The sequence below is a fragment of the Tricharina praecox genome, assembly GCF_024521635.1.
Source record: "Tricharina praecox strain CBS 144465 chromosome Unknown BZA05scaffold_10, whole genome shotgun sequence".
Taxonomy (NCBI): domain Eukaryota; kingdom Fungi; phylum Ascomycota; class Pezizomycetes; order Pezizales; family Pyronemataceae; genus Tricharina; species Tricharina praecox.
In genome coordinates, this window is record NW_026250412.1 from 892,599 (window position 1) to 1,014,232 (window position 121,634).

Consider the following 121,634-nt stretch of genomic DNA (forward strand, 5'->3'; position numbering starts at 1 on the left):
TGAGCACGTATCCCCCCGAACAGCCTACTCTCACCTACTCTGGTCTGCTCTGGTCTGCTCCGGTCTGCTCCGGTCTGCTCTGGTCTGCTCTGGTCTGCTCTGGTCTGCTCTGATCTGCTCTGATCTACTCCGGTCTGCTGGTCGAGGTGACGTGCCTCCACCTGCTCTGCTCTGCTGGCCGAGGCGACGCAGCACGGTGCAGCGAGCGAGTGATTACTGGCACTGGCACCGGTACCACCTAGTACTGCCAGGTCCTCTGGCCTTTGTGCAGTGAGCGCTCCGAAGCACGCACGAGTCCCTCCGAGTCACGACAAACTGCACAGTCCACTCACCCTGCGCCGTCCATCCACCCTGCGCTACCCATTCACCCTCCGCTGTCCCTGCGCAGCCCAATATGTATCGACGAGCCTCGCCTCGCCTCGTGAGACAATGACAAAGACAAGACACAAGATACAAGACACATCACTGCCATCTGCCATCTGCCATCTAGGATTGGGAAAAACAATGAATAATAATTTCGTTTAGTTGTCTGACTAACCTACTTACATAAGCCCACAAGCGAAACTGTAAACAGCACATGAAAAACCAAGCCACACCCCGTCCGCCTGCTTTGCTGGCCGAGGTGACGCAGCACGGCGCAGCGAGCGGCGAGCGAGTGATTCCTAGCACTACTTAGTACTGGCACGTCCTCTGGCCCCTAGACAGTAGGTCCTCCGAAACACGCACAGGTCACGGCGAGTCACGACGAGTCTCGCCAAACTGCACTGTCCATTCACCCTACGCTGTCCTGTGTCGATTCACCCTGCGCAATGTAGTGTCGATTCACCTTGCGCAGTGCAGTGTCGATTCACCCTGCGCAGTGCAGTGTCGATTCACCCTGCGCAATGTAGTGTCGATTCACCTTGCGCAGTGCAGTGTCCATTCACCTTGCGCAGTGCAGTGTCCATTCACTCTGCGCCGTCCATCGACGAGCCTCGCCGAGTGAGACAATGACAAAAGACACGATGACACAAAAGCCAAATCAGTCTACCATTACTCTGCCATCTTTCATCTGCCATGGACTTGGAAAATAGATAAAATAACAATTTCATTTTCTCCTCGCCGCCGAGCGGTTTGTCTGTCCGTCCGTCCGTCTGTCCATCTGTCCGTCCGTCTGTCTGTCTGTCTGTTTATCTGTCTATCTGTGTCTCTCTCTCTGTCTGTCTGACCTACTTACATAAGCAATTACATAAGCCCACAGGCAAAACTGCAAACAGCACATGTAAAACCCTCCCCACTCCCCCCCCTCCCACCTGCGCACGTTTTCCCCTTATTGCCGCCCGCCAACCATTCAGCCGCGGCGTCAGTCCCGTCTTCGGTCCTATTCCCGCTGGTCCCGTCGGAAAAGCAATTCATTAAAATTTCCAAAATTTCCAAAACATTCAAAATCTCAGAAAATTAGAAAAATTAGAAAAATTTACCCGAAGGCGCAGCGGCGCAATCTCCTCGTCTTGTGATCGTTACCTCCTAGTACTCTTGGCCGCCTTAACGCCACCCTTTCACCAAGTATTCACATTGCGTGCTCGTGTGTACTTGCGGTCTCATCTCCGTCACTCTTCTCCGTGGAGGCGGAGTCTCTCCCGCGACAACTATGATCAGCTCCACATTTTTGCCCCACGGCTCAGCCCCCTCGCCCCTCGTCGCTAATGATCGAGTGATATCCCGTGATACATACCCGCCTGGAACTTCTCGATGGGCACAATGACCTATCGTGTCGTATAACCAACTACAAATCCTCACCACAACACAACGGAAAAGCGAAATGAAATGAAACCATTGTCTACCGTAGCTTAGCTTAGATACATATGTAAGTAAATACATAGCCCCCCCTTCCCCCTCCATCTCGCCACCCGAAATGATCGCCCCAGCCCCCTCCACTACTTTCTTACTCCTTCGGACACATGCAACGCAAAAAAGGGTTCGTACATAAAGGAAAAGGAAAGAAGAAGAGACTATACGAAATGAGATGGTATAAACGCACACAAACACGAACACGAACATGAACATGAACACGAACGAAACAACTAGGTAGGTAGGTAGGTCCGACAAGAGAGAATCAAGCAGGCAAGGTAAGGTAGGTAACCACTTCAATCTCCATGCAACCATGCGCGCATGGGAGAGAGAGAGAGAGAGAGAAAGGTGGAGGCGGAGTGAATGTGTAGGTATGTGATGGTGATGGTGACCCGTTCGCAGCGGCGACGAGCGGTGGCGAGAAGGGATAGCTAGCTAGCTAGTCGAATCCATTGGTTGGGAGACCCAAACCTTCAAGCCACTCGTCCAGAATACCGGCGGTTAGTCACCGCTGTTGCTGTTGCTGCTGTTGCTGTTCCAGGGGACCCATCCCCCACATGGCCGTATCATCGTTCATCAGATTCGCCAGTATGTCCAGATCGGTTCCCCGCTGGATCCCCTCCATCTCGTTGATCATGAAGTCCTCCGTCGTTTGTTGGAGATCCCAGCCCGGATCGGTCACCCAGAGGTTTGGACTGGGACTGCCGGGGGGTACCCCGACTTCGGCGCCGTACCACCCGTTGTTGGGCATTGGTGATGAGGGCGGTGCTGCCGGTGGAACCGACGGCGTCAACGAGGGCACTTCCAGTGTCTGACTCTCGGCAAACGATCTGACCGAGCCGCCCGACGCCCTGCGCGCACCGTCGTGAGGTGAGAGCATACGCGACGACGCGGTGGCGGAGGAGTACGCCAGCGTCGAGTGGGCCAATGAATCAAATTTGGTCTTTGATTTCTGTGCGGTCGGCCACAGCTGGGACAGGTCGGCCAAGAGCTGCGAGCAACACCTGATCTCCTCCGCCAGAAACCCGCCCCCCGCTTTTGCGCGGACTTCCTGGCAGGTCCGGTGGCTGTAAAGCATCGTGATGCCCGCAAGGAATATCGAGTTCTCCGTCAGACGGGTGTAGGGGTGATACGGTGTCTCGTTGTATCGCTTCGGCCTGAAGTATATCCTGACGGTTTCGACTGCCGAGTGGAAGCATTTGTCCAGAGCAAAAGACGTCGGGTGGACGATTATTGGGCTTGGCCGGAAAAGCAACTGGATGGCTTCGTGGACCTTCAGCTCAACCAGTTGTGTTCCTGCGACTTGTGACGGAGAACCGGTACCCCGACGTATGCCCGTGAGGGAAGACCGAGCCTGCTCCTGGAGGTCGAGAAGCTGCTGGTAAGTTCTTATCTGCCACTCCCCGATATCCCAAGTGCCAGTGGATGGTGAAACTCGATACAGCATGGACTTGATGCTCGAGATGATCTTCATTATTTTAAAAACGAATACCGAGCAGCTGAAGAGGGTTCTCGAGGCCCCAATGGACTTTGAGTTTGCCAGGGAATGCGAGGGATTCGCGAGTTCCTCGTCGTTGTCTGTATCCTGGGGAAATTCAACATCGAGGGATTCGTCGCGAAGCGAGAAAGGCCTGCCAAGGGCGATGCCCAGATTCCGATCGAGAGAGTACGCACACCAGAACACGCGACGCTTGACAGCCGCCTTACCCTGGTCGCCGGGCATCTCGAATTTTCGTTGCAGGCCCAGGTCGATGCAAGTTGCCATGATTATCGCATTCAGATACCACACGTTCCGGCCGCCGGTTGCATACAGGCTGTGCATAGCCAGCAAGAGCGCATTCTGTGCACCTTGGAGGCTGCCCGTCAGCGAAACATCACCGGCTAGCTGCATTGCCGCGGCATAATAGCCTTCGCTGTTGAAATTCCCGCCCGCTCGTGTCGACAGTATGTGTGCTCCGATCGAGAGGACGATGAATGCTTGGAATCGAGCCACCGGTGCCGAAAAGCCCGGGGGTAACCCCTCCGCATCGTCGTGGCCTCGCGCCTGGCATACGGCCTGCAAGCAGGCTTCGAAGGTCGGCTGGTGAAGAAACGGGTACTGCAAGTGGACACTCTCGAAATACGTCTTGAAAAACGGCGCGCATTCCTCCATGCTCGGCAGTGGGGCTGGCTCAACGTTCGGAACCGGTGTGTGTCGTTCCAGCCCCTCCAGGTCACCATCCTGCAAGTCCCCTCTATCGTCCGCAAAGACCATGCGTGCGAAGTTGACCCCCGATGAGGATCCAAAATATTTCGGCTCCTCCGCCGCTGACAGTGCCAGCAAGCAGACTTCGTGGGGAAGTGCCGGAGTATCTTGCGCCAGCATCAATGGGCTCGCTGGAGCGGGTGACGGAGCACGGGAAGGTCCCACCTCGGAGAAGGTGAACGGGCTCATGGGCTGTAGGTATCCCGGGGATACACCGGGAGACGAGAACTCGAACGACACCGGTGTGGCACATGTCGATGCCGGTGACAGTGCGAAGACGGGCGAGGACGTAGAGCTCATGCACTGAAGAGGTTGATGGAAGTCTGGCCCGGTCGTGACGATCCGTATTGCGGGCGGTGCTGGCCTCGAGCGGAGCTCCACTGTCGGGCCGATCGATAGATCGATTTCAGGACATTGTGCTCTCACGATGTCTTCAAGCCACTTGATCCTGTTTTCGAGCTCGAGCACATGACTGCAAAGAGGTTAGCCATAGAAACGCCACCAGATATGCGCCAACTCTTCCGTCGACAGCAATGAGAGCATGTCGTGAAAGAGTCGCGTGACTTCGAAGCTCACCTTCTAGGCATGTTGTTATCGCCGGCCCTGTCGACCTCGATGCATTCCACCCCCGCCTTGACGCAGCTACGGCAAGCTGGGAGAGCGCCATCGCAGCGAATCTTTCTCGTCCTGCATCGCTGGCAGGCGGTAACGATCTTCTTTTTGAGACTCGGCGTGCCTGGCGTGGGCGTCGACAGCGACGAGGTTGATGCGGACCTGGACCTGGCCACATGTGGTTTCCCAAGAGTGGCCATATGGTTGTGGCCAAAAGACGGCGACGGGGCTTGTCCCGGATGGGGTTGCGGGGGCCACCCCGAAGTCGCACCAAGAACAGCAGCCGCAGTGAGGGACGACGGCGACGGCGACGGCGACGGGGCCGTCCCCAGGAAGCCATGCTGCTGCACCATCTCCAGATCTTGTTGCTGGTCGACATCCTCATACGAGATGGTGGGTACGGACAATGTTCGGCGTTCCCTCTGCATGTTGAGATCGCGGGGCGGTCGATCCGACCGACAGAAACGGGCAACAAAAATGCAGGAGCGGGAATAAAATTCGGAGCCAGTGGTGTGAGCGCAGGCTGTTTCCGTGCAAATGCTTATTTTTTTATATATATATTTTTATTTACGTTTCAGTGGAATGGATAATATTGGATGGCGGGGGCGGGGGAGGGAGGGGGGAGTGTGAGTATGAGGTGGGTTGTCGTATGGCGCACGAATGGATGTCGTGCAGCCGTTGAGCTGTAAATAAAAGTCGAGATGTCGTTAACGTATGTATGTAGGGTGTGTGTGTATCAGAGCTCCCCCCACCGCTGTCGTTCGACGTGTGTGGGTGTGTGAGTGTCCTTCGCTTTTTTTTCCGCGCTCTTAATCCCTTGTGGGCCCTGCAGGCAAATGCGATTCGTCCCACGGCGAGTGAGTCCTCACTGAAACCTCCCCCCTCCTCCCCCCCACGTTCAAGATAGCCTGACCGCCTCTTCGCCCTTGCGGTGCGTCTCTCCTGTCCCTTACCTTGCGCCCCACAACGTCCACGGCTCCCTCAAGCGAAGAAGGACTTGGACTTGGACTGCTGGTACTATACTCGCGCTTCGACGGGTTATCGCTGCTGGATCGATAATAATGGCTTGGAGTTGTCCTCCCAAGAACACTCCCGTCTTGGATCCCAAGACACAAGACCTTTACCGAGCTCGTCGCGGCCGCTAGGATGCGATGAAAATTGGTTGCCGCAAGTGGGAACCTCTTTTCCGACAGAGAGCGCTCCTCGCCAACCTAGATATCGATCCAAACTGCGAGGGACAGGTCAGCCTGTTGCGTCTCGTCGATCCGTAACGGCAGAGGTTGGTCAGGCACGGACATGAGAGGGTGCTCGGAGAGTAGAACAGAGCAGAGCAGAGTCGAGCGGAGTTGAGCAGAGCAGAACAGAACAAAGTAGAGTTGAGTTGAGTAGTATAGGTAAGACACCCGTACGTGAACTGCGAGCTTCGGTCCTCCTGGGGGGCTCCTCTCCTCGTCCCTAGGCGCTCTACCGGATCAGCGCGCGGGGTGAGCCAGTGTGGGCGTGGGCGTGCAGCGTGCTCGGGTTGGCCCGTGGGAACGTATGTATGTAGAGTAAGGTAGTGGAGATGACAAAATAGTTTAGTCAGTGGTTGGAGGTTAATCTTGAAGACAGTTGCGGTTGCCGTGGCGCAGGCGGCATTGGCCGTACCTACATAACAATACTGAGCAGGCACGCCGGAGGGAGCGAGATGCAACGCACATTATTACGCGCGACTGGACTGACCGAACGAAGGGTAATACCGTAATACCGTAAGGACGTTTGGGGGGTCTCTGCGTGCTGGCAACTTGACTGGCTATGGGTGGCCGGCGGCGGTGGACGAGGTGCTGGTGGTATAGTTGGTTAGTGGAGGTGGTGGCAGTGGAGGTGGTGGTCACTGGTGGTGCAGTCGTCTTGGCTCTCCGACATTAGTGTAGATTCACGGCAGATTGGGGGCTGTGCGAGCCAGCGAGCGAATGAGCAAACAGGCAAGGGAGGAAGAGAAAAAATAAGAGATCTCCTGAAGAAGCCGGTGCTTGCTTGCTTGCTCTGGAACGGCGCGTTAAGTATGTCGGTATCTAACCGCAACCAACCCACCGCCTCAAGCCTTCGATCGTGCATGGTGGGGGGAGGGGGGATTCAAGGCGCTCGTCGGGCGACTCTTTTGCGGATTCGGCTGGAGTGACCCTCTCCGGCGCCCTGGTCCCTTGTCCCGGGACCGCACCTTCCCACTTCCTCGGCCCTGAGAGTGCTCACTGCACAGCCGCGCTCCGTCCGCGGCCGCGACCGGCGCTGCATGTACGGAGGGGGCGATTCAAAGAGAGAGCGAGATCTCGGCAGGGGCAAGTTCTAACCGTCGACGCTCAATCGAAATTAAGCCCACACACGCGGGGGTGGGAATCTACCATAGTCTAACTTTCGAATCAAGGTCTCTGGAAGAAACGCTAAGGAAACGAGCCGGTGCTGAAACGCTACATGTCATCATCATCATCATCGTGGCACCGACTTCCATACATATCATACCTCATACCTTCGTTCGTTCGTTCGTTTCCAGTGGCGTCTTTTTCTCCTCCTTCTCGCCGCCGGTTATGCAACTGCAGAGATGGCATGTGGGCTGCTGGCTGGCCACCTCGCTCTCGGTCAACCTCTGCCCTGGGATGGATGGACGGATGGACGGAGCTCGCTGGCACTCTGCACTCCGCACACTGAGCTGCAGCGAGCGAATCACGATGAGGTCTCTCTCCGGGTATGTGGAGCACTCGTACATCTCCGTTCGGGCTCGAGTACCTAAGTTAGCAGGCAGAGAACCGTACATACCGTATGTACATACCGGTAGATAGATGCCCACTGCACCGCATGCAAACAACAGGAAGATAGGTAGAACCTGCTCTTCCCCGGCCAGTCAAGTCACCACGTCCAACGACCTTTGAGCCGAGTGGAGCGGAGCGCGAAAAGCATCCGGTGGATGGATGCTCTAGAGCAACTGGCAACCGGCAACTGCACTGCACATCGGGCTCACCTGTCCGTCCTGGCTGGGCTTGGCCGCTGATACCTACCATATATATAGAGGACTCGCTTGCTCACTCACGGAGACTCCTCCGTTGCGCCAGATAGGTAGGTAGAGTGGGTATGTGGTCTATGTGGTCTCCAATATCATCATCATCAGTAGCAAGTACGGTATGTATCGCCTCCCACTCTACCTATGGTACTATACCGGTACCAGTATCTTCAGCAAGTATGTTTGTACATAGAGTGTCGCCTCCCACTCTACTGGTATCATGGGCAAGTATGTAGAGTGTACCGGTGTCACCCACCGTCACTCTACTATCTGTGGCCCTTTCCATCGCGGCTCTCTTTTATACATAGTGCCCACCAGCCGCCTACGCAATAGCATGTTTTTTTGTGTTACAGGACGTGAACCGTGATGTCAAAGGATTCGTCACGATCTTTCACTCCCCAACACCTGTTCTCCTCTTTTCCAACTCCTCTCCCCAACTCCTCTCCTCTTCTCAACTCCCCCTCTCCCCCCAAAAGTTGAAAGTTGAAAGTTGACATCCCCTTAGTCCGCAGGCGGCTAGAGCCTCGCAGGTGGGGATATCTGGTTACTGGTCCATAACCTCCCATGTCACCCACCACCACCTGCAGGCTGCAGCATGCATGCATGCCAAGCGGCGGAGTTATGCCCGATATCCCTGCACTGATCAAGTTCGTTTATGGGATCCCTGTATTCCTTCCCACTAGTGGGACTAGTGGAGTGGTACACCTTCAACCGGGAGGGAGGGAGGGAACATCCCCTCGTGAGAATTGGAATTGGGAATTTCAGGTTTACAGTGGACAGTGGGTATTTGACACTTGGCAGTGGGTACTTGGCAGGCGGGTAATGTGGCGAGTGCGTGGTGTGAGGTGAGTGTGAGGTGTCGTGTGCAAGGACAGAGTGGGCGGGGGCGGGGGGAAGGCCCGACGGGGGTGTTTCCGGCGACTCGCGAGTGATGGAACCTGACTGTACGATACATAACCGACCAGAGCAGAGCACAGTAACGGTGTCCGCGCGTCCGAGCCCGATCATGTAAGCGGTGCAGCGCGAACGAACGAACGGAGTGGATTCATCACAGCTCCTCTCCGGTCACCGGTGTGAGAACTGCACGGATATGGGTATATATACACCTCAGTCACTCAGGACTCGTCAGGAGTCAGTAACTTACCCCCCTTTCGCGCAGCGAGGCCGTTTCCATTGGTTGTGCTTAGGCGCGTAATAAGTACCGGTACTCCACCGTACCGGTCGGTTCCAGGCTTCAAGCTTCTCGGCGTTTGATGGGTTGATGGGTTCGGGGTTCGGGGCTTGGTACCTGCTATAGGTACTTGTGTACTTGTCCCCCGGTATGAAAACGAGGCGACGTTTCATCACATCATGCACCGTCGCACCGAGGCCAGCTCAACTGACCGCCTGCTTTCTTTCACACTTCACATACACGTCACCAGAGTCGTGTCGTGGCTCCCGGCCGGTCGGGTTTACGGGATTTACGGGACCCCCCCAAATTCGTGGTTACTTAACTAGCTTGCGGCGCCGGCGCCGACGCCGACGATAATCGTGTCAAGAGTCAACATCGGCGACCGATGGTGGTGGTGATGATCGTTGAAAACCCCGATCCAGGCTCTCGCCTTCGTTGGGTAGGTAGTTGTGTACCGGTATGGAGGATAGGAAGTTGTGAGGAGGAGGAGGAGGAGGAGAAGGAGGAAGTTGGAGCAGAGCCAGAAGCCCGGCCGTTCGCCCGACTGTTACCTATGGTATGGTATCTACATAGATGGAGTCTTCTAGAGTATGAAGGGAGGTATAGATGGAGTCTGATGGAAGTCATAACCAGGCAAGAGGCGGCAGTGCTCGTATAACCAAATCATCAATTACTCATGACAAAAAAAACAAACGAGAACGAGCCCTATAGTCAGCCATAATCATGCCTTTAAGACCGCCTTCCAGAATACTGTGAGATTTCCAAATACCCACCTCGTCTTCCCAGATCCAGATCTAGCCCAGATAACCGACAACAACGACCGCCGGAAAATTTCTGACCTGACGATGAGACGACGAAAGGTCCATGATCTGCGCCGCAGCAGTGGAATTGCGTCGTGCGCACCCCCACAGTTCCGCAGTGAGGCTGTGTGGCTGGCTAGAGTGTAACACCGTATCCATCACATCCATATCCATACATATCCATATCCATATCCAGACCCATAGCCTAGCGAATTCCATATCGGGCGGATCTGAGCTGTAAAGTACCTACAGTACGATCGATTAGTTGGACAGGTAGTTAGCCTGGTGTACGGCCCTGGCGAAGCATAGCACAGCATAGCGCAAGGCGGAGGGGACAAGTATGGATTGTATGCATCTGTGGATATTGGAGGAAGATGGACCGCGGACTCGGACTGGCTCGGACTCACTCGGACTCGGTCGTGAGTTACGGAGTATGGGGCACTTTTATCTTGCTGCCTTTGTGACCTTCTCCTAGGCTCCGACGACGACGGCATCCATCCGCTTGCTTGTCTCCGTATGGATACGGTGAATAGGAAGTCGGTGGTCACTGAGCGCAGGCACAGCCATACCTACCGTACTAACCGCTCTACATAGAGGATTCCATGATCGTGATGCGGTAGTCGAAGGCGAGCACAGCCATACCCACTCTACCTACGACACCAGAAGATTCGAGGATCGTGATATCTACCTACGGTACCTAGTCACGAGCGCTGGCACAGCTACTCTAGTTAGCAGTGTACCTACGTCAAGTACAACGCGCAGCGATCGCGGCAAAGAGTCGTCGTCGTCGTCGTCGTTGCCGTGGACGGCGTTCGGTGGCATACTCCGCTTATCGCAGCTGAATCCAGCTTTGACGTCCGAGTGCGCTAGCGTACTACTAGTAGTCGCGCTGTCCGTCCGTTGAAGCCTTTACTAGGTACCGTGGCAGAGGTACCGTGGTTGCGTACATACGGACGGACGGAATGTGGCCACCGCCATCAAAGTCAACGTCGACAAGTCTTGCGGAGGATCGGTGCGGTCACGAACGCCAGAAGCACGGCTGTGCACTCTGGCAGGTCATCGATCATGCGTAGTGGACTTACCTGGGGTAGGTTCATATGTGTGATACGTAGTAACGTGGGTACACCCTCGCGGCGCCGGGGGCTCGCGGCCATCCGCCAGCCAGTTTGCTATTCGCTAATCTCATGCCCTATGCGCATATTCTCGCGGAGAACGAACCGTGAGGTGTCACAGACTAGAACGGTTAGTACCTATGTTCACATCGGCGCCCGTGTGGCTTGCACACGCGTTTTTCTCTCTGTTTCGTTTTCCGTTGGGATGCACCGCCTCAACTGAGCCCTCGGTGTGGCGCCGGTCGGGGCCCAGAGCCTGCTAGAGTACACACTCTACTGTGGTTCCGAGCCGAGATTTGTCACCCGAGAAAAATCTCAGCTGCCCTGGCCACTCAATCACAGCCCACACAGCCAGCGCCAAGTCGGATTATTCCGGTACGCACGGTCCCGGCCTGTGACTAAGCGCCGACATCAGCCAGACTTCCATACCCGCCGTCGCAGACTGTGGCAGAGCGATAACTACATTTTGCTAGTAGATCGTTAACTCGTTACTTTAGGGAAACAAGGCCCCCTCACCCGTCTGGCGCTTCGCGTCGTCCCAAACATCGAAACCGAGACCAAAATTCCATTGAAACCGACGAGCCTCTGAACGAAACTTGGCTTCGGTGCTTCCGGGTCCAGTGTTCTTTGTTCCGTGTTCTTGTTGTGCTGTAGTTGTGATGTGTATGTAGATGAAGTTGTGTAGTTCCTCAGGCTGCCATGGCTGGCAGGGTTCCATGCAAAGTCCTTTCCCGATCAGGACTGGACCCGGAGGACCGCCGCTCTCCAATTTTTGCTCTGCATTTTTCCCGTCAGTTGCTGCCCGCCGGATCGGCAGCACAATAAATTCCAGCTCGCTCGCAATGATATTCACTAGAACAGGTGGAATGAGAGGTCGGGGACCTTGGTTTGCCATCGCCAGCAGCTCCCGACTGCCCCTACCTACCTAGGGATGTTGGAGTAGTAGCAGTATCACCTAGTGTGTCGCCATCCCTTCCGTTGAAGCACAGCCCACGGAGTAGACGCCGCTGTTCTGCCGGGCCCAGCTACACACATGCCAATTCTCCATGCTCCCTGATTATAAGGACCGTGACCTTTTCCTGGATCTGTACTGAATCTCTTGCTGCATATTAAACCTTTTGGTTCCCGCTCCTCAAAGTCTTCTCAAGATCCTCCTTTTCCATCGGATCCTAAGATCCCCCTCCCCCCATACATCCAAGCATCAGGTCCACCTCTCGCACCACACCGATCCTCCCCGAAGTCGAATCAACCCATCCGGGCTCGTATCTCGATTCCTTCGAACCGGCCAGCGACCACCCACACGTCGCACACTGCACATCGCGCATCGTACTCCGAACAACACACGCACAGTACCATACCGGTGTTTGCGGTTTCCATTCGCAGACAAGGCAACCCCCTATAAGTAGAAAAGTAACACTCCGACTTTGCGTGCAGCCTGCCTGGAGAAGTACATAGCCAGACGGTTGCAACAAGAAAAGAAAAGAAAAAGGCTCCCCCCCTTTCTCCCCCGACAACGATGCCGCAGAATACATTGCCGTTACCGATCACAGTCATAACAGTCAGTAGCTCCCTAACCTGTCCATTGCACGGATTCACTCCTACCCAATTGACTCGAAACTGGCGGAGACTGACGGTATATATCTTTTGTGTCCTCTACAGACGGTAGACGGCGATCAATATCCAGAAGACGACTCCCCAACAAGAGACTCACCAAACTCGCCCACAGCAACAACAGGGGCTGCGTTTTCGCGACGAAGACCTTCGGAAGCGGGTACTCTGGTCGCTCCCCCTTCACCAAACACAGTCAACCACCTGTTCCCGTCGAAAGACGATCCTTCTCGCTCACGAGCGTCGTCGGTTGGCGGAAGTTCCATGCTTTCGGGCGCCACAACAGTTATGGCGCCAGACTCGCACGACGAAATGCCGTACAGTAATAAGACCGAGAGTCCCAAAGACTCGAGCGATAGTTTCGACGACAAAACGGCACTGGACCCGTATCCGGGAACCGAGGCCGATTTCGTTGTCGACAACAGCCCGTTCGCTTTCACGCCCGGCGAGCTGAACAAATTCCTTAACCCGAAATCGCTAGCGGCATTCAAGGCGGTAGGCGGAATACGGGGGCTGGAGGTTGGGTTGCGGACGAATCTTACCGCCGGGCTAAGTTTGGACGAGGCCCACCTGGAAGGGAAGGTTTCGTTTGCGGATGCAACTGACGCAGCCAAGGCTGGCAGGGATGCTGCTGAGCAGGCTGCGGTTCTGCGCACGCAGACCAACAAATCAGCCGGAGCCACCACACCGCAGTCGCAGCCTGGTGCGTTTGCCGACAGGAAGAGAGTTTTCAAGGATAACAGCCTGCCGTCGAAAAGGGCCAAGAGTATTTGGCGCCTGATGTGGGAGCAGTACAACGACAAGATTCTGATACTACTTACTATCGCCGCCGTGGTTTCGCTGGCACTCGGCCTGTACGAGAGTTTGGGCGTTGAGCACAAGCCCGGAGACCCTCCCGCTGTCGATTGGATCGAGGGTGTTGCTATCTGCGTCGCCATCATCATCGTGGTCCTGGTTGGTTCTCTCAACGACTGGCAGAAGGAACGGCAGTTTGTCAAGTTGAACGCCAAGGTTTGTCACCACCTAGATTCCTGTTTGTGTGGTAGGGGATTTTTATATTGATTGTGGCTACAGAAAGAGGATCGTGAAGTCAACGTTATCCGCTCGGGCAAATCCGTCCCGATCAATGTCCATGATGTTCTCGTCGGAGATGTTCTTCACTTGGAGCCCGGCGACATGATTCCGGCCGATGGTATTTTCATTCAAGGCCACAACGTCAAGTGCGATGAGTCCTCAGCCACCGGAGAATCCGACCAGATGAAGAAGACCGCCGGTGAGGAGGTCTTCAGGCGCCTGCAGAACGGTACTGCGAGCCAAAAGCTCGATCCCTTCATGATCTCTGGTTCTAAGGTCTTGGAGGGTGTCGGCACGTACGTCGTCACGTCTACCGGTGTCAACTCTTCTTTCGGTAAACTCATGATGTCGCTCCACCAAGAAGTCGACCAGACTCCCCTCCAGGCCAAGCTCGGCCGTATGGCGGATGCTATCGCGTACTTGGGTGGAGGCGCCGCTCTGCTGCTCTTCGCTGTCCTGTTCTTCCGCTTCTGCGCCGGTCTCCCCAACGATAACCGGACTCCGGCCCTGAAGGGATCGGCTTTCCTGGATATTCTCATCGTCGCCATCACCCTTATCGTCGTCGCCATTCCCGAGGGTCTTCCTCTCGCTGTCACCCTGGCTTTGGCCTTCGCTACTACTCGCATGCTCAAGGAGAACAACCTCGTTCGTGTTCTTCGTGCTTGCGAGACTATGGGCAACGCGACAACCGTCTGCTCCGACAAGACCGGTACTCTGACCCAGAACAAGATGACCGTCGTCGCCGGAACAATCTCGAAGGACGCCAAGTTCATGGCTAGCCCCGACAACTCGTCCACCCCCGCCCAGGTCGTCACTTCCTTCTCGGCACCCCTGAAGGATCTTCTCCTCAAGAGCATCGCCATCAACTCGACCGCTTTCGATGGAGAGGAGGATGGTGTTGCTACTTTCATTGGCTCCAAGACCGAGACCGCAATGTTGTCCTTCGCCCGCGATTTCCTCGGTATGGGTTCGCTCGACTCCGAGCGGTCTTCCGCCAATGTTGTCCAGATGATCCCCTTCGACTCTGGACGTAAGTGCATGGGTGTCGTTGTCAAGCTCTCGAACGGTGTCTACAGACTCATGGTTAAGGGTGCATCCGAGATCCTCCTCGCCAAGGCCACTCACAGATTGGCCGATGTCACCTCCAACGAACTCTCCAAGGTTGAGCTCTCCGCTGGAGACATCAAGGAGCTCAATGACACCATCAACTTCTACGCTGAGCGCTCGCTCCGCACCATCGGTATGCTGTACAAGGACTACCCGCAGTGGCCTCCTGCCGGTGCGATGACTCTCGAGGATGATCCCCGCCACGCCAACTTCGATGACATCTTCAAAGAGATGATTTTCCTCGGTATCGTCGGTATCATGGACCCTCTCCGTCCCGGTGTCACCGAAGCCGTCAAGCAGTGCCAGAACGCCGGTGTCGTGGTCAGGATGGTTACCGGTGACAACGTCGTGACTGCTCAGGCCATCGCTAGCGAGTGTGGAATCTTCACCGAGGGAGGAATCGTCATGGAAGGACCCAAGTTCCGCTTGCTCACCGAGCCCGAGATGGATCAGATCCTTCCCAAGCTCCAGGTTCTCGCTCGTTCGTCGCCCGAAGACAAGCGCATTCTCGTTCGCCGTCTCAAGGAGCTCGGAGAGACCGTGGCTGTCACCGGTGACGGAACCAACGATGGCCCCGCTCTCAAGATGGCCGATGTAGGTTTCTCGATGGGTATCGCTGGTACCGAGGTTGCCAAGGAAGCTTCTTCCATCATCCTCATGGACGACAACTTTGCTTCGATCATCAAGGCTCTCATGTGGGGCCGTGCCGTCAACGATGCTGTCCAGAAGTTCTTGCAGTTCCAGCTGACCGTCAACATCACCGCTGTCCTGCTCACCTTCGTCTCCGCTGTTTCTTCCGCCGATGGATCGTCGGTCCTTACCGCGGTTCAGCTGCTGTGGGTCAACCTCATCATGGACACCTTCGCTGCTCTCGCCCTGGCCACCGACGCACCCACTCCTGCGATTCTCGACCGCAAGCCGTCGCCGAAATCTGCTCCCCTGGTCTCCCTCAACATGTGGAAGATGATCATCGGACAGGCGATCTTCCAGCTGATCATCACCTTCATCCTCCACTTCGCGGGCAAGGACATCTTCCCGACCTGGACGCAGAAGCAGCTCGACACCGTCGTCTTCAACGCGTTCGTGTGGATGCAGATCTTCAACGAGTTCAACAACCGTCGTCTCGACAACAAGTTCAACATCTTCGAGGGCATTACCAAGAACTACTTCTTCATGGGCATCAACTGCGTGATGGTTGGCGGTCAGATCATGATCATCTTCATCGGCGGGCAGGCGTTCAGCATCGAGTCCATCAACGGACCCCAGTGGGCCGTCTCCGTCGTCGTCTCCCTCTTCTGTCTGCCCTGGGCTGTCCTGATCCGCTGCGTGCCCGACGAGTTCGTCGGTCGCATGTGGGACAGGTCTGTTGCCATCTTTGGTCCCCCCGTCAATGCCACTATCCGCGGCTACCAGAGCATGCGCAGAGCGCTCTCGTTCAGGAGCAAGACCAAGGTCGTGTCGGACGAGGAGACCACTGCCACTCCCACCACCACCTAACGTTTGATTTTTCTTCTTTCTGTATTGTATACCTTGTTACCCTGTATCTTTTTTCCGTTTCCTTTCTCCTATCTATTCGGCATACACACTTGGTGGTTCTTTCCTGCATTTAGGGTTCTATCTACATATTAGGTAACCCGTTGGGGCGTTATATCGTGATGTTTTTTTATTTTACTTTTTACTGTTTACTTTGGGTTGGGGGATAGTTATGATATGTTGTGTTGCACTGTAACTAGGCAAACTGGGGTGGGGAAATTGGGGATATGATAGGATAGGTTGGGGGGTCTTTACGGGGCCATATTTTTTGCTTTTATGCTTGTCTTTTTTTTGATCTTTTAACGGGGAGATGGGTTTCATGCTATGCTACTTTAGATTTTTTTTTCACATAGTTTGTGATACGTTTTATTTTTTCTTTTCACCTTATACTTTCATATGGGCACGATGAATGAGGTGGGAGGTGGGAAGGCTGAATGGGGCGGGAGGCGGGAGGTTGAATGGTGCAAGTTACTCTATACTTCTATGGATACTTCTACGGTACTCGGACAAAACAAAACAAAGTTTATTACGATTGATTCCGAAGTTCATTCATTCATTTGACATTCGATAAAAGAATCCGGCGGTTTCGTGACTCGTGAGTTGTGAGGGGTGGACTTGGTGGCCTTGGTGGCGCTCGTTTCTGAAGAAACATATGTAGAGTACCTGTATGTACGACAGTACGAGTATGATACGGGAGTGCGCAGTCAGCCTCCACTAGCTACATAACTGGCTATACGGTACCGCGCCGGCTCCCATGGGCCATCCCGGATTCGCCGCAGGAGGACCTGGAGGATCTGGAGGATCTGGCAGCCTGGCAGCCCGGAGCCTGGGGCCTGGAGCTTGGGGCCTGGGAATGCCCCGCTTCGCAGCCTCCGCAGCCTTCGCTTGTTTCTAGCTACCCAGCTTCCAGCTTTCGACTGCGCGCATGCACAGGCATACGACACACGGCACAGGTGGGTACCTGGGTACTTGGGTACTCGTTTGGACTCTGGAGTCTGGAGTCTGTGTTCCCTCATCCATCAGGCAGGGCAAGGCAGGGCAAGGCAGCGATCTCCATTAGGTACATATACCCTACATAACACTGCCCATAGACTCACGGACACATACCTTTCCAGTTTTAATCCTCAGCTTTTCCGTCTCTAGGAGAGGGGGATACGAAGGCAGTCGGGGGAGTCGAAGTAGGGTAGACTGGCTGCCTGACATTGGGCCTCCGAGTCACAGTCGCCCCACCCACCCCACCCGCCAGAGCCCACCCACCAACCCGCCTATCCAGTGTCCACACGGCTGGAGCAAGCGAAACATGTGCTTCTAGAGCACCTACATCATACATGGAGCGGTAAAGCCATCGTCCACTGTCCATACAGATGCACCCACGGGGTCGGATCGCATCGTATTTCATACTGTGCTTGTAGAGCATACATAGCACAGCTTGCTTCCAGAATCCTTTGTGTGTGTGCGGGGAGGAGGAGGAGGCTGCGTGGTAGAAAGTATGCACGTAACGAACTGATCCCCCCTCCGCCCTAGGGACCCAAGGCCGCGACAGAAATGAAGTGAGTTCCTGCAAACTCTGCGAATTCTGTTGCGAACTTGCGAATTCTGTTGCGAACTTGCGAATTCTGTTGCGAACCTGCGAATTCTGTTGCGAACTCAAACTCCTCTGTGCGAACACAGGGTGGACCGTGGAAGTGGGTGTGGGCGTCGGAGCAGCGCCGTGGTTTGACGGACGGATGCTGGGTGGATGGTGGATGGTGGGTAGTGGTGGTAGTGGGGGCGGGGCATGCGATTGGATTGGCGGGGTTGGTTGCATGACGCATGTCGCATGTCGCATGTCTGTCTGTCTGTCCGGACCGGACGAGGGAGTGAGTGAGCGAGTGAGGGAGTGGGGCACTGGGGCTGTGCAGTGCAGTGCTGTGTGGTAAGGCTAAAGTAGTAGATATTACTACCTAGTAAATACGACTCGACCGGTTTGTCGGTATATCTCCCATCCGAGCATATGGCGGAGTACCTACTCTGGGTACATACTACCGGCATGTGCCAGTGGATAGGTGTTTGCCTCGTACGTGCGTACGTCGAGTATGTGGTAGGTACATGGATACATACCAGATGTTGAGGAATTCCAAATCACTGAGAAGCGGAAGTGGCAGCGGAAGGAAGGGTGGCGGGTTCGGCGGATCGTCGTGTACCGTATGCACATACATAGACTTTGCCCTGTGGATCTGTCGACGGCCGTGGTGTGGCTGAACGTTCCGCTGCACATATGCTGGTCAAATTGTCATCTGCTCTCGTAGGTGGTACAATACATAACAATCGGTAAATATATTACCTATGTGCGAACCACGCCATCGTCCCCCAACATTCGAGTTCTACGTATCGTGGACCGTGGATCACCCCCATCTTGGAGGACGAACTCCGACGACGTACCGTAAGCCGCGTACGGCAACTATCCTGGCAGAGCATCAGCATACCGAGCGGGTTGGGGAGTACCGTACGCATCCTCGGATCCTCCAGGAGGTTTGTAAACGGTAGTTAGTCGGCGTCTGTCGTTCCAATCCAAACATGAACATGACCGAGACGCTTACATGCGTCTGTCCGCGGTAAAATCACGGGGGGATGGATATACTAATACCTAGGCGAGCGTTCAGTCCAATACATATCCCGAGGGGTCACCATTGCCCAACATATCATATATTTACCTCCACCGTACTTGATGGATCCGAACTGTTTCAAACCCCTTAAATCACACTACATTGTCTTATGAACTCCATGTTACCTAGATAACCCAAAGCCAACGCCAACGCCAATATGCTCCTGTACTTTCATCCCACCGCCACCAGAACTGGACCACGGGAAAACAAAAACACTCAAAACCTGCAGCTACACAATGAAATAGGTAGGCACAATCCAAACAAACAAAGGAAAGCAAGAAAGCACAACACCGCCCAAAGATCTATGCCTAAGGAAAATACTCCGCTTTGCCGTCTCCCCCCCTTCTCCTCCTCCTCCTCCTCCTCCTCCTCCTCGCTGAACCATACCGAAACGTGAACAGACGTTCCCACCACTTATTAGATAGATACACATGAAGTTACTAAACACATACCGCAGAGTGGACGAGCACTTTGAGCTATAGATTCCAGGCACTGCTTTCGGAGTTCTGGCTGTGTGTCCAAAATTCATCTTTGGCATCAAACATCGGCTCTTGCTCGAGGAGTAGCCGGACAGTAGATTCGTGTCTAGATCGGGTTGCTAAAAGTAGCGCTGTATCGCCATTTCGCTTCTGTCCTTTGATTTTGGCCCCGTGGTCGAGAAGCAACCGCACAGTAGATTCGTGTCTATAGCAGGCGGCCAAAAGTAGCGGTGTATCGCCCTGTTGGTTCTGTCCTTTGATATTGGCTCCGTGGTCGAGAAGCAACCGCACAGTAGGTTCGTATCCATGTCGGACGGCCATAAATAGCGCTGTATCGCCGTTATCGGCGGTCTTGGCTTCAATATTAGCTCCCGACCGAGGAGCAACTGGACGGCCGAATCATGTCCATTTTTTGCGGCTGAGTGTAGCGCTGTGCATCGATATTCGGGTGGCTCGATGTTAGCTCCTCGGTCGAGAAGCAACCGGGCGGTAGATTCGTGTCCATACTCGGAAGCAGCTATCAAGATCGTTTTTCCTTGCCGTTGGGAGTTTGCTGAGGCACCAACCAATAACGCCGTTTTGGTTGCTAAATGGGATCCAGTGGTAGCCGCAACCTATAGCAGTTGGTCCCGGAAATGATCTTCATTGGCCTCATGTAGTTTGGCTCTAGCAAAGACGGTGCAAATCCAGTCGCCTATGAGGTAGGTTGCGGGGTTCTCGGGAGCCATGTAACCAACAAGCATGGAAACCAGCCGCGAGCATTCTTCTGAGGCACAATAGCCATTTGTCTTTTGCATGTGGATCGGCAGAAAGCTCAGTCTGTAATTGATGAGTGGCCGCCCTTCTAGATATTGAACATACTTCTCGAAGTGCTCTAGCTCCCAAAACCCAGGTCCTATGTCCGTTGAGTTGGCCTTCGGCGTCGTATATGCGGCAAAGGGAATGAGGTATCGAATACAGATAGTGCATATCCAGGTATGATTGCCGTTTACTTGGATCTTGAATCTTGATGCTGCTGCGGACCCGTCCGGCCGAAGGAGAAAATCACGGACGGTTTGGTGCATGACTTGGACACTGGCTTCTATTCATATTGTCAGTCAAGCCTACAGAAGGCCTCTCAAGGCGTAGGAGAAGTAGAATAGGGTAATTACCATCGCCGCGACCCTTGATTTCCAAAAAGTTACGTCCGCAGTGAAATATTCTCTTGTCCATACAAATAACCAGATCATCTTGGAAGGATTCTTCAGTGACACCATCATTCGGACCGTCTGGAATAGCAAGTACATGCTGTAGTTCTAGAATAGTAGGCGGCTGACGGCCGAATAGGACAAATCGGAACATCTTTATTCCATCTGTAATGTCCTGACACGAACCTCCTTCTAATTCACCGAGCATTCTTTCATAAAGCCCTTCCAGTTCTGTTAGAAGCCTCTTCAAGAAGCGGAAGATAGACCCTTTGGAGCAACCTGTAGTTGAGTATCCGAGAAGTTCTTCTTTAATCAAGCGGATCCACAGGAATACTCCATGCGCGTTTTCGATGATATACTCGGTGGCCCTGGAAAGAATATCATCGGAGAACCCCAGATTTGGGCCCAGGAAAGAATCCACGAAAGCGCGGATGTCCTCTTTATTCATGACTTGCATCCATATGACTTCGGGTGAGTTGATATATCGGTCGAGCGTTGCAATTGGGCGGCTTCCGAAAAAGACCTTCACGATGCAAGCTTTCTTGGAACAGAGTTCGCCGAATAACTCAATGATCCTGCGTCTATCATCCTCATCAGACTGATCAATCGCATCGATGATAAAGTAACTTCGTTCCGCCGTCCTCGGATGATCACCCAAAGAAAGAGTTATCTGCTTCAAAGACTCATAAGGCCATCCCGTGCGGTGTTCTTCGCTCCGACCATCCTTCATGTCCTGGTACATATGGAACTCTCGCTGGAAATGGTAAAAAAAAGACTCATTTTGATTTAGGACATCGTAAAGGATAGATCGAAGCATGCTGTAGTGACTCGTTTGGTATTCCCCGTCCCTGAAACTGTAAAAGAAGGAGGCGAAACATGCCGACTGCGTCAGTGGCTCGCGGTCTCGGAGGTTTTCCCTGAAATACTTGACGAGAGTGCTTTTTCCGCTGCCGGGCTTTCCCATAATATATAGAATGCTGGAATTATCGGAAAACGACCAGTTCTGGTACTTCTCATGGCTCCAGAGCCATTCCAAGGACCCTTGATGCTCTCTAACGATCTTCTGATAGCGTGTGTTATGAAATCGGAGAACATTCAGACATTCTGCCATCCATGTACACCTGGTCAGCATAATGGTGTATCAGAGTGAATGGGACGCAATTGGACCTTTCCTTTCCGAGTCGTGCGCAATGCCCAGCGCCTGGAGCCCGCACCATGAAATTTCACGCCGTGGGTTGCTTGTGAGGAATTGTGCAGGCACAGGGCCAAGATCCCCATCTTGCCGGACTGTAATGAGAAGTTTGATTTTCACCCGGCCCTCCTCCTGTTTCTGCAACTGTGCAACAAATGAAGCAATTCCTGTGATGAACTGCATCCATTTCGTATCGCTGCCTTGGGATTCCACTGACATGCGAGCGCCGTTGATAATGATGGAAATGTCTGATGAATGTTCGGCTGCTAAAACTGCTGATAGAGCATTAAGTTGTTCATGGTCGGTCCTGGCTTCAAGGAGTTCTTTCAGGAAATCGGGGTCATTGACGTCTCCATTCTCCCAGTCTTTTGGAAAGTGAGGTTGGTTTTGCCTTCCGAGAAGTTGGATGAGGAGGGTAGTAAAGAAAACAGCAGCCAACTCTTTCTTAGGATGTGGTGTGCAGCAAAATATCTGGTGGAGGAAAGTGTAGATAAAGAGGGTGGTCATCGATGGTTCGGTGGTAGAGCGGCATGAAAAGTATAGGACTGTAGAATGTGCGCCAGAAAGTCTCTTTCCTTCAAAGTCCGCAATATATGATGCAGCTTGATCAAGGCGGCGTTGAAATGGTGCAATCAACCATAGTACCGGAATAGAACGTTTACCGTTGATCCATGTTTCGAAATCGATGTTTTTGAAAATCCAATAAAACTCCGGTTGACTAGTAATGGTGGATGGGAAGTTGGACCCATGTTTTGCTTGACCGACCGCAAATGGCAAAAATTGCAGCAAATCTTCCAGCTTGATACTGTCTATCCGAGACCGGAGAATTCCTAGAGCGCAGGGCCTGCCTTCAAAGATGTCAGTTGGGCACTGGCTCTCTTCACGATACCAATAAGAATAACTTCACGTGTACAGTGCATAGTTTGACTGATGTGAACAAGAAAGGATATAGATTCCACATTTTGAGTAACACCTCAAAGTTCTGGAACATTCCAGAAACAGCTCATCACATGATGTTCGGTTTTAGTGAATCAGCATGGACGAGCGAGGATGTGGAAGAGAAGTGGGAGTATGAGGAAAGTTGGGGCGGGAAGGAGGCCGGGAGCGGGGGAGTGAGATCGGGAGTGGGAGTGGGGAGGGGGGTAGCGTATAGAGTGGAAGGAGGGTCGCGGAGGAGTTGTTTCTGGCGGGTTCCCCCAGCAGTGGTGAGCTTTAGGGCATAGAGGAAAACCTCGGATAGTGGTAGGTGATAGCAGTAGTAGTTAGGGAGGATGGGGGGGAAGGGATAATCATGCGTTCTATTATTTATGAAGCGATGGAGGCTGTGCCTCACCAACGAACTTGAGAGAGAGAGAGATCTTCAGTTTATTTCACATGCAGCCTATCTAGACTATGACGAAAGCTAACGGACTTGATAGTTGATTACCAACGTGCGGAGCCGTACAGAAGTTTGATAACTCACCAATGCAGGCGTTCATGTGGTGAACCACAGATTGATACGTTAAATCGACATGGGGGTCAAACTTTACTATATCCGTATGGTTTTTGTTTACCGGAAGCCGATGTTCTAACGGTAGGAATAATTGAGCAGAATATCCCTGGACCATCATGGCCTTTTCACCATCTCTAGTGAATTTCCCGGATTCAGACTACATAGAATCAGTAAGTAATCAGCCCTGGAAGGGGCAAAACATTCGCAATTCACCCTCTTAACCGTAGACGTTTCCACCGTTTCGTGAAAGCTGATGATTGTTCGTTTAAACCTTTTACATATGTGCAGAAGATCCTCTTTTTGGTTAATTAGGAAGTCCGAGCCTTGCTTCAGCTGTGCCAGGAAGTTCGCTGCTTGCGTGTTCGAACCAACCATTGTCTCTAATTCTTCGGTCCGAAGTCCTTGATGTGGCGTCCCAAAAAAGAATATTCCTTGGGTGGCGTCTAGAATGGACCTGTGATGTGGATTGCGGTTGGACTCGACCAATGCCTGGAATCGCAATCTGAGATGAGAACGAAAGTATCTGGCAAAGTAGCTGGATTTGCCTGAAGAATCAAGATACCCCCTAAACTGTGCCCCAGAAATATTATTGGTCGGTGCTGATGACAGGCAAGCACATCAATCATCAGCCAACGTAGGCCCACAAGACAGATTAAAAACTACATAGGTAAGTATATTGACGTACCTCGGCGTTCGGTCTAAAATTCTTGAGCTGTTGGAGGAAGTGGCTTTTGTAGTCACAAATTTTCATGGAGGATGTCGGCTGCCCGGCTAGGCGGCTGTCGTAACCATAGGTCATAATTCTGATGTTGATGATATCTTGGGGCAAGAAGTCTTTCAACCACATTTGGTGGGTTTCGCGGCTGCGCCAGGATCCAAACGCATGGCCCGCCAGGCCAGTCACAGCAACTACACTAGAGTGAACCCGATTTTAACGTCTCAACGAGGATGAAGCTGGAGGGAAAGGTGCATCAACTCGGCAATAATTTTTCCGCTGGGCGTGTTTAAAGGCGTAAAGTCGTAGGAATGACAGTCGATCGTAAGGAATATCTTCGCCTTGACCCCCGTCCTCCGAACCCGCTCATGCTTCGTTGTATCCCCTTCAATCCCTCGGAAGTATTGAGTAAGAGTGTCCAGGTTCAGCAACGCGGTTTTAGTGGAGCCGCAACACGCTGGATAAATCGACAGTTCGTGGTCCAGATCTTCTTTCAAAGGCGGGTCGATGGTATAAAGAACAGCTTGTAAATCATCCTCACTCCAATCTCGCGGGACTCCAGATATCCGAAAACACTTGGGCGCTGTGCGTGCGCGGCAATCGACGGCCTCAGTCGCAGCAGCCGAACTGACCATGTATTGTTTCCCAACCGAAGATACTTCTGTCACAGTGTCGGCACTTTGGGGCTCTGTTGGTTTCGTAGAGGGTGACACCGCATCCGTGGAGCAATCGATGATAGGCACCTCGATCCTACCTGAACCTCCGGTACTTGGATCCTCGAACGATGAAACCTCCCCCGCACTGTGAGGTTTAGGTGATTTAGTCGGACGCCTTTGAGATCCATTACGAAGTGCAGGAACATTGAGCACCGAACGAGACCCGTCGTCCGGCGCCTGCTGTATGGTTATTTCCGCTGGGGATGAAGATAGTCTTTGGCGGCTGCTCGGTCGCAGCGCACGAGTTGGAAGGTCGTCGCCTGGTCGCTTAGGCATTTTCGTGCGATAGAGGTACTGTTATAAAGAGGAAAGAGCAGTTATTTCCGAGGCTGGTATATTTGCAATCGTCGAGTGCAGATTTGACGTCTTCCGTGGCGATTATCAGCTCAAGTGGGGAAAATGAGGGGACAGAGTAGGCATTTCTTCTGAAGGTGTTGAACCTGAACACAAGCACGAGCCCCTGCCAGATACCAAGTCGTTATGTACCTACAGTGCTGTAACTACGACCAATCATTCATCAAAATGTGTCGGCCGGGCTCGCTTATTTCTTGCACCGTCGGTCTCCACCACGCCCTCAGGTGTGTACGACGGTGCCGAGTGTTTTACATGGCCAACCTGCAGAATTTCTCGGTGCAGTACATACATACCTCATAGACAGTTGGTCCTGGGGTGGTGCAACGTTCAACGGACTGGATCTGATACCGTAGTATCTCATCCACTGGGCCATATGGTATAGACGACGGTCTAGGGAGCGCACGCTCGAATACACACATCTCTACGAGGGTCTAGTCTGGGAGAATGTTTCCACCAAGATGACGGATTGATGCGAGTGATCACCCATGCAGTCTTCCCATCACGTTTCTCCATAAGTTAGTGGAGACAGATCCAAATGGTAGGTAGCTCGTTCGTTGAACATGAATTATAATCCCATATAGAGAAAAGCCCATCAAGAGCACACCAAGAAAGAACACGTAAAGCGCATCGCGCATCACGCTCCGAGTGACGCAGCAAGGCAAGACACAGGAGCATTCACGCCACAGATCAACAACACCCAGATTCCACCCCTCCACGGTCCCTAGCTCAACGACCTCCACCACCCGCATCGCCACCGAACCATCCCAGCACCGTCTCGTTGACGCCATCGACTAGCTCCGTGAACCACTTCAACCAGCCCTCTTCCTCGCCATCATACTCGCGATCGCCCGCAAACCTGACGATGCCCGGCTCACTCCCATAGAACGCGGTGTCATTACCGTTTTTCACGCCCATCGCATTGGTGTCCTGCACGTACTCACCCGGCGTCGGCGGCGTCATCACTGTCGGACTGCTCGCGTACGGCGTGGGCATCGAGGTTTGTATCGCCTGCGGTATGGCGGTGCGGATGGGGAGGCGCGGGACCGCGCCCGGCTGCGGAGCAGGTGGTGAGTCGGAGTCTGAACGCGAGGGCGGCGGCGAGGGCGTCGGAGCCGGTGGGGCGGCGGCGGTCGTCGTTGTGGTGACGATTGTTTTGGTCGGCGGCTCGACGATGGTGGTCGAGGGCGTGACGCCGTCGATGGTTTCGCCCGTGGTAGCTGGTGGGGAAGACATATTTGTTGGTTGTTACTTGCTGTGAAGATTTGGTGGGGGGGGGGGGGGGGGGAGGGGAGGAGACAGATGGCGGGTTCACATAGTTTTTACGTTGGGGAGGGAGAAGTTTTGAATGAAGGTTGTAGGTGAAGGTTGTGGACATGACGTGGTGACGTCACGGAAGCTTGAGGCGAGCGAGGCGGTGGCGGCGATCAAACGGCCCCGCGGCTGACTGCATGCACCGCTGGGAGAGACGTAGAGTACCTACAGATATGACCATTTCAATTCCGCAAATACAGCACAACATACAGAAACAACAGGGGGTGAGTTTAAAAAACACATAGGACGAGAAGAAGGGAGGGAAGAACACAACCTATCAAAATAGCAAAGGAAAAGAAACCCGAGTTAACCCCTCCGCGCCAACCCATTTACGAGCAACTCGATTTTACGAGGTGCAATCAGAGACATACATAAAGAAGAATGAAAGATTCGTACGTTGTTCGCACTGGGCATAGACACCCGAATCCCCAGCTAACAAGCACAACCCTCCTTTGCTCCTGTATGCGCGCCCTCAATGTTGACGACTGGCGCCGCCTCGCCACCCCTCGCAGCACCACCGTGTCCCGGTCCTCTAGGCTTCAACGTGCTCTCGGGAATAGCATTAGCAATCGCCTCGAAGACAGCCTGAACATTCTCTCCGGATTTGGCGGAGGTCTCGTAAAACAGCAGGCTCTCCTCCTCGGCATACGCCTTCGCCTCTGCGGTAGAGATCGCGCGTTGGTCCTCAGCGTCGTCCTCCTCGTTGGAGTCCTGCACGGCACCCGCGAGATCCAACTTGTTTCCCACGAGCGCGATCACGATGCCGGGGCTGGCCTGGCGCTGAAGCTCTGCCACCCAGTGCTTCGCCTTCGTCAAGGAGGACGGCTTTGTGATGTCGTAGACTACCAGGGCGCTCTGCGCGTTGCGGTAGTACATCGGTGCCAATGAGGCGAAACGTTCCTGACCAGCGGTATCCCTAGGTGTCGCGCATCAGTTGGGTCCCACCGTAGTAGAGTGAGCAGCCACGGGATAGCTACCAGATTTCAAACTTGATGGTGCGGGTTGGCAGGCTACATTTTTGTGTCAAGAACGCGGCTGTATGGTGGTGGTAAGTTAGTATTTCCCCATCCTATCTTACCACCGCGTGGGGATATGAACATACCGCCAATCGTGGGCTCCTTATTCTCTTGGAAGTCATCGTTGACGAACCGCAGAACCAGCGAGGACTGTGTGCACGGAACATATGTAAGCTGTCTATCCTACTGTACACATCGGCACGCGATGAGCTGATCCCCCGCCATAGCCGATGAGCTGACGACGGGGGCTGGCGGAGGGAGGGCAAGGGGATAGAACTAACCTTTCCGACGGCAGCTTCTCCGAGAAGCACGAGCTTGACGCTGCTGCTGGGCTTAGGAGCTCCGCCTTCTGAGGACGCCATCGCGGATAGGTAGACGGTTGGTATGTGGTTGTTGTGGTGGTTGTTGTGGTGTGGCGGTGGGCTAGGTGCTAGAGCTCGTGATAAGCGAGAGGGTGTTGTTCTTTTGTTTATTTGTGTACAGGAGGGTGGCTCGTAGATTGGTTTGGGAGTTGCGGTTGTGGTGATGGTGAAGGGATAAGGTGAGGATATTTCGACGGCAGCTGTTGTCTGAGGTGACGACTTGCTTCAGGTATGGTCAGGTAAAGTTATGGAACTGGAACTCGGGTTTAGGCGGTTGCTTGGCTTCAGGTGAAATCATGTGACACACGTCTCGCATAAAAAGGAATCGTTTGAATTCTTCTGACGACAGCGCTTACGGGGTTGAGCAAAGCAAGGCTCGTGGCGACACCCGAATCCTCCTCTTTGTTTCTGGAGCAGCGAGGTGGCGGCTCTTTCAGCCGCTCGTCATGATATCACTCGTAACGTTGGAGATAACGATAGATACCGTACTAGTCCTAGGGAGTATCTCTCCCCGATGATCGATCTACAACTGTCATCCTCACAGCCACTCACCCGCAAATCTGTCGGGTAACCCCCCCCCGCCAAGCCTAGTACAATCCAACCCAAACTTTTCCACGTTCACCGCCCCACCAAGCTGTCTGCCACCCAAACCGTCACGATGCTCCCACAAGTCCTCCGGCGAACGTTCTCGACGACCCCGCGGCGTCTCGTGGGGCCCGAGTCGCCCCAGTTCATCGAAGTCCCTCGCGCCCACCTCCCCAGAGTCGTCATCCCGTTCAGACCCAAAGGAATCCTCCCGGTGCCACGAACCATCTTCCCCGAGACCCGGCCGGACAAGGGCACGGCCGCATACCTGAAAAAGACGATCCCGAAGCCGCGGACGACTCGCGCCACGCCGTCGGATTCTGAGACGCGGGCGTTCCAGGAGTGGCAGGCGGCTATGGCCACGAAGCGCAGGAGTAATCTGCGCGAGGGATTGCACGAGATTAAGGAGAGGAAGGAGCACTACGAGGAGAAGCGCGCGACCGCTTTCAAGGCCAGGAGTGTGCTGCGCGATCAGGCGCTGGAGAAGGCGCTCAGGAACGATGTTAGGCTCACCCTGCCGAGTGTGCTTAGCACGACCAGACTGCAGGAGAAGGGATTGCCAGATCCGAGGAGGGAGGAGAGGCTGAGGGAGATGAGCGCGAGGAGGAAGCAAATTTTGAAGGAGCGGAGCGCGGAGCGGCAAAGCATGGTACATGAATTGTACATGAGCGCCGGCGATTTCATCCTCACCGAAGCACAGCTGGATAAAGCTATCGATGAGAAGTTCAAGGATATGGATCTGAAGATAGGTTCTCCAGCTACGAGGCCGCCGACGGTCAGGGAGATGCTGGTGCAGAAGGATAGAATCAGCAAGGGAGAGGGATTGAATATCGACGATAGCGACAATGTGATCCTGGAGGTGGGAGGTGCATTGACGGGTGGACGGATGCCAGTCAGCGCAACGTACTTGGGCAACCGGATTGGATAGGTGAAGAAGGATTGGGACGTTTGACGTGTATTATAGCATCGCTTTTTTGCTTTCGTTTGTACCTTGATGCTGTGTACCATCAGGATTTCATCGGGGTATCAGTACAAGCCCGTCTTTCCCATCCATCTACCGACTTTTAATCCGAACAAGAAGCAAGAAACCCAGAAGATGCGCCACGCATATCCCATGCTCTATAGTACAAATGATATTCCCCGTTGATCATCCCACATACAGCCAGTCATCAAATCAATTCTTCGCCTCCAACGGCTTGATGCCCTTCCAGATGCTTGCCACACCAAAAGTCAACTCATCGTAGCCCCGTCCTGCCGTCAGGAACCCAGCATCCCTGATCATCTGGGCAAACTCCTGTTGCGAAGGGAACCGCTTGATGGACTCAACCAGGTACTGGTAGCTGTCCCGATCTCCAGCAACAAGCTGTCCCATCAACGGAATAACACTAAACGAGTACTGCTGGTAAATGGCCTCCAACGGCGCCGGCGACACCTTCGAGAACTCCATGCACGCAAATACACCACCAGGCTTAAGCACCCTGTGGGCACTCTTCAATGCCTCCTGGATGCGAGTGACATTCCGGATACCAAAGGAGATGGTGTACAGATCGACCGAATTGCTCGGAATGGTGCTGAGCGTCTCTGCGTCCTCGACCTTGAACGAGATGCGGTTGGATGGGAGGTATCCGGCGGCCAAGGCGCGCTTCTCGCCCTCCCGCAACATGTCCCCGTTGATGTCGGCGACTACTACCGACGTCTCGAAATCGTGGTGGACCTTGGCCGCGTTGTCGAGCATGCGGAAGGCGATGTCGCCTGTTCCGCCGGCTACATCGAGAATTTTGAGTGATTGACCACCGGGCTTGCGGCCGGGGTCGAGCGAGCGGACGAAGTGGTCCTTCCAGAGACGGTGGACTCCGAAGGACATGACGTCGTTCATAGTGTCGTAGGAGGCGGCGACTGAGGAGAAGACATCGTGGACTGCAAACACAGCGTGAGAAGCAAGGACGACAGTCCGACAAAAAAATAATCACCTTTGCTAGCCTTTAGCGATTCTTTCACAGTTTGGAAGCCAAAATGTGTTTCTTTATCGGCGGCGTTGCTGTTATTGGAGCCGTCGCGAGGGCCCTGAGAGGCGGAGTAGAACCGAGGTGAGACTGCCAGCAAACGCCTCGAAGCAGCTGTCCGGTAGAGAGATCTGGTGGCCATTCCGGAAGTAATTGACTTCAGTTTTCAGTGTTTCTTTGGGTTCTTCTTCTCTGTCCGAGACTTTTTTTTCGTGGGATAGTTGGGTGTTACTGTTGTTACGTAGAGCGCTACTCTCGGACGTAAGCAGTGCGGATAAAATTTACCCGGCGACTCAACCAGGGAACGCGAACTCATTCTCATCTTTTGAAGCGCGCGATTCCCCCTTCGATCGCGAGTCACCACCCATCCACCCGATTCCATCGCAATCAACACCCCCAAAATTATTCGCCGCATCGAAAATCTCGTTACGGTCTCTTCTGCCGCAGGGAATCTTCACAGCAGCCATCTCGCGCGATCTCTTCTGCTCATTTATACAGCGCAATATCGACTTGATTCAGGGAGGCGCCGTCATCTAAACACGCAGAGATTGACACCTAGCTACAACTACAAATAACCCACCATGAACGGCGATAGCTACTCTTCGAGGGGCGGTGGTAAGTCTGTTCTTTGGCAATGTCTGAGACCGTATGCTAATTGCGGCGCCGGCGTTCAGACAGATACGGCGGTCACTCGTCCACCCGTGAATACCACGTACGTTGCCGCACCCGAAATCTCTGAATAGAGCGATGGCTGACATACGTCCGCAGACTTCTGATCGTCGCAGGGACAGGGACAGGGGGGACCACCACGAGCGCCCCGAACGCACCGAACGCACCGAACGCCCCGAACGCCCCGAACGCCCCGAACGCACCGAGCGCCCTGAACGCGGAGACCGTGGAGACCGTGGAGATCGTGGGGACCGCCGTCGCGAACGCACCCGGTCTCCTGGCCACCGCAGATCCCGACGCGAGGAGTTCTATGGAGGCGATGCCCCTCCTGCCGCTACTGGTGGAGATCGCGATAGATACAGGGAGCGTGACGACCGATACGGAGGACGCGACAGAGGTGACAGGGGCGGCGACAGGGAGTTCGAGCGCGAGCGCGGAGACCGTAGACGCGGGGGTGGTGGTGGTGACAGACGTGGTGACCGTAGTGGCAGACACGAGGACCCGCGGGGTGCGAGGGATCCGTTTTCTCGCAGACGTTCGGCTACCCCGCCACCGAAGAGAAAGGAGCCTACCCCCGACTTGACTGATGTAGCGCCCATCACCGAAAGGAAGAGGCGGATGACCATGTGGGATATCAAGCCTCAGGGCTATGAGAATGTCACTTCCGAACAAGCGAAGCTGTCAGGTGGGTTTTCCGACATCGGTAGCTTGTTTGCGTTGATATGATATCTAATGTTGTATAGGCATGTTCCCACTCCCTGGCGCACCGAGACAGGCTCCTATGGATCCCACTAGGCTCCACGCGTTTATGACGCAGCCAAACAGCGTCGCCACGGCCTCCGCCCTGAAACCGACGAACTCGCGCCAGGCGAAGCGTCTCCTTGTCAGCGGCGTTCCCCAAGGCACTGACGAAGAAACCCTTCTGCAGTTTTTCAACCAGCTTCTTGCCTCTCTTAACGTCACTACAGGTGGTCCTGATCCTGTGACCCTGGTACAGCTTAACTCGGACAAGTCGTTGGGTATGGTTGAGTTCAAGAACACCCTCGATACTACAGTGTGCTTGGCTTTCTCTGGGATCGAGTTTGGCGGATCGAAGTTGGAGATCAGACGGCCGAAAGACTACATCGTGCCGCTCGTTGTTGACGATGGCACTGAGACTGAGCCCGGCCAGATCAGCAGCAATGTTCCGGATACACCAAACAAGATCCTCGTATCGAGAATACCCGAGTATCTTCAGGATGAACAGGTGATTGAGCTGCTCAAGAGTTTTGGAGAACTAAAGGCGTTTGTGCTTGTCAAGGAATCCACAGATGAAGTTTCGAAGGTATTATTTTCCCTACATACTAACCTACCACTACATACCTTTGACTTACCCCCCTTTGCCCCTCGTTCAAGAAAACTACAATCCTTTTTGCTCGCACATTACAAGTCAAAGGTATTCTTGCAAAATAGGATACAGTTATTAACCTAAGCCTCCCGGACTTTCCGCCTGCGGATTGAATTTTTAGGGCATTGCTTTCTGCGAATACCAGGATCCCGCGGCTACCGACATCGCCGTTGAGGGCCTTAATAATATGGAGCTTGGAGACAGCTCTCTGCGGGTTCAGCGTGCATCCATTGGAATGAAGCAGGCTGCCGGAGTCGAGATGGGTGTTAACGCCATGGCGATGATGGCTGGAACCACCAGTGCCGACTTGGAAGCGAGTAGGGTTCTGCAGTTGCTCAACATGGTGACACCCGAGGAGTTGATGGACCCCGACGAGTACGAGGGTAAGTTACTGCATTTCCTGCTACATTTGGAAGTGAGTACTGATCGGAATTACAGAAATCTGCGAGGATATCAAGGATGAGTGCCATAAGTTTGGTAAACTTGTGGATCTCAAGGTTCCCCGACCTAGTGGCGGTTCGAGACAGACAGCCGGTGTCGGAAAGGTTTGTTCCCATCGTCACTGAATTTTCAGGGTGTGTTACTGACATCAGTCGATTGTAGATTTTCGTCCGCTTCGAGACTCTTGAGTCGGCCGCCACGGCACTCAAGTCCCTCGCCGGCCGGAAGTTCGCCGACAGGACTGTCGTGTGCACTTTCTTCTCCGAGGTATGTTCACACGCTGCTTCTCGCTAATGCATATAATCTAACACCGTACCAGGAAAACTACGAAGTCGGTGCGTTCTAAGTACGGACAGGTGGGACAGGGGCAGCGGTAGCGATAGTGCGAAGGCGAACGAGTTAATCGACCGAATAAAACGTTTTGTATTGCGAAGAACATGAGTGGTGTGTGCTAAGGAGGGAAGGGGATGGATGGACGCGGACGCCCAGGGACGTGTATGATGTTCTTTTTTTTTTGCCAGTTCGTTGATGTGTTCACCTACCTATCTGCCTTTCTTGTCTTGTTTGATGATGTCGTAACCGCTTTAGTACGCGTGACTGAGAGAAAGTTAGTCTCCTGTTTGTTTGCATTACTTCAGTTCTGCAATTGTACGTAGCTCGCCAATGTATCCCATGTTCACACAATCTCACTCGTCATTGGCATAGGTACATGTGATGGATCGATAATGTGTATGTGCATATTCTCCAGCGCCACATCGAACTAGTCGGTACCGGGGCTTTCACATTGACCGGCCCGGGCGGACAGGAAAAGGAGTGCATTGGTTCGCCATAGTCTAGATAGGCTGCATGAGAAATATATTGATGTTCTCTCTTGGTGCATACCCTCCATCCCTCCCACAAGACAGGCACACCCTTTGATGGCTTTCAAGTGCAAGTGCTTGGGCTGTTCGAGGGCGGGTCGGCCGGGAGGTGGGTAGTCCAGGAGCGAGAGTGAATCAGGACAGTGATGGTGAGGTCATATAATTTGCGGAGCAACTCACAGTCGGTTCAGCGACTCACAGCGTCGGTCCAGCAACTCACACAGTCGGCAAGGCCACTCACACATTTTACGGAGCTACTCGAAACAGTGAGAACAAGATTGCATACCTGTCTGCAGTAAACTGGTCACAGTTGAAATCTTCTCCACTGGGACCCAGCGGACCTGTGTGGGAGCGGAGGAGAGCAGAGGAGAACAGAGGAGAGCAGAGCAGAGGAGAGCAGAGCAGAGGAGAGCAGAGGAGAGCAGAGCAGACCAGGGCAGAGGAGAGGAGAGCAGGGGGCTGGTTCCTCCGCTGAAGGTGCATGAACGGCACAAACCAGTCAAAACAAGACGGCATACCTATGATGGCATACCTATGATGGTGGTACACCAGCCACAATTGAAATCCACTTCACGGCAGTCCAGCGAACTTGTGGGAGAGCAGAGGGAGATCAGAGGGGGATCGGGGCAGCGGGGGCGGATCCTGCCGGAGAAGGTGCATGAAACGCAGCTACCTACCTACCGGATCCGGGCATCGGTAAGTACCAGTGTATGCCCTTCCTTCTAATTGGATGGCCAACACAGGGGGTACTCACTAGGTTTGAGAAAGGTGGATGGGTGTGTAGACCTTGAGGGACAGAACATCTGCCCACTTGTGACTCAGTGGGAACAGTGAGTCAGGTATGGACTGGGGGGGTTGTCCTCCTGTATAAATACTACCCCGCTCCCTGCTCCTCGCTCTCCCTCCCCTTCCGTTATAAATACTACCCCGCTCCTCGCTCCTCCTCCTTCCTGAGAACCAACAGTCTACACACTATTACCTGAGAATCTGCATCCTTCAAACTCTTACCTGAGAATCAGAATCCTTCACATTCTTGCCTGAGAATCTGCATCCTTCACACTCTTGCCTGAGAATCAGAATCCTTCACTTTCTTGCCTGAGAATCAGCATCTTGCACTTTAAGAAGGGGTGACAGCCAAAACCCATACCAAGAACCCTACCAAGAACCTGGAGATTTTTATATCCCCAAGTTGAAGAACCACAGTCTGTTGGGTGTCTGCTGTTGTGTAGGTGCCACAATCGATTCGAGATATCTTCACTATCAACTAACACCTGCTAGCAGACCCGATCGATATCGAACCTTCTCTACTGAGGAGCCCAAAGGCTGCTGGGACTCTGCTGTTGTTGTAGGTACTACAGTCGAATCGAGATATCTTCACCATTAACTAACACCTGCTAGCAGACCCGATCGATATCGAACCTCCTCTACTGAGGAGCCAAAGGCTGCTGGTACTCTGCTGTTGATGTAGGTACTACAGTCGAATCGAGATATCTTCACCGTCAACTAACACACCGTCTCATATACAGGACGAGGCTCTAGGTCGTCAAGCTGACGATATCCTCCGCACGCGAGAAAGCACCTTCACCCTTACCATCCCGCGCATCTGTTTTAACCATGGCTCCGAAGAGGAAGCTATCGTTCAACCAGATCGTCGGTCGCGGCCGCCATGCTTCGGCACGGCAGGTTCCGTATTCAGCACGTTCGCCCCGTGTCCGTCCCGCCCCTCTTCCCGCCCCGACTACTCATCAGCCGGATTTTATCCCTCCGCCAACCTCCAGCGCTCCTGCCATTTCTTGCAAGCGTCTGAATGGGTACCGTCTGCTGCTCGAGCGAATGCTACCTGCACCTAGAGAGAGGGAGGCCATTGAAAAGATGCGCAGCAACTTGATCAACATTCTGTTGAAGTTGAGTGTGTACTCTTTTCATGGCCGGGAAGAGGACTTTCAGCCGAGCGGGATCATGATTCCCGTCAAGGCGCTGTCGGAGACGGCGGTTCTCGGGGAGGACTTGCAGGAGATGGCAAGGGAGTTGTGTGCCAAGTGGGAGGAGGGGGATTTGGCACAGAGGTTACTCACTGCCGGCCCCGCACCGACCCCGGAGCCAGAGGATGAGGAAGAGGCCGATGGTGAAGAGGTGATGGCACACCCTGATCACGAGGATGGGGAGGATGAGAACGTCCCCCCACTCGATGATCAGACGGTGATGCCCGTTTACGAGCAGATGGTGGTAGGAGTAATCCACCACATCTCTCCAGCCGGCAAGAAGTATCCCAAGTTGGCGAGCCCAGGACGTCCAGCTAACCGGTTCGGCCACAACGGCATCGACCTAGGCACATGGTGGCCACTGCAGATTTGTGTGCGCCGCGATGGAGCCCATGGTGCGCCTGTTGCGGGCATTTATGGACAGTTAGATGTCGGGGCATTCTCGGTTATCTCGTCGGGTGGCAGTGGGTATGAGGCCACCGATGAGGATAACGGGGATGTCCTGTTCTACTCTGGAACCAATGGGTGGAAGGCCAACGGGGATACGGGGCCTGTGCTAACGACGCACACGAAGGTGCTCATGCGAAGCTACGAGAACCAACGGCCCGTACGGGTCGTCAGGGCTAAGGGAGCGAGCAAATGGGCGCCGAGTGTTGGCTATCGTTACGACGGTTTGTATACCGTTGTGGAGCACGAGGTTGCCACGAGGAAGGTGAAGGGAACGAACGCGGAGGAGGGCTACTACCGCTTCAAGATGGTCCGGTGTGATGGTCAGGAGCCGCTAGTAGATATCCGCGCTCGGAGTCCGACGCTGGTGGAGAGGGCCGCATACAAGAGGTATGAGGAGCTTAGACCCTCCCTATATCAGTAGGGAGTGGTGGAAAGAATCGCCGTCGACAGTGGTGATGATTTGAATGGAGAAGTTTTCACACAAAGAAGTTGTTACATGGGAAAGGTTTTACATTGGGAAGGTTTTGCATGGGGAAGTTTTTACATGAGCAAGTTATTGCATACTTAGGGAAGCTGTTGTGTGAGGAATCTATTGTGTTACCTCCATTGTACCTGTAGAAGCACCGATAATATCCACCGCGTACTGAGTATGCCTTCCAGTAGCAGCGTTTATAGAACATCTCTCATACAATTCCTTGAAATGTGGAAGGCTGTGCACTAGGTATTGAAACCATCTACCGCACACTCTCCAGTACCAGAGGCCCAGATATCTCGGAGTCACATCTCGGTGTGGCCCAGTGTCAGTCAACCTCACTGATAGGTAGTCTTCCGCACCTCATTCCTACATAGCTCCATCCTTCAAGTCATTGTCGAGTTACTAGCCCATACGCTACAATGTGGTTTCCCTGCCACGCCGCTCCGCCGCCCCGCCCTGTCCCGACGATACATGAGCTCACCAAAGAAATAACACTAGGAAAAGACAACTTCCGCTCCCTCGACTCGCCCTCCCCCCTCAATCATCCGCCCCCTCGACTCGTCCCCACCCCACCGCAAGTCACCAGTCTGCCTCCGGCTTCTTCGTCAGGGGCTACCACGAAAGAAGGTGTGGGAAGGAATAGCGGGCGTGGTCCCAGTCCTCGGTTCCAGCGGCGTCCTCCTCCTCCTCCTCCTCCTCCTATCGCCCCAGCTCCGCCGCCCTCTCCACCCTCTCCCCGAGCTTTCACTCCGACATCCCGCTTGCTACATCTACCTCCGCGACCTCTGGGATCCACCCACATACATCAGTGGAAGAGGACATACGTTCGGGCACATATGTACGCCGAGCTGGGACTACTTTCGTCGAGTGATCACGTGTGCACCACGTCCGCGTTCCATGCAATACCTACCTAACCCACTGACCGGCTTTCCGCCCCTGCTCGCGGTTGGGTTGGTGATACAGAGCCGGTGGTCCGTGGTGAGGAGTGGTCCTAAGATTGCCCGTCACCGCCCTAGCTTCTGGGTTGATGTGCTTCTGTACTAGGTAGTAGGTCGCTTCTTCTTCCTCTTCTAACCGTGCCCCTGGAGGCTGGGTGTTCTTTCAGGAACCAGGGTCAGCTTCCCAGAGAGTCCAGCCAGACCCCTAGGTAGCCACCGTGTTGCTTGCTTGTTGAAAGGTGAAGGGGATCTCCAGCTCTTCTACATACCTGGATGACCGCTTCCGGGGGGGTGGGTGTTCCCGCCGTCTGGTGAAGAAGATCGCCTGTTTTGCCGTGCTGTGGTCAAAACCGATGTCGATGCCGTTGTTGGCTGCCCCGCCCCAGCCACTCTAGGGCGGCTCCAGCATCCCGCTGCTTCCTCCGGTTTCTTGGACATCTCTCCCGCATCCTTTCATCCGGCTTCGGCCTGCCTACCAGGCCACATCGTCTACGAAGGAGAGGACTTTGGCTTCTGGAGAAACAGAGAAAACTCAAGAGGGTTGTTGTAGAAGGCAGTGAGATCACGTGAAGCGTCGCCACGGCGAACGCCAAGGGATTCGGAGATGGGGAATCGATCCCGCCACTGAAGGACATCCGTATTTGCCTGTGGGGAATCACATTTCGCAATCTCTGTAGGCGAACAAGCAGCGGGAAGGGAATCTTGGCTTTCACCCAGCGGGTATCGTGACGGCGTATGCAGATATCACACACTCCGCGCATCTTTACAATCAGGAAGGGAACGCTCCCCCATTTTATTCGCAACACACTCATACAAACTACAAAAAAACCAAATCATCCACAGTGAGGACAGGAAAGGAAGTAAATCGGCCCAACACACTTCTCGAAGCATCATTCAAAAGTTTTTTTTGCTCGAAGCAATCCAGTTCTGTTCAAGTCCAGTCCAGTCCAATCGTACCCTAACATTACCCGGGGTAGCATCCAAAAAAAGGAAATCAAATGAAAAGGTCAGTCAGAAGTGAACCAAGAAAAGAAAGAAATGTCAATATCCAAGAAAGGACATGCAGGTTAGTACACAATCGCGCGCCTGTGATTCGGTGTCTACCGGTAGTACCCACCAGACGAAGGAGGTGGGGGAGGTGGCGCATCGTTCGAGCTGGGCGGAGGTGGTGGAGGCGCACCGCCCGGAGGAGGAGGAGGAGGAGGAGGAGCACCGCCAGGAGGAGGAGGCGGAAGCCCATAGGACCCGGGTGGCGGCGGCGGAGGGGGAGCGCCGTACGAAGCACCAGGAGGGGGTCCATAGGCTGAGCTGTAGCCCATACCAGGTGCACCGGGAGCTGCACCGGGGGCACCAGGGGCGGCCGCGGCCCAAGGGAGGACACCACTGGCTGGCGGGGGAGGTGGGGGAGGAATACCACCACCGGGTTGTGCCCACGGCGCGGCTGTTCCTGCTGAAGGACCGGTTGGGGCGCCTTGGGGCTGCTGCCAGGGGGTGATATTAGATCCACCGGAAGGTCCAGTAGGGGCCTTGGTGGGAGGGCCATCGCGACGTTGCCATGGAGCGGGACCGCCGGTGGGACCACGCTGCCAAGGCTTGAGAGGACGGCCGTCTGGTCCAAGCTCTTCCTGACCACCACCAAAGCCTCCCTCACGACCACCGTAGTTGTCGCCATATCCACCGTCGCGGCCTGGGCCTGCCTCGATGCGAGCTTGAGGACCAGGACCCTCGATGGCAGGACCGGAACCTCCAAGTTCTTGCATGAGTTGCTACACTCAGGTTAGTAGCCGCATATGAGGCGCAGTGGGAAATGAAGTTGAAGTACCTCGTACTCTCGGTCCACAGCATCTCCGTGACCCAGTCCAGCGGCACCAGGCCTTCCGGGGGTTGCGCCGGGCCGATCGTTGCGCCAGTTCTGGCCGCGTTGACGATCCGCACAATCGCGAGCCATATGACCGGCGTTACCACACACGCGACAGATGATGTTGGCGGTGAAATTACGCTGCTCGGGACAGTCGTACTTGCGATGACCAATCTGTCCACAGTTCTGACAACTGCTGTTTTCATCATCTCTCAGCGTTCCGTTGAGGGCGGCGAGCTCTCTAAGTTGGTTGCGCTTGAGTTCGTTCTGGCCTTCGGGGATAGAAGCAGCCTGTTTACGTTAGGATATAGGCAATGGAGGGAATCACGGAGAAACAAACCGTCTCAATAATGTTGTTGATCAGCTTCTTCGCCTTGTTAACCTTCTCCTCCGTGTCCGCCATGATGAGACAGTGCAGATCCTCCTCCTGGTTCGAAGTGTGGGCAGCATCGGAGCGACCCTTTCCTTCCTTGACGGATCCCTTTCCGCGAATGGCGATTTTGGCGCCAGATTCCGTCTCCATTTTCTTGAGTGTGTTTCCACGAGGACCAATGAGCAATCCAATAAAGTTGATCTCAGGGTAATCATTAACCGGCACGTAAATCTTCTCCTGCGTCTTCGTCGGCCTCCGATAATCACTAGGCGGATGGTAGTTCGGGATGGTCTTCATGGCCTTGTCGATCAGCTTGTGGCGCTCATCCTCGAGGCGTTTCCGATAGCGGTATTCCCGAGTGTTCACACGGCGACCGAAGTTGTCGTACTGGGGAGCCGGCGATGGCGATCTGAGCGACACGAAAAAGTTAGTTGGCCAGTAAGCCATGCCAGACACACGTCATGGCATATATCGCGACAAAACTCGGGCCAAAGCCGTCGCCGAACTCACCTGTCACCGTCTGCGGGCACAACATCGTTGATGCGAAGTTTCTGCGAGATTTCCTCGATGCGCAGATGCAGCGCGTAGGCCTCCAACTGCTCGCTCGTCATAGTCGCGAAGATTGCGGTAGGAAGACCCATCAGTCCGGCGGCCTTGTTGTCGGTTTGGTCTCCCCATCGGTTCTTCTTCTTGCGCTTCCTGGGTCCCTCAGGTTCCGTTGTCGCTGGTGAGGGGAATGTGTGAGTATGGTCAAGTCAAGCAATAACACGGGGAAAATGGAGGGGGCAAAATGTCGGAGGAAAGCTGGCGAGCGAGCGAGTATGTCATGTCATATTGCCAACTCCACGCGCAAACCACCATAAAAACATACTTCTAATCGGCGACCTCCCCCGCTTCATGGCATCATCCCTCGAGTAATCGGCAGCAGCTGGCGGTGGGGGCGATGAAGACTCGCTTGGGCCATCGCCGCCGAATCGACGTCGCGTCCCGAGCGGGATGTTGTTCGTGCCGGTGATTCCTCCACCGCGGTAAGACATGGCTGATACCGAGGAGTTCTTGCGAAGCTGGATTGAATTCCGTGCGTTGCGTGTCGGGGGTTGGGGGTTGTGGGAGGGGGATGTGGCGGGTTGGATAGGAGAGGCGGAACAACAACAGTGAAAGTTAGTTGTGCGGTGATGTTAAGAGAAGACGGCGAGAAGAGGCTAATGTTGGTAACGAGGAGCAAGGCAGGATGGAGCACGACAAGCCGGGGTCACAAGAGAGAGTGATAGGAGAGAGAAGACAACGCCGGCTGAGAATCTGACCGATGAGACAGCATTGTTATTGTTAATGAATAGCTGAGTCAGCGATCCATTCAGGATTATTTCTCGTTCTCTTTCTTCTTCGTTGAGGTCCCGCCGGACTCGGGTTTCCAGCGGTTATAGGTCGCATCATCTCCAACGAGTGGCTGGCGTCAACTCAAAGAAGTGGCTGGTGGCAGTGTGGCGAATGACCTGCTCGGCGGTGATTAGTCAGTGCAGCCCAGTGGCTGATGCAAGTGTGGCAAATGGCCTGTCCGGTGGCGATTAGTCATCGTGACTTGGCCTCTGAGTGGACACATGTGATGCATCCTTGCCGCAGCTCGCTCGCTCGCTCAATGCAGGGGTCAACGGGGGCTGAAGTGAGGAAGAGGCCACGATTTCCAGAGAAGGCCGCAGAGACAAATGAAAGAAGTGTGAGGAACAATAACGACGTAGAGAAGACAAACACAGGCTCGCAAACCCACTCACATCTCGTGCTCGCCCATACATACCTCTTCTCTTCCCCGTCTCTTCAGGTGGACGGCAGTCTGACTGGGCAGCTCGGTCAATCATTTTAACCCAGCTTGTCGGCCAAACATTCAGTTCGGAGAAAGTGCAACCTGTCCCAACCGGAGATATCACTCTTCTTCTTCCCTTCTCTCTCACGCGCCATCTGTCTCGTCGCTTGTGTGCATCTGTCCTCATCACTGTCTTTCCATTCGCATCCCGGTTCTAGGCTACTTCCTACCCTCACTTATTTTTGACCCCTTCCAAGGACTAGACAGAACGTCAACCTTGGACGACCGGACCGTCACAACTTTTTTTGGCGACGACTCCCCGTTTCCCTTACAATCCACACCTCGGAGCTCCCAACATCCACCCACTCCGACTACAACTCAACACGACCGACGCGCCCCGCCAGAGAGAGAGTAGACGAATACACGCCACCGGTCAAGAATCAAAAGGTCCAAAATAGACCGTACCGCCCGACATCATGTCGACGGATTACAACTACGACGATAAGGTGCGTCTTCTTTCCCGTGCCACCCGTTCCGAGCCCAGAACGTAAACTGATCTGTGCTCAATCCAGGGACAATTCTTCCCCTACTTCGTCCTGACCATCTCAGGGCTGGTATTGGTCCCATTAACATACTCGACCTTCAAGCCCAGTAGACGTACGTAGCTCCCTCTTCTCCTAGGCAGCACGAACGAACGAAGGAAGCTAGTGGCTGATTCCCTCCCCCATGTATAGAGCTCGGAACTTCAAAGGAACCTTTAATAAAGTGTCCCGACTACTCTCCACCGCAGCATGAAACCGTCGATGCTGCCCGCCGGCGGCAGGCCAAGAGAGAACGCCGGCTGAAGCGCTTCACTGCGCTCGTTCTTGGGTGGGCTCTGTTTGGCTACATGTGCTATCTTGTTGCTACCAGTGAGGCTATCACCGCGGCCAAGCTATGGAATCCGTACCAGATTTTGGGAATCAGCGAGGTATGTAGCTTGCTTCCTCCCCGACCCGCAGTTACTCTCGGAAGCTTTGCTGATTGAATGCGTCCAGTCCGCCACCGAGAAAGAAATCAAGTCTCAGTATAAGAGAATGTCCCTAAAGAATCACCCTGACAAAAGGCGCCCAACTGGCAACGAGACGATCGAGATGCTCAACGACAAGTTCGTGGAAATCACTAAGGCCTACAAAGCTCTGACCGATGAGGAGATCCGCAACAACTTTATCCAGTATGGCCACCCCGACGGTAAACAGTCCTTCTCTATTGGAATCGCACTGCCAACGTGGATCGTCGCTTCGGGAAATACCTACTACGTTCTTGCTGTGTACGGACTGATATTCGGCATTCTCCTGCCCTACACCGTTGGAAAGTGGTGGTACGGAACCAAGAAGCACACTAAGGACGGTGTCATGGTTGAGAGCGCTGGAAAGCTGTTCACGGAATATGACGAATTCGCCGCGGAAGATAAGCTCGTTGAGATCTTAAGCGTTGGCGAGGAGATGAAGGAGATCACCGGTGGAGACCACGAGAAGGATTGGGTCAACGGTGAAGATGCCACTGTCGAGAAGAAACTTGCCCAAGCCGGACTGCCCGAGAAGGAGATTGCTATCTTGAACAAATATGAAGGATGGAGACGCCGTGCTTTGGGCCTGCTCTGGGCTTACCTGTACCGCGTCGACCTTGATAGTGAGAAGCTGGAAAATGGTACGAGATCTCCCCTAGTCAGATAGAGCTTCCTTTTTGACCCTATCTAGCTAAACTCGACGTTGCTCCTGCCGCGATTGCTCTTAACCGTTCATTCCACTCTATCTGTCTGGCTTTCGGAAATGTCCAGCCTCTGGTCGCTTCCATCCGTCTTTCCCAGTACCTGATCCAAGCTATTGCCCCCGGTCAATCGCCGCTCCTTCAGATCCCTTACTTCACCAACAAGATCGTCTCCTCTATCGAGCGTGACGGCGGCAAAAACCACTGGACCGTCCAACGTCTGATGTCCGTCCCGGAGGTTGAGCGTAAGAAGATGTGCACCAGCAAGGGCCTACTCACCGAATCACAATACAAGACCGCCATGACCTTCGCCAATTCCCTGCCAGCCCTCAAGATCGAATCTGCCTTTTTCAAAGTCATGGGCGAAAAGTTCATCACCCCCTCGAGTCTGGTCCAGTTTGTCCTCAAGATGCGTGTCGTCCCCCCCGGATCCAATCCCCCGCCCGTCAACCCTAAGGACCTCCTTGACGAGGACCCAGATGAGACCGACGTTGATGCTCTCCTTGGCCGTAAGTCTCGCTGGTCCGACAGCACCAAGGAAGGCGACGACGGTGTTGACCTGCCACTCTCCCATGCGCCCTTCTATCCCCGTGACCACCACCCCGCATGGTACATTACCCTCGTCGACCTCCGTCTGGGTAAACTCGTTGTCCCCCCACAGGCCATCACTAGCTTCGATAAGAGCCCCGAGGGCTTCGCGGTCGTCACGGCAAAGATGCAGTTCCAGGCACCACCGCAGGCGGGCGAATACGGCTTCACCATGGTTTGTCTCTCAGACTCGTACATCGGCCTCGATATCCAGCAGACAGTTACCCTTGTCGTCTCCGATCCCAGCAAGGTTTCGAGAATTGAGGAGGTGGACGATATCTCTGAGCCTGAAGAGGGTATGTCCCCCCATCTAACATCCTCCCTAGCACCTGCTAACACGACAACAGACTCTCTCGCCGGCCAAATGTCTGCCATGCGCGGCAGCGGTGCTCCCGTCAAGAAATCCAAGAAGAAGGGGGCGGCGGAGACCAGCGATGATGACGAGGACGAGAGCGACACTGAGGGAGAACAGGAAGGCGTGAGTGATACTGACACTGACACGGATTCGGAGGATGAGTCGTAGTGTATCTTATTGGTGTTTTTTCATTTTCGGTTTTTTTCTCTTTCTTTTCTTTTTCTTTTCATTCTTACGGAGCGGTTTCTTTTTTTACGTTTCTGGTTTGCCTTACTTCATTCAATTCTCTGGTTTGGTTTGATTCGTGTGTTTTGATATTTGATATTTGACGATTGAGAGATGTGATGTGATGCTCGAGATGCGGGTAAATCAACAGGATTTCTTTGTGAGTCACAAGATGCTCGATGCAGATAAAACAATAGGATCTCTTCGTCACTCGAGTGACTCGAAGTGGCTTGATTACATGCTATCTATCGCTACTTATTTTGTAAATCCACCCACTTCATTACAGCAATGCATTTGTCACATACGAATAGTCGTTTAGGACCGTACGCGATTTCTGGCGCTGCATCGGCCATGATCCAGCAGTAGACACACACCAGGCGGAGGCCTTGAGGTTCACGTTTTCGAGTCGAGCAACAGTTACCCATGATGATGAATGATTGGGTGGCAGGCACGAGTACTTTGGGGCAGTGGCGGGCGAAGTGGGTTGCAAAGTACGGTCGAATGGATCACGGATGAGGGGCGTTCTTATGGAGTTTGTGTCAGGTTTCATGTCGATTGGATTTTCACAAAATGGTCTTCAAGTCATGACGGGGGAGCGATGAGTGTTAGAACCAGAACGCCCCCAAAACGCCAATCCCATTATCAAACTCCGGTCGAACGTGTATGCCCCCAGACAGAAATTGACTTTTTTGTTTATATCAACATCAACATCTAGTAACCCTCACCGCTGACGGCAGGGAACTCAAAGACGACAGTCTTTCCAGTGAGCTTGCGGTAGACCTCGCCGAAAGTGTCGACCTTGTAGTCAACGGCGGCACGGTCCTTGGCGTCAAGGAAGACCTTGATCACCTTGTGGCCGTCCTCCTTGGTGCGAACGCGCTTGCCGACGATCTCGGTGGGGTACACAAGGTCGCCCAGGATCGCGTCGTGAACGGCGGTCAAGGTGCGGTTGCGGGGACGCTTCTGCTGGACGCGGCTGCGGCGTCCCGGGAGGGGCAGGATGCGGCGCTGAGCAACGAAGACGACGTGGCGGTCGGAGAATTTCTTCTCGAGCTCACGGGTCAGGCTAGTTGGATGTCAGTGGTGGGAGCGGACAGATGTTGCGGCAGAGGAATGCATACCGCTGCTGGACCTTGTGGAAACCCTGGAGGAGGGGGACTGGAACGAAGATGACCACCGCCTTGCGTCCCTGAGAAACCTCGATCTGCCCACCACGTAAGACGTTCCCGCCGTTAGCATCCCGTACCATCCTTCATTCGAAGGGAAGACTGGGAGTTGTCCGTCCGCATCGTTTTTTTCTTTCTTTTTCAGGAGGTTTGTAAATTACCTCCTTGGCCGAGGAGAACTGGAGAGGGCGCAGAGACGCCTTCAGGTCCGACACGGAGGACTCAAGGTCGAAGAGAGCCTGAGCAATCTGGGTCTCCAACTCTGAGGGGTTGGCGTGCGAGGGGGAGTTGTGGGCGATCTTGTTGGTGGCCATTGTTTCGGTTGAAGGGTTTCCGGTGGGGGTCGGTTACGTGAGGCGTCGGAGGTCGGTCGTTCGTTCGTCGGGTTGTCAGTGTGAGGCTGCGCAATTGGAATATCAAAGTTTGGTGATTGTGCGGGTTGTGGATCTGTGGGATCTGTGGTGGGACTGCGTTTTTAGCGAGCCCTACACTAGCTACGCTAGCGTGCTACGCAAGACTCGAGTGATTGTTGGTGGCGGATTTTGCCGATTAGCTTCTGTCACAACAGAGAACTCTCCACTTGGCCTTGTCACGTCCCCAATAGTTGAACCCACTGCATAACAACGGGGGGTAAAATCTAAGTATCGATAGCGTTGAAAAGAATCGCATGTCTTACTGCGGGGTTACAATGGTGACGCCCTGTGAATAAATACCACCAAAAGGGTGATAGATGCGGCTTTACATGTGACCATGTGTAGCTGTACGGACTACCTATCATAGCGTCATCAGGGGTCTTGTCTGATGTCCAGACAAGAGTGTTACCGATCTAGATTACCGCCTTTCGTAGGAAAGCGAGCTGTTGGACCTTGCACTCTGAGCCTAAGCATGTCCTCCCAGCATCTGATTGCACCACCGTATGATTCATGGGTAAATGTCTGATGCAGATATTTTCTCATATGGTAACAGTACTAAGAATCTGAGACTTCCATATGTGTAGTTCGCCACACTACTTTCTCCACGATACTATACACTTCGACTACGACTTGCTGGAGCAGGAGATCGCAGAGTGAACGTAGGGGGGAACCGTTCCGATGCATAGCGAACCTCAGCTCGCTTCAGTGACCTGACACCTCCGAAGGTGGCCAGACGAGTGAGAAATCCGAGGACCTTACAACCTACATACCGTGCGTTGTCACCGTTCTCCAACTGAAGTGAAGTTTTAGTGAGTCCAACTTCAAGGGCCTTCGCTGCCTTGCAAAATCCTACCTCAGGATAATCAATGCAAGGCCAGCGCCATCTTGGACTCCGTGTAAGCCCCTCCCCCTCCCCCGCCTGGTTCCATATCCCCTCTTTTCCCATCATTCAACCAATGAAGCACTATCAGCACTCAAACTGAGGAGAAAAACATCACTAGACACCGTGCGAATTCCTCTTCCAAAGGCTCGGGCATTGGAAGACATCCGACCAACGAGAAAGAGAAAGAAAACGTGGAGAAGAAGCCGAAGACGAAGACGAAGCATTCGTTATTGTGGACAAAATAAAGAACACATGATCACACTCCCACTACATATTAGACTCGAGTTCGATGGATATACTATTCACTACCAAAACTCCACGATGGACATACTCAGCCGACACGGCCAACATGGCCACACCACTATCACCATATAAGAATTCGGTGCGGCCGACTGCGTGGCCATGACGTGGCCGGACAACTTGATCGCAGTCCACGGGAATGGCCACTGGAATCACTTCTACTATTATTCATCTTAGAGTGAAAGCAAGAAGGCCGTTCGGCTGAAGCTAATCCAGTAACACGGTTCTACTCCGTCCATTCCACTACCCAGTCCACGATCCTCGGGCCTCGGTCGCCAGTGAAATTAACTACCTCATGCTCAGCACCATTTTTGCAACTTGCTACCGGTACTCAGCATCGTTTCAACGTCTCCAGACCAATTGGCCACTGGCCAGTGGCCACTGATTCCCACCAGCTCCCAGAAAGTTCAAAGTTCAAAGTTCAAGAACCTGACCAACATGCCCAACTCGACCAACTCGACCGCACCATCAACGATGCCCCAAACCAACCTCTTCGGCAAGCTCGCTGGTGTACAATGTACATACAGTCGCTGCGTGGTCCGTCCGGCCGCCGAGGTGTCCGTGCTGCGGAGGGCAGTAACTATACCTAGTAGGCAGTGAAGAGAAAGTCATGGAGCTCGAGGACCGCCGGCACCGCATGATAGGTACTCGCCCCTGAGTCCCTGACCAAGCTGCAAGCTGTCCTCCCGCTCTCGGGAGACGAAACGAGACGAGAAAGTCAACCCGAACCTGACTGCTTTCTGCCGTTTTGGGCCCACGGCTGCCCCCGTGCTCGTTGCTCTCGAGGCTCCCCGACGTGGCGTCCGCCGCGGTGATGGTTGTGGAAAAAAGTCCTCAGCGCAGTGTTATCACGGCCGGTTGTCCGTTGACTACCTAGCAGCTAGCTAGTCTCCGCGGCGAAGGTTTGATACCGAGTCCAGTCCAGTGTCCAGTCCAATCCAGAGTCCAATCCAGAGTCCAGTCCAGAGTCCAGTCCAGAGTCCAGTCCAGAGTCCAGAATCCACAAATTCTATGACTCTACGACTAGTTACAGGGTTCATAGAGTTCACTGTTGAGAAATTATGAGCGTGATCGATGTTTCAATTGCTTCGGTTGCTTGATTCATTCGCAGAGCACAGCGGATGACCAGCTAGACGTACCTACCAGACAGAAGTAGAAGAAGAAGCAAGTATGAGAATAAACAGGATTCTCAAGGCGCACTCGACTTAGCGCATACATACGACCAATATGGCAAATGTGCAATATCTTGGACGAGTGACGACGGTGGCTTTTCAACCAGAACGAGAAACCCAACATTCGCAAAATCCACGGTCGACGAGTGACCACCTGTGACCACCCTTCACCACCCGTGCCCACTCATGACCACACTTGACCGCCCGTCACCGTTCTTGCTCACTCTTGACCGCCCATGACCGCCCCACATCCGCATCGCATCCTAAACATTCCTTCATCATTCCTGTATGTATGATACCTACCATTGCCCACCATTGCCCCACCAATGCCCACCAATGCCCATTTCCCACCGCCAATCTATCCAGCCCCCTTAATCCCCCCAATCCCCCTACCGCCCCCCTGGCCCCCAGGCCCCAAGAAAGAACGAAGAAAGAAGAAAGCAGGAAGAAAGAAAGAAAAGCACCAGAGCACGAGAGCACGAAAGCACACACCCAGGTCCTAACTTCCAAGTAGGTAGGTAAATGAGTTACCATGTCATGTCATGTATCCGGAAAGGAACAAAGAACGAACACACACACACAAACCGGCACAAACCGGCACAAGAATACGGTAAGGTAAGGGTAAAGCATCGGTAAGGTAAAGCATCCACCCGACGAAGTCTGAAATCTGAAGTCTGAAGATGACCATTGACCATTGACCATTGAATCATTGACCATGGAAATTGATCGGTAGAGAATGGAGCAAAAAAAAAGAAGAAAAAAACACAAAACACAAAACACAAACGAGACGCCTCCCATAAGCATATACAAAGTAAAGTAAAAAAAAAAAAACAAGAAGAAAAAAAAACCAATCAAACACCATCCCCATGAACATGATGAAGCTTTCTAGCCACCTTGTGCCTTCCCCGTTGCCCGTTGCCATTGCCCAATGTCCATTGCCCATTGCCCATTTTTCCCACACAACCATACCATACCATCCATTGTACGTCGTCATCGTCCCATCTGGTACAGGTTCTAATAGAAGCAAGAATATTACAACAAAGTACCCCTCACTCGCAGTCCCAGTCCCAGCCGTTGCAAGAAAAAAAAATCTTTAAAAAATCTTTTAAAAGCTGAAGCCGGGAGGAAATCCTCCCTGCGCACTGTTACGGCCGCGTCGTCCGCCACCGCCGCCCGGGAAGCCGCCGCCAGGGAAGCCGCCTCCTCCTCCGCCAAAGTTGAAGGATCCTCCGCCGCCGCCGCCGTTCATCATGTTGAATAGCACGCCTGAGACGACAATCAGTAGCTGACCCCGATACCAGAAACCGACAGAACTTACTTGGGTCAATTCCGCCTCCCATTCCGCCCATACCCCCTCCCATCCCACCAAACATGTCTTCGGGATCCTGAAGATCAATTCCAGAGTCATACCGCTCCTTCTTTTGAGGATCCGAGAGACATTCGTACGCCTCACCGAGATCTACAAGCAGCCATCAACATCCATCACGTGATCACTGCGCACGAAGAAAGAAAAAAGAAAGGAAAAAAGAAAGGAAAAAAGAAAAAAACGTACCCTTGAACTTCTCGGCAGCTTCCGGATTGTCGGGGTTCTTGTCGGGGTGGTACTTGATGGCCATCTTTCGGTACGCCTTCTTGATGTCGGTCTCGGTGGCATCCTTTTCAACACCCAGGATCTTGTAGTAGTCCTTCCGTTTGCTCTTCTTAAGCTCCAGCTCCGCGTTCCGAATCTCCTTCTTGAGCGTAGCGTCGGCGGGATCGGCCTCGGATGCGGCTTTAAGTTCGCGCACGGCCTCTTCCCAGTTACCGCTTTCGCCGAGAGCCTTGGCACGAGTCTTTCGCGCTTTGGTGTAGGTTGGATCGAGCCGCAGAGCTTCGTCGCAGTCCGTGATGGCTTCCGACCATTCTTTGAGCTGTTGACAGTCAATCCGGCGTTCCACGGCGACTGCACCAAAACTCAAGTGAAAGAACACTGTACCTTGCTGCAAGCCATAGCCCTGTTCTGGTATATTTTGGCGTTGGTCCCCTTATTGTCCGGGTCGACGCTCAGAGCCTGCGAGTACAGATCCTTGGCCTTGGCATAATCGCCCTTCTTGAAAGCTTCGTTACCGTCCGACTTCTTCCTTTCGAGCTCCCGAGACTTCTTGAGGTATATTCTGGCCGTCTTCATGTCGGGATCGCACCGGAGAGCTTCCTGGAAGTGGGCGGCAGCCTTCGAATTGTCGCCCTGGGCGTACAAGACGCGTCCCCGCAGCACCAACGCGTCGGAATCCTGCTGGTTCTGGCGTAACAAGCTCATAGCCACGTTCTGCGCCTCACCCCACGAGTGCTGTGTACCCATCTTGAGATTGGCCTCTCCTCGCAGAATCTTCCACTCCTTGGGGGGGTCGACACCCTGGCCCAGCCCCGACTCAGCCCTATCCAGAGCGTACAGGGTCATCGAGCCGTGAGTACCAGACTCCACGCTCTGCCTCGCAGATCTGAGGTGCTGCAACATTTGTGAAGCGGGGGCCTTATCTTTCGCGGACGGGGGCGGCTGGATCCTGTCGTACGTCTCGAGGGCATCCTCGGGACGTCCCAGGGCGAGCTGGATCCTGGCCATCCGGAGGAGAGTTTTGGGGTTGTTGGGGCTGAAGCGGTCGGACGAGATGCAGTCCGCCAGGGCCTCGCGGAATTTCCCAGCGAGCATGTATGCGGCGGCGCGGTTTGACAGGAACGTTCCGTTCTCGGGCTCGCACTCGATCGCTTTGGAGTATTGCTCGACCGACTTCAGGTACTCCTTCTGCTTGAAGAACTTGTTTCCGGCTTGCTTGTAGGCTTCGCCGTCGAGATCCTCCTTTGGCGGATCGGGGGGGAGTGTGTGTGTACCGTTGACGCCGTTGGTGGCGGGAGCGGCGGTGGTGGTGGAGGCAGCAGGTGGAGGGGTTGGATCCATGTCCATGGGGGTGGAGGAGGGCGGCATTGTAGCGTATGCGGAGGTGGTGAAGGTTGGCGGACCAAGAAAATCAAGCCAATGAGGGCTGAGTGTGGAAGCGTTGACACTGGGGGGACGGCACAGAGAGCGGCAATAGTAGGGTTGCTGTTGCTATTGTTGCGGCGTGCGTTGCTTTTGTTTCGTCTCGGGGTTCCCTCGTCGGTGCGTGGGTGTGTGTAGCAAAGAGAACAACACGGATTAAGTCTGGGGGGAGGTTATCTCGTGAGCGAATGGACAGCGGCGGTGTGCGGGATTCGTTCGGTGCAAGTGAGAGGGTGGGAATCCACAGGTACGAGGACAAGGGAGGGTACAGAGAGAGATAGCGAGGGGGGGTGGAGGCGTAGAAAAGGGAGGGGAGGGGTTATTACTGCTCAGCGGAGTAGGAGTTGAACTGTGTTGAGAAGTCTGAGGGAGGCTGGAGGGAGGGAGTGAGAAGGAAAAAAGTGGGAGCGGGAAGCGGAAGTGGACACAGCGACCAATGACTTTTGTCAACTAATTTGAGGGACGGGGATCTGGTGGAGAGAAGAGGAGGAGGAGGAGTGAGTGCAGTGCGGCCCAAAAGTTAGCGTCTCAGTTGGTTTAACCCATGGAAGGTTCTCGTCGGTTTTTTGGGGGCAGGGGGAGGGCGGGCGGCTGATCGATGCGATAAGATAGCCATTGTCCAAACGGCAATGTACCCCACCCGAAGCGTGGTCAGGCTGAGCTCAGCAAGGGCCCAAATCTCACAGCCACACGTGACCAGAGGAGGGATTGTCCGCACGTGTCATCACAGCTTTATCTTGAGCTTCGCACAACGCGCTGTCTGTCGCCCGAGCGTACTCGTCCCTAGTCCCGTCCGTCGAGGTTCGGACCACTACATAGATTAGATAAGCCAAACTCGTGACGGAAGAGCCGGCCGACCATGGAGTGAGCAGGATGGCTCCGGCAAAGCTCCGGATAGTTACGGACGACGGCGGAACATGCGCCTTCCCGCCTCATTGGTGCACCACCTTAAGAGGCGGATCAGCGACGAGAAATGGAGAGAGGCCCATGGTGGAGAAGCCGGCAGAAAGCCATGTGTGCGAGCAAAGGTTGGGAAGGAGACGAAGGGGTAGTCAATCCATAGCGGAGCTATTCGCCGATCAGCGGCGCAGAGTTTCTCGGAACGACGGACGTGGAGACCCTACATATATCCACAGTCTATACAGGTACCTATGCGAGAAGCGACGATAAATATGCGATTTTCTTTCCCTGGTGCGAAACATACAAAACATACGAAACATACGAAGCAAATTGAAGATCTTTCTCTCTCGGGCCACTGGATGCCACGCCCTTTCTCCGAGCCACTATATAGGTAGATCGCCCTCTCCCTAATGCTGCCCTCTCCCCCTCTCTACTCGTATATATACCATCAGAGTACACTCCCGCAAACTCCACAGAGCCCCAGGGCCCACACTATAGTACACAGGGGCCGCAGCCTCGCAGCCGCCATCCGTCTGCCCAATACCCACGCAGCGAGCCTGCGAAGGACGGACGGATAACTACATCTACTACATATACGGATGTACTCTATGGATGTACTCTACTCTACGTATCATTTATGTACACCCGCATCCTACAGGCTACGTAGAGTACTCAACACGGGATCTCTCAGCATTTGTTATAAAGCTCTAGTTCCAGAAGTCACGACTCACGATGCGATAATTAAGGTAATCCGAGTCCAATGCTAGGTATTACGGTACAGTATAGTAGTCTAGTCTAGTCCAGTCAATTGCTTAAATCCCCATCTCGAACAAACCAAACCAAAACAAAACAAAATCAAACCGCGCCAACCTCTAACTAAAGAGCCGTATCTAAGTAGAGTAGAAAGTAGAATACAGAGGACCACCGACCACCGAATAACAAAAATAGTAGGAAAAAAAAGGAAACCCAAGGTATATCAGAATCTTGAAAAACATGATAAGAAAAAGAAATCAATAAACCCCCTCCATTCCCCCCATTCCCCTAAAAGTTTCTGAAGGCTATAAGTCCCTGAAAGCTCCCGTAACACCTCCCTCCAGTATATGATGAAATCCGCACCGTAAACCCCAGCGTAACCCCCAGCGTAACCCCCAGCGTAAACCGTCCCAAAAGCAAAAGCAAAAGCAAGAGCAACAAACATTTTCAAAGAAAAGAAAGATAAGAAGAAAAAAAACCACAGAGCTTCTCCAAAGCCAAAGCATGCCGTGCAGTCCAGCCCAGTCTAGTTAATTCCTCGAGTCCATCCACGCCGTTTTGTCCCCCCAGTACATCGTAAAGTAAAATCAAAATACCGAAAAAGAAAAAGAAAAACAAGAACAAAAAACAAAACGACAATTGCAAAACTCCCAAATCATCCCATTAATTACCCCCACCCCCCTCCCCCCCCCCCCCCCGCGCGCGCCCCCGATGATGGAAAAAATCCTAGGAAAGGCATATAGTCGTGATAGCATGCAGAAAACAAAAAGAAAGAGACAAAAAGGAAAATCATTAGTTACGTTGACGCCGCCTTAATCTTCTTGTTCAAACTCCCCTCCCTCCTCCGTTTCGGAGCGTCGCGGATCTTATTATGCGTGTGACACTTGTAGGCGTGTCGGAACCAAGTTGTCCCCTTCTTCTTGTTGCTGACGAGCGGGACCCACTCGGCACACGAGTGGCAGAGACCCTCCCATACGTCCGGATTCCCATCCATGCGGCGCATGTCCCTGGGTTCGGCAAAGGGCTGGCCGGTGGCCGCGCTGATGCCGTGCGTGAACGATTTGTCGTACCAGAAGGCCGAGTTCTTGAGCACCAGCCAGCGGCCGGGCTTGCAGATTCCGCACCAGCCTTCGCGCTTGTTGCCGTGGCCGCGGACCCAGCGGGGGGTGTAGAGGTCGCCTTCGAAACGGAGGTCTTGCTCGTGGGGTTTCATCTCGGGGTCTGCAGGGTTCATGTCTTCCTCTGGGGGTGGAATCTGCTCCTCGGTCAGACAGGAGTAGAGGTCCGGTCGCTCGGCGTAGTCGGCGTACCGGGCGTGGTGGTGGTTTTCCGGGTGAGAGGGGATGTAGAAGGGGCTTGGCATCAGCTGGGTGGGTTCGTGGTGGTGGTGGTGGGGGTGTGGGTGGTGGGGGTGGCCACGGTCCAGGAATCCCGGAAGATAGGTCATGTTCCGGGGAAGGGTGTGTTGGTGAGAAGGCAGATACGACTGTGTCGATGGGGGAAGCGTGTGGGGTGGTGTGCGGATGGGCGACGAGTGATGCGAACGGAGCTGGCTACCCTGCAACTGCGGATCCAGGCTGAGACTGTAGAAATTACTGGAATCTCCGGGAGCGGACCACCGTTTCTTATCTGTGGCGGAATAAGGGGTGACGCGGTAGATGGGAGAGCAAGACCCACGGCTCGTCCGGCTGACGCTGCGGACGGAGGGCGAGTGCGGCGTTGTGACGGCCGACATCAGGGGTGTCCTGAACTCGGTGGTGTACAACGAGCTGTCCGATTCGGCGTAGTAGCTTGTTGTGGACGTGGCGATGGGCTCCGCGCTCGAAATCTCATCGGATAGATGATTTCTCGCATCGAGGTCGGTGTTCAATCTCAGAGGATCCGACGGCTGCTGTGCGTACTGGTAGCTCGGGACGGGCAGGAAACCGTTTCCGCCGCTCGAGCTACCGTAACTGGACGAATGGTCGGTTTCGGCATTGCCCTCCAACAGGGAATAGCCGACTCTGGGCCGCCAATCCCCACTTACACCATCAGTATCGTTGCCCCACCAGGCCGACACGACTGTGGATGGCTCACTCTCTTGCTGCTGTCCGTAGTGCGGAGAGCAAGGGATATCCACGCCGTTCGGTGCCATGTGGGGGGTATGCGGCGTGATTTCGCCCGCCCAAGGAGCCGTGACCCCGTCGCCGCTCGGGCTGCAATCGGCCATGGAGAAAGGGTAGTGCGAATCAATGACCGTCGGACTGTCCTCGACGTGGCGGGGCGTAGGCGGCCATACCGTGAAGGAACCAGTGGAGATGGGCGAGTCCATAGCTAGGGCTAGAGGCTGCTGGAACGAGCGAGGGAGGTTGTCCATGTTATTATTGGACCGTCCGTACACCGGGCTTGTCTGTGCGAGTCCAAAAACACTCTTGACGTGGTCCCGTACCCTGCAGTTACGCAGTTTCCGTCAGCACCGAGTCTTCGACTTCCCCTTCGCCCCTTCGCCCCAAAGAAGCCGCTGCCTCTTCCATTTCCGTTTTTAGGGAGGGCGAATCTTACTGGGAGAGCACAGGATCCATCGCTGACATACGTAGAATCTCAGAAGTGCCGTAACACGGGCAGTGCAGGATGCAGTAGTGCCACAAAGAGTGATAACCAAGCAAACAGGTAACTTATCGACATGCGAGCAACCGTTAGCCTTCATCGTGCCTGTCAAACCTGGGAGAAAGAAAGAAAGATTCGCATGCATCTCGCTTCACTGCCTCTTCCGTGTGACGATCGTAGCTTCTTCCGGTGTGCACACGGGGGAGCCACAAGAGGAAAAGCCGGAAGACCACGCAGGGGCCATGCTGAGGATTCACGGGAAGGATTTCGTAGCAGGGCTGTAACTTACGTAAGTAAATCTAGCGGCGGGATGTACGAAGATCGCCGTGGGATTGGATGATTTGCGGGAGAGCGCCAGCCGGAAGGAGAAATAAGACGACGGGCTGCCGAAGTATAGGAGATGCCGCAACGAACGAACGTCCCGGATTAAGAGTTATAGATAATACAAAAAAGTGCGGGCCAACTCGTCCGAACGATTGGTGTAGTGCAAGCTGTGGGAAGCTGTGGGAAGCTGTCGATTGGTGGGCGGACCGAACGAAACGTTCTATGCGGTGCGATGCAGGACGATTGTCGATGTAAACAAACAGCTGTATGTATTGATCTCGCGTTTCGACTCGGCGTAGGTAGCTATTGCCGGGGGTGTGTGTACGAAGAGAAACCAGCTCTCCAGACGAACGAAGGTAATAATATGGAGGATGCAAGAATCGAAGTGTAGAGGCCAGTAGTTAACGGCGACAGTGGTATGTAGTATGTAGTATGTAGTAGGCAGTAGGCAGTAGGCAGTGGGGCAATGGGCAATAGGCGGTAGGCAATAGGCAGGTATGTAGTCTATGTATGTAGGATTCGAAGCAGCAACCAAAGCGAAGGGAAGAAGCTGAAGCAGAAGCAGATCAGGAACTGGGGGGGTTGATGGACGTCTAAACGAATGACGGGGACTGACGATGGGATTGGGGGAGGGGAGGGGAGGGGGGAGGGGGGTAGTGCGGACGGTAGGAGCTAGTTAAGGAATTCGTGAACCTGGGTCGTGAGTGAGTGATGAAGCTGCCGGGGGTTTATAAGGGAAGATTGAGCTCGACATTGTTGCGTTGCCGTCGACGTCTCGCGGAGAAATTTCGAGGCAGAGCTGCGGTAGAGGTGGGTGGAAGGGACAGGGATGGGCGGTAGCGCAATGGGCCAGGGATGGAGGCAAGGAGTGGAGGGAGGTGGTGGTTGTGGTGGGTGGTGAGGGTGAGGGTGGTGAGGGTGAGGGTGGTGGGGGGGATGGGATGGGGGGATGGGGGGGGGGGGGGGGGATGGGGGGGGGGGGGAGGTTGCAGTTGCAGGGGCGGCGACGACGAGGAGGCTCGAAGCGCTGGGCCATCTCGTCTCTCGTCTCTCGTCTCTTTTGGTCTCTGGCAGGACTCTTTGCGGCTGTCCCATCGGCCGTCTTCGTCGTACGCAGCTAGCCAGTTTACCATGGTACTTACGCACCCACATTACATGGAGTCAGAACCGACTGCGCAGCGAGATAGTACTTGCCGTCCACACGCAGCATACGCACGGCAAGGTAAGTAAGAAGTAAGTAAAGCAAGCAAGGTAGGCAAACAGGTAGGCAAGCAAGTCAGTCAGTAAACAAGTGCCAGGTGCATTGGACAGTACAGTACAGTACAGCACAAGGAGCACCCGCCAGGCTGCCAGGCTGCCAGGCTGCCAGCGTAGAGTAGTAGCAACTCCCAGTCCCATCTGGCTGCTCTCGCTCCACTCCGAGTGTCCCCCGCCCCCCCGCCAGGGCCACAACCACTGCACGTCTGGTAGCGGGGCGTCTATCCATCTCGACCGACCCGTCGCTCTAGCCTCTAGCTCCTTCTCGAACCGCCGCAACGCAAGCAACGGAAGCATCGATGGAAGGGACGTACACACGCGGTTTAGTGGCCGCCCGGCTGGAGATGCGACGCTCTTGTCTGGTCTGATGATTGATCGATCCGGCGCGGTGCGATGGAAGGGCACAGAATCAGGTATGCAGACATGTAGCTGCAAGTATCTATCCGCGCGATGGCCGCTTGCGCATAGAGTACGCATTGCGAGTTCGCGAGTTCGCGAGTTCGCTCTCTCTTTCTCAGCATGGACGCCCGACAGGCCGACAGACCGATCGAGCGAGCGATCTCTGTCGGGTAAGAGACAAAAGAAGAAGAAGCACAAGCAGCAGCGGATGAAGAAGCAAGGTAAGCCTGCCAGGTACGGGCAGGCAGGCGGGCAAGTACTCAGTGTATGTACCTACATCACACATGCTCCTTCCACGCTCCGGTCAAAGGCCTGAGGAGGCCCAGATGGATGGATCGATGTTCGGTCAGGTATAGTTACTGCGTGGTACAAACGAATCCACAGTCAGTCAGTCCATCGGCCGGTCAGTCGGTCGATCCTGCACTGCACTGCACGGCAATCACTGCAACGAGTATTACCACCGGCCCAACCCAACATCCATCTGCAGATTATTCTACCTATTGATTGTTGATATTGATTAAAGAGGCTATGCACTGTCGCCGCGATGGATGGATATGGTTGTGCACATATATCCATCGCGGGTGCTCTACCTAGCTGCATGCTTGCTGCTGCGCCGGCGGGATGTCACCTGTGGAGGAAGATTCTGCTGCTGCTGCTGCTGCTTATGGTTATGGCGATGATGCTACATCAAGCACCGAATATAATCCATCGCCAGGATACCGTGCGGCCGTGCCTAATATCGCCGTGGAACGGACGATTGAAAGCACATGTATAGTAGACGGGCACACGAGCACACGAGCACGAAAACCGACACAACACCGCCACAAGTCCGTCCCCGCTGCCACCGCTGCCACCGCTATGTATGTGCCAACCGATGAACGCCCAAACGTCGGAACAAACAGACAGACAGACAGAAAGAGCCCGGCGCTTCGTCGAGATCGTCAAGTACTGGTAGCGTCAGCCGAAATTATGTACACACCGGTACCTCCCAAGCGGCCGGAGCAGGACTTCTCGGCTCTGGAGTAGAGTAGCCACAACTTACAAGTCTCCTCCCCCGCGACTCGCGACTCGCGAGCGCCTCCATGGCAACAACAGCAACAACAGCAATTAGAGTAACAACAGCAACAGGAGCAGCAATTAATAATAGCCCATCGAGCCCCACCATCAACTCCAACACCCGTGACACCGAAAATAGTGACACACACACGCCCACACTCACCCTCTCACCCTCTCACCCCCCCACCCACGCCCACACACGCTCTCACACACGTCCATCCCAAACGTCAACGAGGAGGTCGTTCGTGCGCTGATACCGAACCTGAAACGGGGTGGGAGAAAGGCGCGCAGGGGTTTGGTGGGTTTGGGGGTGGTGGCTCCCGTCTGGCGTCGACGCCCATCATCATCGACGCCCCATCATCGTCGGCGTCCCACTCGAACTCGAGAAAGCACGCCCCGCACTCACATAAGCCTAGCCTAGCCTGACGGACAGGATACACTACTCTACCTACACTACACCGATACACTGACACCCGGGCGAAACGAGGGTGGGTGGAGTGGGTGAGTGAGGGTTGGCCTCGGTGTCGGTGGAGTGGACTGGTGGAGTGGTGAGACCGCAACGTCGAGTGCGAAGCTCATCCACCCCCCCTCACTCGCTGCTGCAGGGAACCGAGCCCGCCCGCTCCTTCAGACTTTAGACTCCAGAGAGCGAGCTGCTCTACTCTAGTTACCGTACCGGGTCGCACCGCACCGCACGGCGCGGCGCGGCGCGGGAATCCTAGTCCACCCACCGCATCTACATCTACATCTGCATCTACATCTGCACTCGGGCTGTGCTGTATGTGCTGTACCTGCTGTGCTGTTTTGTGCTGCGATTCTTTCTCCTCTCCCCTCCTCGACTCGACTCGACTCGATTCGGCAGGATGAGATGAGATGAGATGAGATGAGTGCCGCCCGTGGATTCGGGACCGGTCCTTGCAGCGACAAGTTGGGCGTTCAGGGTTCGGCACCTATTTTGGAATTGGAGATGGTACAACTACTGAAGAGTAGATAACAATTGAAGAAGCCGCCTACATAGGTAGATCGCGGCCTGTGGCGCGGCGAGAGGCGGGAGGCGGGAGGCGGGGCGGGAGTCGTGACTGCGACGTCACGATGCTGGTCTGGTCGCTCCGTCGATCGGAGTGACTACCGTAGTTACCGGAGGGACTCGAGAAAAGCCAAAGGCAGCATCACCGCAGTCCGTAGTCCCTCTCAAGCACGGTCATCGCCGAAAGCGGATACCTAAAGGCACAAACCAAACCTCCTCACATCAATGATGAAAAGAAAAAGGACGCAACCGCCAGTCGAAACGCCGAGCCCAGGAGGGGGACTTTTACTTTTTCCCGCCGGGCGATCAAAAACTAGAGTATCCGCTGCCTGCCAACAGACTTTAGCGCCTGTGGGCGGGGGGGGGGGGGGGGGGGATCGATCATAGAGCCTTTCTGTTTCTGCCTCCGTTTCTGTTTCTTGTGAGCACTGAAAACCGAACATCGACGAAGCGCGCACGCGGAGCGCCGGTCATGTCAGCGGCGCATAGAGTGCATAAGTCCAGCGCATACGGTGCATACACTACGGTGGTGGATGCATCCCACCGCACCGCACCGTCCAAAGAGATTTCATGGCGGTATGCAGGGCTGACCAACACCCTTCCATCCCAAACACGGGCGGGCGGGCGGGCGAGTGGGTAGTAGGGAGTAAACATTCACTACGGCTCGCGCGGGCGAGCGAGCGACCGAGCAGAGCAGTTAGAGCGGGATAGTGACGTAGCCTTGGAAGAAAGCTTGGAAGGGAACGGCGAAAATAAAGGGCGACGGAGAATTTGAGGTTCTATTCAGCTTCAACTTCGAAGAGCCATCGAATATGGCGCTCCTCCGCTGCCGCCTCCTCCAACGTGAGGTGCTACTAGATCCGGCTAGGCTGGCTTTTAGTTACCGCTATTCGGATCCACCGATCCGACTAGTTAGCACCTTCTTCGACGATATATCTTATCTGATCTGCTATGTATCCTGCATCATATGCTCCTCTCATGGTGGTGGCAGACAACGCAAGTCTGCAATCCGTCCAGTGTCCAGTGTCCAGTGTCCAGTGTCCAGTGTCCAGTGTCCAGTGTCCAGTGTCCAGTGTCCAGTGTCCAGTGTCCAGTGTCCAGTGTCCAGTGTCCAGTGTCCAGTGTCCACACGCCATACCCCGGCGGCGGACGGCACGGGGTACCTTACTATCATCGGTACCCTACATACGTGTTACCACCAGTACAGTACAGTACCTACAGTGTCGACGACGCCGCGTGTACTGCGGCTACCTACTAAGTATAGTGTCGTGCCGTGCAGTGTAGGTACAGTACATCATTCCGCATGTCGAGTTGGTGGCGTGTGTATGTACAAGTACACATGCACATATGTCGAGTACAGTACAGTACAGTACAGTACCGTATGTAGGTACAGCAGGTACAGCAGGTACAGTACAGCAGGTACGGTACAGCAGGTACACGACATGTGTAGGCTGCGCACCGGACGCTGACCCGAGAACCGAGCGAGAGAGCTGGGGAGGGAGCCGGGGAATGAGCCGGGGAGGGGGCCGGGGAGGGGCCGGGGAGGGAGCGTGCGAAGCAAGGGCCACGCTCTGGCCAGTGGCTGTTGGCTGTTGACTGATGAAACTTGACAGTGGCTGTGGCAGTGAAAGGAAAAAGCACAGGCAAAACACAGGCAAAAGTACAGGCAAAGGCTAGGGGTATTTTTAGCTCAACTGTAGTCACTCGGTACTATGTATCTGCTGTAGTATCACCAGTACCACCTGGCGCCGGCAGCCTGTACTGTACATGCTTAGGTACTCTATGTACTCTATGTAGGTGCTCTAGGTACTCTACATACCCTTTATGTAGGCAAGTACGTCCACCGCGCCTCTCCTCGCCTCGCCTGTACATACACAGGTAGGCGGTCAGTAACTAATCGGGGATCTGGAGACTGGAGATGCGACACGTCTCGTCGTTTGGCGGTAGGCACATACCTCATACTAACTTACTACCGAGTGTATTGATTACCGCACCGCACTGTACCCCGCCCCGCCGCTCTCGCTGTCTAGGACTCTCGCTGGCTGGGCCCAGAAAGCTTTGTAATGTCCAGAGCACCTGCCGATAGTTCGTACGTAGACCTCCTACGTACGGCAGTTGCCTTGAAGGCTTGGCCAAGAGTACTCAGTGCTATCTATTCGCACCCGGCGGATAGAATCATGGATGATGTGCCAAGTTAGCGAGCGCAGACTCGATTCCCCGTCTAGAGTCCAAATCCATCCATCCCGCGCGGATATTGAACCTCGCGCCCCCGTCACATCCCATGCTCTTTGCGGTTCCCTCCATATTAACTACCGGTAGACGAGACGAGTGTAGTCGAGTCGAGTTGATCGGGGACGGGGAACCGGGGGACGGGGGACGGGGGACGGGGGACGGGGGACGGGGGGGGATAGTTCTGCAGAGTAAGCCCAGTGCCCACCGCCGTTCCCAGTGCCCACCGCCGTTCCCAGTGCCCACCGCCCACACCGTGCCCAGCCCAGCACACCAGAGCCAGAGTTTCTTTATTTAGAATTATCCTCTGGGTTCTAAAGTTCCAAAGTTCTGCAGTCAGGCTCAGGGTCAGGGCCAGGCAGGGCAGGGCGGGCGCTTGTTTTGCTTTCCCTCCCTCCCCGGGCACCCCCCGCACAGAGGAGTCGCGGACCCCACCACACACCCGTCCTCGGTTAAACACGTTAGTCCACGTTCGGACGGCAGCCGACGACCGTGCGCCGTGCGGTGCTGACGCTATCTACTCTACACGCTTTGGCTTCACCGGGCCAGGCTACATATGACCACGACAGCGACAGCGACAGCGACAGCGACTGCGACATCGACAGTGATCAACGGCCAGGCGTAGCTAGAGTACGTAGGACCGTATGTAGGAAACTCGTGGCTGTCTCGACTCTCGAGCATTTGCCGCGAACGACGCCGCGCACGCAAGCAGCAAGCAGCAAAAAGTGCCGTCTTACCTAAGCCAACGAACGAGCGAACGAACGAGCGAACGAACGAGCGAACGAACGAGCGAACGAACGAGCGAACGAACGAGCGAATGAGCGAACGAATGGTTCGTGGCGTAGCCGCCGGTGCGGGTGCGGGGCGGGTGCGGGGCGTACTTACTTACTTACTTACGCTAGGTACCGTCGAGACTCGACACTACCAGTCGGCGACCCGGGTTCGGAGATGGAAGGGGAAAACGCACAGTCAGTCCGGCACGGGGCGGGAACGTTGAGAGTCGAGCATGCAGCGTAGGATGGGATGGGAGCATGCAGAGTGGCAGAGTCGGATGGGATGGGAGCAGGCTGAATGTGTAGGCAGGCACGACATCGTGCGGCCTGAACCAAGTACGCAACTGGTGGGTCACGGGACGGGGCACGACAGACGTCGCCAGGTTCTACTCCCCGGCTGCAAGCTGTTGCAAGATCCTGCACGTATGTATGTACAGTACATACATGCGGTGATCGATCGAGGGGTGACGCACTTTGGTTATGTACCAACCGGTCTCCGGGAACGCTCTATGTCGACGACAGTAACAGCACTCTCGCCGCCTGCTGTCTCCAGTGTGCACTCCGCATCGTGCGGATTCCAGACGTTCTGGAAGCATCCCTTGCACCCCTTGCATAGGATTGGCATGGGATGGACCCGGACCTGGCTGTGCATCCCCCCGGAGCAAGCATGGACGATTACGCATAAATTGTATGCATGCATACATAAGACCTAGTGAACAGGCGACGGCATTGAGTGGGCGGAAGCGGATTGGAGATCTCTGGATGGCTACTAGTGATTACGGTCCTGGCTTACTACGCCGACAGTTTTTTAGCGGCCGGCCGGTGTTCTTCGGATTTGAACTTGACAGGCTGAAGTCAATTAATGGCTGCCTGTGAGCGGCGTACCTGAGCGGCGTACCTGAGAAAACGGACCATCATCTAGAGCAGCAGCAGCAGCAGCCAGATACGGTACCGTATGTACATATCTGGCCTTGCATCGTCGGCCCGATAATTGACGTAACCTATCGTCCACAGTCAGCGGGATACGACGACGACGACCCCCACCTCATCATCTGATCTTGCGACGGAACACGCCGCACGAGTACAGTAACTACGGTAGTTACACTGCAATCATCAATGAGAGTGGGAATCCCCACTCGTGTCAGCGTCTACCCCCCCCAGGCGGCAGCGGCAGCGGCGGATCCAGGCCTCCTCTCATCACCCCCATCGATGCATACATGCATCGCGCAGTGTCATTCAGTCAGCGTTTAATATCAGCACTGGTATCATACATACCTGCATACCGTAGGCGCGAAGTATGGAATCACTCTAACCAGAATTCCGCTCCAGCAACGACGAATGGATAAACCCTCCGCACCGTGCCAGCTGGAGTGCGGAGTGTGGAGCTGCATTCTGCAACGACGAAAAAAGGAAATTTCAGCTCCGCGGCATCGCAGCATCGCGATTCACGAGAGCTTTCACGATAGCGAGAGCTTTGGAGTCTGGACGGCGGCGGCGGCGGCCCCCACAATCAGGAATGGAGTCCAATCTGGGGAAGGGGAATGCAAGTTGCTCATCCACCTTCTGTACGTACTCTGCTAAGCTAGATCTACATACATACGGGTATGTAAAATAAAACGCGCGATTGGGTGAGCACTGAGCACTGATGATTGATTGGTGAGGGGGCCATCCCGCCGCTTCGAGCTTAGATGGATTTGCGGCGGGAAATATAACCTTTTCGCCTACATACATGAGAAGTAAGAACTGCCGGTCCGCGGCCGTAGGGCTCACATACTTTACTATTCTGCCTAGGTACGGCGCATCGAGACGCGCCTTCAACCGTCAACACTCGTCCATCCATTCGTCCGTTCATTCGTTCATTATCTAGACTCCACTGACCACCGGCATGCAGATTTGCAGTCTGCAGTTTTTGCATTCCGAAGTCAAGACATCGACATCGACAACGCCCTCTTTGAGGGGATAGGACAGGATAGAAATATGATCGGTATGTACTCTACCTTCCCCGGAGGCGGGGGGAATTAGTTGGTTAGATACCTTCCTTCGCCGTGTGGCCACTGGCATGCATTCCAACAGATGGCGACACCCCCCCATGTAGCGGTATGCACGGTACATATTCGGTCTCTTAGCCCAAGTGGCCAGTTGGCCAGTTGGCCAACCACAGAACGAAACCAACTAGCCTTTCAATCAGAAAAAAAACAAAAACAAAAGAAGAAGAAAAACATAGCGCGGGATTATACCCCCCACCACCCACCACCCGCGCGTCGAGACTCGAGATCAACTTGATCATTGCCCCGCGGTCGGCGGCTATTCCGTGGCTTGTGTGACATGTGTGACCATTAACGCTCCCTCCCAGTGTACTCGGCAGCTATTAATACCATACATGTGGTTTTCTTCTTCCGCAGTCCGTGGAGCAGTGAGCATTCTATGTACCTACTCTATCTGCAACGCTCTCGTGTAGCGCACGTGATTTCCCCGCGCAATCAATCATAAGCACAGCCTGTCCGACAACCTTCGAATAGTACGATGTAGGTAACGTGTATGTAGGTACGGTAGAGCACCTACCCCACGCCTCGCCGTGCCCCAGCCTTACCGTGCCCCCGCACCAGCACCAGCACCAGCACCAGCACGTCGAGGGGAAAGCCAGCCAAGAATATCGGAAGCCCCCGGAAGATGCCGGTGCTCGTCCTACACTATGTGTTCCGGAGAACACAGACGGTATAGTATACGGTATAGCTACTACTGGTATGATAGGACTTGGGTAAGCACTTGGCCGGTAACTGCTCCACCTGACGGAAGTTAGAACCAGCGCCTCTCGAACCGCAGAGGAACCCAGTTGGGAATCCAGCTTGGGGGTGAACCATCGCTGCAGCAATTGCGCCCTCCCACACCCGCCCCCACTACTCAAACTGGGTTTTTAGGTGCGAATCGGGCCGTCCCGTCGACCGGCGAGACTACTACATACTACATACATAGCACTAGATAGCCGCTACATACACAACAACCACGGCGCAAAACTCCGCAAGCGCGCAGTTTTGGGGTTACAAATAGTAATTTTTGTTTTGCGTTTCGTCACGACTGTGGTCATGGACAGTGGGTGTGGTCCGCACTAGGTAACCATCCAACCACCAAACCACCAAACAGGTCCGCCAGCGAATCGGACAGTCGTGAATACGACGGTAAAGGCACGCAGAGGGCGTGTACCTTATACGGTGTGCGGTTGGTATTATAAGTGGGAAGTGGCGACGGTAGGTTCCGGACCATGATGAAGTAGCTCGTCTCGCCTCAGCGGCAAATCATCCGTATGGTCTACTCTATAGGATGTAGTTTATCGCTGGACTGGAATGCAACTGCCGATAAACGTGAGTACTCAACTGTACCTACCTGTCAACCATCGACGTGATCTGGGCCGTGTGACATTTGAGCCTTCTAGAATGTTGGTATTTGCCATTTGGGCATTTCGCCGAGACTTCACTCGACTCGAGGCGTTGCTCGAAACTTCGCCCATCACCACCGCCAACCCTGTCCTGCTCAGTCCGATTGCGCGCATTCGCCCGACCTACACACACACGAGGCTGCAACTTGGGAATGATCCCTAAGTACATACCGGTAGTAACTTACGCTGGAGGAAGGGAGGGACACTGCAAACTGCACACTTGAAGTTGCCACCAGAGATTAACGCCCCGTCCAGCTGCAGCGGATGGACAGTCGCAGCAGCAGCACTACTAACTACCTAGCACCTATCTAGATGTCGCCACCACCAATATTATGAGCGGATGAAAAGGAGGTTAGGTTAGGTTATGTACACCCCATCACGCACTCCCGCCTCCCGCCCCTCCCGCCTCCCTACTCCCCACTCCCGCCGTTGCCGCGAGAAATCTCTTGCGCAAACTGCACGTGCACACCACACCGCACACTGCACACCGCGGACCGTACCGCACACGCACACGTACACCGCAAACCACACATCACATGCGGACCACCACGACGCACATGCGGCCCAGCCCCAGCCCCAGCAACTGCCGCGGAAAGTCGTACAGGCCCCCACTCGTCGCCTACCCGTATCGGAAACCATTGGCTGGCTGGCTGGATGTTTGGATGAAAGTTTGGATGGTTGGCCGTTTGGTTAGCTGCTGGCTAGCCGGTTGGAACTTGGTTGGCCGTTTTTCTACGGTATGATACTGGCTAATCGCGATCGAAGTGCGTAATCGAATTGCACTCTGATCGTGATACGGTACCAGTAGATCATAGCTGTACGTACATACCCGGCTGCCGCGGAAAGTCGTACATACAGGCCCCCAGACTCCAGTCATATGATCAGAGACGCGCCGTAGGCCGTACCGGAAACCATTGGCTGATCACTTGACTGACCGTTTGGCTACGGTACTGGCGGATGATCATGTGAGTAATTGCGTACTGATCGCAACAGCTGTACGCGGCTCCTGCTGGCGCTGCCATCGCTGCTGGTGGTGGTGGTGGTCGTGTAGACACTCCCTTGCGCACTCGTTCCTGGCCACCTCATCACAGAGCTTTGGTCGAAACTGCGTCTGGAGCTGCCGAGTACGTACGTGTGGATTAGAGTACCAAGTGCAAAATTACGCCCAAAGTAAAGCTCGATGGTAGTTGAAACCAAAGTTCCAGATTGTTTTAGGTATGGAAGATCTAGCACCCAAAGGTATCCCGTTTTTTCTTCGGCCATAAGTGCAAGTTCTAAGTAGGTAGACATCAGACTGTAGTCGACTGTAGTGTAGTCCGCACCTATAGTAGTCCACGAGATCCATGGACTACCTAGACGGACTACTTTTACGTAGTCCGTCCGGACTCCAAGCGGCCGGACGGGACCAGATCTTGGCAATCCGTCCAGTCCAGTTCAGACGGCAGTCCGGGCCGGACGATGGAGAATACTGCCATGGCGGGTGCGAAAAATCACTTTCTGAATGATGTCTGATGGCCCTCACCTGTCCAACAGTCCCACAGAAGGGACAAAATTTCTGGTCGAAAACACCCAGCGATAAGTACAGTGGCAAAAACTGGGTGCGATTGATCATTGATGCCGAAGGACTCCAGCAATACTACCGCACGATTCAAATCCAGCAGTCTTGGATAATACAGATTTACTCTTCTATTTTCCCTTCTTCTATATTCGCAATTCTACAGTAACGAAAAATACCGGTATGATACGCAGTGTTGTAAAGATACGCTTACTCGTAACTCAACTACAACGCCGGAAGGACTGCCGCAGTTCTTCCGAATGCAGGATATTACGATTACGCACTGTACAGATTACTGGAGAACTACCAGAGAACTGCCTACTTCGCACACCAGCATTGTGCAGAGAAAATTTTAGTTCATAGACTGTAGTAGTAAGCCCACGATGACAAGAGTCCTACAGACGATACGCCATGGTGGTGAGCAGAAGCCTACGGTCACTGAATCCGGTATACACACGGTAGATACTAGAAACCCTCTGGTTTCAACAATACGTAGGTACTGTGAGTACCTACATAAGACGTGCTGTACGCAAGCAAACATTTCCGAAATTCTTGTACCTAGTGTAGTGCAGGAAGTGCCGTAGGCCTACGGAATAAATAGTGTACTACAGAGGAAATTACGGATTGAGCTGGATACCTCTACCTACAGTAGAGCTGCCAAGTCCCAGTCCCTACAGAATTGCGAAGTATCAGTCCGTGCCTACACTACACTACGCAAATTCTACGCCGCTGTACATAGTTCTACCGGATTTCCCCAGTAGCCCTTCAAGAATTAAGATTCCTCCAGTGGCAAAAGCCTTTCCTTACTTTCGTAGGTATTTGCGAATTCCAGATTAATGTCACAATACCTATCATCGATGCACTGTGTGGTTTGCAATATTCGTCTCATTTCAGGTATTACTACTGTAGACAACTCATGCTTCATTTCTTCCAATAAAAGCACCCGGCCACCGCGGCCACCGCAGGCCGACCGACTCCGTCCCTGGGCTCGTTGCGGTAGCTACGAAGCTGGCCTCGCCGTGGATACTGTACTACCCAGTAGTCTTCGCCGTGGTTAGTACACTGCCTAAGTCGCGGATAGTACGCTGTTGGTTGTGGCTAAGTGATGGAGGAGCTGTCGGAGAGAGGAGGTGAGGCTATCGGCGAGAGGAAAAGAGGAGGAGCTGTCGGCGAGAGGAGGAACCATGGGCGAGAGGAGGAGATTTCAGCGAAAGAAGAAAGTGATATCGCCCGCAAAAGGGTTCAGCAGGGCCAGAAGCAGTAGGGGGGGGGAATTCACAGCGCAGCCAGTGCTCTATCCCCGGCGGGTCCAGCATGGCGAGTAGCAGTAGGAGAAGAAGGTATCCTCGGGAGATCAACTGCGGAATTATAACAAATCCGTATTCCTTGGCTGTCAGTCAGGTGTCGACGAAAGGTCAACACCAACCGGCGTTGAAGCAGAATACCTACGTATTGTCAGAAACACGCGATTCACACTTGATTGCTCAAACACCGCACAACCCAGCGATATTAGAGTGCAAAAGAACCACAAGTATATACCGTTTCCCACAGCGCAAAAGTGCAAGTATTAGTTTACAAGAAAGAAGAAAACCGTACCGCCCAACCATCTAAGCGCAGCTAAGCAAGTTCCAACACCATACTAGTATCCATCACATCACGCCCCCCGCCCTGACCAGTTCGCAATCGCCACAATACTCCTCGAGGCCGTGCGCACCCTGGAGGCCGTCTATGCCCTCGACGCCCTCCATACTCCTCAGCAGCCTGGCGGCGAACCTACACCTCTCTAGCTCGCCATAGACCCACCTCTCCCACTCGGCCTTGACCAGCTCCCGCTCGAGTGCGTTAACGACTCTGACGGCGACCACCAGATCGTGGCGGTAGCGCCCCAGCGTCTCGCGGCCACCGTGGATCCGCTGCCCCATCGTCCCGTCGCCGCTGGTGGCGCGAGAGAGGAATTTGCTCCAGCACATGCCGCCCGAGGGGTGCGTGATGTTTCCTGCGGGCGCGACGGCAAGCTCAAGGTCAGAAATGGTGATGGCTCGGGCCATGGTGCCGTCCGGGGCTGCGCTGATGGATTCGAGGAGGGCGTGCGCGCGACGCTCGCTCCAGTAGGCCGTTACAGCACGGGTTGATAGCGCCGTGTTAGCCACGACCGAGAAGCCGAGGAGCCCGAGGAGAATCCAGTGCGCGGAGAACAGGCCGGCTATGCCCTTGACCACGGCGACGATCGACATGATCACGTTGCTGACGGCGCTTTCGGCCAGGCTCAGGGTGTTTTCGAGGAGCATCTGTGAGAGTGAGTGCTGCTTGATCGGAATGCGGGGAGCGTGTATGGGCTTGGGTGGCGTGTCCTGTTTGGGCTGGATGCCCGTTATGGCACCGGCGGACGGAGTGGCGGGAACCACGGTTTGGCCGTTAATGCCGCCAAAGATCTGCATGGCGGTGAGAACATTTGCTGATTTGCCGAGCTTGCCAATTGCTTCGGCAACAACGTCGCCTAGATCTAGCGCATCGTTGTCCAGGTCCTCCTGGGCTTGCTGTTGGACGATATCTGGGCAATCTCGTATTAGTTTCCGCCACCACGGCAAGTGGCCATTATGCAATACATACTTTTTGAGAACATTGGATCCTTAAACCAATCGACTCTTGTCCATACCGTCAACTTGCTTTTGCTTGCGGTCACATGCGTAATCACAATCTTGCTGACCATGATGAAATTCATGCGGTGCGGGAGATGCCAGGGTGTCTTCACATCCGTGACCACATAACAGCTATGCGCATACATCGGTTAGCTCGTGAATGGAGAAAAACAAAAACTCCGGTTGGAGTGACACGGGAAACACACATATGTTCATCCTGCTTCTCGATGGTCTGATGGTCGACGACATCTGCTCTCCTATTGCGCCCTGCAACCACGGGGTAATCAGCAGGGGAGTCCCGCAACATCGAATGGTGGAAACCAACCAAAGGTGTCTAGGAAAGTCGCATGATAAGCAAACTGCCGTCTTGCCTTTCCCTTATCCAGTTCCTTCCACGGGCTCTGTTGAATTGCTAGACCCCCCACACCGTCAATTTCCGTCTTCCGCGCGGCACAGCTCGGGGTTGACATGGAACCATACGTTGAGCTCTCCTCTGCGCGTACATCATCTGGAACACAGTCGACTTGTCCCCGAATAGGACATGAAACAGTGCCTTCGGGGGGATTTCAAATTCGCGCTCCAGTGACCTTCGGCTCATTCCTGGCGGGTGATACACCACAGGCGCTGAAGGGAGTTTGAGTTTGGCCTCCCTGGCTGCAAAGGGGAAGCGGTTATCAGCGAGATGTACACATCGAAACGAGGGGCGGCAAAAGCGTACCTTTCTCGTCGAGAGCCCGATCACCGTCACTAAAACGAGATTAGCATCGCTTCCCACAGCTGGTGGACGAGTGACAGCTTACTGATCAAGCCGGAGTCTGAACTCCTCTGGTGCGCCCCTCCTCCTACTGATAGGTTCGTCGCCGCGGCCGTCGGTGTACAACCCCACGTCTTCCCAGCTCATATCATCTGAGCCCCTACTTTCGACCTCCTTCTCGAGCTCTATTAATTGCTGCAGTAGTTCCTGACTATTCATCTTCGTACCCTCAATCGCCGCCTTGGGGTGTGCATTCCTAACCATGAGGTCCAGCCGTCTGTGAAGCAACCGGAGAGGCTCCAAGAACGTCTTGATGGTGATTAGCGACTTCTCACCGCCCGCTCCTAGATTAAGATGGAGGAAGAGATAGTCGCAATCTTTCTCTGGCGCTGCCTTGACCTCTGCGATGGTAGCTAACGGAGTGATGCTGGTGAATACTAGTCCTAGATAGTGTGAATAGAAGTACAGGTTCCGATCGGTCACGAAGCAGCGGCCGGGAAGTTCTTGAGTGTCATTTGGACTCCAGATGGCACGAAACACTGAGAAGTCAGCCAGCCAGTCAGCCAGCCATTAAGCTTCAAATACCAGGAAGGACATACCTAATTGCACCACATGATCGTGCGTCCCGGGGAAAAGCATCCTGAAGTGCTCATCCTGCACTCTTAACGCCATCGGATAACCCGGGAAATACTCATACTCACCAGGCGTCGAATCCCCCTTATTCCCACCGACATCTAAGCTCATGGTTTTGCGATGTCCCTTCTCCGGAGCGGTGACCGGTGATCTCTCGGTGATTCCCGTGATTCCGGATCCGGAGGTGACCGTGGCAGCTGTCAATAGGTTAACCGGCGATGGAGTGCTGCTGAGTGTATTCGGCGCAAGACTGCTAGCTGTAGGAACCTGGACCTCCGGCAACGTCATCGTTATTTGCTTAGCCGGGTCCGGAGAGATGGGGAGAAGATTGTGGCTCGCTGCGATCAGTGCCGAAATTCCTACCGGTGTTGAGCCCATTCCAACTGGGGAGATGTTGCGTTCGCCCATGCCGAACGATGCCTTGCGGGGATCCGATTTCACTGGATTCGACGGTTCCGGTGCTCCTCCTCGGTTGGCATCCATCGACGTTGTTCCTCGGGAGAATGCACCGCCGGTACCCGGTCCGAGTGTGGTAGCGCGCTCAAAGCCGTGGTTGTCGGCGTCACGTCGGATGGTTCGGGGTAGCAGTGAGAGACCTTCGGGGGGTACAACCGAGCTGGCCGAGTTCCCGTCGTGGCCTCTGGTAACATATGCCGGTTCCGCTGGCGGCGCAGGAGCCGAGGGAGGTAGGATAGAGAATGCCTGCGAAGAAGCAACGAGTGATGAGGACTCCACGGCAGCCCTCTTTGCCTGCTCGAAGACAGCCATCCACATGGTAAGATCGGACTGTGTTTCTGTTTGTAAGAGTATCGTAGTATCCTTTGTCTTGACCTCGAAGCAGAACCTGCGTTCCTCCTGGAAAGCCGGCTTGATATTGCACAGAAGCACTCCAACCTTCTCACTCTCCTCCGCACCTCCTCCGCGATAGCCCTGTACCAACCAACCAAAGATTCCCGCCTTGATGAAGAACCATCTCCGAATCCACAGCGTCCGTGTAGGCTTGCCGGTAAGCGTGCGCATGAATAGCCAGCCCTGCTTCTCGCTCGGCACCTCCTCTCCCTCGACGACAGCGGGGGGCCGTGACGTCAGGTACGGCACCGTGTTCAAAGAGTACTCATCCAGCTCTCTCGCCGGCTGGTACTCCATCTTCGCCCTCCGCTCCAACTCTTTCCTGGCCGTCGTAAGCTGTTTCCGGAAAACGCTCTCATTGACCTCCATAGAATCGTAGCAGCTCCGTATCCTCTCAATGTCCGAACTGCATTTCTCCACCAGCCCCGCCATATCCTTGCGCAATCCGATCTGCTCCCTCCATTGATTCGAGATGACCTTGGTGAGTAGCCGATCGAGATTGATCCGGAACGCCGGCGCCGCAATGCAAAAGTCGAAGCACGTCTTGCTGTAGGCCTTCCTCGCTTCGTACAGCTGAAACGCGTCCTCCCGCAGCGCCGATGGCTCCTTCGATTTCGACTGCGACAGGTACCGGGCAAGTAGCGCATCGTATTTCGTCTGAGCGGCCTCGAGCAGTCTCCTCGTCTCCTGTCATCTCACATCAGCACCTCCTCCTCATACTCCTCCTCCTCCGCCCCCTCCCCCCCCTCCCCGCGAGACCCCCGCGCAGACCGACCTTGAAGTTCTTGACCTCCCCCCGCTGAAACGTCGTCATCGGCTCGATGATATTATTCTGCACGCGCCTTGCGCCGACCACAATGTTCGTCCAAAAGCCCTTTGAGCCCTCCGCATACCTCTGCATAGCCAGCAGGGTGTAATCATGATCGACGACGCTCTCGGAGATATTCCCGGGGACGGTGCGGGCCAGGAAGTTATTGATGGGGTCCTCGAGCGCTGTTCCGCCGTCAGCATTCATCCCATGTTATGTTACTCCCCTGCGTGACATAATCAATCGATCAGCCGTACCAACAACCTCACTCACGAGCTTCACCGACGCTTTGATGAACCCGTCCAGCCATTTCTCGACCAGGTCGACCTGCTCGGCGTAGTGGATTACGGTGCCGCGGAACGTGGGCGAGTCGAGCGACGCTTCCTTGAGCGTTGCGGGACTGGAAGTTGTCAGTGTCAGTGTCAGTGTCAGTTTTTGAAACGTGTTGGAGCGGCTCAGGGTGGCATATGCAGGGAGGGGGGAGGGGCGCGGGAAGGAAGGTATTAGGTTCGCGCGCGAGAGGCTCACACTAGAGTTATCGGGCCACTGGCCATAGCGGCGCTGGATAGAGTGCGAATGGACGGGCCGAAGGTTCTTTCTTTCCTGCTTTCTTTCTCTCGGGCTGAGTTTGGGTTTGGGTTTTCGCGGGCGTGTTTGTGACGTGACGACGGTAGAGAATGGAGAGAGAGACGAGGAGCGAACGAACTCCTTTGTATGTAGATCTCTGAGAGTTCTTCTTTCTCCTGTTTTACGCGCTCGGAGCGCCTCGACTCGAGGGAGGTGATTCAACTAGCTAGCTAGGGAGGGACGGAGGGACGGGGGACGGAGGACGGAGAGTGCCAGAGTAACTCTAGAGTGGAGTCTGTAGTATCGAGGTTCTAGTGCACCTGGGATAGGTATGCGTACGTGGATATTGACGGAGACAGTACGGTAACGTTACGAGTACGGGTACGTGGGTGATATGTGGTCAACCTACCGGCGATGGCGAAGAGGAGCAAACACCGTCAATGCCCGCTTACTGGCCGCAGCAAGGATGGCACCAGCTGCTGCTTAGAGGCAAGACTGGGCAGATATAGTACCCAAGGTACGGTAGCTATGATAGTTGTGAAGAATCGAGGCTCGAGACTTGCCTTCGAATCGCTGTCCCGTGACTGTGATATACGTACCGGTTACCTGCACGGGTAGGCAAGTGCTAGAGGATATAGTACTTGTTAGTATGAATAGCACACAAGCCCGTCAAGGAAAAGTTGGCAAAGAAGAATAAGAAGAAGAAGAACAAGAAGGGAAAAAGAAAAGAAAGAAGGTCATGCTGGATGATGCAGGCGGCTTAGTCGCTGTGCCACAGCCCGTTCAAGCCAATAGGGGACCGCAGCACTCGTTCAAGCTGTGCTCGGGCTGCACCAAGAATCGGTCAGTCCAAGAGTCAAAGTCATCTCTTGACTCCCCCAAACTTAATCGAACACACCAACCCCATCTCCTCCCTCAACCTCATCTCTTCCCCCCACAATCTACCCGCCCCACTTCGCCCTTGAAGATCTCCCCGATACATATACACAAACCCTCCGATAGGTCCATACAATCCTCCCCCGCCACCATGTCGAACCAACTACAGATCAGCATTCCGACCACCTCCGAGTCAGCCGAAGGCGGAAGCAAACAGTACACGCTGTACCACATCCTGTGGCGCCTTCCCATGCGCAGCAACTACGTCAAGAAGCGCTACAACGATTTCACCGCGCTGCACAAAGACCTCGAGACACACACGGGGCAGTCCCCACCACACCCCATACCTCCCAAGCACTACTTCGGCAGCACCGTCGGCAACCCAGCGCGAACCGAAGAGCGTCGCGCCGCGCTCGAATCCTACCTGCACGCGATCCTCTCCTCGCCCGACAGCCGGTGGCGGGACTCGCCGGTCTGGCGAAGCTTCCTCGCGCTGCCTGCCGCAGCGGTCGCCGGCGCATCGGACAACACTTTCAGCTCGCGACTACCCTCGGGGCCGATCACGGATCCCACGCACTGGCTCGACTCTCACCGCGAGCTCAAAACTCTCCTCCACGACGCGCGCATCTTCCTCAGCAAGCGCGACGGCGCGAACACGACAGCGGAGCAGCACGAGGCGTCCGCCGCTGCCAAGCGCTGTCTCGTCAAGGCGTCAGCCATCATCTCAGCGCTCGATCAGGGCCTGCAAGCCGTCGCGCTGGCCCAGCAGCGCGAGAAAGAAAAATCCCACCACCCGGACTACCTCCTCGACGGCGAGATCCGGCGGCGCCGGGACCTCGTCGCCGCCGCCCGCCAGGAACGCGACGCCCTAGAGTCGCTCGCCAGCGTTAAGCGCCACGCGAACAACAATCAAAACGCCTCCCACCCCACAGCGACGGCAGATAAGTCCTCGCTGCTGTTCTCGGCACGCGCGGGCGGCGGCCGCGTCCTCGGCGCTCCTCTGCCGGAAACGGAGCGCACGAGGGAGCTGGGCAATGATGGCGTGCTGCAGCTGCAGAAGACTATGCTGCAGGAGCAGGATGTCGGCGTCGAGTCGCTGTTCAACATTGTGCGAAGGCAGAAGCAGATGGGGCTCGCGATTGGTGAGGAGCTAGAGACCCAGAAGGAGCTCCTGGAGAGGCTGGGTGAGGATGTTGATAGGGTCGATAAGAAGACGAAGATCGCGAAGAAGAGGGCCGATAGGATATCATAGGTTCTGGGTGCTGTGTGATGTGTGATGTGTGATGTGCGATGTGTTCTGGGTTCTGTGTGCTGTGGTTTGTCACGTGTGTAGACTGCGTTTGTTGGCTTGCTGGTTTGTTGGCTTGGTGCGTTATTGATTGGTTGATTTGATTGATTGGGCTTGGTGGGGGAGTTTGGTTTCGTCGTCTCATTTGCATGTGTGTGTCTATAGTCTATAGTATAGTGTCTAGCTGCTCGTTCATATTCGTATCGCATCTTGCGTCTTTGTAAGTAAGTAAAGGGGAGGTTACCTTGGGTCTTTGGTCTTTGGTCTTTGGTTAATATTTTGTCTGTCTGTCTGTCTCTTTCGGTGTATTGATGATCTTGTCTACATGTACTCTACTTAGGTTACTGCCTACATTACAACTCGTGCGGTGCTTTAGATGTTACACCTGCAAATTCTCACTCGATGGACAGTCACGCGACTATATACACTCGATGGGTAATCATATGACATTGCTTGAATCTGAGTAACTCAGCCGTCGACTCACTAGCGATGACTCCTTCCACTTCCCATTCCCATTCCCGTTCTCGATCGGTCGACGGAGGCATTAGGTCTGACCGAGTGATCTCCGTGAGACTCACTAATAGTACTGCCGCAAACACCCGTCAGCCAGTGAGCCAGGGACTCGACAATCGTATTTGCCATACCTACTAGTATTCTATATCTAGTATTATTCTAGACATGATACTCCAGATGCAGCAAAACGGCACAAAGCACGCACGCACGCAGAAGTTATAGCAAGCAGCCAAAGAAACCCGAACAACAAGCACAAGTACAAGCACAAGCACTTTCAACAACCAACCGACCCCTTGAAGAAGTACTCAGGTACCAAAACGGCCAAACATTTAACATCCGAACATGCACCAAAAAGAGCTCAGGCTGTCAAAACAATTAGCCAAACCGAACGAGCACCCAAACTGCCAAAAGAACCTCCAAAAAAATCAGTCAACCAAACAAAAATCAAAAAAAAAGTCTACTTGTGACGTTGCGGCAAGCCGGGGCACAGGGTATTAATCTTCGCCTGGTCCGCCTTCGCCAGCGCTATAGCAAGCGTGTTCTGCTCCTTCGGTATATCTTGGACTTCCAGTGCGATATGGTGAGCGGCGACGATCATCACCAGCTCGCGGAGCGGAGCTATGGCGGAGCCGCGTGTGGTGCTTTTGCGGATGAACGCAGCGACGAGCGGGTTGCAGCAGTGCAGGACGACGGTGCTGTCGCGGAGGATCTTGTTCCATTTGTTGAAGGCGTGGGCGATGGCGTACAGCTCCTTGTAGTCCTTGGACTCGGCGTGAAGGCTGCTGGGTACGTCCTCGGTGAAGAGCTGGCTCGCGTCTGCGTGCGCCCCGATGTTCTTCTGATCGGAGCGCAGGAAGTGCCCGCCCATGCTGTCGGGGATGGCGTCGGTCCATACCCGAAAGGTCCGCGTGGGCGGCCGCAAAAGCGTGATCCCGTTCCATTGCGGAAGGAATGTCGACCACCAGAGAAGATCCTGCTTGGCGCCCGAGGAAATCACTATGTTGTCTTCGCGGTTGTGGGCGTTTTTTTCGTCGTGGAGTCGTCGCAGGAATGGACGGCCGCCGGGGATAACCTTGCAAACAGACGACAAGTGGCCAACCACTTTCTCCAGCTTGGTGTAGGGAACTATCGTTTCTTGCATGAGACCGTTGACCTCGTTGATGGCCCTCTGGTGTTTTTCTCGTGGTAGGCGAGCCTCCATCGCGACGGTGTCAATTTCAATTCCGAGGAAGGTTACTCGCGTGCCTTCTTCGTTCTTGGAGGTTTTGATGTTGAAACCGAGGTCCGCACAGATGGTATTGAAGTCCGTGACGAAGGCGAAGTCCTTCCGGTTCGAGGGTATGACCGCAAGGAAGTCATCGAGGTAGTGCAAGGTGAGCTCCCAGCCCTTTTCCTCCCGCAGGACCCATTCGAGCGCTGACGAGAATTTGTCGAAGATGATGGGCGACGTGCGCAGGCCAAACGGGAGGAACTGGTCGCACCAGTAGCGCCCCTGCCAGCAGAATCCAAGGAGCCACCAGTCTTCGGGGTGGACTGGAATGTGGCGGAACGCATCGGCTAGGTCGCGTTTGACGAGCTTTGAACCTGGTCCTGCTTTCTGGATGGCTTTGATGGCGTCATCGATTGTAGTGTATTTGAGCGAGCTCCACTCCTGCGGGATATGATCGTTTACAGATCTTTTACGAGGGCAGGACAAATTGTGGATACGACGGAAAGTTCCATCCGACTTTGGCCGGAGCCCGAGAGGCGATGAAATAAACTTGTCCGGGAGCTTTCCTGGTGGCATTGCAAGGAATTGGCCCAGAGCAACCCGTTTACGAACATCGTCGGTAAGGCTGCTAGGATCCTTGAGCGCGGAACGTTGATTTTCACTGATGATGCGCTGCGGAGGACCCGTGTAGCCGATTTTGGCCCCATAGGTAGCAATATCCATGAGTGTGTTCTTGTAGCCGGGCTCGGGGTGGTTCCGTAACCAACGCTCGAAGCCAGCCGCTTTCAGAGGGCCGCGATTCATAAAAGCAGGGTCACAGGGTGCAGTTAGAGCGTAAAAGAAGCGAAGCTGTGGGTCTTGGAGGCGGTGTTTTGTTAGAGAAGAAGACGCTGCGGAGCCTTTGGCTGCGGGGCCTTTGGCTGCGGGGCCTTTAGATACGGGGGCTTTGGTTGCGGGGCCTTTGGCTGCGGGGCCTTTGGCTGCGGGGCTTTGGGCACCTAGTAGGAGGGGTAGAAAAGTGGCCCACCACTCCGGCTGAGTCTGGGCAGCAGGGGCAGCAGCGGCCCGTTGGGCGGGTTGAGCCTGTGCAGCAGTGGTAAGAGCGACCTGTCGGGCGGGTTGGGCCTGGGCAGCAGGGGCGGTAGCGGCCCGTCGGGCAGGTTGAGTCTGGGCGGCAGGGGCGGCAGGGGCGGCAGTAGCAGCAGCGGCTCGCCGGGCAGGTTTGGTCTGGGCAGGTTTGGCCGGGGCAGCAGAGGGAACAGCGGCCGGGAGTGTACCGAAGATACTCATGAACCCAGTGAAGAGAGCAGGTAGCAATACTGGTGGGACCGCTGCGGGGCTCTTTTCGGAGCTCTTTGCGGCGCTCTTGGCGGTGTTGGCTGGTGGGTTTTTTGCGCCGCTGGCTGCGTTGCCGGATGCGGAGCTCTTTGCGGAGCCATTTTCGTTGTCGGCTGGCGGGCTGGTCGTGAGGCCAGTGGCCTTGCGCTTAGGCATTGGCGAGGCGTTGGGTTGATGGAACGGGCTTTTTGTTTCGGTTGTGCTGGGTAGTAACAACCGGAAGGTAGACGTGTTATAGATGAAATCCGCAAACCCCGCCCGGCCATAGCTACTTTATTTACACGTCTGCCTGCATACTCCCGTGACACGACTCCCCCAGAGTCCAGAGTCCAGAGTCCAGACTACCCACGACCACGTATGTATCCTGTGTCACCTCAAGGCCTCCAAATCCATTTCTTCGTCATTGGATAGGTAGCTCACAGCACCCAATCCGTCCCATGAATTGTGGTGTTCGAATGATGCTACGCATGGGTACGTGTAGTTGAAACATGGTTGGTTACGCCGTTGCGGGCCGAGGAACGGGCCGGCCGTTATGGGCCATTAGCGGCCGCGCCATGCTGCAATAGTGCCGTATGTATACAAGCTGTTGGTCATGGATAATCAACTAACTAGGTTGCCCGGCCCGGGATCGCTGTGGGCTGTAGGGCGAGAGTGCGGGATGTATAGTACCAGTAGTAATATGAAGTAGGTACCCGAGTTGTCCGAATTCCGTAGCCTGGTTTCGATATGGTTTCGTTCCAATTTCGATCCGATGCCGATGCCGAAGAAGGCTGATCAGTGGTGCCAGGTAAATACCTAATACCTAACACCGCTATGGTGGGCCGTGGGACGGTAGAGTAGAATAGTGATATGAGGTGGTTAGCGCGTCCTGACTACTTTACCATACGGTAGTACTCGGTCCGTGGGTTACAACATGCGGATGTAGCCAGCGGCCAGTTATTGGGCTTATTGATAGGGGGGGTTTTTGTTTTGTTTAATGATTGCATACGACCTATATATCTAGATCTAGTCATACATATTACACACTCAGTTCCGCACCACTGTCAATCCGACTCTCATCGAGCGGCCCGGTGATGCTTTCCCTGCCCGCCGCCACCCTGGTCTGTCCCATCGATACATAGAGGTAGAGGTCGAAGTATATACTAGAAGTAGAACGCATCAATGAAATAATACAAGAAACCTAAAGAAAAAAAGAAACATCCTCCTTCTCCTTCTCTCGCCTCAACTCCCTTTCTGCTCGCTCCCTATCCTCCTACTCGGACATCTCATCCACTGCCTCCTCCTCAGCGACCGAGTAGTGTAGTGCTTCGACAGCTAGCATCACCAGTGGAGATCCGGGCCACGGGCGGTGGTTGTGCCGACTGCCGAGTGATTTCCAGTCCGTTTCGTCGGGAGTCCGGGAGTCGCACGGTGGTGCGGCTGTTTACTTTGTTTTGTTTTGCTTTGTTTTTGCTTTGCGTTGGTATTTTGTCTCCATCTTCATCTTTGTCTTCTCCGCCGCCGTGTTCGCCTTCGCCAAAAACATTTACCCTGGTGGGTGATAAATATTGATCCGCGGTCCGTATCCTTTTGCCAGCGGCCCGCCTCAATAGTGACGTGCGCAGTCTATGATTTGCAGCACGGTATCTTCGTCCAGCTCGGCGATCAGGTCAAGTGGATGTAGGCGCAGGAGCTGGTGGTTATATGGATTATATGCCCGTTCAACATGGTGAGAGTGCGGCCGTGACTGAGTGGTCTTTGCGATATTTGAAGATGCTGTTTTCGGTTTTGTTTTTAGTTTTGATGGTGCGCTCGTTGGCATTGGGTTGGTTTGGGTTGGAGAGATGGTTGTAGGTTTGGATGGTTGGTTGCTGGCTCCTTCGTAGGACTCAGCTCGATCGCAGCCGTGGTGGAGGTGCGTTCTATTGGACTCAGTGGGTATGAGTATGATGTAGGGGGGACCTGGTGGTCGGAGTTCTGATGATGTTTGTTTGGTGGCTTTCCGTCTTCTTCACCTTGATCGGTTTCGGTTTCGGTTTTGTCTTTTTCGTCCGTGTTTGGCTTCTTCGTTCTTCGTTCTCCTCCTCCTCCTCCTCCTGCTTCTGTAGCTCCTCCCTCTCCTCCTACTGCTTTCGGAGCTCCCCCCTCACCTCCTCCACCACCGCCACCTCCACTCCCTTCTCCCCTCCTCATCTTTTCTCACTTCTTTCTTCTCCGCTGAATAACCGATCCAACTCTTCACTCTGCTGGGCGATGCATAAGCAATCCCCCCGTTAGTAGCTTGCGCAGTCAATGATTTATTCGTCGGCTTCCCATCTTAGTCGTGGTGTATATGCGTCCTATTAGACTCGATCGGTAGGTAAAAGTGTGATGTAGAGGGAACCCGGCGGTCTGAGCTGTGAAGCCTGAGATGTTCCAACAATCTATTTTCATTTCGGTCGCCTTGTATACCGAGGTGCTGGGTTGAAGAGATTGAGATTGGCCTCGTGGCCTGGGCTCCGCCGCCGGCGGCGGCGACGACAGGTCGGCTCCTTCGTCCCCTCCTTCAACCGGGGGTGGTTGCCGCAGTTGTAGTTTGCCATGGTGTTTTTTGGTTGTTGGGCGTCGAGTTTCGGAAGCGGAAGCGCCAAAGGTGCCTGGATTCTCGGCGGCCATGTGATCGACCTTCCACTTCTCCTCTTGAAGCCCCGCATCCTCCTGCGCTTACACCTCTCCCCTCAGTTTTTTTTGGTTGGTTGGTTCGGTCGGATTGGATGTCACATGCTTGTTTTTCGAGTTTTGGTTTCGTCGCCGAATAGGATTTGGTGAAGTTGATGTCCTCGTTCTCCGGTTGGAGTGTTGATAGGATGATAGGATGATTGAATGATTGTGTGATTTAATGATGAGAAGAAGAGAGACGAGACCTGAAGGGGGAGGGGTTTTATAAGAAAAAAATTGGCTTGAATGGGCGGCCATAAAGGTCGTCTTTCTACGGAAAACAGTAGTGTGATCCATTAAAAATTGCGGAGATGGGAGATCATTGAAAGGACTATGGCGGTTGATGGTGGAGAGCGGAGGTGCCGGTTGTCATGGGGATGAATGGCGAGTTCTCACGTCGGAGTTGGGATCATCAGTCGGATTACATAAAACTTGGAAGTTACGTTACAATTCATCACCAAATGTCCCTCGTATTACATAAATGAGCATTACTACGATACTGCTGCCATCTGGCTTTGCAACTATTCTCCTGCTCTTACTATTCATCTTCTCTCCGTCTCCGCCCACTTCACTTCCACCCGCTTCCCCCAAGCCCCTCCTCTTCAGCCCCTCCTCTTCAGCCCCTCCCCCGCCCACTCATCGCTTGGTGATAGCATCGACTGACCGAATGATCTTTATCGCAAGTCGTAAGGAGTGTTGGAATGTCAGGGTTGAATTGGTAGTATCTTTGGTTCGTAGGGGAAAATCATCTGCCGTGTAGTGTAGGTGTGCGCAGTGGCAGCGTTCTTCTTGCTAGTGCCCGGGGCGGTGTCTTCGCTGCTCTTCATCCACCTCATCCTCCTCATCCTCCTCAGCCTCATCCTCTCCATCCTCGTCCTCCTCAACTGATATCCCCTTGAATTCCTCCAAGTTGAAGTGGACTCTATCGTGGTCGATTGTTGATGCTTAAGATGTATCCATGACCTATTGGTCTGTAGAATTTTGAGTATAGTAGGGCGTCGCGCTCATCGTCAATCTCCGGCTCCTGGCCATCACAGCGGACCATCTTGAAGCGGTAGTAGCCCTCCTCCGCGTTCGTTCCCTTCACCTTCCTCGTGGCAACCTCGTGCTCCACAACGGTATACAAACCGTCGTAACGATAGCCAACACTCGGCGCCCATTTGCTCGCTCCCTTAGCCCTGGCGACCCGTACGGGCCGTTGGCTCTCGTAGCTGCGCATGAGCACCTTCGTGTGCGTCGTTAGCACAGGCCCCGTATCCCCGTTGGCCTTCCACCCATTGGTTCCAGAGTAGAACAGGACATCCCCGTTATCCTCATCGGTGGCCTCATACCCACTGCCACCCGACGAGATAATCGAGAATGCCCCGACATCTAACTGTCCATAAATGCCTGCAACAGGCGCACAATGGGCTCCATCGCGGCGCGCGGAAATCCGCGGCGGCCACCAAGTTCCGAGCTCGATACCGTCGTAGCCAAACCCGTTCGCTGGACATGACCTATTGGTCTGTAGAAATTTGAGTATAGTGATGCCGTCGTGGCCGAACCGGTTCGCTGGACGTCCTGAGCTCGCCAACTTGGGATACCTCTTGCCGGCTGGAGAGATGTGGTGGATTACTCCTGCCACCATCTGCTCGTAAACCGGCATCACCGTCTGATCATCGAGTGGAGGGACGTTCTCATCCTCCCCATCCTCGTGATCAGGGTGTGCCATCACCTCTTCATCATCGGCCTCTTCCTCATCCTCTGGCTCCCGGGTCGGTGCGGGGCCGGCAGTGAGTAACCTCTGTGCCAAATCCCCCTCCTCCCACTTGGTACACAACTCCCTTGCCATCTCCTGCAAGTCCTTCCGGGAATCTAGCTGCCCATAATCCCTGCAACCGGAAGATTTGATTGTCTGAATGATTGTGATTAGAAAGAAAGGAAGAGAAAGTGGGAACGAAAGATGGGTTGATATACCTGAAGTCCATAGAATGAATTCTTTTCTTCTAGGGACCTGCCCGCAGAATATTCTGAAGGAAGTTCTGCAGGATTGCCGGCTCCTTGAAAGGTTTCTTGTGTGCCGGGTTTAGAACAGCCTACCGTAGGTGTCAGTGGATGACCTTCGAAGATCTTGTATGGCAGAATTAGGGATCAAGGAAGAAGCAGAGCGTACATACTTAGTGAAGCTGATCAAAACCTAAGCCCCGGAAAATATGTTTTGGGAGGTTGTTCTCCCGGGAAAAGATGTTTTGGGAGGTTGTTCTCCCGGTTAAGTGCGTACTTCGAATGGTGGCGACCGGAGTCCACATAAGGTTGGCGGGAGGAGAGACGAAGTAGGTAGAGGCAGGAAAGTAAGGAGAGGTAGAAGTGGGTAGAGGTAGAGGTGACCGCCGCGATCTTGGAATTCGAGTATAGAGAAATTGTATGAGAAAGTTGAAGCGAGCCCGGAGACTTGATACCTATTAGAGAGAGGCACACTTGAAGAAAGCAACAAGAAAAGAAATTAGATGATGAACGATATAACCTTTCAGAAAAGTGGGCCTCCCTAGGTTTAAATAACACAGGTCGGCCAACTTTCGCCGACACTGCATCGTCGCACCACCACCGACAACAACAAAAGCCATCAAAACAAACCAGAATCAACGGGCAAAACAAAACAAGTCCCCCCTGCAGCCCCAGGATCGACAGCCGGTCCCAACATCTTAACAGCAAGTCCGCCCAAGGTCCGCAGCCAAGGGTCGAAAAATTCTTCCAAGACGTCAGTTCCAGCAAGTTTAGACTGGTCGATGGTATCAAAAGAAACCGTTCCAGCATGTTTACAGTGGTCGACAGTGTCAAAACAAACCGTTGTTTCCCTGGCTTGGCGACTTTATTAGCAAAATCAGCGTGTTTGTTTCGGTTTTCAGCTGTGCACCTGCTCTGCACCTGCTCTCCAAGCTGCTGCACTTCAACTCGGTCTTACGTAGTGTGCCTTGGCTGTCTGCAACAGGTTGTAAAATTCTTTTATTCCTGCCGTTGCTGTCCTCCCTAGAGATCCCGCTGCCCAAGAACACACTTCACCAGCAGAACCTCCTTATTTCGCTTACTTAAGTAGCAAAACAATGAAGCCTTGCCGCTTTCATAGATCTCCGAGCTCTGCCCCCCCTCTCGGCACATTTCGGCCACGTGAGTTGATAGCTTCAATGTCCGTTCGTGCTGAACCTCTAGGCAGTTCAAGAAGGACCTGAGAACCTACCATAAATTGCAACCCTCCTCAGCGGTCCGCATAACGGTATCATACTAACCTAATTCGCCGACTTCCGAGTTCTTTGAAATCATGCCACCGAATCCCCTTCCACCGACTGGAACACCCACAGGCGACCCGCCAGCGACACCAAAACCCCAAGGACCGAAACCTACAGTCGCAACAACCGAAGACCGGACAGCCCGGCATCATTCCAGTGCATCGCCTTCAACCTCGAGGATTCCAAGGGCTGCTACAAGTTCTTCGCCTTCGCCGGCGGGGAGCTCGAAAAATAGTACAGCTTCTGCACTGCCGGCGTCAAAGCTGCCGGTGAAGTTGAAGACACCGGTTCGTACAGAGGTTCCGAAAGTGGGCGTAGGTGCGCCGACAAAGAGCCTGCATACAGCTAGTGGAGCTGGAAAGGCTGTGGCAAGGCCCTCGAAGCTGCCGGTGTCTGTTTCGCCAACTGCAGCACCTGTGGGAACTACTGTAACTGCGACCTCAATCTCTTGCGGAATCGCAAGGAACACCAAGAGGCCGTCTGTCTCTGCCGTTCCGAAAACAGAGTCGAATAACCAGAGGCAGGAGAATCGGGAGTCATCCGCCCTCCAGCGGAAGCCGGAGGATAGACTTACAGAAATTAAGGAAAATCTTCGAGATATGGCCATATCTGCAGCCTCGAGCTCTCGTCTAGCGGTGGGCATGGTTCCAGACTCCAAGAGCTTAGGTAGCGCAACTATAGCAGCTACCATTGAGCCCCCGAGGCCACCGACAACAACAGTGCCAGTGGCCATCTCCCCCGTAAAGCGTCCCGCAGATCCAGTAGTAACTCCGGTAAGGACAACCATACAGCACCCCTCCCCTTCCTCGAAACATGAGCCCAGCCCACCTATAACCACTCTTGTCACCCGCCCCTCTTCCACCCGCTTCCCAGTCATGCCCTCCACCCCGCCCAGGCACACCTCGACGCCAACCACTCTCACCACTCCCACCATGCACCCCTCTTTCACCCGCTTCCCAATCGCGCCATCCACCCCGCCGAAGCGCACCTCGACGCCCTCACCACACAGCATCCCTGCCAGTCCGAGCACCGGATTCCGCTGGAAATGTTGTCAGTGCAAAAATAAGGGCGCCGTGGGGAGCAATGTGTGCCAATCGTGCGCGCACCGGAAGTGTGGTTATTGTAAGCTAAAGAATGAATCGCTGGGGACGTGGATAAGGGGGAAGTTTTGGAAGAAGGACAAATGAGGAAGTGGGGGTGTGAGTATATACAACCCATTTGATAGAATCTCTTCGCTGAGGGGGTAGGTAGCATGGACGGTCGGGTGCAAGGGGAATAGAGATGCGACTTGATTTCGAGCATTATTGAATCTTTCCTTTCGCCTCATCACTGATGACTTTTCTTAGCCGCCTGCACTATCGTTTCAGAAATCGAGTATCCGTGTTCTTTCTTCCAACTGTATAGCATCGCCGAGAACGCTGCTGGATGTGTTCATAGGAATCACTCGTTGCTCGAATGACATCTTGGGAGACCTCCACCACCTCATACATTTACAGAAGTGGCCCAAATAAACTGTAATCTCCTACCAGAAACACGCAGACCGGACTGATCGGAAATTGCCCGGAAAAATAAAACACCAAAAAGTAACTCCTCCGGGTGGGCTTGAACCACCAACCTCTCGATTAACAGTCGAACGCGCTAGCCAATTGCGCCACGGAGGATGTTTGATGTAATTTGAATAACAGTATGAAATATGAAATAAACAAATAATAGTCAAGTGGTTACTTAACAGAGGCTGTATCTACCAGACTCTACCGCGCAATATCGCCGTCGTTGGCACTCCTACTTATCCGTTAATTACCTCAGATCATTCTCGTTCAGTTCATTCATTCATCATTAATAGCAAGCAAACAAATGGTATAAGCGTTAACAACACGAACAAAATGCAGCCTTCATAGGAAGGCAACACACCCAACACAGCTACTCAACTCGCCCGTCTTCTGTCCCTCACCACCAGAAGTGTATCTCCTCCTCACTAACTTTCAGGCATCCAAATCCCTCGCAACAACAACCTCGACCTTCCGCCTAAACGTGCCGCACCTCTTCTTCTTCCCAACCTTTTCGACAGCCTCGACCTCCTTCCCCACCATGACTCCATCCGTGAGCGGATCACCCTCGCAGAACCGTACGCGGAGCAAAACAGTCTGCTTCTCCCCCGTATTCCTGTCCTCGCCAAAGAAGCGCACGCGCTCCTCACTATCGACCATCACGCCAGCGGGGTAAACCGAGCCGATGACGCCAGCGACGGCGCCGAGGTAGCGACACCAGAACTCCATCTCACTGCCGACCAGCAGGGACAAGCGCTGTTTGAGCGTGGTATCCGAGACCTCGCCGCCCCAGCGCTGGCACAGTGCGAGTGCGAGGAGGGCGCGGGCGCGGTGCGTAAGTCCGTGGACTGAGGCGAGGACTCCGGTCGTGGTGGAGTGGAGACCGCAGCTGGCACGGGATTCTTTCGGGATGTTGGAATGGTGTAGCATTATATTTGCGAGGGGCCGCACAATCCGGCGGATTTCGCGGGGTGCGGATTTGGGAAGCGCGTGTTCCATGAGTTTGATGAATTCGCGGGCGGCGGGCGCGGCGAATGGCTGGGTTGCTACCTCGAGCGGGTCCAACTTGCGGATACTCTTAGGCAGTGTGGAGAAGAGCGCGCCTTCGCGGACGCCGCCTTGACAGAAGATCACTGAGTTGATCTTGGGGAGGATCTCCATCAGCGTGTTGACAAGGAAGGCGACGGCGGGGATCTGGCGTGCTCGGCGCTCAGAAATGCGGAAGGTGTCGTTTAGAGTGTGGGTTTGTTTTGCGGTGAGATGGAAGTCGGCCATTTTGAGGAAGGAACTTCCTGGCGCCGAGAAGCCGTTAATGATTGGGAGCGGGTAGGGCTGGATCTCGTGCTCTTCCAGTAGAAGATATCCAAAACCGCGGAAACCACCACCGGAGAGATATAGATTGAAACCATCTTCCTTCTTGGCCAGCAACTCTTCCGGCAGTTGCAAGGAATTGAAGGCGTCGACAAGCCGCGTCTTCATCTCGTACCGGATCCGCTCGACAGCGGCCTCATTGATCGCCGTTTCCATCCGCTTGGTCAGTGCCGCGGCACCGTATGGCAGAGAAACCGGCTCAGGCGCAATTTGTGTTTCCCCCTCCCTCGAAACCAACCAAGACAGCTGTGTGCTCCCACCACCCAGATCCATCACAAGCCCGCTAATCTCGTTCAAGCTGCTGGCCACACCCCACGCACCAATTTTTCCCTCATCCGCTTTCGAGAGCAACTCCACTTTCCAGCCCGTAGCCTCCTCGATCGCCTCACGGAACTCGAACGAGTTCTGAGCCTCCCGCGTAGCCTCCGTAGCGACGACACGGATGTGGGACATCAGCACGCCAAAGGTCGTGCAGATGTGTTGGAAGCGCACCAGCGTCTTGACGACAGACCTGATGATGGGCTCCGCTATCGGTGCTTTGCTGGTGCCGACGTATTGAGCATCGTAGAGCGAGATCGGGGCGCGGTCCTGGAAGACCGTGGGCATAACGCGCGTAGTCGGAGACGCGAGATTGGAGATCGAGAAGCGGATGCCATTGCTTTTAGGATTATTTGTCAACCTTTGGTGAGCAAAACAGCGGTGGGAATGGTTACAGTACCTGCCGATATCGACGAGCCCATGCAGGTCTGGGTTGGGGTTTGGATACCGTGGGACAGAGCCGTTGGCACCGTCTAGGTTGAGCGAGGAGAAGCTCATCTCTCTTAGGCGTCTACCGTATCTCGTCAGGATGTTCTGGAGGTTCGTGCGGTTCGGTGGTCGTGAGGGTGAGATACGAGAGATGCTTGGGCTGAGCTGTGAGTAGGGGTGGGGTCTCAATATATTTTCCAGTAGCCTACTCCGCGGGAAGAATGTACGTGGCCGCATCTGGGCTCCGTTATCGTCATTGGTATTACAGGTACACAGGCAGATAACATTTACTGCCGGAAACTTTATGAATATGGAGTCAAATAAGTCGGTTAGCTGCCGGACTCTTCAGATCACATCGCAAACGTCACTGTAGCGACCACAAGTCACCCCGCCGGCAACTTCCGCAACCAGTATCCTTGGCGTACGCCACATGTCACATGCAGAACTGAGCTCCCCACCACTCGAGATACCTATCGTTTGTCCTCCCACCCAAGTAGCATCACACGCTCGCGATGGATGACTTCGCCCTCCCCTCTCTAGAGTGGGACGTCATCGTCTCCGGTACAGGCGTAAAGCCATCTCTTCTCGCCGCGTCAGTCCGTCCGTTCACTCTACCGTCCCACACCCCGCACTAACATCCTCGTAGCGCCCTCAGCCGTGCTGGAAAACGCGTCCTCCAGGTCGACGATAAAGACTACTACGGTGATACGCAAGCGGCATTTTCACTCGACGAGCTTGAGGGTTGGGCTGCGTCCGTGTCCGCACCCTTCTCTCATGCCTCCTGCGAACGAAGAGCTACCATCGCCCGTCCTCGGAGCTACACGCTCACTCTTGCGCCGCACTTGGTCTATTGGAGCAGTAATCTGCTGGAGCTGCTGCGAAATGTTGAGATGACTACGTCGTTTACTTGGCAGGCGGTGGGGAGTTGGTGGATTTTCCTGACAGACGAGGACGTGGCACAGCGCTCTTCCGGTGGCGGCGGGATCGGTGGCGCACTGGTGGATGCGGGAGTCAAGGCTGTGAAAGTCGGAGACACGGTACGCAAGAAGGCAGGCTGGAACAAAGGGCGGAAACGGGAGAGCCGTGATCTCACCTCCGACCTCCCGCCCGAACTCCAGCAAACCGGCGACGCCCCGACACTGCGCAAGCTCGGCGGGGTCCTCCGCGAGGTTCCATGCACGTTCGAAGATGTAGCGTGGAGCCCCGACTTGCAGGATCGAGATCGCGGGTACTTGGGCGGGCTGTTGCGGTTTATCTCGAAGTGCTCGGACCCAGAGGATACGAAACATCATCAGCTGTTGGCCGAGCACGCCGATACTCCGCTATCTGAGTTTCTGACTACGGTGTACCCACTTCCCCCGTTCACTATTGCCTCGATCCATTCCCTTACACTCCTCCCAACGCCTCCTGAGGCAACACCGCTACGTACAGCGCTGGACGCACTCATTCGTCATGTATCCAGCATCGGTCGTATACCCGATATCCGCTCCGCGGCCGCACTAACAATCGCCTACGGAGGCAGCTCGGAGCTATGCCAAGTTTGGTCCCGGGGGGCGGCTGTAGCAGGTGGAATCAACGTCCTTTCTCGTGGGATGACATCCATCACCCCGGGCGATGACGGAAAACATTGTATATCGCTATCCAATGGTGAGGTGGTGACAGCACTGTGGGTTCTCACCACCGCCACCACCGCCACTGCTGCCCCCTCCTCTATCACCTCGCTGGCAAAAGGGATCTTTGTTATATCTGCCCCGTTACACGCCCTCTTCACTAAGAAATTTGCCGACGACCGTATCCCGCCTAATGCCGCGGTGTTGACCTTCCCCTCCGGCTCCCTGAAGACCGAAGACCAAGTATGCAACAAGAACCCCGTCTACATTATCGCACATGCCTCCGCCACCGGCGAGTGCGGGCCCGGAGAAGGTACTTGCCCCCCTCTCGCCTCTCCTTCTACTGAGCTAACCTTACCAGCGGTCCTCTACACCTCCACTCTTTCTCCGCAACCTGTGGGGTACGTCTTCTCCGAGCTCGCTGTGCGCCGGGTACTATCAGCTTGTGGTGAGGAAGGAGCCGATATTTCCTTCGTGTGTAGATTCACGCAAGAATTTGCTACCCCCATTGCCGCGGATAGTAAAGAGGATGGTTTGGTGGAGCTAAGCCCGATGAGTGGAGATTTGGCATTTGATGCTGGTGTTGTTGAGGAGTGCAAGCAAGTCTATGAGAGGATCATTGGGACCAAGGAGGGGTTTCTGGAGATGACGGAGGAGATGAGGAGACAGTATGCGTTGGCTGAAGAGGAATAATAGGTAGGTAGATACCTGGAATCATTGGCTGCATAGGAGAGCAAATGCATGATTGATCGCCCGGATTTCAAGTGTCTGCACTACATCTTATGCGGTGAATGTGATTTTGGAAGAAAAAAAAGACTATGTATTCTGGTACCGTAAGGTTCGCCTTGGAATTTGAGCCTGATAACTTGATAAGACTGTCCCCTCGACGGAACGCGCCAGGTGCATTGACTGGCTCGCTTACGGCGCGCGCTAGTTACCTCAAAGTGCGGCTCTCAGGAACACGTTCCATTTCGTCGCGTCTCCCACGCCATATCTTCAACCCGCGCCAATCCAAAACCACCGACCACAAGATGGCATCTAAGATGTATGTCCCTACGCCCGGTATTCCTGCCACCATACGCTGACTCTTCTCTCCAGTATAGTCATCGGCTCCACCGCCGGCCACCTCCCCGAAGCCCTTACCAAGCTCACGGCGCTGCACAGCAAAAATAACTTCGCCTTCGCAATCATCCTCGGAGACATCTCTTCAAGTACCGAAGCCGAATCCCTCCTCAGCGGCGACTTGAAACTCCCACTACCAACCTACTTTACCATCGGTGCCACGCCACTCTCTCCCGCCGTCGTCTCGAGAATCGAATCCAACGCTGGCGAAGTTGTCGAAAACCTTTTCTTCCTGGGCAAGAAGGGCAGCATAGTCACATCCGAAGGTATCCGCATCGTTGCTGCGGGTGGCGTATTCTCCAAGGACGGTGACAAGTCCTCATTCTTGGCCACGCACGCGCCCTTCGAGTTCTCGGCACTGAAGAAACACGATCCAGCGGACATCTTGATTTCCACAGATTGGCCCGTTGGGATACACGACGGGCAACGCAGTGGGTCGCCAGCGGTCACGGAACTCGTTGTGGCGGTCAGGCCCCGCTACCACTTCGTTGCTGGCGGAACAGAGCACCTGGCGCGCACGCCGTACCGGAACGAATTGCGGAAGGGCGAGAATGAGACACGGTTCACACTGTTCTATTCGCTGGGGGACTGGGGCAACGCCCAGAAAGCGAAGGCCATGGTCGCGTTTTCCCTCGATCCCTCTGCGCCACCGGCCAGCCCGGGCTATTCCACACCGTCGCCCTATTTGCGAGAGGAGCGGGAAGCGAAACGGGGTGCGAAGCGGTCAGCTGAGGAAGGAACCTTTTTCTGGGGCGATCATACCTCTTCCGGCCAACAGAAGAGAACCCACAAACGCCGGCATCCCGAGCGCCCACCTCCCCCCGGCCCGGAAAACTGCTTCTTCTGTCTGTCCAACCCCGCGCTCGAAAAGCACCTCATCGTCTCAATTGGCAATGAAGCGTATCTCACCACGGCCAAGGGCCCGCTCACATCCTCCGCCACCAATACCGACTCGATGCCGTTCTCAGCGCACATCCTAATCATCCCGTTTTCGCACACGCCGATGCTGCAGACGATTGAAGATCCAGAATCGAGGAAAGCAACAGTGGCCGAGATGAAGCGGTATCTGTCCACGCTGGAGAAATTCTTTGCCGCGCACGGCGCCACAGCCGTCGCCTTCGAGGTGCGCAGGGTCAACGGCATCCACGCGCACTGGCAGGTAATCCCGGTCAAGAAGGAGCTCGTGGAGCGCATCGACGCCGCCTTCGACGACGCGGCAAAAGATATCGCGCACTCCTTTGAGGATGAGCACACCACCACCACCACCACCCACGACGACGATGGTGAGGAAGACGCGGCGGATAGGGGCAACGCATTCACGTATTGGATCGGCGGCCAGGAAAAAGGAAGGACCATGCACTTGGCGCAGGGAGAGTACTTCAACCTCCAGTTTGGACGGCAGGTGCTCGCCGAGGTGATCGGCACCGAACAGAAGCGCATCAACTGGAAGGAATGTGTCATGTCCCTACCCGAGGAGATCGCCGATGCGAAGGCGTTCAAGGAGGCGTTCAAGGAGTACGATTTCAGTTTAGAGGAGTAGAGGGGTGGGGTGGGGGGGGGGGGGGGGGGGGGATGTTCTCGTCTTTAGACTTCGGCATGTAGAAGTTAAAAGATTTAGAAGTTGAAAGAGTTGACGACGAGGAAAAATGTACATTTACTGCCGGAGTGCAGAGTTACTTGGGGAAGTGAGCTGCTGGATCCTGCTGATCTAGGTATGCATACTTAAGCTACATTCTGGGGCGATACCAGGACAGTATAGGTAGGTATGCGTTTTGCCGTGATCCAGACGGGGATCTTATGCAATCCAATGATGGAATGAGAATGATGAGAATGAAACTCGGTCTGTGGGCGGATCCGGAGATGGAAGCTTCCAGATGGTGAGGCACACACTTTATGCTTTCATTTCTTGACTCCACCAATTTCCAAGTGCTAGCGCACCTACTTGGTAGTTAGTACGTTGAACTCAAATTCCAAGCCCCACGCCGACCACAAATACCCCTCCTCTTCCCCAGGCTCCCTCTCCGCTTCCCTCCTCCTTCCTCCTTCCTCCTTCCTCCATTCATATTTAGTCCTTCACGAGTCAAGAGTCAAGAGCGGGCACAACAGCGTGGCAAGAGCAGAGCGAACTGACAAAGGTTTTTCTACCTTCGGGTTTTCCTCTATAAAAAACATCGTCTTCCTGGCCGCTGTGCGAGGGGATGAGGTTTTTTTTTGCTTTGCTTTGCTGCTGTCCTCGACAATCGATGGGGACGTGTTCACGCGTTATCACTCGCGCCGTGCTGCAGGAGTAATAGGTATCCACTCCTGATGTATCTTTGGAAGAGCGGCGGCAGTGTAGTTACTAGTGGAGCACACGACATTCTCTCTATTCACCGTCACAGGTCGCCCTCATCCGCAACAATCCCCTCAGCCGCCACCTCCGCCATAACCACAATCGCACCGACCGGATTCGACGCCACCATTCCCGGGAATATACTCGCATCAACAACGTACTTTCCCGCCATCCCTCGTCAGCCATAATCCCCTTTCGCCCGCAGCAGCACGAAGAAAGGAAGAAAGGAAGGAGGGGGACTCACCAAGTTCCGCATCCCTATCACCTTCGCGTTGACATCAACGACTTTCCCCACCGCCGCAGTGCCCAGCCAGTGGTTGCTTCCTCTGCCCTCGGTACTGCCGCGCACGTACTCCTCGATAGTAGTGCTCTCAAGATCGGGAAGCAACAGTTCCAGCCCCGGCACGGCTTTGACGCCGGCTAGGACGTCGTGGAAGCTCCGTATCACCGCCGCGGTATCCTCTTCCGTCACAAGGTACGGAGACTCGTAGATGATGAGGTTGAGCTCCGGGGTGAGACTTATACGCCCGCGTGATGTTTGGCCGGATGATAGGTAGTTCGTCATTAGTAGGAGATCCGGGCCAGTGAAGTTGTGGAAGGCGCTGGTACGGCCGGTCCATTGTAGCTGTGGTGGGTTAGTAGGGTGGGAGAGAGTTAGAGGGGAGGACAAACAGTGCGGCTCGCCCCGTCTCTGCCGGGGATATTCTGCCATAAGGTTATACGCGCGTTGGAGGAGGCAAGGGGACCGGTTCTGTGGTCTGTGTAGGTTCGTCAGTCGATGAGAGTGAGTGGGGAAGGGGGGTACACAGTACCGAGATATTTCTGAGCATCCTGGGGATTTGGGTTATCGTATGCGTCTGAGTAGTTGTAAGCCTCGCCGACACCGGGATATTTAAACACCGCGTAAGTGGCGGGGTGATCCATCAAGTTGTAGCTTCCGCGAATCAGCATTCGTCCATGATTGGCACAGATGCACGCACCCAACCGGCAGATCGATCCAATCCTTCTCGTCTACTATCCCCTCGCTGCCTTTGGCAGCTCGAACGATCTCGAGCTGATCCCTCGTCCCAATACCGCTCTGCCACAGTATCTTCGGCGATCCAAATGCGCCAGCGGAAAGAACCACCTTTCCGCCCTCCTTCAGCATTGCGATGCGTCGCTCTCCGTCCTGTATATACTCCACACCCGTAGCCGTACCGCCATCGCGTAGCACCCGCTCCACCCTCGCCCCAAACACAATCCTAAAATTCCCCCTCTGCGCAGCGCGGAGATAATACGCCTGCAGCGGCCCGCCACGTTCTCCGCTAATACTCATAAACGGCACTCTAGCATACCTCCTATCACCCGCCGTTTCCCCCTCCTCCGCGCGCGTGCACCCCGCGCCCCGCGCCATCATTCCCAACACGGACCACGCCTCCTGAAACCACGACTTCTCGCTCCGTCCGGGGATCCTGTGCTTGACCCTTGCCACCGCCACCGCCACCCTCTCCTTCCACTGCCCACCGAACCCATCCCAATCCCTCTCGGCAGGCAAAAACCATATCCCACTGTTTATTGCCGTCCCACCGCCGAGGACGCACGCCGCAGGAACAGGGATGTCCGGACACTGGTGGCTGAACGTGCCAAAGAACGCGGGGACGTCGAAGCGCGTTAGCGGGTGGTTATGTAGCCAGGCCGGGGTTTCACGGCCGCCTGAGGCGTAGGTACTGCGTGGACCGGCTTCGAGAAGGAGTGTGGGCTCCCCTGGAGAGGAGAGGAGGTCGGCGAGGACCGAGCCGGCGGCGCCAGAGCCGACGAGGATATACGAGTACTGCGTACTGGCGGTGCCGTCGTTAAGGGGCTGTTGCGTGGATGCGTAGGCGAGCGAGAGGAGTGGGAGTATTGCTGTGGTTAATAGCCGCATTGTGTTATGGTCTTTGTCGCACGCTGTGGAGGTCGGTCAATGGATGGCCTCAGCTGCTGGACTGGTTGAGCTGACGTCAAATTTAAGGTTGCACAAGGTTATCTATGGAGCTGGAGTGCCTGACCCCGGCCCGCACGCTCATTATCCAGGCGTGCAGGTGTCGCCACCATTTCGGCCCACTAATCCGTTCATCGAGCATTTTCATGGACGCTATCATAGTACCTACCCAGGTAAACAATAACACGCGATATCACTCGAAGGACCTCGATTTTCTCTGGCAAAGTTTCACAAAGCTGCAACCAAACAGAATCGCTTATTTGCATCTGCTCTCCATCTAAGAATATTCCATTTTGCTACAAAAGATGGATTAAGTACTACTAGTAGTAATGATGCTCCTCGAACTAAAGCCAAACTGAGAAAAGTACAAAAGCGCAATCAAACAAACCCCCAAAACCAAAAGCAAGAGTATGTAAACTAGAGAAACTGAACTCATCGCATCCCCATAGAAACCCCTTATTTCTCCTTCTCAGTATTGACAGCTCTGAGAGCCGCCCAGTTACCAGGAATTGGCGAAAACTTGTTCGGCGTCGACGTCGAGTTCTCGGGGGAACCCTGGGGGCTTCCATGGTTTACGTTATCGGGACGCAACTGTTGGCTTCCGGTTGGAGTGTTAGGTACCGAGTCCCGGAATATTCGTCTCGCCGAGCCCTCGCCGGGAGGAGTGCCAACCTTCGACTTCCTTTCTTGGTGCTTCTTCGCCGGCGTCATTTCCGGGCTCGGCTGCGAAGCTTCGGAGTGAAGCTGCCTCTGCGGCGGAGATGAGGGAAGCGGGGCGGATGATGGTGGTGGAAAATATTGAGGCACCGATGTGGAGGATCCACCATTCTTGGGGAGAGATGTGACACCCTGGGAAGGGGAAAACAGGCTTTGCTGGGAAAACAGTTCGTTCAGTGGCGGTCCGGGGTCCGAGTCCTCATCGTCAGAGATAACGATGAACGTAGTGGGAGCGGCCGGCCCGCGCTTGGCTGCCCGCGGCGAAGGACGGGTTGTGGACGGAAACAAATCCAAGCTTGGGGCGCCACCTCCTTCAGTCTTTAATTTGGGAGAATCATCTTCAACTGCTGGAGAACAGGAAGCGACCATCGCAAGAGAGGTGGCTTCTCCTTCCTCTGGGGTGGGAGTCATCGCTTTCTCCGCCTCAATCAAGCGTCGATCTTCTTCCCCTCCTCCCGCAGGAGAATCCACTTCTTTGTCGGATGCCTGCGCCCGCAGACCGTTGTGGGTGACTTCTGCTTCCTCAGCGGGAGGGGAAGCGGGAGGGGAATCCACCTCATCATCTGCCTCATCCACGCGCTCGTCTACGATGGGAATCTCATCGACTATATTCACGTCCTGATTACCCTCCTCACAGTCGAAACCATTGAGCGCCGCAGTCAGGCCGTCATCGTCATCATCCTGAGGGGGTGATTGCGGATGTTCTTTCGCCGACTCTTGAGTCCGGTTATTTTCCATGTAGATGTCGTCGCCGTAGTTCAGCTCCAAAGAATCTTGGCCCACGTCCCGTTTCAAACCAGACTCCTTCACCATTGCAGCCTGACGAGACTCCCCGTTACTTGGGGATTTCTGTAGCTGCACTGACTCCACCACTGACTCGTCCATTGGCTCTTCCACTGGCTCCGTACCACGCTCGGGAAGCCTCACTACCTTGGGCTCCAGAAATTCTCCCCACATCAGGTACACTAGGCCCTCTTCTACTTCGTCTTCGAGACCAGGCATAGCGAATCTACCGAGGATTTTTTCACCGGTTCGTTTGTCGAATTGTGGCTTCGGACGGTCCCTGATCGCGAGCCTGAGCTCAAGCTGCGGCCCATCCTGTACATCGGTATGTACCTTTTCGATGGTGGCGGTGAGGTAATCCGTGAGGATCGGCACATACGTCCGGGGGTCCATATCAAGGCGCTTGAAAGCGATCACCGTCCCACATACAAGTGGCTGTGTGAGTGCAGCCAAGGACGAAATGTCGGCGGGTAAGCTGGGGAGATCCTCTTCCGTTGAAATATCTTTTTCGGTCGTGGGGTGCTCGCTGGGTTGCTCTGGTTCATCATAATTTAATATCGCCACATCCGGTTGTTCCAGAGAGTCGGTATGGGCGGTGCTTTGTTCTTGGCGTTGGTTCTTCCTCTTCCTCTTTTTCCCTGGATTCATCTGCAGCTGCTGCTGCTGGAAGGGGAAATCGGGAGTCGGGAGCGTGGGGTTCTCGTTTTCGCACTCATACGCGCTCAACCAGATCTTGGAACGCCAGGCATCCGGGTTGCGACTAGCCCGAATCATGTAGCTGCCTTCTGGCTGGCCATGCGGAACAAGAGTCTGCGCCATTTCGTCATCCTGCACAGAACCTTGGCCGCCGATATTCCCGGGTAGATTGCTATTCGTAAGGGCGGTTTGTTTCCCACGGGCTTTCTTCGACTTTCTGTTGTTTTTCCCTTCCGTCCCACGGGGCTGACCAACGCCGACATCCTTGCCTTTGCCAGCGTCGACCGGATCGACACCTGTCGTAATGTCCATGATATCTGCGCTTTCACCGACTCCCACTGGTTTTTGGCCATTCCGTATAACCACTTTATCTTTGACTTTCCCACCAACCACGTTATCTGTGCCATTCGTGGCAGACACGGAATCGGCAGTTTTCTCAACATTCGCAGGTAATTCGATTGATCTTGGGAGATGTTCTTTCAAGTGACGTTTCAGCAAATCCGCCGGCGCGGTGATGTCTAGTCCGCCCGCGCGAAGGCACGCGGTGAGATGTGCCAAGCTGCAATTATCGCCAATGACGCCTTCAAGCTTCAGCATCTGTAGCAACCGACATCCCTTCTTGCGATTCCTTCGTCGTCTTGTCAGTTCACTCCCCTGATGCGGCAGAGTGCCAGGAGCGGTAGCACGAGGTTTGTACGTAGTAGTAGCGGTGGCCGCAGAGGGTGCTGGTACTTTAGCAGGGACGGTTGGTAATTTGGTGGCAGTGGTGGTGGATTGCGAGGTTATATCGCTTTTCCTTCTCTTCGAAGACCTCCTACGAACTATTAGCTCCTGCTCTGAGGTACTTTCTGCTGGGGGGAGATGTCGCGCTTACTCTTCCGGCCTCTCGTCCTCCGAGCTTGAGTCCGAGCTTGAGTCCGAGCTTGAGTCCGAGCCTGAGTCCGAGCCTGAGTCTGAATCGGAACTAGAATCAGAACTCGAGTCGGAACTTGAGTTGGAATCCGAATTAGAGCTCGATTCATCCGAATCTATATGGCCCTTGGTTGCAGGTACAGCAAAGCGAACGAGAGCGTTATGGTTGTGTGCGGTAAGCTCTCTCTTGGCATCCTCCTCCATCTGCTTCCTCTTTTCCTCTTCCTTCTGCTTCCGCTTTTCCTCTGCCTTCTGCTTCCGCTTTTCCTCTTCCTCCTGTTTCCGCTTTTCCTCTTCCACCTGCTTCCTCTTTTCTTCTTCCTCTTTTTTCTTCCGCGTCTCCTTCTTCCTTCTCTCCTTCTCCTTCTCCTTCTCCCTCTTCTGTTTCGATTCCTTCCTGATCTTCTCCTTCTTCCTTTTCTTCTTCCTCTCCTCCTCCTCCTTCCTCCTCTTGTCCACCTCCTTCCGCATTTTCTGCTTCAATCTCTTCTCCCTCTTCTTCGTTTCCTTCACTTCCCGCTTCCTTGCTTCTTCAAGCTCCGCCTCATCTTCCTCGGCCTCATCCTCCGCATCATCCTCCTCGGTATTCGCATCCCCCGCTGAATTCTCTTCAACCGTGGGAATATAATCCTCATCTTCCTCCTCATCTGCATCATCCTCCGCATCATCCTCCAGCAGTCTCAGTGTCGAGGCCCTCAATTCCATCCCCAATCTCCTCCTCTTCCCGCTCGGAACCAACATCGGTTGCGTCAACAGCAGCCTATTATTTTGCGCCCCCAGCAGCTTCAACTCCTGTAGTGCCAGTGGCCGAACCCTATCCACCATCAGCACTTCCCCCTCAACCCTCCACTCTTCCCGGAAGAACTCACGTAATCTCATCACCATCTTGAAACACCGCAAAGACTTTCATGAAATGGAAGACGATGCACCCATCCTTCTCGACGCGGTAGTCCTCGAGCGCATGGGTTTCGGTTTCGAGCAAGACGCCACTGTTGATGCTGCGTAGTAGGTCCGACACCGCGTAGTAGGGTCCTGCGTCCGGCGGTGGTGACCACAGGATCTTGAGGAGCGGGAGGTTGGGGCGGCGGAGGTGCACGCGGAGGCAGAGGTTGAGCATTGAGCCGGTGGTGGGGGTGAGCGACATCGCGAGATGTCCGTGTGTTGTGCTTTCGCCAAGCGTGGTGGTGGTCGTGTCTGCGTGGTGAAGGTTTGGAGATATGGGGACTCGAGCGTCGCGCTGGTGGGACTGGGTTTTGGGGGTTTCTAGTTCTCGCTACAGGTGTCAAGGGTCAAGTAGGCTAGTGGGATTAGCGTACCACGTGACTCGATGGGCGCTAACTGGGCTCTTCATGCAGACCGATCACTCGCGCTTGGTTTCGTCTGTGACAGATATCCAAGCGACAGCGTTGAACTTACAGACCCTCGGACGGCGGTAAGTGAACCGCCGCCACCGAGCTGGCTACTCAGAAGGCAGACACGCTACTCGGCGTACGGGTGTCATGCTCATGCTACAGATCGGTCGAATGCACGATGATGAAACAAGCGAAGCGTTTAGGCTGATAACGCTCGGGGCTGTGGCGTCTACACATATCATTAGGCCGTTTCTTCGGTGGAGACGGAGATGCCGGGCATCCATGGAACGTACTCCAGAGACGCAACCGAAGGTGGGGTAGGAGTCAAGGTGGAATGGAGAGCGGAATGTAAGCTCATACCGGTCGTTAATATGATACATCCTACCTAGATAGCTTGCGCGTGTGGTGTCCTGGTGGTGGGCAGACGAAGTACCTACTGTATAGTGAGGGGGGGGGGGTAAAAAATACGCTTTTTGGCGTCTCGGGACGGTTAAATAGCGTATAAATACGGTCAAAATACGTATTTTCACCGTATCGATACGCTTTTTTCCGTATCGGCATGGTCACAAAGCGTATTTTTTACCCTCCCCTTCACTATACAGTACTCAATGAAGCTCCATCGAGTTATGAAATTCCACAACAGCCATGAGGGGTCTATCACTGTATTTTGTGCGCAGGTCTACGGTGTCGAACACAGCTCTCAAGCATCTAGAGCGAACAAGATATGAAGAGAGAAACACTCTTAGTTGACCGGATAGAGCATGCTGTAAACCCATGCCTCAGATGATTCTCATCCTGTAGGTGTATCCATACTCCAGAATCCCGTCATTTCATTCTCCCTCCCCTCATCCGCCCACAATGATGCCCTTCCCCCTTGCAGACCCCTTCCTCCTCAGGCTGATCTTCCTTGCAAACCCCTCCTTCTTATCGTCCTCGACAATCTCAAAGATGTCCCGTCCCGTCTTCTTACCGCGAGAAATGTCGACCCCGTTCCAGCACTCGCCCCAGCCGCGGTGGACCTCGAAAATAAAGCAACCGGACATCCCCAACAATACCGCGCCGCCAATGCAGCCCCACAGTAGATCACCCTCGAAGGTGCGGGTAACCCCGGATGTTACCCCGACGACGAGAATTAGAAGGATGACGGCTGGAATTGCTGAACGTTTGCTGGCAAGTGAGAATAGCATTGTGCTGTGCTGTGTTGTGGTGAAGGTACGCTGTGCGGCTGTGGTGATGGTTGTAAGATGGCGATGGTTGTGTGACGGTTGTGGTGGTTGTGTGGTGGTTCCGATGATGAGAAGTGCAAGTTGTTTGGAAGTACGAATCTTGCTACAAATTTTGGCCGGCAATCCTTCATTCAATTGTTTTTCACATCACACGCCAAACTCGCAGTGCCAAGGCCCATCTTTCAAAGAAAACCCATCCATACGCATTTCAACATCACATCACAGTGGGGAGCATAAAATCTCCCTCTGCAGCACAGACCATCGTATCCTCCTAGCATCCACCATCACCAACCCTAAATCAACGCAAAAGCACAAATGAAGAGCAAGAACACCAGTTCGCCACGCAGACCTAAGCTAGAAAGGACAAAAACTCAGTATTAAAATCAAGGTTAACACAATATCCGTTTATGCACAGAATTTAGGACAAGGTAGCAACAGCAGTATCAACAGCGGGAACTTCAGTCGAAGGAGTAGGCTCCGGTGGGGGTTCCGAGACCGACGATGGCGCAGCTAAATTAGCCGGCTGAGTAGCTGGAGGTGGAGAAGACATTTGAACCGTCATGTTCTCAAAAACGCTCGTATTTTCTGCGGCATCCTCGGTTACCGGGTCCCCGGGAAATATAGGTATTGGCAAGCCCTGCGCAACTGCGGCCGCGATTTGAGCTTGCTTCTGGGCGTTGGTCTTCCATTTGATTCCGCAGGCGTTGCAGACGGTGACATTCTCCCCCTCGATATCAGCCTTCCGCCATAGTGACGTTTTGGAGGTCTGACAAATGTGGCAGTTTTTGGTTGGGTCTGCGATCCGTCCTTTTCGTGATCGGGGAGGCTTGGGTAGTCGGGGAAGTCTAGGTGGCGCGGACGGGAGTAAAGGCGGTGGAGGTGAAGAGCCTGTTGGTGTAGCAAAGGAGATAGGAGCGGTAGAAATAGGAATAGATGGAGAATCAATAATTGTAGCAGGAGGGATATTTGTGGTTGTAGGAATCGCAGAAGTAGTAGTGGCAGTGCTGCTAGAGATGCTAGGGGATTTTTGGATGTGCTACAGACACCCTTAGTATTCGATGCATCTTGACAATGCATAAAGGAGCGACAGTGATTGAGGATATTGCGGTGTTTTACATTATTTGTTTTCCTTCGAAGCGAGAGAAGTACGAACCTTCTTGACGTGCTTCACCCTCGGCCCAGACCGTGGCTGCGTAACGTTGCCGGCACTCTTGGGTTCTCGCATGGGTGTGTTTGGATCTCTCGGTTCCCTTGGTTCCCTTGGTGCTCTTGGCTCCCTGATCCGAGGCGGTTGTTCGAACCGAGCCTCGATATATGTCTTATCTGGCACCGCCTCTCCAGCTTCTCTCCGCAGACGATATGCCAGAAACGTGTCATTAACACGCTTCTTAGTCTCCATGATCTTCTTCATGTGCGTCCTCGTCGTCTCCGGATCTGCGACGATCATCTTCAGATGCTCCAGAACCCTCGGATAAGCCGACTCCAACGATATGGTAACCGGTACGTAGTACTCTTCATCGAGGCCGGGTGGTTTCTTGGTGACGATGAAGGATGCTTTAACAGTTGTGCCCCGACCAAGGTATTCCAGAATCGTAAATTTCGGGAACATAAAGCGGTCACCCTGGCTGTAAGAGTCGATGAACTCAAAGACAATACCATACATCTCTTGTTTTGGGGCCTGTGGGAACGCTTTTTTGGACGGCGGACCAGGCCGCTGTTGCACTGGCTGGGGTGGGGAGAATTGTCGTGCCGGCTGTTGCATCCGAGGCGGCTGTGCTGGCGGTGCATGTTGGTATATTGGTGGAGGAGGGTGCATGTGATGCATCTGCATAGGCATCGGTTGCTGAGGCTGTCCTTGTTGAGGTAATTTTTGCCGTGGTGGCTGTTGAGGCATTTGATGAGGCGGAGCAGGAGGGCCTGGGCGCGGCTGAGGTGGAGGCTGAGAATTCTTGTTGCTGGTAGCCGTAAGCATATCGATGTAGCCCTGGAATTCTTGTAGCTGTTCTCTAGATGCTTTTCCGGAGGCGACAATTCGCATCAGCTCCTTCAATTGCACATCCGTGGCGGCTTTCATGGCAAGGAGCTGGATGACTGGATCCGGCCGAGTAGCAACTTGGAGTTGTGGTTGCTGCATAGTTGGTCCCTGTTGCATGCCCGGTGGCGGATGCTGCTGAGGAGTATGAGGAGGACGAGGATCCGTAGGAGGGGCATTTTGGACAAGCGGTGCCGGTGGACGTGGCCTATTGCTCGGTGTAGTGGTTTGTGCAGCTTGTGGCGCTGGACGCGTAGGCGGGCCAGCCGCGGGTGGACCGTGGTTGGGTTGAGACGTCAAGGGCGGTTGGTGGAGCATCTGTTGTGGAGAAGCTGAGACCGGCTGTAGCCTGGTCAAAACTGGAGCCGGTATAGGAGCACTAGGCGTAACAGGTGATCGTTGCTGCAGGGACGCTGATTGTTGCTGTACAGGTGCCGGTTGTCGAGTCTGGGCGGGAGCTGGCGCGGGAGCCGTCACGGGAACTGCCAGAATTGGCTGTTGAGCCTGCATCATCGGCGCCGTAGGAGCCATATTATGCATCGGCGCTGGAGGAGCGACGTTTAGCTGAACGTGTGGCGCACTTCGCAGTGTAGTTGCGGGCTGAGAAGCTTGTTGTACAGTCGGACCCGACGCTGGTGGTTGTAGTTGTACTGTTGGCTGCAGTGGAGTTGGAGGCGGAGGCGGCGGTGGAGGTGGAGGCGGCGGTGGAACATCTTTCACTGGCCGTAGAACCTGGTAGAGCCGGACATCGAACTTATGCGGCGTAATGTGCATCGTCGCATTGCCCAGCTTCACCATGCAGTCTCTTCCGGGGTTCTTTTCGAGGATCGCCGGATCGAGTTTTCGCGACTTCAACGGCTTGGTCCAGAACTTCTCGAATATCTCCCCATCGACCCACTCTCGCCGGGAGCGATTAAGCGATTCTGCAAGTACCTTACTGCGAGACAAAAACATCGATCAGCTATGAGCTTGGAGGGTGAGCAATCATGGCATGGTTCACGAACCTTTCTGCGACAGACTTGTACTCCTTCAGCGCAAGGTTTGCCGGCTGACATACCGGAAGAACCGGTAGAGCTCCATCTCGAGTGAACGACGTGGGAAACTCAGGCTCAACCGGAATCGGAGGAGTTGGTTGTGGCGCTGGAGTGATGCTCTGTCGTTTGGCGGTGGAGGGGCGGGCATGCGCGGTGGAGGGGCGTTTCCGTTTCTCCCCCATATCGCGCTATTTTCGGGCGGCAGAGCCTTCTTCGGAATTGGTGACTGACGAAAGAACAGGCGATTGGGTGATAGGATGCGAGTGAGTTTGGGGGCGACGTGGATGTTGCTGATGGTAGAGAACAAGTGGGTCTGAGTGTACGCGCTTGGACGTGAAATGTCGGGATGACATGAGCCTCAACGCTGGCCCGTCCGCAACCGGCTAGATTGCCAAAAGACCCATTGCTTACTAACGTTCACAGAGATCACTCGTCACTCCACTCATGTCGCCGGGATAAATTTTGTTATGTAACTGTTTAATGTGGGTAAACAGCGGCAAATTCGCTATTGAGATCTCGCGTTGGACACCTCCGACGAATCAGGGCGGTACTGAAATGACCTTCGGGCAATTACCTCAGTGAAATAACTATGAGCGGCGAGTACTTTCAAGGGCTTGAGGTACGCACTACGTGTGGCCTGTACCAATGGCAGAACTAGGCTGCGCAATCGCCTGGAGTTCATCTACTCATACCTATCACTCGGTTGACGAATAACAGTGCATTCATGGATGTACTAAAATGTAACTTCAAGTCATACCGTGGTGGTTACCAACGGCGAAAACAGAACCTTCACTATCTTCGATGGGTGCCATATAAGATCGCTCTAAGAAGTGAATATCAACCGTGGATGGTGATAGAATCATGGACCTAAACTCATTGCCGTCCCCAAGCTCAACAAGCACCCGACCTGGAAATTGTGTTTCCTGACGGCATTGAGGACTGCCTTGTCCATGGAGCCACCATTATTTTCGGAGGGCCGCTGGGGCTGTGGTGAGACTTCCCAGGGAGCTTCTAGATCGTGGCAGATTAGAAAAACCGAAACGGACCTTAGAATCGGAGTTTTAACGGCTGATTCCGGAGTAAGTAAGGCCGAACTATTGATAGAGGCTTCACAGATCAGACGCGCTTTTATTACGAAAAGAGTCCTGCTACTCGGGAAAGGGCCATATCGCTACCCATCACACATTTATCCTCTACTTTTTTTAATAGATTGTTCGTGCTCGGGTGAGCCGGGGGGGCTAAGCGTAGAGGCGAGGACACAGTGATGGCGGAGGCTAGAGGCTCGAGTCCAGTGAGGATGTGACTGCCGGCTGACTCGACTGCCCTGAGAGCGGAACCACCAGTGGACGTCAGGTATTCAGGATCTTTAGACTACATTACAAAGTAGTCTGCACTGGAGGTTTCTCCGTGACATCCAATGTTCTTTCCCGCAACGTCATGAAGAGTACGGCTGGCGCTCTCGAAGTGCTTGGAGACACCTTCTAGCAGCTTTTACTGCTGCATATTCATGTGTACATAGTCTCAGCACTGCTGATACCGAAGAGAGAGAGGCCTCAAATCCATTGACATCCATGTTGGGGAAGTAGGTAGCCTCCGATGGTGTTCACGCTGCCGGGGCGTCTACCATTCTCATTGTAAAAAGCGCCGGCATTGGGGTAGTCGTCGGGTCTTGTCTTGTGGAGGCGGGGCCGTTGGACCCGCTGGCAAGTAGCAGAGCGGAGGGGGTTTATGACGGTTGACACAAATCTTCACTCACGGAAAAACCCCCCCGCGTAGCCTTGTCGGCTAGGCCACCGCCTCGGCGCTGAAAGCTCGTCGTTGAACTCCTGGGGAAGAGGGGTTTCCAAGCCACCCACCGGGGGTGGTGAAGGTTTTTGTTCTTTTGCCGCTCCAGTTTTGCTCGCAGCCTGCATCTGATGTCACTCGGACGACGAGTGATTGTACATGCAGCAATCTTCCGAGTCGAGTCACGGTGACGACAATGGGGTTTGCCTTCTTTGTTTACTATCACTTTATCTGTCTGGGCTATAGCTGGTGTATCTTCGATAAGGCAATGATGACGAAAATTGAGGCGTCTCGGCTGTGGCGTTGTGGATCTCGATCACTGCGCGCAGATGGCCCAGACTAGTAATTTCACGGTGAAGCTAACTGCCTGTCTGCAATGAAATAGTGGGCCGACTCAAAGTCATCTCACTAGCAGAGCTATTTATTGTGGTAGACGTACATTCATTATCTCTTTGGCGGGCATTACAGACTCCCATCCCGATATCCTAGCTAATACACCGTCGAGAACTCATACCTCGCATTAAATGTCAATAGACCATCCTCAGGCCCCCAGATCTGCTTTCTCCCCCACTCCGGGTTATTAATACCATCGATCCAGTCCTCGGCCTCCATGACCACGCATCCGCCCTCCTGGATCACCGCCGGCCGTCCAGACAAACCCTGCGTACTCTTCCCAATGGGTTTCGTTCCATTGGACGCCGCACAGCTGTAGATTTGGAACGCGGCCTGGTCGGTAAACACCTTGACCTCGACGCCGCTCCAAGGGCTGTTCAACCGCGCCACATATTGGTTCTCCTTGTCGTGGGGACCCACGAGGAACGCGTTATCGTAGAACGAACAGCCAGCGCCACAGTCGGGCCCCCGCTCGGTATCGTTGAGGTGCTTTCCAATCGCCTTCGGCTGCGACCAGAAGTCCGTGACGCTGCCGTTTTTGTTCGGTAGCAGCTCGCCAGTCGGGATCAGATTGTCGTCGACACCGATCCGCATGCCCGAGAACGGCAGGTGCAGCTCGTGATCGTACACTTTCTCCGAATCCGGATTGGCAAAGCCGTCGAGGTTCCAGTAGACGTGGCTGGTCAGCAGCAACGGCGTCTTCTTCGTCAGCGACAGGGCGGTGAGCGTGATGTGCCAGGTGTACGGCGTGAGCGTGTAGGTGCTCGTCGCCAGGACATCCCCGGGGAAGCCCATCTCCCCGTCGGCATCGAACAGCGAGAAGGTGATGCTCGAGTCCGTCAGCGCGGTGACCGTCCAGTTCCGATAATCCCATCCGTTGCTGCCGCCGTGCAGGGTGTTGGTCCCGTTGTGCTCGTTCGCGTCGACTTTGTACTCGACGCCGTCGATGGTGAACGACGCATTGGCGATGCGGTTGCCATACCGGCCCGGTACGCTGCCGTAGTGGTCGTGCCATGGGTCTTCGGTGTAGAACGTTGCGTTTTCCCAGCCTAAGACGACGTCCCGTGTGCTGTTGTGCTTATCCGCAACGAAGAGATTCGAGATCGCTGCGCCGTAGGGGACGAACGACGCGACAATGCCGGTGCTGCGGAGAGTGTATTTGCCGTTCGCATCGGGGGGAGGGATCGTTGAGTTCCATGGCAGCACCGCGGCGGAGGCGGTGGTGGCCAGGAGGATTGGAATTGAGGTCTTTGAGAAACGCATCATGTCGATATCGATCAATACAGTTTCGTATTGTGTAGATGGGGAAGCGGATACTTATCATTCCATATCTGCCGTCAATCCCGGATTCCCACATCCCGGATTCCCGTTTGAATCGTACCTTGTTCCTGGAAACCCCTCGCTATGAATTCCTCCGGCGGCTATGGGCGGAGAAATCCAGCGGGAGTGATGAGGAAGCTGTCTCGATTGACGTCGCTGCCGGCAAAATCCAACGGCTGTGCGCAAAAGAGCAAGCTTTGTGGCTTGCATGCGGTGGAAGATCGTTGAGAATGCAGGGGCCAACCCCGCGTTGTTATGCCTAAAGAACTCGACATGAGCCGGGGAAACGTGCGATCTGCACAACAATCATCCGACCCGGTGTATGGGGTATTAGCCGGCTTAGCGACCGCGAGAGTAAAGAAAACAACCGTGCATAGCAGATAACTTCCCCCTCCTATATCACGCCTCCGACTCGCCTCACCCCCATTCACCCAACCGACTGTGGGTGATACAAAACCTCGCGCTGTTGGGACTTATATGGAGGCAAAGCAGATACGCAAGGCCTTCCTTGACACGCGTATGATAACTTCGATAATCAGGCTGGCAATATTCCGGGGACCGGGAATCCCCCACCGCGATAGTAGAGGTTGGTAGAATCCTTCCTCTTTTATACGGAGTCTCCTCTCGACACGGTTCATGTAGCCCAGCTACCTAGCTTTTTGCCGGCGAAGAAGCCAGCACGACACGCGTCGATAGAGTGGGGCATTACCCGTGTGAGATGACAAAACCAGGAATCGATTATCGCCCAGGCACCCACCCCGCATGGCGCTCCTGAAATTCATCACATCAATCTAAAAGGGAGCATTGCTGCCGCCAGCTCACGAACGCGGAAAGACTTCCTGTGCCATGGTCGATATGTGTGGAAACCGGGTATGGTTTGAAAAGGATTCCATGGATATGATATATTTTGGGGTTGGTGGTAGACGACATGAGAAAGGCGGTATTCCTCTCGGTAACTTTTGAGGATGCGCGACACTTTTGGCTGAAGTTTCTCGGTGAGGGAAGGGAAGTAAAGCAGGAAGCTGTTATCGTCAGCTCGGGAAGATTCTGGCTGTCACAATTGAGATTGTGGATGACAGGACGTGGTCTAGGACGATGCATGATGCGTGGGAGCTGTGACGGGAAAGTGAGATCCAGGCGGTATTTATCCATTTTTCATCACCAGTGGTGCGCCAACTGCTGCTGTTACGCTTCGCTAAGCAGCGGAGATACAGGAGCTCGGAGAGCTCAGAGTTATGCTGAGAAGAAAAATATTTCGTCATAGATTTGATTAATGGATTTGCAGCGCGAATCGCATCGTGACCCGTTAAGTGCATAGAAAGTTTACATGGATTAGTTTGCTATTGTTTCATCATTGATTGCATGCGACATATCTAGATTACGGCAATCTGTGTCCGCTCCCGGGATTGAGGTAGATATTCCGCATACAACCTTTCCAGACTACTCCCTCAATCGCTGATTTTTTTGTTTACTCAGTAATTGCCTGCAATCGATGATGATCATGGCAATACATGTGCGCATTCCAGTTCCACGGCACTGTCCAACCCAACTTTCATCAAGCGGCTGTATCGTCACCGTGACTTGACTCGCAAGATTAGTGCATGTCCGATCACTCGTATTCCGAGTGACATCGCATGCCGGCTGCTGGCAAAATTATTGCGGCAAAAAAATCAAAAACCTTCACCACCACCGGTGGGTGGCTTGGAAACACCCTCTTCTCCAGGGAGTCGAACGACGTGACTTCAGAGTCGAGGCGGTGGCCTAGCCGACAAGGCCACGCGGGGGGTTTTTTTCCGTGAGTGAAGATTTGTGTCAACCCTTATAAACCCCTCTCCACCCCTCTCCCCGGCTCTATTACCAGCTGGGCTCAACGGCTCCGCCCCTCACCCAGTGATCTCCCTTCTACATACGTCACTCCTCTTTGATCGCAATGATGAAGAGTCGCAGCACCAAGAGTAACAGGTCTGCTAGTACTAACATGCATACACCACCGTCAACACGGGACGTCGTGAGATAGCTACAAATGCATATAGGATTTGGACTACCATATTGCCGAGGATAGGTATTTTATGGCGATGGTCTGCCAGCGCTTCCAGGAAGCAGTATTTCTTTGAGGTGACTTCGGCGACGCACAGCTAAAGGCATAAACGCTGAGAAGCAACCAGCCCACATCTTATGCAGGGAAAACTCCTTGAAAACTCCTTGATGATGTCAGCGGAATACAAGGCAATACACTGCACCCAGTCCAAAAAAGCTCTTTTTTGAATTCGGTACCTAGCGTACTGGTGTTGACGAGTACTACAGTGTGCTGTCCTTACGACTACTGTGGGCTGTAGGCTATAAGTGCACTCACTACTCTACTGGTATGCCACGAAGTTCATGCTCCTATTACTACCGGAGCTTGATGATGAGAGCCGGTTTTAATTAATCCCATGCACTTTGCTAAAACAAATGGTTTTTTTCTTCTTTCATCAATCGCGCGTAGCCTAACCTAAACTGTGGTGATGTACCCACATACAGGTCCAGTTTTTGTGTCTACGCTCGGTGAGGGAAAGGACTCCTGATTCATTGTGTTGCCCCCTCCCTTAGTTATTTCACCGGTAAGTAATTCTTCCGACCGTAGCATTCGTTGGAGAAAGAGAGAGAGATCTTTCTGCTTTATTTCGCATGCAGCCTATCTAGACTATGGCTAACCGTCGCACTGCTTTTCTGCCCACTCTGACTGGCCGGGGGTTAGGACCTCGTTACTAGCCAGCACGATGTGGCGCCGGTAGCATTCGTTAGGGGCGCTTACTGCATGTCCAATCACTCGCCGTCCGTGTAACAATGCATGTATGCCACCTGCAAAACCAATATTGCGACAAAAAATCAAAAACCTTCACCACCCCCGGTGGGTGGCTTGGAAACCCCTCATCCCCAGGGAGTCGAACGGCGAATTTTCAGCGCCGAGGCGGTGGACTAGCCGACAACGCCACGCGGGGGTTTTATCCGTGAGTGAAGATTGGCGTCAAACCTCATAAACCCCTCCCGCTCTGCTACCAGCACGTGGACGGCTCCGTCCCCTACCCGGTGTTCTCCCCAAAGAGTAACAGCTATGCGGGCACCAACGCACACCATCGTTAACACAGGATATCCATTATGAGATAGCTTCAATTACAGGATATGGACTATTTCCTATAATATCTTACAGCGATGGTCTACCAACGCTTCAAAGCCGGATTTTTGGAGGTAAGTTCAGCGGCGTTACGCGTACAGCTGAAGGGATAAACCTTCAGAGCCAGTCTACCCACTGTGTATGAAAGGAAAACTTCTTGATGAATGTCAGCGGATTACCAGGCAATACACTGCACCCAGTGCAAAAAGCCCGTTTTGGACTCGGTGGCGTACTGGTTTTGCCAGGGCTCGTTCGCCAATGCCTCTCCAGGATGGAAAGCGGCAAATGGAGAGATAGGGAACACACAAGGAGAAAGAGAAGAGAGTGGTTGATCGTCTATTCTGTAGATGTCATCGCCCCGCTACAGCGGTACTACTGTGGGCTGTAGGCTTTAGGTGCGCTCCGTACAGGCCTGTCAATACGTTCGTTACTCTTATTACTACCGAAGCGTGATGGGCATAGTCAATTTCACTTCATCCGAAGCATTGCTGAAACATATCCTTTTTTCTTCCTTCATCAATGCCGCACAGCCTATCTAAACTGTAGCGATGTATGTACACATACTAGTCCAATTTTCTTGTTTGCACCCGGTGAGAAATAAGGAATCATTACGGAGACCCCCCTGCCTAAGGTATATCACCGGTAGGTAATCCTTCCGATCGCAGCACCCCCTGTGGCGCCATATGACAATCAAATTATCGCACTCGACTACCGAGTGACATCACATGTATGCCATGCGCAAAACTAGAGCGGCAAAAGAACAAAAACCTTCACCACCCCCGGTGGGGGGCTTGGAAACCCCTCTTCCCCAGGGGAGGCGGTGGCCTAGCTGACAAGGCGACGCGGGGTTTTTTCGTCATTGAAGGTTGGCGTCAACCCTCATAAACCCCTCCCGCTCTGCTACTAGCCAGCGGGTCCCACTGACGTCTCCTAATACACACTGCCGTATCGTAATTGGATCCGCGAGACATCCCTCCTTTCCCACTCATTAATATCGCGGATATCGCCCCACTTGTAATATCTCTCGTCTTATGTAATTTCATGTGAACGAACCTGAGCCAGCTTTCGGAAAGGTCTTTCCTCCTGGCCATGGGTGACAGAAATGACAGAAGTCAAAGGTTGTTGCTCTGGCCGCTGTGCGAGAGGATGCTATCGGCTTAATGGACTGCACTCTCATCCACGGCTGCCTCCCATGTCCCTGCCAGCACCTAGTCGCGGACCACAGCAACGGAGTTTTGCTGCACTGGTTGCTGCGCGAGAGAATCGCATTGATTTTACGGGCATCTACAGTGGGTGGTTATGAGCCGTGACAGCGACTAGTTCAGCCGCCGGCACGCAAGGTACTTCAACCTGTCTCCAACGAGTGGCATGTCACGTTTGCTCGCTCGTTCCATCTGATGAGCAAGTTTTGGTGGGGCCCTGCTCGCGGGAAATTTACCCCGACTCCGGCGATTGGTGTCACGTTTTGGTGGGGTCTAGCGGTCTGGCGGCGGCGAAAATGCTTAGAACCTAGCGGCTCCTCAATCACTTATAAAACCCCCCCTTCTGCTCCTCCTTCTCTCCTTCTCTTTACAACCGTCACAGCTTCCATTGAACGTCGAATATTCGCCTTCCTTCCCCCCATCCCTCCTACTTTTCCACCCTCCATCCCTCCTTCCTTTCCAGTCACTCCCCCTCCCTCCTTCATTCAACCTGAGCCCGAGCTCAATCCTCGAGGTACGTCATTCTCTCTTCCCCACATTTTACTTCCAGGATAACCTTACAGAGCTATCCTGCTCAGCCGTAGTAGCGAGGAACTGAGGTCCGTGCAACCAGTCTACAAAGTAGACTGTTGCAGCACCAACAGACGGATCCAACCTTCGAGGCTGAGTAGAAAAGATCCGAGGACGGGGTTTTCTCTTCTGCTGCCGGCGAAGTTCTTTCCCCCTTCCGCCAGGATTCCAAGTCGGGTGAGAGCCGACTTGCTCCCCGTGGATGGCTTCTCCGAAACCGGGTGACAGACGGTTTCGTGTTGACGAGGAAGAAATAAACTAAAAAAAGTATAACTTCCGAGTTCTACGCGTATAACCTGGTCTACTATCCCCCCACGTTGTACGCGGAGGTTTTCTTCCTTTGTTGTGAGAGAGAATTGAGCGAAGGTCTTTCCTCCAGGCCATGTGTGTCATGTGTGAGAGACATGCCACACGTATGGCCAAGGCCCACGCCTCCGAAACTGGGCTACAGACGGTTTCGGACGAGCAAATAAATAACCAAAGAAGTATAACGTGGTCTACTACCGCCCCAAGTTATACGCGTATAACGTGGTTTACTATCCCCCCACGTTGTACGCGGAGGTCTTCTTCCTTTCATAGCAAAGGTCTTACCTCCTGGCCATGCATGAGTGAGATGCATGCGCCATTAGCGAAATGTTGTTGCTCTGGCTGCTGTGCGAGAGGATGACATCGGCTTGTTAATCGACTGTGGACTTGTGGTCTGCACTCTCGATCCACAGCTGCCTCCCGTGCTTTAGCCACGGCGGCGGCTAACATGTATTATGGTTTCCAAAACTCCATGTTCCATCAATCACCTCTCTTGAAACAACGTTTCTATCGCGTGCGGAACGCTGAATGCAAACGAATTCTTGTGATACTGGTAGATGGTTCGATCGTGTCCGAGTGCTTTCCATGATTCGGACTAACGAGCCCTACTCGCGATACTCTAGACGCCTTGCCGCGCTAATACCCGATCTACTACTACCTTATCAGGAACTTCTATCATAGTAGAGTACTAGTCGGCGGTGTCGACTGTGGTCAAGTCGTGCTCCTCGGCATGATGCGGCATGCCGAAGCCGTGCTGTGCCGCTGTTTAAACACATTCCGATACATATGGAGTGAGTAGCGAGCACAGGTCGGCAAGAGCATCGTTCGTTCCGGGCGTTCCCGGCTGTGTGCGTGTGCGGGTCCATCGCCGGATGGCTGGAGGGATGAATCCGGAGGCATTGATTGAACTTTATGTAGGTCCTGTATATAACAAGGAGGGTGAAATCTACTCTATTATACTGGCACCTCGCAGGTCTGTGCTTTAACGGGCCTACAGCGCAGTCGTAAAGCTTCACAGGTACTATGAGGTTGCTACTAGCTTGGAGGGTCGAGCTATCAAATGTGAAGGTATGCAGTCCGTAGTGGCACTGCTTCTGAGTGGCTGTTATGTGTTAGAACGTGCTCATAACCGCGCGCGGAAAATTTACAGCACGGAAAAAACCCCGCGTAGCCTTGTGGGCTAGGCTACCGCCCCGGCGCTGAAAGCTCGCTGTTCGACTCCCTGGGGAAGAGGGGTTTCCAAGCCACCCACCGCGGGTGGTGAAGGTTTTTGGTTCGAGCCACGGTGAAGGTTTTGTTTTGTTTAATCATCATGGGATTTCGCCTTAGTAGATAGGTCATGGCAGATTGCATGTCTGCTTCCACCCGGGTGTCACCGATATCTGGCCACGAGCTCTATGCGGGATCCACATTGCTCTCCGCCCAGCCCTACGCTCGAGCCAAACCTAAAATGTCGCATTCGATAGTTTACTGTTTACCCTTAGTCGGTGAAGCTACTCATGGCGGCGAAGCATCACCGCCATCACACACTCTCTCGCCAAGGACGCCACGACGCCACGACGCCAATCGCAGGCTACATCCGATGCTTATCGTCTCGCAACTCGAGTACATACCATTCATCTTCGAGCGCGAGTACGGTCCATCCCTGACGATAGACCACGGTAGACCGGGGTCGGGGGGGGCAGCACTCCTTTTCCGCTAGACTGGGGAGGTAGGCAGTTCCGTCCGTTCAATCGACCTCGCTGCGGAGCCCCGTGCCCCCAGAGTACAAGTGTGGGCGAATCCTACTCTATACAGAAGGTCGGAATGTCGACTGTGATGTGATTCGCGTGCTCGTTGGGTACCGACCGGTTATGTCGTTAGCATATATCCGTCGCTTCGGCGATACCCTGTAGGGGTGTCTTAATCTCGGTGGTCTCCTACGACGTGGACTTGAGACACGACGTTAACTCTCGTCTTTCCATTTACTACATAGGGCAAAACGCGTGCACGACGAGGGTGGATTTCGGCCGCCTGCGTTTACGGAGTTTCGAGTACCGTAGATGGGATGTAGATCACTTCATGTACAATATAATTGCTCAAGAGTAATAGAGTAGGGTTACTGTGGTGAATCGTTTGTCCGGGCGCCAGTCCAATTCTGTGGAGCGGGGCCGTCCCGTGCAGGTTCTCCAGAGGACTATGTACTTCCTACTAGGTTGTCCGTCCAATGCGGAGAAAAATTATTTAACGCCGAGAAACCTATTCGATTTCACCAGGGAAGTTTGAGGACCCATAATGTAACGCCCAGATAGGTACCCTACGGGTACCCATCGGTACCTGATACCTAACATCAGCGTTCTGTGCTGACTAAGTAGTCTTATAGACAACCGTGCAACCCACATGATCTTCCGACTCAATCGCATTCAACCCAGACGCAATGGTTTTCACACCGACACGATGCTGGTAATACGTCGGTACTCAACCTCATTGAAGTTAGACGATCTGGGATGATGTTGATCGACGGTCCGTACTAGAGTACTCTACGCGCAGACGCTCTGTAGCGGTGGTGCGGGGTAACCACTCTAGAAGGCAGCGCTAAGGATGCGCGCCTCGTTGGACGTCACATCACGTGGTCAGGAGGACCGCCGTCCGTCCAGTCCTCCACCACACCAGACCGGACTGTTTAGCGTCCCCTGAAGAAGCCAACCGGTCTAGGTAGCCAAGTACATATGCCGGACGTGGTAATCCCGCCCGGCTCAACTCAAATTCCCCAAGGTACCTACTTGGTTCAACGGTTGGTACCTATAAGGTACCGACAGGCCGCATGCAGCCCTCGGCGATGTAGATGCAATCACCGGGGTTCCGGTAAGAGTGCGAGTTCATGTCACGAATCCCGGCCCCCACCTTGCGCCCGGCTCTCTTTTTCTTTGGCTTTCTCATATTGTGCTTTGCATCCGGATTTTACTGGACTTTTCCTTCTCCCGAGACATACACCGGGGGCGCAACTCAAAGTAAAAACCGACTATACAACGAAGGTTGCAGCCGTTCGAGACGATCTTGGGCATCGTTGAACCCGTCTTCTGTGTACCTTATACTTGTTCGCTTTCTAGATCTGCACTGTACAGTCTGTACTAATGTACTCAGGTTCTAACCCAGTGATACCGCACTCAGGTACCAGCCCAGCGATACCACTTTTCCACACGGCCGGACCGTCAAAGTGACCCATTCGTCTCATCCTGAAGATTTATCCCTCTTCATCCTCGGAACTCCCCCTTCGACACCGCTTCGTCTCTCTAATCTTCCAACTGCCTTCCGTACCTACACTTCGACACCCCCGCATTCCTCTTCTGCAACCTCACCATCCTCTATTCATCACTCGTCCCATACGAAAAGCAAAATAGAATAATACAACCCTTTCAACACGCACAACGCAAATATGCTTCGGCTAACGATCGGCCTCTTTGCCCAGCCGTTTACAACTCTACCCCTTCCTCCCCATGGTACCTTCGCCCGCAAGACAGCTGTGGTTACCGGTGCAAACACCGGCATAGGACTTGAAACATCCCGCCACCTACTCGCTCTTGGCGCCCCTCGTGTTATCATCGGCGTCCGTAACGCAACTAAAGGGGAGGCCGCGAAAGTCTCCCTCCTCAAGACCCCCGGCATCTCGGCGGATGCGCAGGTGGAAGTCTGGGACCTCGATCAGAGCTCGTTCGCCTCGGTCAAGGCGTTTTGCGCGCGAGCTGCCGCTCTCGAGAAGATTGACTACCTATTCCTCAACGCCGGTGTAATGAGCACGCACTTCAACACCACCGCTGACGGCTGGGAGGAGATTCTGCAAGTCAACGACCTCTCGACGACGCTGCTCGGGCTTCTCCTCCTCCCCAAACTAATCTTGCAGTCGCGCGCCGCCTCTGCCGCTGCCGGAAACTCCCTCGCGGACGCCGACCTTCCGCGCATGATAATCACGACGTCGGGGATGCACGTAGTCGCGCCGTTCTTGGAGCGCAGCGCGCCGAACTGCCTTGCGGTGCTCAACGAGCGCAGCAACTTCGAAAAGAACCGCTTCGACCGCACAATCCAGTACCAGAACTCGAAGCTGTTGAACGTGTACATCACGCGCGCGCTCGCACGTCTCGTTCCGCACACAGACGGGAAGCCGCTGGTAATCGTGGCCACGGTCGACCCTGGCCTGTGCAAGAGCACGCTTGGAAGAGCGGATACGCCTATCCCTACCCGCATCCTGAACAGGCTCACGGGGTACACGAATGAGTACGGCAGCAGGAATCTCCTCATCGCAGCTGCGGGCGGGATCGAGGGCCAGGGAGGGTACTATACTTCTATGGGGAAGCTGGGATCGTGAGTTGCAGACTTGACTTGCGGTCGCGGATCGTGAAGGTTCCCAGCGCATTCGCTAACGTTGTGTGATATACAGGCCGGGTGGATTATCGGTTGGACCGGAGGGCCAGCTTCTCCAGGAGAAGGTCTGGACGGAGATTACTACGGTGCTTCGCGAGGTTGCGCCGGAGATTGGCCCGGTCGTTGACGGTAGCCTGTAGGTGCGGGCTTGGTTGCGTTGACGGGTTTCTTGCATGTGCTGCGTCGGGTCGAGCGGGAAATTGGTTTATGATTTTTGTTGTTGTCGCATTTATTCTCGTTGTGTTATTTTTCTTTGGTTATGAATAATGAAGGCGGTTAGGAAGAACTGTAACACAGACAGTGGCTGTGGGGATGGTAGCTATGACGGACAGTGTACGGTGTACGAAATATGGTAGATATCCAAGAATACACTACTATATACTGAATACCCAACCTCAGGTGATCTTCCAAGCCTCAGCGTTTCATAACTCCCGGGGAAGATTGCCGTACGGAGGTATTACTGCTGCTGCTGCTGCTTGATGTTCCACACAGTCCGCCGCTCCTCCTTTACCCACCAGTATGCACGATTCAGAAGTACTACATAATATTCCCCTCTAATCCTGCCCATCACGCAGTGGGCCGATTCCGGAGCAGAAAAGGGTTGGGAGTAGGTGGGTGTAGTGCGTATCCATCGATGTGTTAGGCATCCGTTAGACCCTGCTGGCAGGTAGCAGCAGTGTTCTACATAGTCCGGTCGGGACTGCAGTCGACTGCAGTCCGTCCTGATGTCGAAACCTTTCGGACTAGTCCGGCCGAAAACCGCTCCCTGACGGACTGCCGAGATACAGTCCATTCCGGTCTGAGGCCTAGGACGGACGGACTGAACTATGTAGAACACTGGGTAGCAGAGCGGGATGGGAGGGATTTATAACAGGGCTGTCAACCGTCCGTCCCATCCGTCTTTGAGGTTTCTCGACCCGGGGCGGAATAAGTCGCGTTGAGGAGACCAAGGACTACAGTCTTCCGGGCTGGAAGAATGAGGACCGATACCCTATAGGGCCCGGAATGGACTGGGACACTAGGACACTGCTAGTGGCGTGGCGCCACACCGTGGCGCCGGTGTGCGCACGTGTGGCTGTGCGGCTGTATATCTCAGTGTCTCTCACGGTATAGAACTTTCACACAATCCTCCGGATGGAATGGATCAGTCCTCTGGAAAGCTTGCCCGGGACGGGACGGGCCTACGGTCCACTAGTGGACTGTAGTCCGGACAGACGGTTGACAGCCCTGGTTGATAAGGGTTGACACAAATCTTCAATCACGGGAAAAACCCCCGCGTGGCCTTGTGGGCTGGCCACCGCCTCGGTGCTGAAAGCTCGCCGTTCGACTCACTGGGGCAGACGGGTTTTCAAGCCACCTACCACGGGTGGTGAAGATTTTTGTGTTTTGATGCGACGGCGGAGCACTTGATGTCACTCGGATGCATCACGTGTGTTGCTTTTTCGCCGCCGGTGAGAAGAGAAGAGGAGAGACCCCGCCGTAATATCTTAAGTGATCAGTGAAGTACATAGTATGCCGATTGGCACCACCACTACACTGTACGTAACTCCGCTGAGTATTGCTGGTATCGTAAATTTAACGGCAAACGTCTAAAATGCCATGATGTTTTCGATATTTCAAACCCACTATCCCGCATACCCATTGTGGTACGCGATGGAGGAGGTGTCGGTAAGAGTAGGATACGAAAGATGTGACCTATGGGTGTGAGGAAACGAATGTAGTCAGTGGTGCGCATCAACGTTGGTGGGCATGGCGCCGGGGTTTCTTCTTCTTCTTCTATCTTGATGATCATCTACAGAATAGGTAGACGACCAATCTTCGTATCTCCCCTTTCTTCTGTGTGTGCTCTCCTATCCATCCTGGTTCCGGCCTGAAAGCGTGTTTGTACAAGAGCCGTCTGCAAAAGTACTGGGATAGATAGGAGAATTGGTAGGAAGATAGAAGTATTTGGTTGCTTGCTTTTTCTTCTTCTCCGAGCCGGTGACCTTCTATATATACATACTATGTCTGCTCTCGGAAGATAGACCCGCCGGCTACACCAGACTGCAGAACATATATCCTCTTCCGGATACAGTTTGCATGGCTGTCTCTTCTTTGACTCCTTCACAAAATGTTCCTTAAAACTCACCATCGCCAGCTGCCTTACAGCGAACATTAGGAGAGATCCTTCATGTGCTCCAGATGCCGTAATATGGCAGACGTTGTGTATGAGCACCTGCAGTGGGCGGTTATACGCCATGACAGCGACTAGGTAGTTGAGCTGCTGGCGCGCGAGGTGACTTCAACAACCACCACTCCCCAGCGAGTGGCGCGTCAGGTGCTATTGTCGCTTGTTTCATCTGATGAGCAAGTTTTGGTGGGGTCTAGCGGTCTGGCGGGACAGTTCGACCCGTCTCCGACGATTGGCGTCACATTTGCTCGCTCGTTTCACAGGATGAGCAAGTTTTGGTGGGGTCTAGCGGTCTGGCGGGACAGTTCGACCCGTCTCCGACGATTGGCGTCACATTTGCTCGCTCGTTTCACAGGATGAGCAGGTTTTGGTGGGGTCTAGCCGTCTGGCGGCGGCAAAATACTTGGAACCTAGCGGCTCCTAAATCACTTATCAAACCCCCCCCCTTCTGCTCCCCCTTCTCTCCTTCTCTTTACAACTGTTACAGCTTCCATTCTTCGTCAACTATTCGCCTTCCTTCCACTCATTCTTCCTTCCTTCCTTCCTTCCTTCCACCTGAGCCCGAGCTCAATCCTCGAGGTACGTATTTCTCTGTCTTCCCCACTTTTTACTTCCAGGACTATCCTGCTCAGCCGTAGCAGCGAAGAACTGAGGGGTCCGTGCAACCTCTACATAGTAGGCTGTTGCAGCACCAATAGACGAATCCAACCTTCGAGGCTGAGCAGAAAAGATCCGAGGACGGGGTTTTCTCTTCTGCTGCCGACGAAGTTCTTTCCCCCATCCTCCGGGAGTCCAAGTCGGTCAAGACTCGACTTGCCGACTTGCTCCCGGTGGATGGCCTCTCCGAAACCGGGTGACAGACGGTTTCGTGTTGACGAGGAAGAAAAAAACAAAGAAATTATAACTTCCGAGTTATACGCGTATATCGTGGTCTACTATCCACCCAGGTTACCTGTCCGCAGAGGTTTTCTTCCTTTGTTGTGAGAGAGAATTGAGCAAAGGTCTTTCCTCCAGGCCATGCGTGTCATGTGTGAGAGACATGCCACATGCGTGGCCAAGGCTCATGCCTCCGAAACCGGGCTACAGACGGTTTCGGACGAGCAGATAAATAACCAAAGAAGTATAACGTGGTCTACTACCGCCCCAAGTTATACGCGTCTAACGTGGTTTACTATCCCCCCACGTTGTACACGGAGGTCTTCTTCCTTTCATAGCAAAGGTCTTAACTCCTGGCCATGCATGAGAAGCATGCATGCGCCATTGGCTAAATGTTGTTGCTCTGGCCGATGTGCGAGACGATCACATCGGCTTCTTAATCGACTGCGGACTACACTCTGGATCCATGGCTGCTTCCCGATGTCTCCATGGTTCTTGGCTGTCAAATATACTGAGATCGATAGGACGATAGGTAGGACGATGTGACTATTCTGTTGCTTCCTTCTTCGTCTCATCGTTGTGTTGCGCATCCTTTGGACCCCGCTGGTAGGCAGCAGAGCGGAGGCGGCTGGCGGTTTATAGCGGTTGATAGAAATTTTCACTCACGGAAAACATCCCCGCGTGGCCTTGTCGGCTGGCCACCGCCTCGGCGCTGAAAGCTCGTCGTTCGACTCCCTGGGGAAGAGGGGTTTCCAAGCCACCCACCGGGAGTGGTGAAGGTTTTTGTTTTTGACGTGAAGGGTGTAGCATGTGATATCACTTAGTGGAACCACGTGGCACGACGTTTGCTGCCGGCTTTTTATTTGTTTAATCATCATCGCATTCGACCTACGTAGATCATGGTAGATTACATATCCGCTTCTATCTGGATGTCACTGACCGCTAGCCTCAGAATATCAGCCTCGCGGATGCACTCGTTGTATTTCCCAAACCAATAGCCGGAGATCATGTGCAAATAAAAAGTGGGGAACGGCC

The 121,634-nt window shown here is 54.2% G+C and overlaps 35 protein-coding genes and 1 non-coding gene across 36 annotated transcripts; 10 read left to right on the top strand and 26 right to left on the bottom strand.

Moving 5' to 3' along the window:
• Positions 1–1,460: 1,460 nt before the first annotated feature.
• BZA05DRAFT_32463 (uncharacterized protein) lies at positions 1,461–2,453 on the bottom strand. Its single transcript, XM_051480467.1, has one exon. The coding sequence runs from the start codon at positions 2,143–2,145 to the stop codon at positions 1,525–1,527; it is 621 nt and encodes a 206-aa protein (XP_051340137.1). The 5' UTR covers positions 2,146–2,453; the 3' UTR covers positions 1,461–1,524.
• On the bottom strand, positions 1,889–5,265 carry BZA05DRAFT_396454 (fungal-specific transcription factor domain-containing protein). The gene is made up of 2 exons (XM_051483530.1): positions 4,652–5,265; positions 1,889–4,547 (listed from the first exon to the last, which is right to left on the bottom strand). Exons 1-2 carry the CDS (start codon positions 5,113–5,115, stop codon positions 2,336–2,338), a joined length of 2,676 nt encoding a protein of 891 aa, XP_051340138.1. The 5' UTR covers positions 5,116–5,265; the 3' UTR covers positions 1,889–2,335.
• A 4,402-nt stretch (positions 5,266–9,667) lies between these two features.
• BZA05DRAFT_396479 (uncharacterized protein) lies at positions 9,668–10,055 on the bottom strand. The gene has a single exon (XM_051483531.1). The coding sequence runs from the start codon at positions 9,909–9,911 to the stop codon at positions 9,687–9,689; it is 225 nt and encodes a 74-aa protein (XP_051340139.1). The 5' UTR covers positions 9,912–10,055; the 3' UTR covers positions 9,668–9,686.
• Positions 10,056–12,724: 2,669 nt separating this feature from the next.
• On the top strand, positions 12,725–16,090 carry BZA05DRAFT_336875 (uncharacterized protein; the record flags this gene model as incomplete). Its single annotated transcript, XM_051480829.1, has 2 exons — positions 12,725–13,423; positions 13,487–16,090. 2 exons carry the CDS (start codon positions 12,725–12,727, stop codon positions 16,088–16,090), a joined length of 3,303 nt encoding a protein of 1,100 aa, XP_051340140.1.
• Positions 16,091–19,325: 3,235 nt separating this feature from the next.
• BZA05DRAFT_314949 (ankyrin repeat protein) lies at positions 19,326–19,613 on the bottom strand (the record flags this gene model as incomplete). Its single annotated transcript, XM_051480363.1, has 1 exon — positions 19,326–19,613. A coding segment is annotated over one exon (288 nt), but the record flags the coding sequence as incomplete, so codon positions are not given.
• A 251-nt stretch (positions 19,614–19,864) lies between these two features.
• Positions 19,865–21,548, bottom strand: BZA05DRAFT_336663 (uncharacterized protein; the record flags this gene model as incomplete). Its single annotated transcript, XM_051480818.1, has 2 exons — positions 19,865–20,331; positions 20,402–21,548. 2 exons carry the CDS (start codon positions 21,546–21,548, stop codon positions 19,865–19,867), a joined length of 1,614 nt encoding a protein of 537 aa, XP_051340142.1.
• A 1,687-nt stretch (positions 21,549–23,235) lies between these two features.
• BZA05DRAFT_336614 (uncharacterized protein) lies at positions 23,236–24,040 on the bottom strand (the record flags this gene model as incomplete). The annotated part of the gene is made up of 3 exons (XM_051480812.1): positions 23,236–23,598; positions 23,637–23,720; positions 23,807–24,040. Coding segments are annotated over 3 exons (681 nt in total), but the record flags the coding sequence as incomplete, so codon positions are not given.
• Positions 23,673–24,983, bottom strand: BZA05DRAFT_32589 (uncharacterized protein). Its single transcript, XM_051480472.1, has 2 exons — positions 23,807–24,983; positions 23,673–23,720 (listed from the first exon to the last, which is right to left on the bottom strand). The coding sequence occupies exon 1, from the start codon at positions 24,826–24,828 to the stop codon at positions 24,061–24,063; it is 768 nt and encodes a 255-aa protein (XP_051340144.1). The 5' UTR covers positions 24,829–24,983; the 3' UTR covers positions 23,673–23,720; positions 23,807–24,060.
• A 1,190-nt stretch (positions 24,984–26,173) lies between these two features.
• On the bottom strand, positions 26,174–27,958 carry BZA05DRAFT_396491 (ras family-domain-containing protein). The gene is made up of 4 exons (XM_051483532.1): positions 27,515–27,958; positions 27,320–27,383; positions 27,195–27,252; positions 26,174–27,133 (listed from the first exon to the last, which is right to left on the bottom strand). Exons 1-4 carry the CDS (start codon positions 27,593–27,595, stop codon positions 26,650–26,652), a joined length of 687 nt encoding a protein of 228 aa, XP_051340145.1. The 5' UTR covers positions 27,596–27,958; the 3' UTR covers positions 26,174–26,649.
• A 295-nt stretch (positions 27,959–28,253) lies between these two features.
• Positions 28,254–29,108, top strand: BZA05DRAFT_336714 (uncharacterized protein; the record flags this gene model as incomplete). The annotated part of the gene is made up of 1 exon (XM_051480820.1): positions 28,254–29,108. The coding sequence occupies one exon, from the start codon at positions 28,254–28,256 to the stop codon at positions 29,106–29,108; it is 855 nt and encodes a 284-aa protein (XP_051340146.1).
• A 123-nt stretch (positions 29,109–29,231) lies between these two features.
• BZA05DRAFT_32620 (UbiE/COQ5 methyltransferase) lies at positions 29,232–30,444 on the bottom strand. The gene is made up of 2 exons (XM_051480473.1): positions 30,151–30,444; positions 29,232–30,097 (listed from the first exon to the last, which is right to left on the bottom strand). The coding sequence occupies exons 1-2, from the start codon at positions 30,323–30,325 to the stop codon at positions 29,355–29,357; spliced, it is 918 nt and encodes a 305-aa protein (XP_051340147.1). The 5' UTR covers positions 30,326–30,444; the 3' UTR covers positions 29,232–29,354.
• A 320-nt stretch (positions 30,445–30,764) lies between these two features.
• Positions 30,765–33,026, top strand: BZA05DRAFT_425418 (uncharacterized protein; the record flags this gene model as incomplete). Its single annotated transcript, XM_051485958.1, has 8 exons — positions 30,765–30,798; positions 30,858–30,895; positions 30,952–31,537; positions 31,596–32,176; positions 32,361–32,622; positions 32,678–32,784; positions 32,843–32,947; positions 33,000–33,026. 8 exons carry the CDS (start codon positions 30,765–30,767, stop codon positions 33,024–33,026), a joined length of 1,740 nt encoding a protein of 579 aa, XP_051340148.1.
• Positions 33,027–34,793: 1,767 nt separating this feature from the next.
• Positions 34,794–36,421, top strand: BZA05DRAFT_32853 (PUA-like domain-containing protein). The gene is made up of 3 exons (XM_051480482.1): positions 34,794–34,885; positions 34,942–35,004; positions 35,067–36,421. Exon 3 carries the CDS (start codon positions 35,155–35,157, stop codon positions 36,391–36,393), a length of 1,239 nt encoding a protein of 412 aa, XP_051340149.1. The 5' UTR covers positions 34,794–34,885; positions 34,942–35,004; positions 35,067–35,154; the 3' UTR covers positions 36,394–36,421.
• A 1,726-nt stretch (positions 36,422–38,147) lies between these two features.
• On the bottom strand, positions 38,148–40,963 carry BZA05DRAFT_372816 (branchpoint-bridging protein). The gene is made up of 5 exons (XM_051481713.1): positions 40,488–40,963; positions 40,127–40,340; positions 39,584–40,025; positions 39,208–39,534; positions 38,148–39,151 (listed from the first exon to the last, which is right to left on the bottom strand). Exons 1-5 carry the CDS (start codon positions 40,651–40,653, stop codon positions 38,486–38,488), a joined length of 1,815 nt encoding a protein of 604 aa, XP_051340150.1. The 5' UTR covers positions 40,654–40,963; the 3' UTR covers positions 38,148–38,485.
• A 783-nt stretch (positions 40,964–41,746) lies between these two features.
• On the top strand, positions 41,747–44,306 carry BZA05DRAFT_32993 (Sec63 Brl domain-containing protein). Its single transcript, XM_051480509.1, has 6 exons — positions 41,747–41,920; positions 41,987–42,071; positions 42,149–42,384; positions 42,452–43,103; positions 43,154–44,047; positions 44,099–44,306. The coding sequence occupies exons 1-6, from the start codon at positions 41,891–41,893 to the stop codon at positions 44,272–44,274; spliced, it is 2,073 nt and encodes a 690-aa protein (XP_051340151.1). The 5' UTR covers positions 41,747–41,890; the 3' UTR covers positions 44,275–44,306.
• A 393-nt stretch (positions 44,307–44,699) lies between these two features.
• Positions 44,700–45,962, bottom strand: BZA05DRAFT_396504 (ribosomal protein S7e). The gene is made up of 3 exons (XM_051483533.1): positions 45,659–45,962; positions 45,453–45,535; positions 44,700–45,397 (listed from the first exon to the last, which is right to left on the bottom strand). The coding sequence occupies exons 1-3, from the start codon at positions 45,809–45,811 to the stop codon at positions 45,043–45,045; spliced, it is 591 nt and encodes a 196-aa protein (XP_051340152.1). The 5' UTR covers positions 45,812–45,962; the 3' UTR covers positions 44,700–45,042.
• A 2,709-nt stretch (positions 45,963–48,671) lies between these two features.
• BZA05DRAFT_396506 (uncharacterized protein) lies at positions 48,672–49,110 on the bottom strand. Its single transcript, XM_051483534.1, has one exon. It carries the CDS (start codon positions 49,067–49,069, stop codon positions 48,806–48,808), a length of 264 nt encoding a protein of 87 aa, XP_051340153.1. The 5' UTR covers positions 49,070–49,110; the 3' UTR covers positions 48,672–48,805.
• A 260-nt stretch (positions 49,111–49,370) lies between these two features.
• BZA05DRAFT_444554 (uncharacterized protein) lies at positions 49,371–51,224 on the bottom strand (the record flags this gene model as incomplete). The annotated part of the gene is made up of 4 exons (XM_051486918.1): positions 49,371–49,531; positions 49,584–49,724; positions 49,818–50,175; positions 50,241–51,224. The coding sequence occupies 4 exons, from the start codon at positions 51,222–51,224 to the stop codon at positions 49,371–49,373; spliced, it is 1,644 nt and encodes a 547-aa protein (XP_051340154.1).
• Positions 51,225–52,928: 1,704 nt separating this feature from the next.
• On the bottom strand, positions 52,929–53,679 carry BZA05DRAFT_396510 (uncharacterized protein). The gene is made up of 2 exons (XM_051483535.1): positions 53,642–53,679; positions 52,929–53,620 (listed from the first exon to the last, which is right to left on the bottom strand). The coding sequence occupies exon 2, from the start codon at positions 53,374–53,376 to the stop codon at positions 53,155–53,157; it is 222 nt and encodes a 73-aa protein (XP_051340155.1). The 5' UTR covers positions 53,377–53,620; positions 53,642–53,679; the 3' UTR covers positions 52,929–53,154.
• Positions 53,624–55,494, bottom strand: BZA05DRAFT_396511 (uncharacterized protein). The gene has a single exon (XM_051483536.1). The coding sequence runs from the start codon at positions 55,285–55,287 to the stop codon at positions 53,728–53,730; it is 1,560 nt and encodes a 519-aa protein (XP_051340156.1). The 5' UTR covers positions 55,288–55,494; the 3' UTR covers positions 53,624–53,727.
• A 1,385-nt stretch (positions 55,495–56,879) lies between these two features.
• Positions 56,880–57,803, bottom strand: BZA05DRAFT_396514 (uncharacterized protein). The gene has a single exon (XM_051483537.1). It carries the CDS (start codon positions 57,573–57,575, stop codon positions 57,003–57,005), a length of 573 nt encoding a protein of 190 aa, XP_051340157.1. The 5' UTR covers positions 57,576–57,803; the 3' UTR covers positions 56,880–57,002.
• Positions 57,804–64,942: 7,139 nt separating this feature from the next.
• BZA05DRAFT_473605 (uncharacterized protein) lies at positions 64,943–65,443 on the bottom strand (the record flags this gene model as incomplete). The annotated part of the gene is made up of 2 exons (XM_051488074.1): positions 64,943–65,267; positions 65,349–65,443. The coding sequence occupies 2 exons, from the start codon at positions 65,441–65,443 to the stop codon at positions 65,141–65,143; spliced, it is 222 nt and encodes a 73-aa protein (XP_051340158.1). The 3' UTR covers positions 64,943–65,140.
• Positions 65,444–69,200: 3,757 nt separating this feature from the next.
• On the bottom strand, positions 69,201–74,020 carry BZA05DRAFT_33082 (uncharacterized protein). Its single transcript, XM_051480555.1, has 11 exons — positions 73,782–74,020; positions 73,511–73,653; positions 73,221–73,438; positions 71,563–73,132; positions 71,010–71,502; positions 70,928–70,956; positions 70,690–70,863; positions 70,535–70,621; positions 70,416–70,476; positions 70,181–70,341; positions 69,201–70,121 (listed from the first exon to the last, which is right to left on the bottom strand). The coding sequence occupies exons 1-11, from the start codon at positions 73,805–73,807 to the stop codon at positions 69,220–69,222; spliced, it is 3,864 nt and encodes a 1,287-aa protein (XP_051340159.1). The 5' UTR covers positions 73,808–74,020; the 3' UTR covers positions 69,201–69,219.
• Positions 74,021–74,635: 615 nt separating this feature from the next.
• On the top strand, positions 74,636–76,398 carry BZA05DRAFT_33151 (Phox homologous domain-containing protein). The gene has a single exon (XM_051480592.1). The coding sequence runs from the start codon at positions 74,848–74,850 to the stop codon at positions 75,946–75,948; it is 1,101 nt and encodes a 366-aa protein (XP_051340160.1). The 5' UTR covers positions 74,636–74,847; the 3' UTR covers positions 75,949–76,398.
• Positions 76,399–82,562: 6,164 nt separating this feature from the next.
• On the bottom strand, positions 82,563–83,928 carry BZA05DRAFT_33173 (PUA-like domain-containing protein). Its single transcript, XM_051480606.1, has 3 exons — positions 83,878–83,928; positions 83,678–83,796; positions 82,563–83,615 (listed from the first exon to the last, which is right to left on the bottom strand). The coding sequence occupies exon 3, from the start codon at positions 83,550–83,552 to the stop codon at positions 82,644–82,646; it is 909 nt and encodes a 302-aa protein (XP_051340161.1). The 5' UTR covers positions 83,553–83,615; positions 83,678–83,796; positions 83,878–83,928; the 3' UTR covers positions 82,563–82,643.
• An 840-nt stretch (positions 83,929–84,768) lies between these two features.
• Positions 84,769–85,627, top strand: BZA05DRAFT_451850 (uncharacterized protein; the record flags this gene model as incomplete). Its single annotated transcript, XM_051487450.1, has 1 exon — positions 84,769–85,627. A coding segment is annotated over exon 1 (611 nt), but the record flags the coding sequence as incomplete, so codon positions are not given.
• Positions 85,628–86,571: 944 nt separating this feature from the next.
• Positions 86,572–86,645, bottom strand: BZA05DRAFT_t160. Its single transcript has one exon. It is a non-coding gene; the product is annotated as a tRNA-Asn (tRNA).
• A 321-nt stretch (positions 86,646–86,966) lies between these two features.
• BZA05DRAFT_418336 (Ppx/GppA phosphatase family-domain-containing protein) lies at positions 86,967–88,718 on the bottom strand (the record flags this gene model as incomplete). Its single annotated transcript, XM_051485509.1, has 2 exons — positions 86,967–88,560; positions 88,621–88,718. 2 exons carry the CDS (start codon positions 88,716–88,718, stop codon positions 86,967–86,969), a joined length of 1,692 nt encoding a protein of 563 aa, XP_051340163.1.
• A 263-nt stretch (positions 88,719–88,981) lies between these two features.
• Positions 88,982–91,116, top strand: BZA05DRAFT_396535 (uncharacterized protein). Its single transcript, XM_051483538.1, has 3 exons — positions 88,982–89,241; positions 89,296–90,572; positions 90,621–91,116. Exons 1-3 carry the CDS (start codon positions 89,162–89,164, stop codon positions 90,950–90,952), a joined length of 1,689 nt encoding a protein of 562 aa, XP_051340164.1. The 5' UTR covers positions 88,982–89,161; the 3' UTR covers positions 90,953–91,116.
• Positions 91,117–91,215: 99 nt separating this feature from the next.
• On the top strand, positions 91,216–92,928 carry BZA05DRAFT_352734 (CwfJ C-terminus 1-domain-containing protein-like protein). The gene is made up of 2 exons (XM_051481326.1): positions 91,216–91,304; positions 91,358–92,928. Exons 1-2 carry the CDS (start codon positions 91,291–91,293, stop codon positions 92,919–92,921), a joined length of 1,578 nt encoding a protein of 525 aa, XP_051340165.1. The 5' UTR covers positions 91,216–91,290; the 3' UTR covers positions 92,922–92,928.
• A 749-nt stretch (positions 92,929–93,677) lies between these two features.
• Positions 93,678–95,703, bottom strand: BZA05DRAFT_396539 (cellobiose dehydrogenase). Its single transcript, XM_051483539.1, has 5 exons — positions 94,694–95,703; positions 94,526–94,647; positions 94,386–94,471; positions 93,958–94,338; positions 93,678–93,873 (listed from the first exon to the last, which is right to left on the bottom strand). Exons 1-5 carry the CDS (start codon positions 95,614–95,616, stop codon positions 93,757–93,759), a joined length of 1,629 nt encoding a protein of 542 aa, XP_051340166.1. The 5' UTR covers positions 95,617–95,703; the 3' UTR covers positions 93,678–93,756.
• A 257-nt stretch (positions 95,704–95,960) lies between these two features.
• BZA05DRAFT_473614 (uncharacterized protein) lies at positions 95,961–100,381 on the bottom strand. Its single transcript, XM_051488075.1, has 3 exons — positions 99,651–100,381; positions 98,744–99,595; positions 95,961–98,683 (listed from the first exon to the last, which is right to left on the bottom strand). The coding sequence occupies exons 1-3, from the start codon at positions 99,923–99,925 to the stop codon at positions 96,130–96,132; spliced, it is 3,681 nt and encodes a 1,226-aa protein (XP_051340167.1). The 5' UTR covers positions 99,926–100,381; the 3' UTR covers positions 95,961–96,129.
• A 467-nt stretch (positions 100,382–100,848) lies between these two features.
• BZA05DRAFT_396541 (uncharacterized protein) lies at positions 100,849–101,477 on the bottom strand. The gene has a single exon (XM_051483540.1). The coding sequence runs from the start codon at positions 101,318–101,320 to the stop codon at positions 100,979–100,981; it is 342 nt and encodes a 113-aa protein (XP_051340168.1). The 5' UTR covers positions 101,321–101,477; the 3' UTR covers positions 100,849–100,978.
• On the bottom strand, positions 101,476–104,769 carry BZA05DRAFT_396543 (uncharacterized protein). Its single transcript, XM_051483541.1, has 3 exons — positions 104,396–104,769; positions 102,513–104,328; positions 101,476–102,395 (listed from the first exon to the last, which is right to left on the bottom strand). Exons 1-3 carry the CDS (start codon positions 104,605–104,607, stop codon positions 101,778–101,780), a joined length of 2,646 nt encoding a protein of 881 aa, XP_051340169.1. The 5' UTR covers positions 104,608–104,769; the 3' UTR covers positions 101,476–101,777.
• Positions 104,770–106,620: 1,851 nt separating this feature from the next.
• On the bottom strand, positions 106,621–108,191 carry BZA05DRAFT_396544 (aldose 1-epimerase). The gene has a single exon (XM_051483542.1). The coding sequence runs from the start codon at positions 107,867–107,869 to the stop codon at positions 106,700–106,702; it is 1,170 nt and encodes a 389-aa protein (XP_051340170.1). The 5' UTR covers positions 107,870–108,191; the 3' UTR covers positions 106,621–106,699.
• Positions 108,192–116,098: 7,907 nt separating this feature from the next.
• Positions 116,099–117,905, top strand: BZA05DRAFT_396549 (putative short-chain dehydrogenase). Its single transcript, XM_051483543.1, has 3 exons — positions 116,099–116,218; positions 116,279–117,493; positions 117,570–117,905. The coding sequence occupies exons 2-3, from the start codon at positions 116,571–116,573 to the stop codon at positions 117,691–117,693; spliced, it is 1,047 nt and encodes a 348-aa protein (XP_051340171.1). The 5' UTR covers positions 116,099–116,218; positions 116,279–116,570; the 3' UTR covers positions 117,694–117,905.
• The last annotated feature ends 3,729 nt before the right edge of the window (positions 117,906–121,634 follow it).

Bases quoted from the DNA above. Each gene is read 5' to 3' on its own strand.
- BZA05DRAFT_396539 (XM_051483539.1), bottom strand. From the start codon at position 95,616: ATGCGGCTATTAACCACAGCAATACTCCCACTCCTCTCGCTCGCCTAC. The intron at 94,648-94,693 runs GTGCGTGCATCT...GATTCGCGGAAG, and splicing joins TGGATCGATCTGCCGGTTGG to CTACAACTTGATGGATCACC. The intron at 93,874-93,957 runs GTGAGTCCCCCT...ATGGCGGGAAAG, and splicing joins TGATAGGGATGCGGAACTTG to TACGTTGTTGATGCGAGTAT.
- BZA05DRAFT_396454 (XM_051483530.1), bottom strand. From the start codon at position 5,115: ATGCAGAGGGAACGCCGAACATTGTCCGTACCCACCATCTCGTATGAG. The intron at 4,548-4,651 runs GTGAGCTTCGAA...ACCTCTTTGCAG, and splicing joins GATAACAACATGCCTAGAAG to TCATGTGCTCGAGCTCGAAA.
- BZA05DRAFT_396543 (XM_051483541.1), bottom strand. From the start codon at position 104,607: ATGGGGGAGAAACGGAAACGCCCCTCCACCGCGCATGCCCGCCCCTCC. The intron at 104,329-104,395 runs GTTCGTGAACCA...TTTGTCTCGCAG, and splicing joins TACAAGTCTGTCGCAGAAAG to TAAGGTACTTGCAGAATCGC. The intron at 102,396-102,512 runs GTTCGTACTTCT...GGGTGTCTGTAG, and splicing joins GGGTGAAGCACGTCAAGAAG to CACATCCAAAAATCCCCTAG.
- BZA05DRAFT_396541 (XM_051483540.1), bottom strand. From the start codon at position 101,320: ATGCTATTCTCACTTGCCAGCAAACGTTCAGCAATTCCAGCCGTCATC.
- BZA05DRAFT_32463 (XM_051480467.1), bottom strand. From the start codon at position 2,145: ATGGTTGCATGGAGATTGAAGTGGTTACCTACCTTACCTTGCCTGCTT.
- BZA05DRAFT_396510 (XM_051483535.1), bottom strand. From the start codon at position 53,376: ATGTTTGTTGCTCTTGCTTTTGCTTTTGCTTTTGGGACGGTTTACGCT.
- BZA05DRAFT_396535 (XM_051483538.1), top strand. From the start codon at position 89,162: ATGGATGACTTCGCCCTCCCCTCTCTAGAGTGGGACGTCATCGTCTCC. The intron at 89,242-89,295 runs GTCAGTCCGTCC...ACATCCTCGTAG, and splicing joins AAGCCATCTCTTCTCGCCGC to CGCCCTCAGCCGTGCTGGAA. The intron at 90,573-90,620 runs GTACTTGCCCCC...TAACCTTACCAG, and splicing joins CGAGTGCGGGCCCGGAGAAG to CGGTCCTCTACACCTCCACT.
- BZA05DRAFT_396491 (XM_051483532.1), bottom strand. From the start codon at position 27,595: ATGGCGTCCTCAGAAGGCGGAGCTCCTAAGCCCAGCAGCAGCGTCAAG. The intron at 27,253-27,319 runs GTATGTTCATAT...ACCACCATACAG, and splicing joins TAAGGAGCCCACGATTGGCG to CCGCGTTCTTGACACAAAAA. The intron at 27,134-27,194 runs GTAGCTATCCCG...CGCGACACCTAG, and splicing joins ACCATCAAGTTTGAAATCTG to GGATACCGCTGGTCAGGAAC.
- BZA05DRAFT_33151 (XM_051480592.1), top strand. From the start codon at position 74,848: ATGTCGAACCAACTACAGATCAGCATTCCGACCACCTCCGAGTCAGCC.
- BZA05DRAFT_32853 (XM_051480482.1), top strand. From the start codon at position 35,155: ATGGCTCCGAAGAGGAAGCTATCGTTCAACCAGATCGTCGGTCGCGGC.
- BZA05DRAFT_396544 (XM_051483542.1), bottom strand. From the start codon at position 107,869: ATGATGCGTTTCTCAAAGACCTCAATTCCAATCCTCCTGGCCACCACC.
- BZA05DRAFT_396549 (XM_051483543.1), top strand. From the start codon at position 116,571: ATGCTTCGGCTAACGATCGGCCTCTTTGCCCAGCCGTTTACAACTCTA. The intron at 117,494-117,569 runs GTGAGTTGCAGA...TGTGATATACAG, and splicing joins TCTATGGGGAAGCTGGGATC to GCCGGGTGGATTATCGGTTG.
- BZA05DRAFT_32620 (XM_051480473.1), bottom strand. From the start codon at position 30,325: ATGGCCACCAGATCTCTCTACCGGACAGCTGCTTCGAGGCGTTTGCTG. The intron at 30,098-30,150 runs GTGATTATTTTT...CTGTGTTTGCAG, and splicing joins ATCGCTAAAGGCTAGCAAAG to TCCACGATGTCTTCTCCTCA.
- BZA05DRAFT_33173 (XM_051480606.1), bottom strand. From the start codon at position 83,552: ATGGCAAGGGAGTTGTGTACCAAGTGGGAGGAGGGGGATTTGGCACAG.
- BZA05DRAFT_396506 (XM_051483534.1), bottom strand. From the start codon at position 49,069: ATGCTTATGGGAGGCGTCTCGTTTGTGTTTTGTGTTTTGTGTTTTTTT.
- BZA05DRAFT_33082 (XM_051480555.1), bottom strand. From the start codon at position 73,807: ATGGCCAGTGGCCCGATAACTCTAGT. The intron at 73,654-73,781 runs GTGAGCCTCTCG...GACAACTTCCAG, and splicing joins AGTGGCCCGATAACTCTAGT to TCCCGCAACGCTCAAGGAAG. The intron at 70,957-71,009 runs GTAAGCTGTCAC...ATCTCGTTTTAG, and splicing joins TTCAGACTCCGGCTTGATCA to TGACGGTGATCGGGCTCTCG.
- BZA05DRAFT_372816 (XM_051481713.1), bottom strand. From the start codon at position 40,653: ATGTCTTACCGCGGTGGAGGAATCACCGGCACGAACAACATCCCGCTC. The intron at 40,026-40,126 runs GTGAGTTCGGCG...CGTGTCGCTCAG, and splicing joins GTGCCCGCAGACGGTGACAG to ATCGCCATCGCCGGCTCCCC. The intron at 39,152-39,207 runs GTACTTCAACTT...ACCTGAGTGTAG, and splicing joins CTGTGGACCGAGAGTACGAG to CAACTCATGCAAGAACTTGG.
- BZA05DRAFT_32589 (XM_051480472.1), bottom strand. From the start codon at position 24,828: ATGCCTAAGCGACCAGGCGACGACCTTCCAACTCGTGCGCTGCGACCG.
- BZA05DRAFT_396511 (XM_051483536.1), bottom strand. From the start codon at position 55,287: ATGGACAACCTCCCTCGCTCGTTCCAGCAGCCTCTAGCCCTAGCTATG.
- BZA05DRAFT_396479 (XM_051483531.1), bottom strand. From the start codon at position 9,911: ATGGAATTCGCTAGGCTATGGGTCTGGATATGGATATGGATATGTATG.
- BZA05DRAFT_396504 (XM_051483533.1), bottom strand. From the start codon at position 45,811: ATGGCCACCAACAAGATCGCCCACAACTCCCCCTCGCACGCCAACCCC. The intron at 45,536-45,658 runs GTAATTTACAAA...CGTGGTGGGCAG, and splicing joins AGTTCTCCTCGGCCAAGGAG to ATCGAGGTTTCTCAGGGACG. The intron at 45,398-45,452 runs GTATGCATTCCT...ACATCCAACTAG, and splicing joins TTCCACAAGGTCCAGCAGCG to CCTGACCCGTGAGCTCGAGA.
- BZA05DRAFT_473614 (XM_051488075.1), bottom strand. From the start codon at position 99,925: ATGTCGCTCACCCCCACCACCGGCTCAATGCTCAACCTCTGCCTCCGC. The intron at 99,596-99,650 runs GTGAGTTCTTCC...GATGGTGGATAG, and splicing joins CAAGATGGTGATGAGATTAC to GGTTCGGCCACTGGCACTAC. The intron at 98,684-98,743 runs GTAAGCGCGACA...AATAGTTCGTAG, and splicing joins GAGGACGAGAGGCCGGAAGA to GAGGTCTTCGAAGAGAAGGA.
- BZA05DRAFT_396514 (XM_051483537.1), bottom strand. From the start codon at position 57,575: ATGCGTACTCTATGCGCAAGCGGCCATCGCGCGGATAGATACTTGCAG.
- BZA05DRAFT_32993 (XM_051480509.1), top strand. From the start codon at position 41,891: ATGTCGACGGATTACAACTACGACGATAAG. The intron at 42,072-42,148 runs GTACGTAGCTCC...CCCCATGTATAG, and splicing joins GACCTTCAAGCCCAGTAGAC to AGCTCGGAACTTCAAAGGAA. The intron at 42,385-42,451 runs GTATGTAGCTTG...GAATGCGTCCAG, and splicing joins AGATTTTGGGAATCAGCGAG to TCCGCCACCGAGAAAGAAAT.